The sequence below is a fragment of the Salvelinus alpinus genome, chromosome 27 (assembly GCF_045679555.1).
Source record: "Salvelinus alpinus chromosome 27, SLU_Salpinus.1, whole genome shotgun sequence".
NCBI classification, from domain to species: domain Eukaryota; kingdom Metazoa; phylum Chordata; class Actinopteri; order Salmoniformes; family Salmonidae; genus Salvelinus; species Salvelinus alpinus.
The window spans coordinates 47,649,337-47,771,232 of NC_092112.1; the positions used below are offsets into that span (position 1 = coordinate 47,649,337).

The window sequence follows — 121,896 nt, forward strand, 5'->3', positions numbered from 1 at the left end:
ATGATCATCAAGGACAACAACCACCCGAGCCACTGCCTGTTCACCCCGCTATCATCCAGAAGGTGATAAAAAAAATCCAGAAGGCGATAAAATAAAAAGTCAGGCATCCTTTCAGGCCTCGTTATGTAGACATACACCTACATCAATCACGTGCTGACAATATTTGTGGAGTCCACGGTTTTACACTAACTGATGTGAATACAGTTCCTAAATTGCCAGTATTCAGCATTTTTAAAGAGCACCATGTTTAGTCCGTTATGATTACACAGTGAAACCCAGTGGCGGAAGACTGAAAAACAGCTTCTATCTCAAGGCCATCAGACTGTTAAAGAGCCATCACTAACATAGAGAGGCTGCTGCCAACATACAGACTCAAATCTCTGGCCACTTAAATAATCAGACTTAATAAAGGTGGTTGGTTCCAACCACCGTGTCTTTGTGAGACGCAGAGTAGGTAAACAGATGGTCTGATGGAGGTGTGATGGTGTGTGGGTGCTTTGCTGTGATTGTGATGGTGTGGTGACACTGTCTGTAATTTATTTAGAATTCAAGGCACACTTAACCAGCATAGCTACCACAGCATTCTGCAGCGATACGCCATCCCATCTGGTTTGCACTTAGTGGGACGATCATTTGTTTTTCAACAGGACAATGACCCCAGACACACCTCCAGGCTGTGTAAGGGCTATTTGACCAAGCAGGGTGATGGAGTGCTGCATCAGATGACCTGACCTCCACAATTACCTGACCTCAACCCAATTGAGATGCTTTGGGATGAGTTGGACCGCAGAGTGAAGGAAAAGCAGCCAACAAGTGCTCAGCCAATGTGGGAACTTCTTCAAGAGGTGAAGCTGGTTGAGAGAATGCCAAGAGTGTACAAAGCTGTCATCAAGGCAAAGGGTGGCTACTTTGAAGAATCTCATATATAAAATATATTTTGATTTGTTTAACGCTTTTTTGGTTACTGCATTATTCCATGTGCGTTATTTCATAGTTTTGACGTTTTTACTATTATTCTACAATGTAGAAAATAGTAAACATAAAGAAAATCCCTTGCCAATCCTAAATTTGGACACACCTACTCATTTAAGGTTTTATTTATTTATATTTAAAAAATGCGGACCCCCTGCAGTACCTCTGGACCCCCGGTTGAATACCCCTGCTCTAGACATTCTGTTCTCTCATTCTGGATGATTTCAAGTTCAACTTTTACAGAAACTTTAGACATAAATACAGACTACTGTGTTAGGTTAGGACTTGTGAGGCGTCTGTTTCTCAAACTAGACACTCTAATGTACTTGTCCTCTAGCTCAGTTGTGCACTGGGGCATCCCACTCCTCTTTCCATTCTGGTTAGAGACAGTTTGCGCTGTTCTGTGAAGGGAGTGGTACACAGCGTTGTACCAGAGCTTCAGTTTCTTGGTAATTTCTCGCATGGAATAGCCTTCATTTCTCAGAACAAGAGTAGACTGATTAGTTTCAGAAGAAAGTTCTTTGTTTCTGGCCATTTTGAGCCTGTAATCGAACCCACAAATGCTGATGCTCCAGATACTCAACTTGTCTGAAGAAGCCAGTTTATTTCTTCTTTAATCAGCACAACAGTTTTCAGCTGCGCTAACATGATTGCAAAAGGTTTTCTAATGATCCATTAGGCTTTTAAAATGATAAACTTGGATTAGCTAACACAACGTGCCATTGGAACACAGGAGTGATGGTTGCTGATAATGGGCCTCTGTACGCCTATGTCGATATTCCCTAAAGAATCTGCCGTTTCCAGCTTCAATAGTCATTTACAACATTAACAACGTCTACACTGTATTTCTGATCAATTTGATGTTATTTTAATGGACCAAAAAATTGCTTTTCTTTCAAAACAAGGACATTTCGAAGTGACCCCAAACTTTTGAACGGTAGTGTACCTAAAACAAACTGACACATACCAGTACACTCAGACTTACGTAAGCGCATGTATGACCACATACTGTGTGTGAGGGTGCGTGATCGTGGTGTGAGTGTTGGAGTGATGGTTGTGTGTGTGGGGCCTGCTGTGGTTTCTGTGTGTGTGTGTGTGTTTTCTTTAGGCATGAGCTGGTTTAAACTAGTTCCTCCGTGGGATGTAGCGCGGTGGCTCGGCTACACAGAGCACTTCGTAATAACAGAGGCTTGTCTTCTGAACATAGACAGGGACAGTAAGACTAGCACAGAATTATTCACACCAGAGGGGTACCTACCAAGCAGCCACGGTTATTGTGCAGTGTTTGATAGAGTTTAAGCCTCAATGTTCTCATGTGTTAAACAAAAATGTGTTTTCCAGGGTAATTCATAACTAGATGGAGAAATAGTGATGGAAAGAGAAAAAAGAGACAGAGGAGAAACGGTAGGGTGTGGGAAAGAGATGAAAGATATAAAGGTATAGAACGACAGATACGAGAGAAGGAGACATCTGTAATGTGAGAGAAGCAGAGAAAGTGTGTTGGTTGGTGCCAGAGGAAGTGGTCTGTTACCCTGACAGGATGGGTATGGAGGTAGAGTGGGTAAGAGTTTGTCTCAGCCAGGAGCCTGGAGGGGAAGTCCCTTCTCTCAGCAGCCAGCTGTGTGCGTATACTGTATACACAGTGTTTGCACACAGAATATGTACTGTATGCAATAAGTTCAAGGACATCCAGTGTTCCACTGCTACTGTATGTGCAGTGACATACTACTTACTGTATTAAGGCCTATAACTTACTATATTGTTTCTCTCTCTATTCTCGCACCCTCTTTCCCTCTTTCTCTCCCTCTCACGTACTCAAGCATGCGTGCGCACGCACACACACTGCCTCTCACATCTGTAGCTGTGACGAAGGTCTGGCTGTTATTGTTGTCATCTGGCAGTGGGCTTTCCTGTCTAAACAGCCGCAAACACTGAGGTGGCAGAGCTGTGGAGAGCTGTGGAGCGAGGGGGAGAGAGAGAGCGAGAGAAATGGAGGCTGGGTGCGGTGACCACCATGCCTGGGAGGTGGAGAGGGCGAAGATGAGATCCCTTCAGGGCCGAGGTTAGGGCAAGAAACTGGGGGCATGGGAGATGGGCAAGGGCCAATGATTTCTTGCCCTGACAAAGGATACAGACACAGAGGGAGACACGGACACGGCACACGGACGCACCCCAGCTCATGTGAAACCAAGTAACCCCTAATCCTCCAGCCACCCACTGAGGTTATCAGAGGCGAGCTGAGGCGCCCCTTGCCCCTCGGCCCTGTCCTCTCGCCCCCTTCCGTCGCTCTTCTCTGTGCTCCCCACGCTTTTCTGTGGTCTACCCTCTCCCAACATAGTTTATTCTGACTCACATTACATCATTTACAGTGAAGCCTAGGCCATAAAAAAACATACCTTTTCCCTCTAAATAAAATCACAGAATGGGTTTGTGCTACTGTGCAAATACCACCTCCTCTTCTAGATTCCTTCCAGGAATTTGAATCACACTCTATGGACACTAGGCAGTAGTAGGCTATGTAAACAAGATGCTGCATGAACCTTGCATAGACTATGGCCTGGCTGATTGAGTCAGGCTTGGGCCCCTGTAGGTCACACTCACATAACTTAACGAAGCATTGATGGCTGCTGGAAGTTATGTGACATGAGTGTTTCTCAGTCAGTAAGGCCCTCTGGGGACAGTATGTAACCCATGGTCACCAGCAGTGACGACCAAAGGGGTTATTTCTGATCTCTGACGCTCCTGTGTGACATTCTGACCTCTCAACTGATATGTCTTGTGGTTTATGTTTTCAGTTTCCTCATAACACACTTTGACAGAGGGGGGCAAACACACACACACACACACACACACACACACACACACACACACACACACACACACACACACACACACACACACACACACACACACACACACACACACACACACACACACAGGACACATAGTGTGAGGGATATTTCCAACAACATGTAGAAAGGAAGGGGAAGCTCCAGAAACAAAACATCTGTTATCCCTCTTTTTAGTCGGCAGTCTGAGAAGAACTGGTGACTTCGCCAAAGAAGACATTGTGTGTGTGTGTGTGTGTTTTCACTGTAGTTACTGCTCTCTAATGTTAGCGGCTTGGTCTGTGTTTTTCACTGGAGATTTTTTATGATGATACAGTTGAAGTCGAAAGTTTACATACACTTAGGTTGGCGTAATTAAAACTTGTTTTTCAACCACTCCACACATTTCTTGTTGACATACTATAGTTTTGGCAAGTCGGTTAGGACATCTACTTTGTGCATGACACAAGTCATTTTTCCAACAATTGTTTACAGACAGATTATTTCACTTATAATTCACTGTATCACAATTCCAGTGGGTCAGAAGTTTGCATACACTAAGTTGACTGTGCCTTTAAACAGCTTGGAAAATTCCAGAAAATTATGTCATGGCTTTAGAAGCTTCTGATAGGCTAAAGAAAATAATTTGAGTCAATTGGAGGTGTACCTGTGGATGTATTTCAAGGCCTACCTTCAAACTCAGGCCTCTTTGCTTGACATCATGGGAAAATCAAAAAAAATCTGCCAAAACCTCAGAAAACAAATTGTAGACCTCCACAAGTTTGGTTCATCCTTGGGAGCAATTTCCAAACGCCTGAAGGTACCACGTTCAAATGTACTAACAATAGTATGCAAGTATAAACATCATGGGACCACGCAGCCGTCATACCGCTCAGGAAGGAGACGCATTCTGTCTCCTAGAGATGAATGTACAACAGAACAATCCCAGAACAACAGCAAAGGACCCTGTGAAGATGCTGGAGGAAACAGGTACAAAAGTATCTATATCCACAGTAAAATGATTCCTATATCGACATAACCTGAAAGGCCCCTCAGCAAGGAAGAAGCCACTGCTCCAAAACCGCGTCATGACGTTGGCCTAGGGGTAGGTTTATGACAGTCATAAATACCTCTTTCCCCCCTTTTCCCTCTCCCTACTATAACTGATGTGACATAAGAAAACCCCTTGGTTAACATAGAGATTCTGGGAACATCAGAAGTGGGGGGAAATGAACTATATTCTGGTAATCCGACCAACTGAACATATACGGTGGTACTTAAGGTATATTATGTCAGTTCGGTTGCACTCCGACACATTCTCATCAATGATAGAATGACATAAACTCTACTGTGGAAAGTCTAAACGTCAGAGGTATCGGATTCACATGGAATTGTTGTTTAATTCAAATGTTTGAATATGAAATTATTTGTGAAGAGATTAAATGTAATTTTAGCTTCCAAATGAGAGATTTGGATTTTCATAAATTTGGGCTTCTGCTCAACTAGGGGCCCACCCCTGTGAAGAGACATGGGTTATAAACTTTTCAGACACACCCCTCTCCCTCCACTATAAAAGCCATTGACAAAAATATAACTTCCTGTTCCGGGACACTAGAATGACGATCCGATGTCAGAATGGTTCAGATAATAACTACAGAACTAAGCCAACATCAGCATGGACTTTGGTTGCAAATGGTATGAACTTTGAACTCGTATTCACTACAGAAGTGATACCGCCTAGCCGTTGAGTTAGCAACAGCCGCTACAAACGCAGGTTAGGAAGGACAGTCAGAGTATCCCGTCTACTACACACGACGCTACTCCAACGAATCCAGTGACCACCAGAGACATTCTTCAAAGGACAGAGGACTCGGGTTGGCGATACGGTCGTCCATCTACCACCAACCTACTGAAGCGCAGCTCAGAGTAAATATTTATTGCATTTTCCTTTTTCAAATGGGCGGTAATATAGAATGCATAAGATACTGTATTTACGATGGTACAGCTTCGCCTATGTTCCAGTCTCCCGCTCTTTCACTAAAATCCCGCCCCTTTTCTTTGTGTAACAAGCTGTCATATCTATTCCGCCCGCTAGGGACGTTTTTCTGTATGACGTAATTTGTGATCAAGTTATGATTTCATTGTGTATGTGTGATTCTGTGTGATTAGTTAGGTATTTAGTAAATAAATAATTAAACCCAATTTTGTATTGCTGATTCAACTTGTTAGCCAGGATTCTTGCAGATAACAAGGATTTACCACTTTCAGATGAGACTGAATAAAATGACGATTAATGTGACTGCTATGGATGTAAAATATTACTAAATCTTTAAGAGTTTATTCGGAAGATAACAGCTCTATAAATATTATTTCGTGGTGTCCCTCTCTAGTTAATTAATTTTTACATGATTAGTTCAATCAGGTAATATTAATTACGGATAAATTATTTTATAGAATAGCATGTCATAGCAATTAATCTGGCATAGTCAAAGACACGACAACCGCCACTAAAAAGCCAGACTACGGTTTGCAACTGCACATGGGGACCAAGATCGTACTTTTTGGAGAAATGTCCTCTGTTCTGATAAAACAAAAATAGAACTGTTTGGCCAAAATGACCAGCGTTATGTTTGGAGGAAAAAGGGGGAGTCTTGCAAGCTGAAGAACACCATCCCAACCGCGAAGCATGAGGGTGGCAGAATCAGGTTGTGGGGGTGCTTTGCTGCAGAAGGGACTGGTGCACTTCACAAAATAGATGGCATCATGAGGCAGGACATTTACGTGGATATATTGAAGCAACATCTCAAGACATCAGTCAGGAACTTAAAGCTTGGTCTCAAATGGGTCTTCCAAATAAACAATGACCCCAAGCATACTTCCAAAGTTGTGGCAAAATGTTTAAAGACTACAAAGTCAAGGTATTGGAGTGGCCATCACAAAGCCCTGACCTCAATCCTATAGAACATTTGTGGGCAGAACTGATAAAGCGTGTGCGAGCAAGGAGGCCTACAAACCTGACTCAATTACACCAGCTCTGTCAGGAGGAATGGGCCAAAATTCACCCAACTTATTGTGGGAAGCTTGTGGAAGGCTACCCGAAACATTTGACTCAAGTTTAACACTTTAAAGGCAATGCTACCAAATACTAATTGAGTGTATGTAAACTTCTGACCCAGTGGGAATGTGATTAAAGAAATAAAAGCTGAAATAAACCATTCTCTACTATTTTTATGACATTTCACATTCTTAAAATAAAGTGGAGATCCTAACTGACCTAAGACAGGGAACTTTTACTACGATTAAATGTCAGGAATTGTGAAAAACTGAGTTTAAATGTATTTGGCTAAGGTGTATGTAAACTTCCGACTTCAACTGTATATCATCATCATTGTCAGCGTTTGGTGTGTGTGTGTGTGTGTGTGTGTGTGTGTGTGTGTGTGTGTGTGTGTGTGTGTGTGTGTGTGTGTGTGTGTGTGTGTGTGTGTGTGTGTGTGTGTGTGTGTGTGTGTGTGTTTGTGTGTGTGTGTTTGTGTGTGAGAGAGAGGGCATTTAAAGAATATACCACGGGGGGAAATAATTATTAAAACAATGAGGGGCTGACCCTAATTTATATCATATGCAAGTAAGTACATTCTTACCAATACAAGTAGCGTGGTTACTGCCTTGTTGTTTTTCAAATCCCGAAATGTCCCTTTAATGGTTCAATGCAGCAGTTTTATATCTTGATATCAAATAATTTCCATAGATAACAAATAAGTACCTCAATGTAATAGCTTCTTATAGCAAAGAGCAATTTCTCAAGCAAGAATTTTGCTAGGAATGTCTGGGAGTGGTCTGAGTTGGGAGGGGAAAACTGAAAACTAGCTGTTATTGGCATAGAGGTTTGGAACTCTCTTTCTTATAGGTCTATTAACACATTTTTACCTCCTGGTTATGTCACCAGGCAGGTCAAAACTCCATCCCAACACAACAGGCTGAAATTTCAGACGGTCTTTTCAAACAGCTAAAAGTACATTATCATTTAGACAATTTCACAGTATTATTCCAAGCTCAGTGTGGAAATATATATATAAAATGCAGGAAATCGCGTTTTTGACTACTCTAGGTCTTTAAGGAGACAGCGAAACAAGGCGATTGCATGGGAGAAAGACAGAATAAGTGAATCAGGGACATTCTGCATAAATAATTAAAGCATTTCAAAAAGAAAGGTGGCCTGCTCGCCTCCCTACCTCTGAGGAAGTACAGTTCCCGCTCAGCCCAGTCAAAACTGTTCGCTGCTCTGGCACCCCAATGGTGGAACAAACTCCCTCACGACGCCAGGTCAGCGGAGTCAATCACCACCTTCCGGAGACACCTGAAACCCCACCTCTTGAAGGAAGACCCGGGAGAGGAGAAGGGAATCCTTCTAACCCCCCCCCCCCCCCCCCCCCTTAAAAGAGTTAGATGCACTATTGTAAAGTGGTTGTTCCACTGGATATCATAAGGTGAATGCACCAATTTGTAAGTCGCTCTGGATAAGAGCGTCTGCTAAATGACTTAAATGTAAATGTAAATGTAAAGGTGGGAGGATAGAGGAAAACAAAGAAAGGGGACAGAGAGTTGGCAGACGTGGTTGTGTTGGCAGGTAGCCTATGCAGCTGCTTCATACAAGGCCCTTACATAGCACGCAGCAGGAAAGGGACAGTACACACACAAATACTTATCACTCTCTACGCTGCTGAATTGAGCATCCATTGTGTTTGGGTTGTCTAGTCCTTCACCTCCAGCCACGTGTGTGTGTGTGTGTGTGTGTGTGTGTGTGTGTGTGTGTGTGTGTGTGTGTGTGTGTGTGTGTGTGTGTGTGTGTGTGTGTGTGTGTGTGTGTGTGTGTGTGTGTGTGTGTCCTTATGGACTGTTCTGTCAGAATGCTGTGCAACTACACTGAACAAAAATATAAACGCAACATGTAAAGTGTTGGTTTCATGAATTGAAATAAAAAATGCCAGAAGTTTTCCATACGCACAAGAAGCTTTAGTTTTTCTCTTATTTCTCCTTTGCCAAGATAATCTATCCACCCAAAGCTGATTAAACAGCATGATCATTACACAGGTGCACCTTGTGCTGGGGACAATAAAAGGCCACTTTAAAATGTGCAGTTTTATCACACAACACAATGCCACATACAGTGCATTCAGAAAGTATTCAGACCACTTGACTACATTTTGTTACGTTACAGACTTATTCTAAAATGGATAAATAAAAATCCTCATTAATCTCCAAACCATACCCCATAATGACAAAGCGAAAACAGGTTTTTAGAAATGTTTGCAAATGTATTGAAAAAAATTATGAAATAACTAAGTATTCAGACCCTTTGCTATAAGACTCGAAATTGAGCTCAGGTGCATCCTGTTTCCATTGATCATCCTTGAGATGTTTTTACAACTTGATTGGAGTCCATATGTGGTAAATTCAATATATTGGACATGATTTGGAGAGGCACACAGCTGTCTATATAAAGGTCCCACAGTTGACAGTGCATGTCAGAGCAAAAAAAAAGCCTGAGGTCGAAGCAATTGTCCGTAGACCTATGAGACAGGATTGAATTGAGGCACAGATCTGGGGAAGGGTACCCAAACAGTGGCCTCCATCATTCTTAAATGGAAGAAGTTTGGAACCACCAGACTCTTCCTAGAGCTGGCCGCCCGGCCAAACCGAACAATCAGGGTAGAAGGGCCTTGGTCAGGGAGGGGACCAAGAAGCCGATGGTCACTGACCGAGCTCCAGAGTTCCTCTGTGGAGATGGGCGAACCTCCAGGAGGACAACCATCTCTGCAGCACTCCACCAATCAGGCCTTTATGGTAGAGTGGCCAGACGGAAGCCACTCCTCAGTAAAAGGCACATGATAGCCCGCTTGGAGTTTGCCAAAAGGCACCTAAATGACTGTCAGACCATGAGACACAAGATTCTCTGGTCTGATGAAACCAAGATCAAACACTTTGGCCTGAATGCCAAGCGTCACGTCTGGAGGAAACCTGCCATCATCCCTACGGTGAAACATTATTGGTGGCAGCATCCGGCTGTGAGGATGTTTTTCAGCGGTAGGGACTGCGAGACTAGTCAGCATTGAGGGAAAGATGAACAGAGTAATGTACAGAGAGATCTTTGATGAAAACCTCCAGAGTGCTTAGGACCTCAGATTGTGGCAAAGTTTCACCTTACAACAGGAAAATGACCCTAAGCACACAGCCAAGACAACACGGGAGTGGCTTCGGGAAAGTTTCAATGACCTTGAGTGGCCCAGCCAGAGGCCGATCGAACATCTCTGGAGAGACCTGAAAATAGCTGTGCAGCAACGCTCCCCATCCAACCTGACCGAGCTTGAGAGGATCTGCGGAGAAGATTGCGAGAAAGTCCCCAAATACAGGGGTATGACGCCACAAGCCTGGCACACAAGAATACTCAAGGCTGTAATCGCTGCCAAAGGCTCTTCAACAAAGTACTGAGTAAAAGGTCTGAATACTTATGTAAATGTGATATTTCAGTTTTGTATTCTTTCTAATTTTGCAAAAATGTATAAACCTGTTTTTGCTCTGTATGTAGACTGATGAGGAGGGGGGAACAATTTAATACATTTTACAACATCTAAAGTCAAGGGGTATGAATATTTTCCGAATGCATTGTATGTCTCATGTTGAGGGAGTGTGCAATTGGCATGCTGACTACTGGAACGTCCACCAGAGCTTTTCCAAAGCTGTTGTCAGAGAATTTAATGTTTTTTTCTCTACCATAAGCTGCCTCCAACATCGTTTTAGTCAATTGTGCAGTACGTTCAACCAGCCTCACAACCACAGACCATGTGTAACCACGCCAGCCCAGGACCTCCACATCCGGCTTCCTCACCTGTGGGATCGTCTGAGGGGGGATGCTGAGGAGTATTTTTGTCTGTAATAAATCCCTTTTGTGGGGAAAACTCATTCTGATTGGCTAGGCCTGGCTTCCCAGTGGGTGGGCTTACACCCTCCTAGGCCGGACTATACCCTCCTAGTCCTAGCAGGACTATATGTTCCAGCCTCTTCCTCTAATAGTGGTGTTCACACACACACACACACAGAGACACACACAGAGACACACACAGACCCTCCATGCAGATTCTCTCAATCTCACACACACACTCTCCTCAGGGAACACTGTGTTCTGCTGACCCAGCATTATCAGGACTGCACAGAAGAACGTTGGGAGCTCTCATCGTCATGGTGACAGGTCCATTTAACAGGCCCATGAGAAAACGATGCCTTGCCTTCAGAAGGCCGCTCCACCCTTTCCCCAACTCTTACTTACAAAAGAGTCCTTTATCAACATATACAGTGCCTTATTATTTGATATAATTATTATATAATTATTATTTATTCATATACAGTGCCTTAATTATTCACACCCCTTGACCTTTTCCATATTTTCTTGTGTTACAAATTGGGATTAAAGTAGTGTTTATGTCATCAAAAAAACACATAACATAAAACACTAATATCTTGATTAGATAAATGTTCAACTCCCTCAGTCAATACATGTTAGAATGAACTTTGGCAGAGATTTCAGAGTCTTTCTGGGGTAACTCTCTAAATGCTTTCCACACCAGGATTGTGCAACATTTGCTCATTATTCTTTTCAAAATTCTTAAAGTTCCGTCAAATCAATTGTTGGTCATTGCTAGACAACCATTTTCAGTTCTTGACATATATTTTCAAGCAGATTTAATTCTAAACTGTAACACGGCCACTCAAGGAACATTCACGGTCTTCTTTGTAACCAACTCCAGTGTAGATTTGACCTTGTGTTTCAAGTTATTGTCCTGCTGAAAGGTGAAGTAATCTCCCAGTTTTCCTCTATAATTTTGCCTATGATTAGCTCCATTCCGTTTATTTTTTATTCTGAAATACTCCCCAGTCCTTATCGATTTACAAGCATACCCATAACATGATGCAGCCACCACTATGCTTGAAAATACAGATAGTGGTATTCCGTAATAGGTTGTATTGGGTTTGCCTGAAATATAACACTTTGTATTCAGGACAAAAAGTGAATTGCTTTACCACATTCTTTTTGCATTATTACTTTAGTGCCTTTCTTCTTTTCACTCTTCTACAGGCTTTCTTCTTTTCACTCTGCCAATTAGGTTAGTATTGTGGAGTAACTACAATGCTGTTGATCCTTCCTCAGTTTTCTCCTATCACAGCCATTAATTCTGTTACTGTTTTAAAGTCACCATTGACCTCATTGTCAAATCCCTGAGCGGTTTCCTTCCTCTCCGGCTTCTGAGTTAGGAAGGACGCCTGTATCTTTGTCGTGACTGTGTGTATTGATAACCCAACCAAAGTGTAATTGTTAACTTTAACTTTATTATTAACACCATGATCAAAGGGATATTCAATGTCTGCTTTTTTATTTTTACCCGTCTATCAATAGGTGCCCTACTTTGCCAGTCATTGGAAAACCTCCCTGGTCTCAGTTTGAATCTGTGTTTTGGAATTCATTGCTCGACCGAAGGACCTTACAGATCATTTTATGTGTGGGGTACAGAGATGAGGTAGTCATTCAAAAATCATGTTAAAGACTATTATTAAACACAGTGAGTTGCAAGCACAACTTAAGCACATATTTACTTCTGAACTTATTTAGGCTTGCCATAACAAAGAGGTTGAATACTTATTGACTCAAGACATTTCAGATTTTCATTTTTAATGTATATATAAACAAACAAATCCCAGTTTGACATTCAAATCAAATGTTGTCACATGCGCCGAATACAAGCCCTTAATTACAAGCCCTTAAAGAACAATGCAGTTCAAGAAATAGTTTCAAAAATATTTACTAAATAATCTGTGGTATAAAATAAAGTAACACAATAAAATAACAATAGGGAGGCTATATACAGGGTGTACCGGTACCGAGTCAATGTGCAGGGGTACAGCTTAGTCGAGGTAATTTGTACATGTAGGTAGAGGTAAAATGACTATGCATAGATAATAAACAGCTAGTAGCAGCAGTGTAAAAACAAAGGGAGGCAGAGGGGGATTGGTCATAAATGTAAATAGTCCGGATGGCCATTTGATTAATTGTTCAGCAGTCTTATGGCTTGGGGGTAGAAGCTGTTAAGGAGCCTTTTGGACCTGGACTTGGCGCTCCGGTACCGCTTGCCATGTGGTAGCAGAGAGAACAGACTATGACTTGGGTGACTTGAATCTTTGACAATTTTTCGGGCCTTCCTCTGACACCGCCTAGTATATAGGTCCTGGATAGCAGGAAGGGCCGTACGCACTACCCTCTGTAGTGCCTTACGGTCGGATGCCGAGCAGTTGCCATACCAGGCAGTGGTGGAACTGGTCAGGATGGTGCAGCTGTAGATCTTTTTGAGGATCTGGGGACCCATGCCAAATCTTTTCAGTCTCCTGAGGGGAAAAATGTGTTATCGTGCCCTCTTCACGACTGTCTTGGTGTGTTTGGACCATAATAGTTTGTTGGTGATGTGGACACCAAGGAACTTGAGAAACTCTCGACCAGCACCACTACAGCCCCGTTGATGTAAATGGTGGCGTGTTTCCTGTAGTCCATGATCATCTCCTTTGTCTTGTTCACGTTGAGGGAGAGGTTGTTGTTGTCCCGGCACCACACTGCCAAACTTAATGATGGTGTTGGAGTCATGCTTGGCCACGCAGTCGTGGGTGAACAGGGAGTACAGGAGGGGACAAAGCACGCACCCCTGAGGGGCCCCCGTGTTGAGGATCAGCGTGGCATATGTGTGTTGCCTACCCTTACCACCTGGGAGTGGCCCATCAGGAATTCCAGGATTCTGTTGCAGAGGCAGGTGTTTTGTCCCAGGGTCTTTAGCTTTGTGGGTACTATGGTGTTGAACACTGAGCTGTAGTCAATGAACAACATTTGCACATAGGTGTTCCTTTTGTCCAGGTGGGAAAGGGCAGTGTGGAGTGCGATTGAGACTCGTGATCTGTTGGGGCGGTATGCAAATTGGAGTGGGTCTAGGGTTTCCGGGATGATGGTATTGATGTGAGCCATGACCAGCCTTTCAAAGCACTTCATGGCTACCGACATGAGTTGGGGGCTGTAGTCATTTAGGCAGGTTACCTTCACTTTCTTGGACACTGGAACTATGGTAGTCTGCTCAAAAGTTTTCTAACACCTACTCATTCAAGGGTTTTTCTTTATTTTTACTATTTTCTACTTTGTAAAATAATAGTGAAGACATCAAAACTATGAAATATCACACATGGAATCATGTAGTAACCAAAAAAGTGTTAAACAAATAAAAATATATTTTAAATTTGAGATTCTTCAAATAGCCACCCTTTGCCTTGCTGACAGCCTCACACACTCTTGACATTCTCTCAAACAGCTTCATGAGGTAGTCTCCTAGAATGCATTTCAATTAACAGGTGTGCCTTGTTAAAAGTTAATTTGTGGAATTTCTTTCCTTAATGCCTTTGAGCCAATCAGTTGAGCTGTGACAAGGTAAGGATGGTATACAGAAGATAACCCTATTTAGTAAAAGACCAAGTCCATATTATGGCAAGAACAGCTCAAATAAGCAAAGCTAAATGACAGTCCATCATAACTTTAAGACATGCTTGCTTACACATACAGACGTATACATACACACACACACCTGATCTCGCTTTCTCTCACTTTCTCTCTTTTCTCTTCTCTTCTCTCCCTCTCTCTCTATTGTCGAGAACTGTGTTATAATTGAATGTGTTTCTTGTTTGTCTATCTTTTTTATGTATTTGTCTACAAGTTTATATCTGTTTACAACAAGCAAGGGGAAGATTTCAGAATAGGGGCATTGGGAAATAATACTACTTGTACTGTAGTGAAGCTGTCTCTAGAGTAATGCAAGGTCTCGTTCATGATCATGTGAAGCATCAATTGCTATGGAAATGCTGGGATGTGTTTTTCAATGATGTTAAAGGTAATTATGATGCAACTATGATGGTGATACGATATGGATTACAATGATGAATATTAAGGCTATACCCACTACATGTTACACATAGAGACTCAAACATGCAAATTGGCAGAGTTATTATTTATTTGGACATCTTGTCTTACTCTTATACAGACATCATACACACTCTCATTATTTCATATCCAATATCATACACATCAACCAACTCAGATCTGCTACACACATAATATCTTGTCTAAATGTTCTAACATCTGTGGCATTGGCTCACAGGCAAACAGGCAAGGGAATAAAAAACATATTGGGGATTTTATATGTCTAGGTAATGTAGGTCTATGGTGGCCTGAATTGGTTCCCAATCATAGGCAGCTGTTTATCGTTGTCTCTGATTGGGGATCCTATTTAGGTTGCCATTTTCCATTTTGGTTTTGTGGGTTATTGTGTAGTTGCATGTGTAGTTGCATGTCAGCACTAGTTGTTTATAGCGTCACGTTCGTTTTGTTATTTTGTTAGTTTGTTTAAGTGTTCTTCGTGAATAAAATAAGAATGTATTCAAATTACGCTGCGCCTTGGTCTCCTCGTTACGACGAACGTGACAGACTAAACCACCAAACCAGGACCAAGCAGCGTGAAAAGGAGGAACAGCGCTTAATGGAGAAATGGACCTGGGAGGAGATATTAGATGGAGCAGGACCCTGGACGCAGCCGGGGGAGTATCGCTGTCCTAAGGAGGAGATAGAGGCGGCGAAAGCGGAACGGCGATATTACGAGGAGAAATACCGGAGAATAGAGGAACGGAGGCGATATGAGGGTACACGGCTAGCATGGAAGCCGAAGAGTCACCCCAATACATTTTTTGGGGGGGCACACGAGGAGATTGCATGAGTCAGGTTGGAGACCTTAGTCAACTCCTCGTGCTTACTGTGGGGAGCGTGTTACTGGTCAGGCACCCACCGTGTTATGCGGTAGAGCGCACGGTGTCTTCAGTGCACTATTCTAGCCCGGTGCGCTCTATTCCAGCTCCTCGCATTGGCCGGGCTAGAATGGGCATCCAGCCAGGAAGGAAGGTGGCGGCTCAGCGCTCCTGGTCTCCAGTATACCTCCTTGGACCAGGATATCCAGCGCCGGCTCTGCGCACTATGTCTCCGGTGAGTCTGCACAGCCCAGTGCGTTTGCGAAAATAAACATCCAGCCAGGACGGGTTGTGTCAGCGCTACACTCCAGACCTCCAGTGCGCCTCCAGAGTCCAGTACGTCCTGTTCCTCCTCCCCGCACTCGCCCTGAGGTGCGTGTCCTCAGCCCGGTACCACCAGTTCCGGTACCATGCACCAGGCCTCCAGTGCGCCTCCAGAGTCCAGTACGACCTGTTCCTCCTCCCCGCACTCGCCCTGGGGTGCGTGTCCCCAGCCCGGTACCACCAGTTCCGGCACCACGCACCAGGCCTCCAGTGCCCCTCCAAAGTCCAGTACGTCCTGTTCCTCCTCCCCGCACTCGCCCTGAGGTGCGTGTCCTCAGCCCGGTACCACCTCCGGCGACGGTCCCCAGCCCGGGGTCTCCGGCGATGATCCACAGTCCAGAGCCTCCGGCAATGAGCCACGGTTCAGCTCAACAAAGGTGGAGGGACAAGGGTAAAGATGGGGGGCGGCATCCAGAACCAGAGCCGCCACCGAGGGTAGATGCCCACCCGGACCTATAAGTTCAGGTTTGCGGTCGGGAGTCCGCACCTTTGTGAGGGGGGGGGGGGGGGGGGTCTGTCACGCCCTGACCTTTTTTATGTTTTCTGTATTATTCTGACCAGGTCAGGGTGTGACGAGGGTGGGTATGTGTGTTTTTGTATTGTCAGGGGTTTTGTTTATCTATGGAGATTTTGTATGTCTAGGTAATGTAGGTCTATGGTGGCTTGAATTGGTTCCCAATCAGAGGCAGCTGTTTATCGTTGTCTCTGATTGGGGATCCTATTTAGGTTGCCATTTTCCATTTTGGTTTTGTGGGTTATTGTCTGTGTAGTTGCATGTCAGCACTAGTTGTTTATAGCTTCACGTTCGTTTTGTTAATTTGTTAGTTTGTTTAAGTGTTCTTCGTGAATAAAAGAAGAATGTATTCCAATTACGCTGCGCCTTGGTCTCCTCGTTACGACGAACGTGACAAAGGGGTGAAATAAGTATAGCTACTTATAATTGTAACGGTTTGGCAGATTATAAAAATGAAGATCAGTCTTTACATAGCTAAAGGAAAAGGAATATAACATATACTGTTTACAGGAAACTCATTCTACATCCTTAGATTAAGTTGCGTGGAAAAAGGAATGGGGTGGTGAAATAATTTTCTGTCATGGACAAAGGAACTCAAAGGGTGTGATGATATTAATTAACAAAAATGTAGATCCGAATGTGCAAATAATCAGGAATGATTCGCAAGGAAGGTGGATCCTTTTGAATATGAAAGTGGACGAAAAAGAGATTTGGCTCATTAATCTATATGCCCCAAATCAGGATGATCCACATTTCTTCGAAAACATTTATACCAATTTATTGAATTTACAGGCAACAAATGATCTAATCATTATGGTAGGAAACTATAACACAGTCTTAAGTACCTCAATGGAACGTAAAGATAATCACTCTACAAACTATCATCATGTGCCCTTAAGGAAATCACAAATATTATGGACACATTAGAAATAGTGGAGACTAAAAAAACCCGACCTAGTGAGATATACATGGAGGAGACATAATCAAGCTAGTCATCTTGACTACTTTCTTGTCTCTTCCTCTCTTGCATCAAAGGTTAAAAAAGTTTTAATAGGAGACAGAATGCGATCGGATCATTGGCATTCACATAACTCTTATAGATTTTTCACGTGGTTGGAAGTGTAATCAAAGTTTACTGGAGGACAACTTATTTTTAATTAAGACACAATAATTTATAACTGAATTTTTCCAGTATAATATAGGTTCAGCAAATCCCCTTATTGTTTGAGATACCTTTAAATGTACCTTCAGGGGTCATTCAATTCAATATTCATCAATAATAAAAAAGCAGTTTCTGGCTAAAGAAACAAGACTATCAAGGGAAATCCATGAACTAATTGTATAGGTAGATAGCAATAAAAACGATACTACAGAGATACAAAATAAGTTAGAGGAAAACAAAAAGACTTGAGGAACTTATTCAAGAACGATCAAATGTAATCTATTACAAAAATAAAGCAAACTGGATGGAATATGGAGAAAAATGCATAAAATTCTTCCTGAATCTCCAATACAGGAACGTTAACAAAAATAATTTGCAGAAACTCGTTCCTGAAGACGGAGTAATCTATGATTCTCCGAATTATATTTTAAAATAGGAAGCTAATTATTTTAGGCAGATGTTCTCTTTTCTCTCTCCTCCTCTCCCACAGAATGAAGATTACGGTAAGGAATTCTTTCCAAATAATATAAAAAAGTGAAAATTAACAAATGTCCAAATTGCAGAGGAATAACCTTTTGAGGCTATTAAACCCTGTCACGTTCCTGATCTTATTTCCTTTGTTTAGTCTTTGTTTAGTTGGTCAGGACGTGAGCTGGGTGGGTATATTATATGTTATGTGTTTCATTGGTTTAGGGTTGTCTAATTGGCCTGATATGGTTCTCAATCAGAGGCAGGTGTTTTACGTTGTCTCTGATTGGGAACCATATTAAGGTAGGCTGTTCTCACAGTTTGTTTGTGGGTGATTGTTCCTGTTCGTGCGTTCATGTTTTATATGTTCTCAAGTTCAGGACTGTAGCGTCGTTGGTTTCGTTCTGTTTATTGTTTTTGTTCGTGTTTAAAAGTATTCAAATAAATATGGATACATACCACGCTGCGTTTTGGTCCGATCCTTGCTCCTCCTCAGACGAGGAGGATTACGACGTTCGTTACAATCCTTTCAGTCTGGAAAACCCCCAGGGCTTGATGGCATACCGGTAGAGGTATATCAAGTATTCTTTTATATACTAAAAGCTCCATTGTTAGATTGTTTTAACTACTCCTATAGAAATGGTAGTCTGTCAGGTACTCAGCAGGAAGGTCTGATTTCTCTAATATTAAAACAAGACCCAGATGGCAAATATAAAGACCCGGTCTATCTAAAAAAACTGGAGGCCCCTTACACTTCAATGTTGTGATGCAAAAATACTAGCAAAATGCATAGCACTCAGAATTAAAAGGGTTTTACCAGGTATTGTTCCTCCTGATCAGACAGGTTTTTTACATGGACAATACATTGGAGATAATATACGACAACTGCTAGAAATAATAGAACATCATGAAACATATAAGAAGCCAGGAATGGTATTTATAGCGGATTTTGAAAAGGCATTTGATAAAGTAAGACTGGATTTTATTTATAAATACCTGGATTTTTTCAATTTCGGTAATTCTCTTATAAAATGGGTAAAAATAATGTATAGCAACCCGAGGTGTAAAATAGTAAATAACGGCTACTTCTCATAAAGTTTTGAATTGTCAAGAGGAGTTAAACAAGGGTGTTCGCTGTCACCATATCTATTCGTTATGGCCATCGAAATGCTAGCTACTAAAATCAGATCCAATAACAACATTAGAGGATTAGAAATCCAAGGCTTAAAAACAAAGGTGTCCATGTATGCCGATGACTCAAGTTTTATGTTAAGTCCGCAAGCTAGATCCCTTCAATCTCATTAAAGATCTAGATAACTTTTCTGTACTCACTGGACTAAAGCCTAATTATGATAAGTGTACAATATTACATTTACATTTACATTTAAGTCATTTAGCAGATTACGTATTGGATCCTAAAAAAATTTAACTTTTACATTACCTTGCAGCTTACCTATAAAATGGGCTGATGGTGAAGTAGACTTACTCGGTTTTCATATCACAAAATATATAAATAAGCTCTCCGCAATGAATTTCAATAGAAAACTTGTAAAAATAGACAAGAACCTGCAACCATGGAGAGGTAAATACCTGTCTATTTATGTAAAAATTGCCCTGATTAACTCCTTAGTCATATCTTAGTTTACTCACTTACTTATGGTGCTGCCTACTCCTGATGATTCATTTTTCAAATCAAATGAGCAAAAAATATTTTGCTTTATCTGGGACGCTAAACCAGGCAAAATAAAATGAGCCTATATTTGATGAATATGAATTGGGTGGGTTGAGATTATTAAATATAAAAGCACTTAAACCTCTCTCTAAAAGCTTCACTCATTCAAAAGTTTTATTTGAACCCTAAATGGTTCTCAAGTAGATTAATAAGAAAAGCTCATCCATTGTTCAAAAATGGCCTTTTTGCCTTTGTGCAGATTGCCATGTCTCATTTTCGATTACTTGAAAATTATACTTTTTTCAAAGTATCTGTCTTTTTCAAACAAGCATTGCAGAGCTGGCTACAATTTCAATTTCATCCCCCTGAAAAGATAGAACAAATATTATGGCTGAACTCAAATGTGCTGGTTGATAAAATACCTGTATTTATGGGAAAGATGTTTGAAAAGGGTATTTTGTTATTAAATTATATTGTAAATTGGAATGGTAGAGTTATGTCCTTCATGGAGTTATCAGACTTGTACGGGAAGGTCTGCTCAATTCAAGAGTACAACCAATTGATTACAGCATTGCCCCAAAAATGGAGGAGGCGGGTGGCAGCGGGAGGAGGTAGGGAACTGGTCTGTCTGCCCAATATAAAGGATCAAAACTGGCGGAGGAATAAAAATAGCATAAATAGGAGAGTATACCAGTTTCATTTGAGTGCCATACAGATTGCAAAATAGTTGGGAAGAGATTTTTGATGTAACGATTCCATGGTATGAGTTGATATATAAAACAAAGCAAGATTCAAGGCTTTGTGCTTTTCAGCTAAAACTATTATATAGTGTAACGCTCGTCGTAATCCTCCTCGTCTGAAGAGGATAAGTTAGAAGGATCGGAGGACCAAAACGCAGCGTGGTATGTATCCATATTTATTAGAATACTTTACTAGACGAACAAAACAATAAACAAAACGAAACCAACGACGCTACAGTCCTGAACAAGTGAACAATGAAAAACAATGAACGCACGAACAGGAACAATCACCCACCAACAAACAGTGAGAACAGCCTACCTAAATATGGTTCCCAATCAGAGACAACGTAAAACACCTGCCTCTGATTGAGAACCATATCAGGCTAGTTAGACAAACCTAAACCAATGAAAACACATAACATGGAATATACCCACCCAGCTCACGTCCTGACCAACTAAACAAAGACTAAACAAAGGAAATAAGGTCAGGAACGTGACAGTACCCCCCCCCCTCCCCCCCAAGGTGCGGACTCTGGCCGCAAAACCTGAACCTATAGGGGAGGGTCTGGGTGGGCATCTGTCCACGGTGGCGGCTCTGGCGCTGGACGTGGCCCCCACCCCACCATAGTCACTACCCGCTTTCATGGCCTCCTTTTAACTGCAACCCTCCAAATTAATCCCACTGGACGGAGGGGCGGCACCGGACTGAGGGGCGGCACCGGACTGAGGGGCGGCACCGGACTGAGGGGCGGCACCGGACTGAGGGGCGGCACCGGACTGAGGGGCGGCACCGGACTGAGGGGCGGCACCGGACTGAGGGGCGGCACCGGACTGAGGGGCGGCACCGGACTGAGGGGCGGCACCGGACTGAGGGGCGGCACCGGACTGAGGGGCGGCACCGGACTGAGGGGCGGCTCCGGACTGAGGGGCGGCTCCGGACTGAGGGGCGGCTCCGGACTGAGGGGCGGCTCCGGACTGAGGGGCGGCTCCGGACTGAGGGGCGGCTCCGGACTGAGGGGCGGCTCCGGACTGAGGGGCGGCTCCGGACTGAGGGGCGGCTCCTGGCTCGCGGGCGGCTCCTGGCTCGCGGGCGGCTCCTGGCTCGCGGGCGGCTCCTGGCTCGCGGGCGGCTCCTGGCTCGCGGGCGGCTCCTGGCTCGCGGGCGGCTCCTGGCTCGCGGGCGGCTCCTGGCTCGCGGGCGGCTCCTGGCTCGCGGGCGGCTCTGGCAGGTCCTGGCTGGCTGGCGGCTCTGGCAGCACCTGGCTGGCGGGCGGCTCTGGCAGCTCCTGTCTGGCGGGCGACTCTGGCAGCTCCTGTCTGGCGGGCGACTCTGGCAGCTCCTGTCTGGCGGGCGACTCTGGCAGCTCCTGTCTGGCGGGCGACTCTGGCAGCTCCTGTCTGGCGGGCGACTCTGGCAGCTCCTGTCTGGCGGGCGACTCTGGCAGCTCCTGTCTGGCGGGCGACTCTGGCAGCTCCTGTCTGGCGGGCGGCTCTGGCAGCTCCTGTCTGGCGGGCGGCTCTGGCAGCTCCTGTCTGGCGGGCGGCTCTGGCGGCTCCTGACTGACGGACGGCTCTAGCGGCTCCTGACTGACGGACGGCTCTAGCGGCTCCTGACTGACGGACGGCTCTGAAGGCTCGGAACAGACGGGCGGCTTTGAAGGCTCAGGACAGACGGGCGGCTTTGAAGGCTCAGGACAGACGGGCAGCTCAGACGGCGCTGGGCAGACGGGCAGCGCAGGCGGCGCTGGCCAGACGGACAGCTCAGACGGCGCTGGGCAGACGGGCAGTGCAGGCGGCGCTGGGCAGACAGGCAGCTCAGACGGCGCTGGGCAGACGGGCAGTGCAGGCGGCGCTGGGCAGACGGGCACACCTGTAGGGAGGAGACGGAGAGACAGCCTGGTGCGTGGGGCTGCCACAGGACCCACCAGGCTGGGGAGACCTGCAGGAGGCTTGGTGTTAGGAGGAGGCACCTGAAGGACCGGGCTGTGGGGGAGCACTGGAGCTTTGGTGCGCAGCCTTGGCACCACCCCCAGGCTGGAATACTACTCTAGCCCGGACCCTCCAGAGTGCAGGCACAGGCTGAACCGGGCTGTGGGTGAGCACTGGAGATCTAGTGCCTACTACGCGCACCTCTCCCTTAGGCTCCACTCCCACATTTGCCCGGTACGAGCAGAGCGCAGGCATAGGACGCACTGCACCCTCCCAGCGCCCCGGAGACTCAGCACGCCGAGCCGGCGCAGGATACCCTGTACCGAAACTGCGTACCGGAGACCAGACGCGCTGAGCAGGCACAATACGCCCTGGCTGGATGCCCATACTCACATGACACTTTCGGGGGGCTGCCCTATAGCGCACCGGGCTATGGGCACGCACTGGCGACACCGTGCGCTTAACCGCATAACACGGTGCCTGACCAGTAACGCGCTGCTTATGATAAGCACGAGGAGTGAGCTCAGGTCTGCTACCTGGCTTAGCCACACTCCTCTTTAGCCTCCCCCCCAAAAAATTCTGGGGCTGCCTCTCATACCTGTCGCGCTGCCGTGCTGCCTCCTCATATCGCCGCCGCTCAGCTTTCGCTCCCTCCAGCTCAGCTTTGGGGCGACGATATTCCCCAGCCTGTGCCCAGGGTCCTTCTCCGTTTAAAATCTCCTCCCATGTCCAGGAGTCCTGAGATTTTGGCCGCTGCTGCTGCTGCTGCTGCTGTTGCTGCCCGTTACCACGCTGCTTGGTCCTTTTGTGGTGGGTGATTCTGTAACGCTCGTCGTAATCCTCCTCGTCTGAGGAGGATAAGTTAGAAGGATCGGAGGACCAAAACGCAGCGTGGTATATATCCATATTTATTAGAATACTTTACGAGACGAACAAAACAATAAACAAAACGAAACCAATGACGCTACAGTCCTGAACAAGTGAACAATGAAAAACAATGAACGCACGAACAGGAACAATCACCCACCAACAAACAGTGAGAACAGCCTACCTAAATATGGTTCCCAATCAGAGACAACGTAAAACACCTGCCTCTGATTGAGAACCATATCAGGCTAGTTAGACAAACCTAAACGAATGAAAACACATAACATGGAATATACCCACCCAGCTCACGTCTTGACCAACTAAACAAAGACTAAACAAAGGAAATAAGGTCAGGAACGTGACATATAGACTTCTTGCCACCAACAAAATGTTGAATATTTGGGGCATAAAATCATCGAAGCTCTGCAGATTTTGTTGTGAGGATACAGAATCAATAGACCATTTATTTTGGTATTGCCCTCAGGTAGCCTGTTTCTGGTCTCAGGTTCAGGAATGGCTGAAAATGCATAGCATTGATCTAAAATTGACCCTAGAAATAGTACTGTTAGGAGATCTGGAGAGACCGGGTCAGTCAATTACTAATATACTAATACTCTTAGTAAAAGTATTTATCTTCAACACGCAATCTGTAGATTCTATTCGATTAGATAGATAGAAATTGTACGTTAAACATTATAGCTTAGTTGAAAGATATGTGTTGAGTAGAAACACGAGTGGGTGGCCAGCAGAGATACAGTGGGGAGAACAAGTATTTGATACACTGCCGATTTTGCAGGTTTTCCTACTTACAAAGCATGTAGAGGTCTGTCATTTTTATCATAGGTACACTTCAACTGTGAGAGACAGAATCTAAAACAAAAATCCAGAAAATCACATTGTATGATTTTTAAATAATTAATTTGCATTTTATTGCATGACATAAGTTTTTGATCACCTACCAACCAGTAAGAATTCCGGCTCTCACAGACCTGTTAGTTTTTCTTTAAGAAGCCCTCCTGTTCTCCACTCATTACCTGTATTAACTGCACCTGTTTGAACTCGTTACCTGTATAAAAGACACCTGTCCACACACTCAATCAAACAGATTCCAACCTCTCCACAATAGCCAAGACCAGAGAGCTGTGTAAGGACATCAGGGATAAAATTGTAGACCTGCACAAGGCTGGGATGGGCTACAGGACAATAGGCAAGCAGCTTGGTGAGAAGGAAACAACTGTTGGCGCAATTATTAGAAAATGGAAGAAGTTCAAGATGACGGTCAATCACCCTCGGTCTGGGGCTCCATGCAAGATTTCACCTCGTGGGGCATCAATGATCATGAGGAAGGTGAGGGATCAGCCCAGAACTACACGGCAGGACCTGGTCAATGACCTGAAGAGAGCTGGGACCACAGTCTCAAAGAAAACCATTAGTAACACACTACGCCGTCATGGATTAAAATCCTGCAGCGCACGCAAGGTCCCCCTGCTTAAGCCAGTGCATGTCCAGGCCCGTCTGAAGTTTGCCAATGACCATCTGGATGATCCAGAGGAGGAATGGGAGAAGGTAATGTGGTCTGATGAGACAAAAATAGAGCTTTTTGGTCTAACTCCACTCGCCGTGTTTGGAGGAAGAAGAAGTATGAGTACAACCCCAAGAACACCATCCCAACCGTGAAGCATGGAGGTGGAAACATCATTCTTTGGGGATGCTTTTCTGCAAAGGGGACAGGACGACTGCACCGTATTGAGGGGAGGATGGATGGGGCCATGTATCGCGAGATCTTGGCCAACAACCTCCTTCCCTCAGTAAGAGCATTGAAGATGGGTCGTGGCTGGGTCTTCCAGCATGACAACGACACGAAGCACACAGCCATGGCAACTAAGGAGTGGCTCCGTAAGAAGCATCTCAAGGTCCTGGAGTGGCCTAGCCAGTCTCCAGACCTGAACCCAATAGAAAATCTTTGGAGGGAGCTGAAAGTCCGTATTGCCCAGCGACAGCCCCGAAACCTGAAGGATCTGGAGAAGATCTATAGGGAGGAGTGGGCCAAAATCCCTGCTGCAGTGTGTGCAAACCTAGTCAAGAACTACAGGAAACGTATGATCTCTGTAATTGCAAACAAAGGTTTCTGTACCAAATATTAAGTTCTGCTTTTCTGATGTATCAAATACTTATGTCATGCAATAAAATGCTAATTAATTACTTAAAAATCATACAATGTGATTTTCTGGATTTTTGTTTTAGATTCCGTCTCTCATAGTTGAAGTGTACCTATGATAAAAATTACAGACCTCTACATGCTTTGTAAGTAGGAAAACCTGCAAAATCGGCAGTGTATCAAATACTTGTTCTCCCCACTGTAGATGGGATGGGCTGAGGGAAGCTGAGGGTTGGTATGTGGAATTGGAGACAAGTGGGAGTGGAGTTGCTGTGTGAGAGAAAGAATGATGGTCAAAAGATAAAGGGAAAAAAAGTCAAAATAAAACATAATAAAAATACATTTGAATGACACGAAGTGGCAGTGTTTTTACAACTAATGCCGGTTTGCCTGAGGCTGATGCCATGCAGGTGTTTGTGCACATGCATATACACACACTCTCATTCCAATTAACACATACAAGAACACACACATACATGTAATAGTGCAAGACATGCACACTAACATATAAAGTAGGCATTGCTGTTATGATTTCAGTTGTCCTTGATGTCTTTTGTTTTACTTCTTTTTTTTTTGTAAAATGTTTTGGGGGGTTAAAATTTTGGGGGGGGTAAAATTTTTTTGGGGGGTTACATTGGGGGGTTCTTGGGGGTGGGGAATGGAGTTAATTGTATTTTTTATTTTTTTTCTTCCGGGGGGGACTGTGGGAGGGGTCTCGAATGGTTGAGGGACAGCTATTGGGGAACTGTGGGGTGATCTTGGAGGGTTCGGGTTTCACAAGATTAGATTATGATCATGAAAAAAGGAAACTATGACATATATTTTATATCACTATCATGCACACGGACCCTCACACAAGGATGGCTCTGTTGCGGAAAGACTGATACATGTTTGATAGTGTCTTGATGCTGTATTGTTTGTCCTTCATGTTCTAATACTTTAATGTTATCCCTTGTGTTTTTCTGTAACAAATAATAAAAAAAAATAAAAAAATAAAAAAAATACATGAAGGTCAGTCAATATGGAAAATGTCAAGAACTTTTGAAAAGTGCAGTCCCAAAAACCATCAAGTGCTATGAAACTGGCTCTCATGGGGACCGCCACAGGAATGGAAGACCCAGAGTTACCTCTGATGCAGAGGATAAGTTCAATGGAGTTACCAGCCTCAGAAATTGCAGCCCAAATAAATGCTTCACAGAGTTCAAGTAACAGACATATCTCAACATCAACTGTTTAGAAGAGACTTTGTGAATCAGGCCTTCATGGTCGAATTGCTGCAAAGAAACCTCTACCAAAGGACACCAATAAGAAGAAGAGAATTGCTTGGGCCAAGAAACATGAGCAATGGTCATTAGACCGGTGGAAATGTTGTCCTTTTGGTCTGTAGTCCAAATTGGAGATTTTTGGTTCCAACCTCTGTGTCTTTGTGAGACGTGGTGTGGGTGAACTGATGATCTCTGCATGTGTGGTTCCCACCGTGAAGCATGTGGGGGTGGTGCTGCATCAGATGACCTGGCCTCCACAATCCCCAGACCTCAAACAAATTGAGATGGTTTGAGAAGAGAGACCGCAGATTGAAGGACAAGCAGCCAACAAGTGCTCAGCATATGTGGGAAGTCCTTCAAGACTGTTGGAAAAGCATTTCAGGTGAAGCCTGTTGATAGAATGCCAAGAGTGTGCAAAGCTGTCATCAAAGCAAAGGGTGGCTACTTTGAAGAATCTCAAATATAAAATAAATGTTGATTTATTTAACACTTTTTTGGTTACTACATGGTTCCATATGTGTTATTTCATAGTTTTGATGTCTTCACTACTATTCTACAATGTAGAAAATAGTACAAATAAAGAGAAATCCTTGAATTAGTATGTGTTCTAAAAGCAGCAACATTATGTACAAAATAAGTTACAAACATTGTGAAAAAACACACAAAATAGCACATTTAGTTAGGAGCCTGTAAAACGGCAGCCATGATCAAATAATGGGGAATTGTGTGAGGGCCATTGACACAAAATCTAAATTGAATCCATTTTAAATTCAGGCTGTAACGCATGAAAATGTGGACAAATTCAAGGGGTGTGAATACTTTCTGAAAGCACTGTATTGTCCCTCTTCTTTTCTCAGAACCCCAAGAGACACAATTAACCGGGTCATCGAAGGGAGACCCATTCAACTGAAGTGAAGTTAACCCCTTACATTTGTGGAAATGTTCTAACAGAAGAAGTATAAAAAGCATATGCATGACCATGGTAGCAATTGAAAGATAACACTTTGGGGATTATGGGGACATGATCAGACCAAAGGTGAGGTCACAACAGTGACCTGACACAAGACTGAATCTAAACATTACAATATTGATTGTATGTGCATTTTACATTTACTGTACTTTTCACAGGATTTGTAAATATCGAAATCTGAAAATACACATGTAATAACCAAAAAAGTGTTCAACAAATCAAAAGATATTTTATATTTGAGATTCTTCAAAGGAGCCACCCTTTGCCATGATGACAGCTTTGCACACTCTTGGCATTCTCAACCAGCTTCATGAGGTAGTCACCTGGAATGCATTTCAATGAACAGGAATTCCTTGTTAAAAGTTCATTTGTGGAAGAGACTTGCTTGGGCCAAGAAACACAAGCAATGGACATTAGACTGGTGGAAATCTGTCCTTTTGGTCCAAATTTGATATTTTTGGTTCCAGCTGCCGTGTCTTTGTGAGACGCAGAGTATGTGAATGGATGATCTCTGCATGTTTGGTTTCCACCATGAAGCATGGAGGAAAAGGTGTGATAGTGTTGTGGTGCGTTGCTGGTGACACTGTCTGTGATTTATTTATTTAGAATTCAAGGCACACTTAACCAGCATGGCTACCACAGCATTCTGCAGCAATATGCCATCCCACCTGGTTTGTGCTTAGTGATATGTGTTATTTCATAGTGTTGATGTCTTCACTGTACATAAAGGACCATCCTTAGAACATATCTAATTATATGGCTCCACACACCTTTCTAACACAGCTTCCATCTGCTGGCCTTTATTTCCCCCTACGTGTGGACCACATAAACATATGCTTGGCTGCCAAACTTAAACATCAACAAGACACTTGATACTGTAAACAGACATGCATACACACATACATACACAGAATGGCACACGACATGACACACAGACGTAGACACAGTGACTGGACAGTCATCCTAGTCTCTACTGTAGATAGTTTGTGTGTGTTTAAATAGCTCATTCCATGTCAGTCACCACCCTGGCCTGCTCAGAGCAGACGGGGGCCTGCGCTATCTCTGTTAAGAGAGAGAAACGGAGAAGGAGGAGGGAACAAAAATATATGTGCAAAGAGAGTGATGGAGAGAGAGAATAACAAGAGAATGGGAGACAAGCACCATGTGAGAGACTGATAGAGAGAAATAAGTGAGAAAGAGAAAACGGGGAAAGGGGGGAGATGTGGTCTTTGTGCTGGTTTCACCAACACTCTCCTAAACAAACATTTTCTCTGACAAACTCTCACAATTTTCTGTTTGTCCCCAAACACCCTCCTACTCAGCCCACAAACCGGCTCCTAAACTCAAACACAACACTACCTCAGGGCAAACATTCTCCTGCACAACCCACAAAACAATTAACACCCTTAAAACAGGCTCCTCGCTGAAAATACAATTCCTAGTCGCTGGAAAACAGTGTTCATGTTTGCTGAAATGTGTGGAGTGTTACTGTGTGGGTAGAGCTTGATGTCAGACAGTTTTGTTAAGTTAAAGATAGCACAAAAGAAAGACCCAGAATAACCTTGAACTTGAACTAAAATCCATGTCTTCCGTATGGGGGCCAAACTTTCATGTGAGTCTGGGGATTGAGATCTACTCTGACTGGTGCTGGTTTGGGGTGGGGTTTGGATAGCAGGGTTGAAGTGGGCCTGTTTTTTTTAGCAGTGTTCCCTGCTGCAGGCACTTTGTGGGACAGCTGTGGAGGGCTGTTTTTTAATGTATTATTTTTCTGGGGAATTGGCAGGGGTTTGAGCCTGGGCATCTGGTGCTTTGAGGAGGCCTGCTATTTATCAAACTGAAGCAAAGTCAGCAGGGAGGAAAAAAACATAACCCCCCCCTTTGCTCTCTTTCTTCCCCCTCTAGCTCTCTCACTCCCTCGCTCTGTGAGTCTGAGGACATGTTATTTAAAGCCCTGTGTGAAGGGAGTTGTACAGCGCCCTAAAGGAGAAAGCGAGGGAGTGGGAAGAGGGAATGAAAGAGCGAGAAGAGGGATGGTAAAATGTACAGCCCAGTTACAGTGCCTTCAGAAAGTATTCATATACTTTTTGACTTAGTCCACAGTTGTTGTTAGTCTAAACTCAAAATTGATTAAATATGCATTTTGTTCTCACCAGTCTACAACCAATACCCCAAAATGGCAAGTTGAAAACATGTTTTTAGAAATGTTAACAAACATATTGAAAATTAAATACAGAAATATATAATTTACATAGGTATTCACACCCCTGAGTCAATACTTTGTAGAAGCACCGTTGGCAGTGATTACAGCTGTGAGTCTTTCTCGGTAAGTCTCTATGAGCTTTCCATACCTGGATTGTGCAACATTTGCCAAATTTTTTAACATTCTTCAAGCTCTGTCAAAATAGTTGTTGATCATTGCTAGAGGTCAATTTCAGGTTATGCCATAGATTTTCAAGTAGATTTAAGTCAAAACTCTAACTTGGACAGTCAGGAACATTCACTGTCTTCTTGATAAGCCACGCCAGTGTAGATGTGGCCTTGTGTTTAAGGTTATTATCCTTCTGAAAGTTTAATTAATCTCCCAGTGTCTGGTGGAAAGCAGACTGAACCAGGTTTACCTCTAGGATTTTGCCTGTGCTAGCTCTATTCAGTTTCTTTTTTATCACGAAAAACTCCCCAGTCCTTAACGATTACAAGCATACCCATAACATGATGCAGCCACCACTATGCTTGACAATATGGAGAGTGGTACTCCGCAATGTGTGATATTGAGTTTGCTCAAAACAACACACTTTTTTTCTGTTCAGGACAAAAACGTAACTGCTTTGCTACAATTCTTTTCAGTATTACTTTAGTGCCTTGTTGCGAACAGGACGCATGTTTTGGAATATTTTTTATTCTGTACAGGCTTCCTTCTTTTCACTGTCAATTACAGTAGGTTAGTATTGTGGAGAAGCTAGAATGTTGTTGATCCATCCTCAGTTTTCTCCTATCACAGCGGTTTCCTTCCTCTCAGGCATCTGAGTTAGGAAGGACGCCTGTATCTTTGTAGTGACTGGGCATATTGATACACAATCCAAATTGTAATTAATAACGTCACCATTCTCAAAAGGGATATTCGATGTCTGCTTTTTTTTTAACCATCTACCAATAGGTGCCCTTCTTTGCAAGGCATTGGAAAACCTCCCTCGTCTTTGTGGTTGAATCTGTGTTTGAAATTCTGCTCGAATGAGGGACCTTCAAAATAATTGTGTGAGTGAGATACAGAGATGAGGTAGTCATTCAAAAATAATGTTAAACACTATTATTGAATACACAGTGAGTCCATGCAACTTATGTGACTTGTTAAGCACTTGTTTTTACTTGTTTTTTACTACTGAATGTATTTAGGCTTGCCATAACAAAGGGGTTCAATACTTATTGACTCAAGACATTTCAGCTTTTCATTTTTTATTAATTTGTAAACAAAAATATGTTCCACTTTGACGTTATGGGGTATTGTGTGTAGGCCAGTGACAAAACCATTTACATTTAATTTAAAAAAATGGGCTGTAACACAACAAAATGTGGGAAAGTCAAGGTGTGTGAATCATTTCTGAAGGCACTGTAAGTCTTTCTGGTCTGTCAAATAAAAAAATACTTGTTCATATATTTTGTTGCACAACCAGAGAAGCTGGCAACTGTTGTTATTCTCCACTTTAAGAACAAGGCTACTTTTTGTAATGTAGATCAATTTGCTTTTCAGGGAATTCGTTTTTCTTAGAAAGACTGGAAGATGTGGAAAATAGAGGGTCTGCTGACAAGTTAGCTCACTCAAGTTGAATGGATATTTCCCACCATGCATTGGCGTTAAGTTGAACACTGTTTCTTTTGACAGGTGGTAGGAGGAGTTATTTAAGCGATACACATATTTGAGTCAACCCATTGGTTCCCAATGACTGGGATGTCTAACGTGTTGACACTTACGGCAAGGCTCCAGAATACTGTAACAATCTTCGTTGGGAGAAAGAGAGGAGGACCAAAGCGCAGCGTGGTAAGTGTTCATGATGAATATTTAATGGAACAAACTGAACACTGAAATAAAAAACAATAACGTGAACGAACGAAAACCGAAACAGTTCCGTGTGGAACACACAGACATGGAAGACAACCACCCACAAAACACAATAGAAAACAGGCTCCCTAAATATGGTTCCCAATCAGAGACAACGACTAACACCTGCCTCTGATTGAGAACCATATGAGGCCAAACGAAAAACCCAACATAGAAAAACAAACATAGATAACCCACCCAACTCACGCCCTGACCATACTAAAACAAAGAAATAACAAAAAAGGTCAGAACGTGACAAATACAATTTTCCCCTGACTAACTGACTAACTTTTCCAGTTGGTGGCACCAGCTCGCAGCTGTGAACGCTGCGTGTAACACATCCGGTATCAGGATAAATAAAAAGCAAGGTCTGCTAACTTTCTTTAATTATGTTTAATTACCGCAAACAATGAATGGCAAATGCAATTTTCGTATATACGGGTTCGCTGTATCACCGCGCAGGGTAAACAGGGAACTGCAGGAAGTACGTAAACAGCTGTTCTTATACCGTGATGACATAGTTCCAACGCGTCTGTTGGCCAATCACAGTAGAGGCTGGGCGCGGTTTAGACTTTGCTAACTAATTCTCACCAGCTGAGGAAGTGGAAACTCAACACATTAGCTAGATCGCTAACTCTAAATATAACACCTACTGCTAGTAGCCATGTATTAATCTAACAGTAAATATACTGTCCTAAAAAAAACTTTGCAATGATTCAGTGCACTCGCGATGGCCAAAGTGCAATTTCGCATGCTCCGTATTTCAAAGCAATATCAGATATCTTGACTGTAAAACACTGTACTTTGAGCTCAATAACGATCGTTGACAATTAAAATAATCTCTACAGAAAGCTGCCCTCTCTCTTTAATATGGACAACTATTTGTTTTTTTGATGCAAATGCATTTTGAAATGTTATACAATCATGAGGGGCACACAAGGGGGAGAGAGCGTTTGAGAGGCTCACTCATTACAACAGCTGGCCCCAGCGAAACAGTCAGGCACAGTGGCAGACACTTCTTATTTATTACAGGAACCATGAGGATAATGCACTTTTCTATTTGTGCTTTTATCCGCCCCAACAATAGGATGTTTTGATTGAGGTGAACAGGTAGAACGCGGCAATACCATTTTTTACTTACACGGCCAAGTCAAAGGGTCACAAAATGCGACTAAATGGTATGCCTGGCGCCCTGCCTCAGTTGCGTTGGACTGTGCTTCAACCACATTCCACTAGTTGTCTCATTTGACAAAAACAATCATCAGAGAGTTGAGGGTAAGGAAGAAATGTATCAAAGAAGTAGAGAAAGAGACTGAAAAAAAGAGGGGATGAAGAGAAGATGGAAATATGAATAGGGTGACTGTAACGATATTCGTCTTTCCGATGAAGAGTAGTCATCGGACCAAAGCGCAGCGTGGTAAGTGTTCATGTTATATTTATTAAAAACAGAACACTAAACAAAATAACAAAGAGAAGGAACGAAAACAAAACAGTCCTGTAAGGTGCAGCAACACAAAACAGAAAACAACTACCCACAAAACCAACATGGAAAATGGCAACCTAAATAGGCTCCCCAATCAGAGACAACGAGAAACAGCTGTCTCTGATTGGGAACCAATTCATAAACCAAAACCCCTATACAATACAAAAACTAAACAAACCACCCTTGTCACACCCTGACCTAACCAAAAAATAAAGAAAACAAATATAACTAAAGTCAGGGCGTGACAGTGACAGAAGAGGGGGTAGAGAGAAAAAATGGAATGACAGAAAAGAAAGAAAACAACTTGAGGTTAGTCTTTCCAGGTAATGGTAGAACACTGTTTCAGATTGAACCTCCCTCCCTGGCCCTGCCCAAACTCTCTTGCTCTCTCTGCCAATCTGTTCCATACCTCCACTGTGATGTAACTCCCTGCGCCGAACATGTTTTCCGACACACACACACACACACACACACAGAGGCCCCATTCATTCATTGCAGTTGTTTGTGTGCCGCTCCAAATAGTTCACATTTCTCTCCCCATCTGTGGGCCTGCAACGGCCAATAAGGTATTTATTTATGTAAGATGAATCTTATGGGTAAGCCACCCCACATATGCCTTCTGACGTGCACATTTTTTTGACTAAGCATATGCAGAGGAGCTGTGGGGGGGAAAGCATCTCAACAGATACAGTAAACACACACATTCTCTCTCACTCTCACACACGTGCGCATACATATTTGACTGTTTCAGGAAACTAGGTGTATGTCGCAAGTCACAACTTCCCAGGAGAGCCATTTGAACAAAAACATTTTTTATTGAAATGCATTTTTGGGCAGAAATGCCTTCTCAAACATGTGAACTTTCATGTACCTTAATAACAAACTTTTATGCCATCTGTAAATATGAATAAAGTTGTTAAATTACGAGCCTAGTTGGTTTAGCCAAAGAAAAAGTCAGGAACCTTCCCGCTAGCCATGATTGGCTGAGAATGAGTGGGCGAGAGATGAGTTTCAGATTGGTCTGTGGTGTAGCATCTTGTCTATAAAATGAGCTGCTCGTTATGCGTAGATTATCCTTTCTACTGCAGTTTTTTTTTTAGATATAACGTTAGCCATGAAGAACTGCAAACATGCTGCTACTGCTCTCAATAACATTGCTGCCCTGAATTTATCAGGCACTATCAACAAAGGTCAGTGGGAAAAGGTTGTGATGGACTACTTTCTGGAGGACGATCGTGCCATGTTGATTCTCTCTGACTCTGAAAATGATTCAGATGATAAGGAAATCCCTAATGTAGGTTCAAAAAATGTTGAAGAAAACATTTGTTTCTGATGACAGTGATGGGGAAGAAACGGCGATCAACAGTGTTGTTGTCACGGAAGAAGTTGACGGAGTTTTGAAATCAGTGGAATGTCTGTGCAAACTAAACAGAAACGACACTGGACGTCTTATTTAATGAAAGGGGTTGCAGTCTGCTGTGAAGCGTTCATCCATGTATACGGGTAAGAGTCTAGCTACAGTTTCAGATATTATATGTTTCTAATTTTGTAAGAAAGTTGTTTTCATTGCAAGTTTAAGCATGTTGTTATCTAGCGAGCTGAAGTTCAATGGCTGGCTTGCTAGCTAACATTGAACTTATTTGGTTAAGTTTAGCTAGCTATGCCAATCGGTTTGTATTGCTAGTAGTCTATGGATTGGGATCATAGTTAATTCTTTAGCTAGCTAGTTAACGTTACATGTCTAAACAAAAAGACCCAAAGTTAAAGCTTGCTGTTAGTTCTCTAACGTTAGATAGATGGCTGGCTAGCTAGCTAACATTACGTGTATGAACTGTGTGTAGTGATATCTCAGAATGCCATTTCGCATTGCTAGTTATAGCCTAATGTTAACTAGCTAACATTGAACCTATTTGGTTAACTTTAGCTAGCTATGCCAATCGGTTTGTATTGCTAGTACTCTATGGATTAGGATTATGGTTAATTGTTTAGCTAGCTAGCTACATGTCTAAACAAAAGACCCTAAGTTAAAGCTTGCTGTTAGCTAGCTAGCTGACGTTAGATGACTGGCTTGCTAGCTAACATTATGTGTATGAACTGTGTGTAGTAATAACTCAGAATGCCATTTGGCATCTATTGCATAATAATGCTAAAATATTTGTACCTGGAATTTGTAATTCGGCATCAGTAGAACACGCCTGACTCTCCTCCACCGGTCATACAAGGAGAATGGTCTAATGCCTCCCATCAAAAAGAGAGCTGGGCCAAGCAAGCACCTGAAGCATGAGGACTTGCAGCGAGTGGTGAACTTCATCAACAACTACGCAGAGGATAATGCAGTAGTATTACCAGGACGCCACCCACACAAACACTTAGGTGGAAAGCTGCTGCCATCCCATGTGACAAAAGCAGCAGTGTGGCGTCTGTACATGGAATCAATGACAAGATTTGGTATGTAAAAGCATAAACACATTTTGATTATTTAATTGACCTCCAACATGATTGGCACTACTTTTATTGATCTCACATTATTTCTGTATTTTCCAGAGGTACGTGTAGTCGGGCTGCCTTCCTGCAGGAATCTGTGGAAAAAATTGCTGCCCCACATCACAAGCACTAAGCCCAGGACAGACCTGTGCTGGCAGTGCCAGAGGAACAACTATCAAGTCTTCAGATCTGCCAATCTTCAAGAAGTTGTTAAGTCAGTCAAGCTGAAGAAGCAAGAGCAGCATGTCCTGCTTGTTCAGAGTGAGCGGTCTGTCTACCAGAAGATGGTTGCTGACTGTAAGACCACCTGTCAAGACCTGCAGTTGTCTCTGGGGGCCCGTACTGAACCAGCAAGAAAATACATTAGGATGCATTACAGCTTTGATTTTGCTCAACAAGTAAGCAACATTTCCTCCTTTATACTGATTAAGGACGTAGATGGATAGATAGATAGATGTACACTCCAAAAATATATATACAGTTGAAGTCGGAAGATTACATACACCTTAGCCAAATACATTTAAACTCCGTTTTTCAGAATTCCTGACATTAAATCCTAGTAAAAATTCCCTGTCTTAGGTCAGTTAGGATCACCACTTTATTTTAAGAATGTGAAATGTCAGAATAATAGTAGAGAGAATAATTTATTTCAGCTTTTATTTATTTCATCACATTCCCAATGGGTCAGAAGTTTACATACACTCCATTAGTATTTGGGAGCATTGCCTTTAAATTGTTTAACTTGGGTCAAACGTTTGGGGTAGCCTTCCACAAGCTTCCCACAATAAGTTGGGTGAATTTTGGCCCATTCCTCCTGACAGAGCTGGTGTAACTGAGTCAGGTTTGTAGGCATCCTTGCTCGCACACGCTTTTTCAGATCTGCCCACAATTTTCTATAGGATTGAGGTCAGGGCGTGATAATGGCCACTCCAATACCTTGACTTTGTTATCCTTAAGCCATTTTGCAACAACTTTGGAAATATGCTCAGTGGCATTGTCCATTGGGAAGATCCATTTGCGACCAAGCTTTAACTTCCTGACTGATGTCTTGAGATGTTGTTTCAATAAATTAACATAATTGTACTTCCTTATGACGCCATCTATTTTGTGAAGTGCACCAGGCCCTCCTGCAGCAAAGCACCCCCACAACATGATGCTGCCACCCCCGTGCTTCACGGTTGGAATGGTGTTCTTGCAAGCCTCCCCCTTTTCCTCCAAACATGACGATGGTCATTATGGCCAAACAGTTCTATTTTGTTTCATCAGACCAGAGGACATTTCTTCAACAATCTTGGTTCCCATGTGCAGTTGCAAACTGTCTTTTTTATGGCGGTTTTGGAGCAGTGGCTTCTTCCTTGCTGAGCTGCATTTCAGGTTATGTCAATACAGGACTCGTTTTACTGTGGATATAGATACTTTTGTACCTGTTTCCTCTAGCATCTTCACAAGGTCCTTTGCTGTTGTTCTGGGATTGATTTGCACTTTTCGCACCAAAGTACATTAAAACCTGTTTGGGCTGCAGGGGCAGTATTGAGTAGCTCTGATAAAAGGTGCCCATTTCAAACGGCCTCGTACTCAATTCTTGCTCGTACAATATGCATATTATTATTACTATTGGATAGAAAACACTCTCTAGTTTCTAAAACCGTTTGAATTATATCTGTGAGTAAAACAGAACTCATTTGGCAGCAGACTTCCTGACCAGGAAGTGGAAAGTCTGAAAACGATGCTCTGTTCTAGGGCCTGCATATAAATGGGCATGATACGTATTAGTATACATGCACGTCATACCCCTTCCACTAGATGTCAAGAGGCAGTGAGAGAAGAAATGGGGTGATTATCTTGGTCTGAGGTGGAACAAATCCTCTTGGAATGACGTGTCACCCATTTCCTGTTTTCTGGAAAGCGCGAGGATGGACCTGGAATTGCCTTCTGGAAAGCTGTCGTTATAGGCGACTACTATCTCCGGCTTTGATTTTATTTGATACATGTCACAATATCATCGTAAAGTATGTTTTTTCAATATAGTTTTATTAGATTACTGAAATTTTTTCGGGACGTTAGGCGTGTTGCTTTGTCTGCGTATGTTCAGGAAGGAGAGCTTCGCGCCACTTGGCTAGTGTGCTTGCTAATTCAAGAGGGACAAAGGACGTTCTAAAACCAAACAACGATTGTTCTGGACAAAGGACCCCTTGTACAACATTCTGATGGAAGCTCATCAAAAGTAGGACCCATTTTATGATGCTATTTCATATATCTGTCGAACTGTGTACTATTAGTTTTGCTGCTGGGAAATGGCTTGTGTTTCTGGCTATTGTGGTAAGCTAATATAATGCTATATTGTGTTTTCGCTGTAAAACACTTAAAAAAATCGGAAATATTGGCTGGAATCACAAGATGCCTGTCTTTCATTTGCTGTACACCATGTATTTTTTAGAAATGTTTTATGATGAGTATTTAGGTATTCGACGTTGGTGTCTGTAATTACTCTGGCTGCTTCGGTGCTATTTCTGACGGTAGCTGTGATGGTAGCAGCAATGTAAAACTGATTTATACCTCAAATATGCACATTTTTCGAACAAAACATAGATTTATTGTGTAACATGTTAGAGGACTGTCATCTGATGAAGTTGTTTCTTGGTTAGTTTGGTTGGATCTTGGTTAGTTATGTTGGTTTTGTGCATGTTACCTGTGCTGTGAAAAATGTCTGTCCTTTTTTGTATTTGGTGGTGAGCTAACATAAATATACATGGTGTTTTCGCTGTAAAACATTTTAAAAATCGGACATGTTGGCTGGATTCACAAGATGTTTATCTTTCAAATGCTGTATTGGACTTGTTAATGTGTGAAAGTTAAATATTTCTAAAAAATATATTTTGAATTTCGCGCCCTGCACTTGAGCTGGCTGTTGTCATAAGTGTACCGGCGTCGGGCTTGCAGCCTGAAGAAGTTAATCTCTAGGAGACAGTCTCCTTCCTGAGCGGTATGACTGCTGCGTGGTCCCATAGTGTTTATACTTCCGCAGTATTGTTTGTACAGATACACGTGGTACCTTCAGGCATTTGGAAATTGCTCCCAATGATGAACCAGACTTGTGGAGGTCTACAAATTTTTTTCTGAGGTCTTGGCTGATTTCTTTAGATTTTCCCATGATGTCAAGCAAAGAGGCACTGAGTTTGAAGGTAGGCCTTGAAATACATCCATAAGTACACCTCCAATTGACTCAAATTATGTCAATTAGCCTATCAGAAGCTTCTAAAGCCATGACATCATTTTAAGGAATTTTCCAAGCTGTTTAAAGGCACAGTCAACTTAGTGTATGTAAACGTCTGACCCACTGGAATTGTGATACAGTGAATTATAAGTTAAATAATCTGTCTGTAAACAATTGTTGGAAAAATTACTTGTGTCATGCACAAAGTAGATGTCCTAACCGACTTGGGAAAACTATAGTTTGTTGACAAGAAATTTGTGGAGTGGTTGAAAAACGAGTTTTAATGACTCCAACCTAAGTTTGTGCAAACTTCCGACTTCAACTGTATATCTTCTACTTCATCACCATCCCGGATCCGGGAGTATCCTCATCAGTAAAAAGCTGACTAGCATAGCCTAGCATAGCGCCACAAGTAAATACTAGCATATAAATATCATGAAATCACAAGTCCAATACAGCAAATGAAAGACACATATCTTGTGAATCCAGCCATCATTTCCGATTTTTAAATGTTTTACAGCGAAAACACAATATGTATTTCTATTAGCTAACCACAATAGCAAAAGACTCAACCGCATATTTTCACAATTTTTTTACCGCATAGGTAGCTATCACAAAACCGACCAAATAGAGATATAATTAGTCACTAACCAAAAAACAACTTCATCAGATGACAGTCTTATAACATGTTATACAATAAATCTATGTTTTGTTCGAAAATGTGCATATTTGAGGTATAAAATCATAGTTTTACATTGCAGCTACAATCACAAATAGCACCGAAGCAGCAAGAATAATTACAGAGAGCAACGTGAAATACCTAAATACTCATCATAAAACATTTATGAAAAATACATGGTGTACAGCAAATGAAAGATAAACATCTTGTGAATCCAGCCAATATTTCAGATTTTTTAAGTGTTTTACAGCGAAAACACAATATAGCATTATATTAGCTTACCACAATAGCCAAACACACAACCGCATTCATTCACCGCAAAGGTAGCGATCGCAAAAAAACAGCAAAAGATATAAAATTAATCACTAACCTTGACCAACTTCATCAGATGACAGTCCTATAACATCAGGTTATACAATACACTTATGTTTTGTTCGAAAATGTGCATATTTTGAGCTGAAAACCGTGGTTATACATTGTGAAAATGTAGCTACTTTTTCCCTGAATCTCCGGATATATTTCTGACGCTCACCTAATCTGACCAAATAACTCATCATAAACTTTACTAAAAAATACATGTTGGACAGCAAATGAAAGATACACTAGTTCTTAATGCAATCGCCGTGTTAGATTTTAAAAAATAACTTTACCATAACAAACAGCTTACGTTATAGCGAGACAGCGCCCGCAATAAGGGCGGAAAATAGAACTAAACATTTTCCACAGAAATACGAAATAACATCATAAATGGTTCCTACTTTTGCTGAGCTTCCATCAGAATCTTGTACAAGGAGTCCTTGGTCCAGAATAATCGTTGTTTGGTTTTAGAATGTCCTCTTCTCCTGTCGAATTAGCAACCATAGCTAGCCATTTGGCGCAAACGTGCCCAACTTCACCTGACGCAAAGAAAAGAAAATTCCAAAACTCGCAATAAACGTTCAATAAACTGATACAACTCGGTTGAAAAAAACTACTTTATGATGTTTTTATCACATCTATCAAATAAAATCAGAGCCGGAGATATCTACCGTGTATACCGAAAGCTTTTCAGAAGGCAATCTGGGGTTCCTTCTCGCGCCTTCGAAGACAATGAAATTTCCAGACACGTCATTCCAAAAGCTGTTGACATCTAGTGGAAGGCGTATGAAGTGCATGTATATCCATAGATTTTAGGCAAATTAATAGGAAGGCCCTGGAACAGAGCCTCGATTTCAGATTTTTCACTTCCTGTCAGGAAGTTTGCTGCAAAATGAGTTCTGTTTTACTCACAGATATAATTCAAACGGTTTTAGAAACTTGAGAGTGTTTTCTATCCAATAGTAATAATAATATGCATATTGTACGAGCTAGAATAGAGTACGAGGCAGTTTAATTTGGGCACGATTTTTTACAAAGTGAAAACAGCGCCACCATATTGAGAAAAGGTTTTAAATAAGGCCAAATACCTTTCACTGAGCAGTGTAAAGACAGACTGACAGGGGTGAGACAATTAATTGTAATTTATGTTATTTTGTTGTTTGCAGGTGCACTAGCCTGCAGCCAGGTCCCATCTACTTTTTAACTCCTCGCAAGTGTGGCTTGTTTGGTGTCTGCTGTGAAGGAATACCACAACAAGTCAACTACTTGATTGATGAAGGCATGTTGTCCAGAAAAGTGAAAGACAGCACTCTGACAGGGGTCAACATCCCACAGCTGGTTGGACTGGAGGATGGTACGGTGCTGGTGGAAAGCTATGGCTGACAACAACACCTGACTCTGTACTTCAGGCCGCTGCTACAGATCAAACAGTACCAGCACTTCAGGTGAATATCATTGTCATTGCATTGTATCAGGTTATTCTTCTTATCTAAACTTGTGAGGTGAATTGATAAGGTGCAAGGTTGTAATGTCTTCTAATTTTATTTAGTTTTTTCCTGTTCTATAGCTTCGATGCTCTGGAGACTGGTGTTGTTATCGCCAAGGAGCTTTCAGACTCAGTCGGGACCAGGTTTCAGGAGCTATGCAACGCTGACATCCTTCCTCCCATAGATGGTCTGCCTCTACAAGCACCACCTGGACTGGACACAGCTAGACAAACATATATTTTTGAGAATATAAGGGGGTTTTGTTTACGAAGAGACTATGGACGTCACATGCAACTGCACCAAAGGCAAGGGCAGGACAGAAACAGGCTCTCCGAATATAGATTCCCTTGTTCATGCATGGTTCGGACGGACCAGTCATATTTTACTTTTACTTCACTACATTCTGAATAAAAATATGTATTTTTTACTCCATACATTTTCCCTGACACCGAAATGTACTCGCTACATTTTGACAGGAAAATTTTTCAATTCACACATCTGGCAGACTCACTAAACACAAGTCCTTTGTTTATAAATTATGTAATAAAAAAAAATACAGAAAATTGTGCCGTCTGGTTTATTAATATAAGGATTTTGAAACGATTTATACTTATAATTTTGATACTTTAGTAAATTTTATTAATTCCATTTACTTTTGATACTTAAGTATTTTTAAAACAAAATACTTTTAGACTTGTACTCAAGTAATATTTTACCGGGTGACTTTCACTTGAGTCATTTTCTTTTAAGCTATCTTTACTTTTACTCAAGTATGACAATTTTGTACTTTTTCCACCATTGGATTTGGCTGGGGATTATATCATTTCTTTCACATGACCCATCAATTTAGACGAATGTGTCTGGGTAAGCGTCATCTAATATTTATAAAATATTTTTATCTGGACACTTTCTGTTTAACTGGAATTTTTCCTTATTGTAGACTACTACTTTTGCCACTTTTTTAGTCTTAATCTTTTCTATGCTACTCACTATTTAGCACATGACCTCACATGTGAATCCTTAAAGAGGTGGGTGGGGCTGGCTTAAGAGGGTGTGAACAATGCTGAATTGGTGTAGACAAAGGAGAGCTACCCAGTAGGTACCAAAACATTCAAAGGCCATTTTCTCAAAAGTGAGCTTACAAGTTTGTCATCTTTCAAATACATTGTTCCTCAAAAATGCAGTGTATGATATACCATTTTGTAGCTCAGAGTCTCTGCTTTTATCCATTGTAAAAAACACAATTTCAAATGTTGCTACATAAGATCGCTTTGAGCCGGTCGGTCTTATGTGGCAAGTAGGCTATGTTCTCCAGTACAGTTTTACAGTGCGTGCTTGGGCCGACCAATCAACAGGATATAAAACCTTCCTGTTTTCTGTTCTTTATTTTAGAGCTGACCTTTCCACTACTTCTCGCAATGAGCAGATTTGCTCAGTTAGTGTCTCCCTCATACACTGTCTTGTTATACTTGGTACTGTCTCACTATGCTCCCTACAGGCCATCTTTCACTTATGCCAATTAATGGTCTCCTGTTTAATCCGCTGAATTATTTATTTTATTTTACCTTTATTTAACTAGGCAAGTCAGTTAAGAACAAATTCTTATTTTCAATGACAGCCTAGGAACAGTGGGTTAACTGCCTTGTTCAGGGGCAGAACGACAGATTTGTACCGTGCTAGCTCAGGGATTCGATCTTGCACTTTCGGTTACTCGTCCAACGCTCTAACCACTAGGCTACGCTACTACGCTATGCTGCACAACGTTGATCTATAGTTCAGAGATGATTTTATAGCTTATTTTTCTGCTATCCGTTTTAAACTGATGTCTATTGGAAATCAAAGTTGCAGTGCATGATAGGTGTGAGACTGGTGCCTGAGCCCCCCAACCCCCCACGGCTAGCTGGTGTGATATTAGTGGAAGGGAAGATGACCATCTGCTGTTCCAGTTGCCCAGTGACTGGACAACAGCATTACAGCCTTCCTTTATGGAAATGTTCCACTGGTCATTGTCTATCTGACCGTGTGTGAGAGAGAGACTGATTGTGTGTGTCATTATGTGTGCGTCTGTCTGTGCACACTGTCTGTCTATATCGAGGAGGTCCCTGGCTGTATTATGTTAGTGTTTCCTGTGGGACTCTCACTGCTGGCTTTACACTGAGCCATGGAGCCTGTAGACCTGGTCTTCAGAAAAGGTTAGCGAAGGGTCAACGCTTTTTTCACCTCGCTCTAATGCAGCAAATTAATACGATTCTTCTCTCTCTACACACACACAGGGACACACATGGATGGACGGACACACACACACACACACACACACACACACACACACACACACACACACACACACACAAACACAGATCATTGGATTTTCAAATAAAATATTCCCCTGAGTCAGTGTTCAGAGGCAGTAGCTATCTGGCGACATGTTTCAATGGCCATTATTAAGTCTAGTCGACGGGCCAACCGAATATTCTCAAGGTTATAGATAATGGCAGGCATCCACACACTGAGGGCTCGAGACATTACTGGTGTCTGTGTGCCATATGGTGTCTCTACAGGTGGGGGACAGACAGACACCTCAGCAGGTGAGTACAGACAGACGTACAGATGCCCCTGTAGGTGATCTAGATTGTTGGGCTTGTGGAGGATAGAGAATATTACCCTCTAGCCCACACAGTTATATTCAACTCAAATGTCTGCATAAATACAGGCAGCAGTAGGGCTTATTTTCACTTTGAGAATACAGTAAGCTGTTGGCAACAACAGAAGAAAGCCTAGGCTCAAAACAAATATGTGATAACGAGAGGCAAGTAAGGGGCTATGGAAGAAAAAACACCCACCCACTCACCAAATACAAATAGATCTATCACAGTAACCCCCAGGTATTGTATTCACACTTCTCTGCTTATCTGCTGTGTCTATATGGGTGACATCGCACCATTTTGTTTTTCTGTTAAAATAGTTTTTTTCCTTCCCCCCTGTTCTGTGACTTGTTGTCGAAGTGTTGTTGGAACCTGTTCCTCCTCTTTTCTCTCTCGCACTCTCTGTCGGCTAGAAGGTGATAAGTGGGTGGATTGATGTGATACAGTAGTGCTTGGGCTCAGTTGCTCATTGCGTTGACAACAGCCTTGTCAGTCTGATGGCTCTCTCTTCTGCAAGCTCCTAAACGTCTATGACTACTTTCTATTAGCTCTATGACTTGGTACAGGAGAGGGGTGATCTGAGGGAAATTGGATTTCATGGATGTGAACTTTGTATAACTTAAGTGTAGTGATTCAATGGATGTACATTTGCCTAGATGGTATATGCGGCATCAGAATTATTTAAGTTGAATTCTAAGCTTTAGTCAAGGATAGGTCATCGCGAGCCTCATAGACTGAGCCTGTCTGACTGGCGTCACTAGTGAAAGATCACTGCCATTGTTCTGAGTTCGTATTGAGTGACACAAATTGCTTGCATGGCTAATATTTTCTACTTCTGCTTGGCCATCTGTGCGTGTGTGTGAGTGTTTCCCTTCTCTTTTATTGCCTGTTGCTGATCTCTGTCAAGTGACTACATGGCCTTTTATTTGTGGTTTCTGGTTTCAATACCGCAACATAATAACCTGCTCAGGACAGAGAGTGGAGGAGAGCGAGAGAGAGTAGTGGAAGAGGGGGAGGGAGGTAAGGGAGTCTGGGATGTTTGGGGGTGGTTGAAACTTGAGATAGATCTGCTTGAGCTGGGCCCTGCAGACTTCAACAGGAACTGATATGTCCCAACCAGAGTGCTAATTACAAGGGGCCAAGAGGGGTCTCAGACCCCCTGAATGAGACATGAGTCCCCCTAAATGCAACAATGTCCAACTTTGGGGGGGGTCTCTAAATAATGGTTATTTAATCATTCTCCTATATGTTTAAAATGTCATTTGTACTGTGGTAAATATTAAAATAAAAGCTTATTCCAAATAAAACTAACACCCCTAACTCTGTGTCATGGTTTAAACCATTTGTTTCCCATGTGGCTTCACTTGTTATCTTGGGACAGTCCCATATCTCAGGCCCTTTTCAAGTGTCCCAACCTTTCTTTCTGCGAAAAAGGTCAGCAATACGCATCAATCGCTGTATGTCATGTAACAGATGTCTCTTTCCGTTCATCAAATGGCGTGGATGCTGGAATTATTTTGAAGTGGACGAACACAAAGCGATTTGTTTGACAATAAGAGCAAAACATATTGACTGGTTTGGTTCATGCCAAAGTAAAAGTTAATTAAAAGAACAGTTAAATGGCTTGGCTTTACTATTATGCCCATAAAAAAAATGTATGCACACAAAAGAGATCCTGTGGAAAAAAAATAGAGGCCCCCTGATGTCACTGTATAATCTGCACTCTGGTCCTAACTACGATTGTGTGTGTGCATGCAAATGTAGTGTGTGTGTGTATGTGTCGCAGGTGTGTGGGTGCAGATAGGTAGTGTTCAGTCATTGATTTTCAATTACTAAACAGGAAGTGGCTAGTTATTGATTCTCTGGGACGATGATGTCACTCCAGATGTACGGTACACAGTGTTTGCGTAACCATGAGGTTCTCCCTCCCTCTTTAACGCCCTCTTCTCCCTCTCCTCCTCTTAGTCCCCTCCCTTCTGTCTCACGTCAATGTGGCGGAAAAACCCTTCTGTTCCTCCTGCTCTTCCATTCCTCTTCCTCCTCACTCTCCTCCTCTCTCCCTCCATCCTTGGCCTGTTAGTCTAGTGAGCCATATGGAAGATTTTCCCTTGGTTGGTTTGTTCTCCTCTCCTGCTTTTATGGTCCTGTTATTGATTAACCACATGGCAAACATCTCACCCGCAGCCATCAGAGGACTGCTCAACTAGCCATTCGCACACAGACACACACACACACACACACACACACCAAGATGGTCATAGTCAGACCTGGGCCGTGAAGTCCAGAGAGGGTGAGACATTTCACCAACCAGTCTGTTATTCTATAAATATAATGTCCTAAGAGTCCAGGTGTTCTTGTGAATTGAGCTAGACCTAGAAGACTCATAGACTCTTTCATCTTTGAGACAACATGCCCGTTGTATTAAACCTTACAACATGTTTGAAGAAGTCTGTTTTTGAATTTATGGAAGTAAACGCGCAGTAGACTGCACGTGTGTACATGCGCTGTTTGTTTGTGTGCGCTCTGTTACTTTTACAGACTTATTTGATATTCCGCTGGATGAAGTGAGTCAGAACGTTCAGTGTACACTCTTTATAAATAGCACTGTTTAAAGTCAACCACAACAGGACATTAAAAGACTGATAGAGGGAGGGAGATGAAGCAAGTCAGAATGAGAGAGAGGGAGCCTAAAGAGGGGAGGGAGTGAAGGACGAGGAGAGAAAAGAAGGCCTGAAAGATGATATATAGATGGAGGTCCTCAGCTGTTACAGCCAGTACATTTCCCTCCCTCCATATTTCATGTGTGGAAATGTTTACGTAGTGGAAGTAGGGGATGAAGAGGGAGAGAGAGAGAGAGAGAGGGGGAAGACAGAACTACGTTGAATTTCTGCCCGACCAAATGGGCATTTCATAAACTATTAAATATTAACGGGGCTGTTCGGGTCGCAGTGTGGCATTCAAACGAGGCTCTGCCGGTGGTTTTGTTCGGCCCGGACGGTACCTATTTATGAGGTAATGGGACCTGGGGAAAATGGTAGCGCCACAAGGATTAGGGCATATCGCATCCTCTCTGCTTTATAGTGGAGCTGGATCATCATGACACCCATGAAACAAAATGGCAAAAATACCAAGGCTGTAACGTAACAAAATGTGGATAAAGTCAAGGGGTCTGAATACTTATCGAATGCACTGTAGAAAGATATACAGAGTTATTGAGCAACAGAGAATGCGGTTCAAATCAAATGACATTTTAATGGTCACATACATGGTTAGCAGATGTTAATGCGAGTGTAGCGAAATGCTTGCGCTTCTAGTTCTGACAATGCAGTAATATCTAACAAGTAACCTAACAATTCCACAACAACTACCTAATACACACAAATCTAAGTAAAGGAATGGATAAGAATATATACACATATGAATATATGGATGAGCGATGACCGAGCGGCATAGGCATGATGTGATGTGTATGCCGAGGAACTTAAAACTTTTCACCTTCTACACCCCCCTATTCACATCCCGTCGATGTGGATGGGGGGGGGGGGGGGGGGGGGTGCTCCCTCTGCTGTTTCCTGAAGTCCACGATCGTCTCCTTTGTTTTGCTGACGTTGAGTGAGAGGTTGTTTTCCTTACACCACACTTCCAGAGCCCTCACCTCCTCCCTATAGACTGTTTCGTCATTGTTGGTAATCAGGCCCACTACTGCTGTCGTCTGCAAACTTGATGAATGAGTTAGAGGCGTGCATCGCCACGCATTCATCGGTGAACAGGGAGTACAGGAGGGTGCTGAGCACGCACACGTGTGGGGCCCCAGTGTTGAGGATCAGTGAAGTGGAGATGTTGTTTCCTACCTTCACCACCTGGGGGTGGCCCGTCAGGAAGTCCAGGACCCAATTGCACAGGGCGGGGTTGAGACCCAGTGCCTCAAGCTTAATGATGAGCTTGGAGGGTACTATGGTGTTGAATGCTGAGCTGTAGTCAATGAACAGCATTCTTACATTGGTATTCCTCTTGTCCAGATGGGATAAGGCAGTGTGAGTGTGATGGCGATTACAACGTCAGTGGACCTATTGGGGCCGTATGCAAATTGAAGTGGGTCTATAGTTGCAGGTAAGGTGGAGGTGATATGATCCTTGACAAGTCTCTCAAAGCACTTCATGATGACAGAAGTGAGTGCTATGGGGCGATAGTCATTTAGTTCAGTTATCTTTGCCTTCTTGGGTACAGGAACAATGGTGGCCATCTTGAAGCAAGTGGGGACAACAGACTGGGATAGGGAGAGATTGAATATGTCCGTAAACACACCAGCCAGCTGGTCTGTGCATGCTCTGAGGACGCAGCAAGGGATGCTGTCTGGGCCGGCAACCTTGCGAGAGTTAACACGTTTGAATGTTTTACTCACGTCGGCCACGGAGAAGGAGAAGGGGGCCCACAGTCCTAGGTAGCGGGCCACGTCGGTGGCACTGTATTATCCTTGTTATATCTCGGACGTTTGCCATTGTCTGCAATACGTTGCATCAGACTGTCTTTGGTTCTGTCTGTCTGTCTGTTTGTCCACTGCCCAGTATGTCAGTCATTCAGAATCAGTGGTCAGGATTTGACCTGGACTCTCATACCTGCACTCTTTTACACTTCCAAAAACGTGCTACAATAAAACCTGTCCAACAATCCAGCCTTGAGTTGTATCACCCCATGTCTGCTACTCTCCTAGTCCCGGTCTCTCATACAGAGTTCATTGACACATTGCTCATACGGTTAAAGGAAAGAAAAACAACAATCAGATGAGACTGATAACGCCCTAACTTTGCAATGTACCGGCTGGCTGAGCAGAGGTTCAGGTTCATGGAGTTTTATATTAGTTATGAGGTTTTATGACCTATGATTTAGTGGCATGACGGTGAGCTGTTTTTACTGTGGTGTGGCCTTCCTTGTTGTTTGTGGAGATGGAGAGAGTTAGGGGAGTGAATTATTGTCTCAGGTGAACGGTTGGATCTGTTTACTATGGATGCTTACTATGGGTTATTTTAATCTGATTAGGGATGTGTTGGACGGGGTCCTGGGAGTGAGCTGACTCATTTGTGCACAATCAGCAAAGTCTGGTTCTCACCAACCCCAAAAAACTGCTGGAACTTTCTGCCAAGGGAGAAGGGGGTTGGATAGTTAGGAGCTGCATGTTGCATCAAGGTTAGAGTTTTGGGATGGTTAACTGATCCCAGTTCTTTGTTTATGATTTTTCTTTACAATATGCACACTCTCCCTTTTATAAACATCTTTGCTCCCTGAACTTTACCCTTTGAACGCTTCCTTGCACCCCTCTGTAGCGAAACAGTATATCTTCCACAGAACCCTATGATACACAACTCCAGGAGATTATGGGGAGTTAGAGCGGGGTTGGAGTTATGTTGGCATAAATCACACAGAGCAGGGTTTTGGAGGGGTAACATTGTTGGGGGAGGGGGTTTATTCATTATTTTATTGCCAGTCTGTTTTATATCATGCTAAAGATAGCTGGGCCTGAGCAGGGTTTGTATTTTCTGTTATTCTATGTGATATTTGTGTTTGGGGCCTGTATTGTAACAGCTGCGCTCACTCACTGTTAAAATAACATCCCTGGGAACTCGGCCTTCCTAGTGTGCACATAGGGTTGGCAGTGGAACACTACTGACTGCTGGACTCTATACTGTGTATGTGTACAGTGGCTTGCGAAAGTATTCACCCCCCTTGGCATTTTTCCTATTTTATTGCCTTACAACCTGAGTGAAGGAAAAGCAGCCAATGAGTTCTCAGCATATGTGGGAACTCCTTCAAGACTGTTGGAAAAGCATTCCAGGTGACTACCTCATGAAGCTGGTTGAGAGAATGCCAAGAATGTGAAAAGCTGTCATCAAGGCAAAGGTTGACTACTTTGAAGAATCTAAAAAATAAAATATATTTTGATTTGTTTAACTCTTTTTTGGTTACTACATGATAATTTCATGGTTTTGATGTCTTCACTATTACTCCACAATGTAGAAAATAGCAAAAATGAAGAAAAATACTTGAATGAGTAGGTGTGTCCACACTAGAATTGCACATTTTGGGGAATATTCAAAGGTGGAATCTTTCCGTGGGAATTAGCGGGAATATATGGGAATTAATGGAAATATAAGCAAATTAATATTAATACAATTTAATTGTACAGTGGCTTGCAAAACTATTCACCACCTTGGCATTTTTCCTATTTTGTTGCCTTACAACCTGGAATTAAAATGGGTTTTTGGGGCGTTTGTATCATTTTACACAACATGCCTACCACTTTGAAAATATTTTTTATTGGGAAACAAACAAGAAATAAGACAAAAAAAACTGAAACCTTGAGCATGCGTAACTATTCACCACCCCAAAGTCAATACTTTGTAGAGCCACCTTTTGCAGCAATTACAGCTGTAAGTATCTTGGGGTATGTCTCTATAAGCTTGGCACATCTAGCCACAGGGATTTTTGCCCATTCTTCAAGGCAAAACTGCTCCAGCTCCTTCAAGTTGGATGGGTTCCGCTGGTGTACAGCAATCTTTAAGTCATACCACAAATTCTCAATTGGATTGAGGTCTGGGCTTTGACTAGGCCATTCCAAGACATTTAAATGTTTCCCCTTAAACCACTCAATTGTTGCTTTAGCAGTATGCTTAGGGTCATTGTCCTGCTGGACAGTGAACCTCCGTCCCAGTCTCAAATCTCTGGAAGACTGAAACAGGTTTCCCTCATGAATTTCCCTGTATTTAGCGCCATCCATCCTGCCTTCAATTCTGACCAGTTTCCCAGTCCTTGCCGATGAAAAACATCCCAACAGCATGATGCTGCCAACACCATGCTTCACTGTGGGGATGGTATTCTCGGGGTGCTGAGAGGTGTTGGGTTTGCACCAGACATAGCGTTTTCCTTGATGGCCAAAAAGCTTAATTTTAGTCTCATCTGATCAGAGTACCTTCTTCCATATGTTTGGGGAGTCTCCGACATGCCTGTTGGCAAACACCAAACGTGTTTTCTTATTTTTTTCTTGGCTTTTTTCTGGCCACTCTTACGTAAAGCCCAGCTCTGTGGAATGTACGGCTTAAAGTGGTCCTATGGACAGATACTCCAATCTCCGCTGTGGAGCTTTGCAGCTCCTTCAGGGTTGTCTTTGGTCTCTTTGTTGCCTCTCTGATTAATGCCCTCCTTGCCTGGTCCGATTGTTTTGGTGGGCGGCCCTCTCTTGGCAGGTTTGTTATGGTGCCATATTCTTTCAATTTTTTGGGATATTTTTTTAGAACCCAACCCCTTTATAACCCAACCATTGCTTGGCGGTGCCCCTTGCTTAGTGGTGTTGCAGACTCTGGGGCCTTTCAGAACAGAAGTATAGATAGTGGGATCATGTGACAGATCGTGTGACGCTTAGTTTGCACACAGTCAGGCTTTATTTAACAAATTATGTGACTTTTGAAGGTAATTGGTTGCACCAGATCTTATTTAGGGGCTTCATAGCAAACGGAGTGAATACATATGCACGCATCAATTTCCCGTTTTTTATTTTTCAGAATTTTTTGAAACAAGTTATTTTTTTCATATCACTTCACCAATTTGGACTATTTTGTGTATGTCCATTACATGAAATCCAAATAAAAATCAACTTAAATTACAGGTTGTAATGCAATAAAATAGGAACAACGCCAAGGGGAATGAATACTTTTGCAAGGCACTGTATGTGTGTGTGTGTGCGTCAGTCAGGGTTTCAGTTAGTCAACAATTGCTGGATTTTGATTAAAAAAAATATCCAATAAAAAGCCGATAAATAAAACTTTTGCTGGACAAAATGACTGGAGAAAAAAATTGCGAAGGAATGCATTTTATTCTTTGATGAAATACCAGTCGACGTAAATACCTTCATGCTTTTCGGTCTCTACATAGTTTAGTGGAATTAAATTGGCCTGTGTGTATTTTCATTAGTCATCATGTTGGCATATCTTATTTATGCTATCCAACACCGCTGTCACACGCACACAGCATACAGAGCCTATTTTGAGCGGGATTTCTCCTGCAGCTCCCAGCTGGTCTAAATGCAATTGCATGTTAAAAATAGTTTTGGTGCACGATTGAAAAGAGCTACTATTTTTATTTCTCAATCGGTAATTGAAGCACACCTCCCATTCACCATTCAAGTGCAGGCAACAGGCTATCAGCGTGTCACCCACCACTTTACAATGTGAGCTGGAGGAAGTGGGCATTTTGAAAACATACTTAATTCTTTTAACATGAATGTCTTACCTTGCTTCAAAGTAGCCTATAGCCAAAATCCGACCATGGACGTGGAGTCAATTCTTTCATAAAGACTTCATTGGGGACGCTTACGATTTATCCTATGATTTCTACCGGTCTGCGTGCCAGTTATGATTTCCCTCTGCGCATTTTAGTGGAACCATTTTATTTCAATAACGTTTTTGTTTCTCAAAATCATTGTCACGTGGTTGATCAAAAAAATGGGAATTCAAATGATCATTTTAAAGTTAAAAGTCAAGTAATGTAAGATCACCAGCCTCTGCCATATGGACACATTGATACACCACGATCCATTGGCGGCTAAAGTAATAAACGTATGGAACTCATAGCCTATCGGCCGATGCAGCAGTAGGCATATGTCTTCCATTGCTCTTTCACACTGAGGATTGATGATTATCGAGGGGGAGATTGTTGTAAAGATGTTTCAAATAGCTTACTGTGAGGAACTATAGATTCAATATACGGTATAATCATTCGCAATGGATGTTAAAAAAAAATACAATTTCCTACTATTCCACACAGCAGGCCAGGTACTTATATGCGTGCTCAGGAACAAGAGCTCCCTCAACATTATCAGGACAGAGAAACCAGACACATACTCTTTGCTCACATTGAGCACTCAAAAGACAACAAAAAACTTGTTTCTTGTTTCTTACAGGTTAGCTGGTTGTGAACTCTGCAAACAATGTTTCTACTCTGAGAATGAGAACGGTAAGTGACTGTAATTAATACATGCATTAACAGACATTCATGTAACCAAATGACAGGGATTAACGGTACATTTACTACTGCAGACATGTGTAATGGGGAATTGATTCAAAAATTAAATAATCAAAGGGCAAACAATTCACAAGAGTTGGTAGGAGAGCTGAGCAGCTGAGCCGTTCTGGCTCATAATCTACATGTGATTTCTCTCATTCTGAGCATCGTGGGTGGACGCCCTAATGGGTTATGCACCCAATGCATATGGGTGCGGTAAATTTTTTAAATGGCCGGTAAATGGTGCCACATTTTCCTAATGGAAACCCTGGTGGGTGAGTGGGTGGGTGTGTGTGTTTGGGTGTACGTGTGTATGTGTGGGAGATGCAGAAAGAGCAAGCTTGTATGTGTGCATCTGTGAGAGCTAGAGACTGTGTGTGTGTGTGTGTGTGTGTGTGCGTGCGTGCGTGCGTGCGTGCGTGCATTGGAGACAAATTCTACACATTGTCCAGAGTTGAAACATACAAAGAACAGCACAGTTTAAAAAATATTTTCTTTTCTTTCAGAGCCCTCCCTCCTCTCTACCCTCTCTGCAGCCTTTTACTTTTTCGTGCCCTTTGCTCCCTTGAGTTCCGCTCCATTTCATGGAATCCAGGGAACGCGGTTTCCTCCTGGTGTCGGTGCGCGTTTGTCCCAGGCCAGGGCCCTTTGGTCTCAACCGTGCCTCTCCACTAAGGAAAGCTGGCGCTTGACGAGGCAGCTGCACTCTTATAGCATGCCAGAATACACACACATCAGAGAGGAGAGATAGAAAGGGAGAGCGGAGATTGACGAGACGGGAGTGGGAGTAGAGGGAGGAATTGGAGTAGAGGATTCGGTGTTTCCTCTTGGATTCTTTTTAGCAGCAGTGTCAAATGTAAAGGGGGGAAATGATGTTGACACCATCTGAAATATAACTGATGCGTGCCACTGCATCGTAGGGAGATGATGAGGAGCAAAGGATTGCTGTACGCTTGTGGCTCTCAATACTGTGACCATATTACTTCCACACTGGCGGTCATGAGAGCCGATGAGCGGATGTTGCGCAACATTTCTATAGGCTATGCAATTGCATGAGAAAACAGAGTTTTGGTGAACAAATGTGTTTACATCCCTGTTAGTGAGCATTTCTCCTTTGCCAAGATAATCCATCCACCTGACAGGTGTGGCATATCAAGAAGCTGCTAAAAAATGGCTTAATTTCTATAGGCTATGCAATTGAATGAGAAAACAGAGTTTTGATTGCCTCTATTAGAAAGAGGATCCGATCAGTTTTCTATAGGCTAGGCCTACTATATTTATTTATCAACTTTCCTAATATTAAGCACATACTTTACAACAGGAATATAGCCTACCTGGCTGGCATGAAAATGAACCCCAGGGAAAAGCGTCCTCCATTCGCCATTTATGTGCCCCAGTTTCCGAGACCGGTGCATGATAATGGTCCCTGTAACGGCTGTCAATGTCGTTCTCCTCCTCAGACGAGGAGGAGCATGGATCGGACCAAGATGCGGAGTAGGAGGTATTCATGATTTTAATGGCAAACCAACAAACACTACAAATAAACAAAACAACAAACGTGACTAACCTGCAACAGTCCTGTGTGGCCCAAACGCTAACACAGGAAACAAACACCCACAAAACACCAGTGAAACCCTGGCTGCCTTAGTATGACTCTCAATCAGAGACAAACGATACACACCTGTCTCTAATTGAGAATCATACCAGGCCGAACACAAAACCCAACATAGAAATACAAAACATAGACTGCCCACCCAACACTCACGCCCTGACCAATAAAGACATACAAAACAAGAGAAAACAGGTCAGGAACGTGACAGTCCCAGACGTGTCTGTCTTCACTTGTAGCCTACTTCTTAGCTGAGATGCCTGTGAGAAGGAACCGATCACGTGACGGGCATTTGCTAATAAGAATTGAAATATCTGAGAGAGCCATGTGAGTGAGAGGTGTTTTGGAGCATGGCAGCTGGGAGAAGGGAATTATAATTATTTTCAGTCCATGGGCACAACGGCCACTTTGGGCACAACGGCCACTTTGGCCGCAAAAGGCATGGATTTTTTAGGGGCCACTACGGCCACACAAGGGGTATGCCGCGAAGAATATTATGCCTGGTGAGAATATTATCAAGTGCTTGTCAAATTGTGAACGTCACGCCCTGATAGAGAGCCTTCGGGGTTCTCTATAATGTTTTAGGTCATGGCGTGACTAGGGGGTTTTCTAGTCGTTATTTTCTATGTTGGTGTGAGTATGGTTCCTAATTGGAGGCAGCTGATGATCGTTGCCTCTAATTGGGGATCATACTTAGTGTGGTCCGTTTCCCACCTGCGTTGTGGGATATTGTTTTGTTTAGAGCCGAATGTGCTCTACGAACGGCATGTTCGTTTATTTATTTGTTGTTTTGAAGTTTCACCTCAATAAATATGTGGAACTCTACGCACGCTGCGCTTTGGTCCACTCATTATAACGAACGTGACAGAATATCCCACCACTACAGGACCAAGCAGCGTGCCATGGAGGAAAAGGAGAGCTGGACATGGGAGGAAATAATGGGTGGATGCGAGACCCATAGATAGGAGGACAGCGACGATGCCGGGGTCCGCGGCCACAGAAACCCCAAGATTTTTTGGAGGGGGGCACAAGGGGCGGTCGGTCGAGCCGAGGAGAGAGCCAGAGACTGTCGGGGAGTCGATGGGGCAGTTGGAGGGAGATCGGAGAGAGATGTTGGTTAGGTGTATTCTGCAGCGCACTCGCACTGAGGAGCGTGTCATCAAACCGGTGAAACCTGTGCCGGCTCCACGCACCAGGCCTCCAGTGTATCTTCCCAGCCCGGTACGGCCTGTGCCGGCTCCCCGCACTCGCCCTGAAGAGCGTGTCATCAGTCCGGTGAAACCTGTGCCGGCTCCACGCACCAGGCCTCCAGTGCGTCTTCCCAGCCCGGTACGGCCTGTGCCGGCTCCCCGCACTTGCCCTGAAGAGCGTGTCATCAGTCCGGTGAAACCTGTGCCGGTTCCACGCACCAGGCCTCCAGTGTATCTTCCCAGCCCTGTACGGCCTGTGCCGGCTCCCCGCACTCGCCCTGAAGAACGTGTCATCAGTTTGGTGAAACCTGTGCCGGCTCCACGCACCAGGCCTCCAGTGCGTCTTCCCAGCCCGGTACGGCCTGTGCCGGCTCCCCGCACTCTCCCTGAAGAGCGTGTCATCAGTCCAGTGACAGCTGTGCCGGCTCCATGCACCAGGCCTCCAGTGCGCCTTCTCAGCCCGGTAAGTCCTGTACCGGCTCCCCGCACTCTCCCTGAAGAGCGTGTCATCAGTCCGGTGAAACCTGTGCTGGCTCCACGCACCAGGCCTCCAGTGTGCCTTCCCAGCCCGGTACGTCCTGTGCCGGCTCACCGCACTCGCCCTGAAGAGTGTGTCACCAGTCCCGCTCCATGGCCTGAGTCTTCCTCTGCGCCAGTGCCCAGTCCAGGCACGGCGTCCAGTCCCGCTCCATGGTCGGAGCCTTCCTCTGCGCCGATGCCCAGTCCAGACATGGCGTCCAGTCCCGCTCCATGGCCTGAGCCTTCCTCTGCGCCGGTGCCCAGTCCAGGCACGGCGTCCAGTCCCGCTCCATGGCCGGAGCCTTCCTCTGCACCGGTACCCAGTCCAGTCACGGTGTCCAGTCCCGCTCCATGGCCGGAGCCTTCCTCTGCGCCGGTGCCCAGTCCAGACACGGCGTCCAGTCCCGCTCCGTGGCCGGAGCCTTCCTCTGCGCCGGTGCCCAGTCCGGGCACGGCATTTAGCCCGGCTTCATGGCCGGATCCGCAGTCTGAGCGGGTGCTACGTCCCGCACCGTTGCCGCCACTGACGCTAGTTACCCACCCTAACCCTCCCCATCTAGGTTCAGGTTTTGCGGTCGGAGTCCGCACCTTTGGGGGGGTACTGTCACGCCCTGCCCATAGAGAGCCCTCAGGGTTCTCTATGGTGTTTTAGGTTAGGGCGTGACTAGGGGGTTTTCTAGTCGTTATTTTCTATGTTGGTGTGAGTATGGTTCCCAATTGGAGGCAGCTGATGATCGTTGCCTCTAATTGGGGATCATACTTAGTGTGGTCCGTTTCCCACCTGCGTTGTGGGATATTGTTTTGTTTAGTGCCGATGTGTTCGTTTATTTATTTGTTGTTTTGAAGTTTCACCTCAATAAATATGTGGAACTCTACGCACGCTGCACTTTGGTCCACTCATTATAACGAACGTGACAGTGAATGATTGAATGATGAAGTGTGTGCAGCCTGCACAAGAAACAAATCAGAGCTCATGCCTTTCATGCTACTTTTTTCAAATCATCATTAGAGTCGCATCATGCAGCCTTAGAATGTATTAAAAATCATATAGCCTAACGTTTGTATCACAACTAAAGTTGCATAAATAACACTAAATTAAGCATATAGGATGACCTGTTTCTTTGTTAACCGCTCAACACAGAATAGAACACTTCCTTGGAAATTATTTGGAGAAAATATCCTTTCTATTTTATTCAGCTTTGTTCAGTTGTATTCTTCATACTATAATTTCTTTTTTTAAATAGTTCCAGGGAATTCTAAGCAAATCTTGTCTGCTAAATGAGCTAGTGTAAACCACAACCAAATGACATAGCCATATCAGGGCCTACCATAAGGACAACTCAGAGTGTGCCATTCTGTTCTTCTGAAATAGACTACATTTTCTTCATATCATGTTTTATTTTACCTGTCTAAAATAAATAATGGACTTATTGTGATGGTGTAGGTTATATTAAATGGATGTATTAGACTTTTTAAAAGGTAGATGTTCCAAAGGTCTGCATCAGAGGCTTGTAGGCTTTGTGTGGAAGCCAGGAGATGCTAAATGTGTTTATGCTAATTCATGGTCAATTACTGTGAGACCGGCAGTTATTTGCTTTCATGAAAGGGGAAACCGGGATACCTATTCAGTTGTACAACTGAATGCCTTCCGCTGAAATGTGTCATGACCGCTACAGCCCTAGCCACCGCTGCTAATTTAATATAGGGGAAACACTGGGATTTAAATTCTGACCTATATAATGTAAGTGGTTCCAAGGTTATCTCAGCTGTTGCTTATTGATTTTATGACTTTTGGAAAAATGCATTCATTATTTACACTGAACAAAAATGTAAACGCAACACGTAAAGTGTTGGTCCCATGTTTTATGAGCTAAAATAAACTCTCCCAGAAATGTTCTATATGCACAAAAAGCTTATTCCTCACCAAAATTTGGTGAATAAATGTTAGTGAGCATTTCTCCTTTGACAAGATAATCCATCCACCTGACAGGTGTGGCATATCAAGAAGCTGATTAAACAGCATGATCATTAAACAGGTGCACCTTCTGCTGGGGACAATAAAAGGACACTCTAAAATGTGCAGTTTTGTCACACAACACAATGCTACAGATGTATCACGGTTTGAGGGAGCGTGCAATTGGCATGCTGACTGCAGGAATGCCCACCAAGGCTGTTGCCAGATCATTTAACGTAAATGTTTCTATAAAAAAAAAATGTTTTAGAGAATTTGGCGCTACGTCCAATCGGCCTCACAAACACAGACCACACCAGCCCAGGACCTCCACATCCGGCTTCTTCACCTGCGGGATCGTCTGAGACCAGCCACCCTGGCAGCTGATGAAACTGTGGGTTTGCACAACCAAAGGATTTCTGCACAAACTGTCAGAAACCGTCTCAGGGAAGCTCATCTGCGTGCTCATCGTCCTCACCAGGGTCTTGACCTGACTGTAGTTCAGCATTGTAACTGACTTCTAGTGGGCAAATGCTCACCTTCGATGGAGAACTGTGTTCTTCACAGATTAATCCCGGTTTCAACTGTACCGGGCAGACGGCAAACGCTGTGTATGGCGTTGTGTGGGCGAGCGATTTGCTGATGTCAACGTTGGGAACAGAGTGCCCCATGGTGGCAGTGGGGTTATGGTATTGACAGGCAGAAGCTACGGACAATGAACACAATTGCATTTTATCGATGGCAATTTGAATGCACACGGGATCCTGTGACGGGATCCTGAGACCCATTGTCGTGCCATTCATCCACTGCCATCACCTCATGTTTCAGCATGATAATGTACGGCCCAATGTCACAAGGATCTGTACACAATTCCTGGATGCTGAAAAAGTCCCAGTTCTTCCATGACCTGCATATTCACCAGACATGTCACCCACTGAACCATGTTTGGGATGCTCTGGATCAACGTGTACGACAGCGCGTTCCAGTTCCCACCAATATTCAACAACTTCACACAGCCATTGAAGAGGAGTTTGACAACATTCCACAGGCCATAATCAACAGCCTGATCAACTCTATGCAAAGGAGATGTGCCGCGCTGCATGAGGCAAACTGGTTTTCTGATCCACGCCCCTACCTTTTTATTCAAGTTATCTTTGACCAACAGAGGAATATCTGTATTCACAGTCATGTGAAATCCATAGATTAGGGCCTAATGAATGGATTTCAGTTGATTGATTTCCTTATAAGAACTGTAACTCAGTAAAATCTTTGAAATTGTTGCATGTTGCGTTTATATTTTTGTTCCGTGTAATAGTTCTTTCAGTTCTCACTGGTAAGTATTGTTGTTAGGCTACAAAGAGGACAACTGATCCACAGCAACATATAACTCAAGGCTCATCATCCTTAGGTATACAATATAGCTAAGCATCTGCACAAACGCAATTACAATTTTGAACAATGTGAACGTTTGACATTTTAATGAAGCATAAAGTCCAACTGTGCTGCACTTCAAAGTGGACCTGGATGGGGACATAAGGGTAATGCCAAGTCATAGCCGTTATGCTAACTGCTTTGTGATCGAATGGCTTGAACCAAGAGCCTTGTTTGAAGAGTGGGAGAGCGACAGAGTGAGGGAGAGTCAGAGGAAAAGGGGGAGAATACCTACATAGTCTGCAGTTGTCACTCTTTGCACATGAACAAGAGTAAAAAAGTCAAACTTCAACGTTTGTCTGAGTTGGATCAGAAGAGGGCAACACTGCAAGGTAGGGGAGGAAAAAGGTTAGCGAGGAGCTTGAGCTAAAGCTGTGTACTCTGCATTACAGAAAAAGACACCTGGCTCAAATAGAAGCCTATCTCTAAGCGCCGGTTGTGTTCGGTGATTGAAGCAAATAAGCACTATTAATTTCAGTTTTACTTATACGTTGTGTTCATTCATCTCCCTTCCATTAAGGTTAAACAGATGTTACCAACTACTAGAGAGACTCAATTCTAAACAACATGCAAAGACTGAGAGAAACAAAATCACATAAGGAATATACATGCTGCAAACAGTACACTGTTGATTTGGGGAAGAGATATAGGTTGTTTTTGTGAAACCGCTCTGGGTCAAGCTGCGGCATTTGGTTTCGTGTCCACAGTGAGAATAGAAATCTACTTGTTACTCACCCACGCACACACACCAACACACATGCACTTACATACACACTTGCACTCAAAACAGCTCTTAAAAACTTGATGGCACAATTTGTTTGTAAAGTGAAAAGTTAGTCAAACTCTATTATATAGACCAGATATGCTACAACTTCATGCTCTAGCAAAACCTTTAATTCTCTTTTTTCCCCAGAGGAACAAGAGAGGGAGAGTGAGAAAAAAGATTGGACTCTGTAACTGTTGTTCTAGCCTGTGATTGGTGGTAGCCTGTTGCTAGGCGTATGTCATTGTGAGGGTAGAAGTTTTTTGCTTCCTCTCTCTGCAAAGTGATAGGTCAGGTTTGAACTGGTTAGGAGGACTTCTACCGCTTGTTGAACATCCCCACAGTTTTGTGGTTTTCTTTGGCTCTCCGTTCTCTTCTCTTCTAATTGCATGTGGAAAACACTGCAGCCACTTCTGGGGCACATACTTTACAGCATTAACTTTGGCTTCCTCTCTCTCTTTTTCTCTATTTTTAATCCCTTTGACTTTTATCCTCCTTTTTACGGGTAACAGCAGCTGAAATGTTTTCGCAGTAAAACAATAAGTACATTTCCTTCACTTTTTTCAAACTTTTTTTTCTTCTGGCCCACTCAAATCTCCATTACTTTTATCCTGTCCATAAAAATACTAATCACAAAGAAGTTGCATTGATGTGATAGAGATCTGTTAGTAAACTATTTACTAACATACTCCTCTCAAACCCCAAAATCTCATTTGTATAGATAATCTGTTGATATCCGGTCCATACCTACCATTGTTTCAGTCTTATCTGTAGAATGTATTCCCAGTCAGTTGTAACAATAGGATATCATTGTGTGTGGGTGGTTTGTGCATCATCAGTTAGACCGCTCATTCAGACTCAATAAAGAGAGGGTTCTCTGGAGACCCAAGTAATTTAACAAGGCCCCTATTCCTAATACCGCAGCACTAATGGCATGGCTCATATACCATGTCAATCCGGTTAGTTCAGGAGTCCAAAAGTCCTTCGAAAAGAACGGCTAAATGAATGTGGTCAGTTCCAAACTGAGTTTGATCTGACGAAATTAAAGAAGAGTTAACTCCAACTCTACTGTCCAATCCCTCTATCCCTTCCTCTGATGCTCACCATCTGCACTGTGAGAACCGTCTCGAGAAGGATCCCTGCAGGATCTCCACTAGCCTCCCACTGCAGTGTAATTAATCATCATGATGTTATCATAACCCACTCTTACCCCTGCCCCACCCGCACTGGGCTTGGCTGGCATGTGTACAGCAAAGCCCCAAGAGTGTCTGCTGGGTGGTGGTGATGTGTACGCCCGTGACAATAGTGTTTGGCCCTGTCCTCTGTCCGGGGGGCTGGGGGCCAGTCGGGTTCCTGACCTAGCCTAGCGCTTTTATGTGAAAAGATGGTGTCGTAAACCGAACGCTGACCAGGCCTCTTCTGCTCTGCAACTTTGCTGAGCCATGGGGCTCACATACACACAGTGCTCACTGTGCTACTCTGGGCTATTGCGGCTGGGAAATGGCAGAGTGCTGACTCCAGACCCAGCGCATGTTTACCATGACTCCCACCCCTCTCTGGGGATAACAGGGAGGGGGATAGAGGGAGGGGGGCATTATCACACAATGAACCTGCTGAATGGTGTGCTATCTATCAGCCAGGGGACTGACTTGCAGCCAGCCAGTGCCAAATCAACCAGGAAGCCAGGCCCTTAAACAGAGTATTGAATTGGAGCTTGGATCGGGCTCCCTTACACCACCACCTCCTTGTTACCTAATATAACTTGTTTGTCAGGTTTTTATTTGGTTCTTCCCCCTGCCCACCACCCCCCTCCCCAAACCCACCTCCACCCCCGCCTTGATTTTATTATTAGATAGACTTAATATGCCAGTGGAATTATATAACATGCTTGTAAAGAGGTTGTCGTCATCTCAGACATGGAACACACATGACTCACTCAGGCCTGCCTAGCTGGCTGTGCTGCAGCAATAAGCAATTATCCCAATTATGCATATGCTATTTACCACACTAATTTATAAGACAATTAGACAGATATTTAGATTTCATACCACTGCAAGAATTTTTTGAGTATTCATACTTAACCTCCTTTTCATGCTCCTACCATCTGACCAAACCGCATTATGAATTACTCACAAATGACTTTTGTTATTTTTTATTCAGGGTACAATACAGTAAAAACAGCAACACAGGTGGCTGGTGACATCATCCAGGCTGTATCTATATTGACAGGCTCTATGATAGAGCCAGAGAGGGAACCTGTCACATTCGTCGTAATGAGGAGACCAAGGCGCAGTGTGATATGCATACATTCTTCTTTTAATGAAGAAAAAAACACTACACAAAGTAACAAAGTAACAAAACGACTGTGAAGCTATATAAAACGAGTGCTGACAGGCAACTACAAATAGACAAGAACCCACGAAACCAAAAGGGAAAATGGCAACCTAAATAGGATCCCCAATCAGAGACAACGATAAACAGCTGCCTCTGATTGGGAACCAATTCAGGTCACCATAGACCTACAATTACCGAGACTTACAAAAGAAACCTAGATCTACAAAAACCCTAGACAAGTCAAAAACAAGCATACCCACCCTCGTCACACCCTGACCTGACCAAAATAATAAAGAAAACATAGATAACTAAGGTCAGGGCGTGACAGAACCATTGCCTGTCTTATCTAGACTTCCTGTTAGGTTTGTTTGAGGTGCTATACCGCCTGTCTGATTGGTTTAGGCCTGGGCTGCTTTATCTGAGCTCTGATAGTCTAAAGGCTTCCGCATGCTTCCCATCCGAAACAGTTCAGAAAAGTTGGTGCATATATTATGACTAGGTTTTTTGACGTTTTTATTTGTTTTGGTCTTCGGCAAGTTTTTTTTCCGACTGTTCATGCACACAAATGTTTTTCTTTTTGCAAGCTGAATTTTGGTAGCCGAAGTCTATGCACCTTCGTCGGTCAGTGGTCAACAGTAGTGAACTCGTTTTCATGCAAATTTTTTCACTTGAGAAATACTCCACCAAACATCTTAGTTAGATGTAAAATTGCGCGACTAAGATCTCGTTATCTTAGATTACACTTCCTCACAATAGTCTGAATTATACTGGCTACGGCGTCTCAAGATGGACAAATAGTACTAGAGTTCGACCGATCGGCATTGGCCGATTAATTAGGGCCAATTTCAAGTTTTCATAACAATCAGTTTTCTGCATTTTTGGATGCAGATTATGGCCGATTACATTGCAATCCATGAGGAGACTGCGTGGCAGGCTGACCACCTGTTACGCGAGTGCAGCAAGGAGCCAAGGTAAGTTGCTAGCTAGCATTAAACATATCTTATAAAAAACAATCCATCTTAACATAATCACTAGTTAACTACACATGGTTGATGATATTACTAGTTTAACTAGCTTGTCCTGCGTTGCATATAATCAATGCGGTGCCTGTTAATTTATCATCGAATCACAGCCTACTTCGCCAAACGGGTGATGATTTAACAAAAGTGCATTCGTGTCAGGGTATATGCAGTTGTTTGGGCCGCCTGGCTTATTGCGAACTGTGTGAAGACCATTTCTTCCTAACAAAGACCGTAATTAATTTGCCAGAATTTTACATAATTATGACATAACATTGAAGGTTGTGCAATGTAACAGCAATATTTAGACTTAGGGTTGCCACCCGTTCGATAAAATACAGAACGGTTCCGTATTTCACTGAAAGAATAAACATTTTGTTTTCGAAATGATAGTTTGCGGATTTGACCATATTAATGACCTATGGCTCATATTTTTGTGTGTTTATTATATTATAATTAAGTCTATGATTTGATATTTGATAGAGCAGTCTGACTGAGTGGTGGTAGGCAGCAGCAGGCTCGTAAGCATTCATTCAAACAGCACTTTCCTGCGTTTGCCAGCAGCTCATAGCAATGCTTAGCAAGCTCTGTTTATGACTTCAAGCCTATCAACTCCCGAGATTAGGCTGGCAATATTATAGTGCCTATAAGAACATCCAATAGTCAAAGGTATATGAAATACAAATGGTATAGAGAGAAATAGTCTTATAATTCCTATAATAACTACAACCTGAAAATTCTTAACTGGGAATATTGAAGACTCATGTTAAAAGGAACCACCAGCTTTCATATGTTCTCATGTTCTGAGCAAGGAACTTAAACGTTAGCTTTTTTACATGACACATATTGCACTTTTACTTTCTTCTCTAACACTGTGTTTTTGCCTTATTTAAACCAAAATGAACATGTTTCATTATTTATTTGAGACTAAATTGATTTTATTTATGTATTATATTAAGTTAAAATAAAAGTGTTCATTCAGTATTGTTGTAATTGTCATTATTACAAATATATATTTAAAAAATCGTCCGATTATTCGGTAACGGCTTTTTTTGGTCCTCCAAGAATCGGTATCGGCGTTGAAAAATCATAACCGGTCAACCTCTAAACAGTACTATTGCCGCTCATTTTTCAAGCGAAGGTCTTTTATGGGAGTATGTGATCACGGGTTCGGGTTCACCTAGCCAAACTCAGCTAGGTTGCAACCGAACCGAAGCATGTTGAAGTCATAATACCCCCACACCAGTGGGCCACTAGTGTATTATGTTGATGCAGGCTTTAATGTTATTGTGTTTCCATCAGGAGTGTGACACTAAAGACTTGTGGCGAGCATAATCAACAACCTCTGTATCATTCAAGACTGTTGCTTCGTGTGAAGGTGTTAAAGTTCACAGTTAGCCATGGTTAAGTAAATGCAGGTGGAAAAGTAGCCTTACTTGGCTCCAAGTTAAGCCTCATCCCCACCAGATGCATAAAACTCTTTGTATTCCGGCTGAAGTCATTCATTGCCAATGGAGCAGTCCACAACGCTACGTTGGGAGTGCCTCACTAAGCTGCGGTGCATTCTGTGTACTGTATGCATTGCTTACCGTGTGTCGGTACAAATGGAGTTACACACACTAGCTTTTAGCTAGTTGAAAAGCGAAGTACATGTGCGTTAAGTACGGAAAATGTGGGCTAGACGTCCAGCAAAACAAAACGCATATGCATCTGGTGGACATCAGGTATTAGAGCAGGTCCGCTGGACCCATGGCCCAGTGAGACAGAGGCGCCGGCCCGCATAGATGGAAACAAAAAAGTCTGAGCCTTTTGGGTAAAACACTGGGTTAAGTCCTCAATTGAAATGCACCATAAGCAGGGATTCATTTCAGGTTGTTTGTACACCTGCTGTGTCCTGTCCTGTCTTGCAGGACCAGATATCCTACTGTGCCATAATAATATACGCCACCGCAGAGCGTCGGTAGGCCACCTTGTTTACAGCGGTGATGCTGGCCTAGGAGACATGACCACATTGGACTCAAGTTTTCACAGAGAAAAGAACTTGCTGCTGCTTGCTGAATAATCTTGTATCGGTAGTTGTTTTCAATGCACATGACTGAGATGAGAACATAGACAGCTGGTGCATGTAAACATTAGTGTAGTGGGTCATTGTGGTGGGAAAGGGTGAAAAATAAACGTGCAAAAAAAAAGCAAAGTGAACGACATGTTTGTCATAATTGATTGATTTAGATAATTTGCCTAATAAACAAATCCCCATGAAAATCTGTCACTTTAAACTAGTGATTGCATGGGCTGCGTCTCAATATACCAACTTGAAGGTAACCCATCCAAACGAATGGAAGTATGGAGGTAGTTTTGTGCCAACAAATATAAGCGATTAAATACATGTCCAAAACAACCACAAATACTTCCTGAGCTTTCTTACATCTCCTAGATATAGGGCCTGAATGTAATAAAGACATATTAAGGCAGCTGGTCAAAGGGACCTCTTAAAATCTCTGAAAGTCTACGCCGTTGGGGGAGTTAACTAGGTTAACATATGGAATTGTTTTAAGATGGTCATACCATTGACCATTTAGCTATTTGATCTAGAATAAAATGTAGAATTTGGCCCTATATCTAGGATATGTAAGAAAGCTCAGGAAATATTTGTTGTTTTGGACATGTATTTAATCCCTTATATTTGTTGGCACAAAACTACCTCCATACTTCCATTCGTTTGTATGGGTTACCTTCAAGTTGGTTATTGAGACGCAGCCCATACAATCTCTAGTTTAAATCGACGGATTTTCATAGGGATTTGTTTATTAGGTTACTTAGATAGACTCTTAAGATGAATGCACACATTGCGCGCTGCAGAGTGATGGTGTCATTCGATATCCATCGCCATGATCAATGGCAGAAGCAAGGAACAAAATTAGATACTTGATTGATTATGTTTTCCTGGGGGTTGGCTCGCTCTGCGTTCACGTTTTAGACCCTCTCTCCGCACGGCCCACTCCTATTTCTCCGTCCTCTTATACCTCATTGGATGAATGGAGGTTGTTTTCGCCTTTCGATTGGCTGTTGCGCACTTCACTCAACTAGGGCTCAGTTTATTTACAGTGTGTGTGCTGAGGTCGAACGGTATTCTGCTGTAGGGCTGCAACAACTGACAATTGAGCACTTTACCCTCATGAAACAAAGCGAGAACGGAACCATCAATTTAAATATACCTGAAACACAAGATCGCACTGAAGACACATTATGAGGCACGCAACTGCAGCAACAGAAACCATGGAAAATAATTCATTTACAGGAACATACTTATATAAAATATGCACTCATTGTGAACGGCTAAGCAAAAAGGTAAGAGGAAAGGAAAATAAGTGGCAAATGTTTTTGACAGTGAATGCATGTTTTTAAAACTCCGTGCACCGTCGTTGTGGAATTTTAAATTATTCATTTTTGACAAGTTCACGTCCCTTTAGACACTTTGTTTTGTGGCTGCGAGCGAAGGAACTGCAGTGCAGTCTTTTCTTTTGTGTCCAACCTTGTTTACGCGTTTGAGGAGTTAGCATTGCTTGTCAATGCTTTACATTTCTTCTCCTGCTTTGTCATCATATTGTCAACTCTGCTATTTCGTATATGCTCTTAGCAACACTTTTCGCTTGGTGTCTTTGAATGCAAGACCGTGTTGTCGCTGTCGAGCAATCTTTGGCCCCGAGTTCTTCTAAGACTAGGTAATTCATTCTACTACTTCATTGCTCTGCGCAGAGGGACAGGAGCTATCTATGGAGCCCCCAGGGAACATGCGATCAGCGACATCTTAAAGTTGGCTGTTTTAATGTGATGTCAATCGTGTCTTGAATTTGTTCCTTTTAATAACATAATTTGACTATGCAAACCTTCCCGAATAATTGTCAAATAATGTATTAATTAGGGTATTAAATGTGTTTCAAACTGCAAGTGGTTTTAAATAGCAGCCGCACGCATGATACATTGTATCTATCAAGTGTTTGATTTGTGTATTTTGACACGTCGCATTTCTAGAGACTACTGTTATGGCAGCTTGCTACAGCGAAATTGTGAACAAAATGAGTTGGATTTCTCTTTTGCATAGGCTGTGCATGCAATGCTCCAACCTGACTGTAGAGTGAATATGTGATCTAGTGGAGAGAGTGAGAGATGTCTTGCAGAAGGCCGTATAATATTACTCAGTCAGGGCTCGCAGCCAAAATGGTACTAAACAGCATTTAGGGTTTTCGCATGATGTTGCATTTGGTTCTTGCAGAACAATGTGTTTCTGTACTCTTAACTTGTAGGACGTAGGAGTTCGGATCCCAAGACCACTGGGAAATGGACCAAGTAGATTTATCCCTGAAAAAGAGGTAAGGAGAACAACTTCATTTACACCACAGGATTTTCTATACTTGTGCAAATGATTACACCTTTTAACTTACCTTTACAATACATTAAAATGCCATATTATATCAATATGTGATTGAGAGTAAAAATGTATTCACTGGCTCTGTGGCACCAGATACTTCAAGTCAGTAAAGTAGATCCGAGGGTGCAATCGATATTTGAGGACGCATTTGCTGCACTGGGTCGTCTTGACAACATCTCCTTGGTGATGGGCTTCCACCCACAGTACCTGGAGAGTTTCCTGAGAACACAGCATTACCTACTGCAGATGGATGGGCCCTTATCCCTGCACTACCGCCACTACATAGGCATCATGGTGAGGCCCCTTAAGCCCTACTCTAAACTCTGCAGTGGCTTTACCATGGTAGTGTAGAGTCTCGCAACTCTCTCCTTCCCCTGCTTCCCTCCCAGGCTGCGGCCAGACACCAGTGCTCCTACCTGGTCAACCTCCACGTCAACGACTTCCTCCAGGTGGGAGGGGACCCCAAGTGGCTGAATGGCCTGGACGGAGCCCCACAGAAGCTGCAGGCTCTTGGGGAGCTCAACAAGATCCTGGCCCACCGGCCCTGGCTTCTTACCAAGGCACACATTGAGGTAGGCAGCTGGGGCTGGACCTGTGACACACACACACACACACACACAGGACTGGACAAAGGGATAGGTTAGGGTTATGTAACAGACTGAGATCATGGGTGGCGGCACACCGGAGTGATGCGGCTGTTACTTGGCAGGGTTAGTTATATGAAAGCGGGAGGAATGGGCAGAGATGGAAGGGTAGAAATTGAGAGACAGGAAAATAAGATTCCATCCAAAGGAAACTACTGATTGACTGACACTTCAACTCTCTGGTCTCCCCAGCACCTGCTGAAGGCTGAAGAACACAGCTGGTCCCTGGCTGAGCTGATCCATGCTGTGGTGCTCCTCACACACTACCACTCCCTGGCATCCTTTAGCTTCGGCTGTGGCATCACCCCTGAGATCCACAGTGATGGTGGGCACACCTTCAGATCTCTCTCCCTCAGCCAGTACTGTGTCTGCGACATCGCCAATGGCAATGGGCACGGCAACGACCTGGAGGAAAGGAGAGGCAGCCATCAGGTGCGAGGATGGTGCATTTATGTGTGTGTGAGAAAGTGAAGCTGAGGGTTTGTTAGTTACTGGCTTTGACAAAGATGTGGTTGTGAGTTGAGTGGCTCTTGTGGTTGTGGTCACCCTATGTATGCCCTGACCCAGAACGTGTTTGTGTTCCTGTCTAGGTGTCTGGTGAGGTGGAGGTGCTGATGGAGAGAATGAGGCAGCTGCAGGAGTGTCGTGATGAAGAGGAAGCCAGTCAGGAGGAGATGGCCACACGCTTCGAGAGGGAGAAGACCGAGAGCATGCTGGTGGCCACGGCAGAGGACGAGGAGTGTGTGCAGTCAAGAGACGTGTCCAGGCACTTTGAAGACCCCAGCTACGGCTACAAGGACTTTTCCAGGAGAGGAGAACATGTACCCACCTTCAGAGTGCAGGTATATAACGCTCACACACACAACTTCACTTACGGAGAAACAGAGAGGGATGGAAAGAGGCATTTGAAAGGAGAGAGAAAGTGAAGTGGTTTCTCAATATCTTCAAGTGCAACATTTTCTAAATGTAATCTATCTGATTGACCAATTGATATCCAGACATTGTGATTAGCGCTTTCCTCTTTTCTCCTCTCTTCCAGGACTACAGTTGGGAGGACCACGGCTACTCCCTTGTGAACCGTCTGTACCCTGATGTTGGTCAGCTGCTGGATGAGAAGTTCCAGATGGCCTACAACCTGACCTACAACACCATGGCCATGCACAAAGACGTGGACACCTCCATGCTCCGCAGGGCTATCTGGAACTACATCCACTGCATGTTCGGCATCAGGTACGCCACCCACTGGCACAATACAAATTGATTTATTCCAAGATGACATATGCTAGATTCAATGAAAATATTATGTTTTAATACATTGACAAAGTGCATTCATTTTGGGCAGTAATGTACTTCAGTAAAGAAATAACTGTATTCATCAGTAGCTGTAACAGATCTCCCTCTGTGTGTGTGTGTGTGTCTCAGGTATGATGACTATGACTATGGGGAGATTAACCAGCTGTTAGACCGCAGCTTTAAGGTCTACATTAAGACCATGGTGTGCAGCCCGGAGAAAACCACCAAACGAATGTATGAGAGCTTCTGGAGGCAGTTCCAGCACTCCGAGAAGGTGAAGGAACAACTTATTTTACTTATTTGTCCTTGGGTTTCTATTGGTAGCATTTAAAGTTTCTAGGTTTCTCATAGCTCTTGAGCTGAGTGACTGGAGCCGTGTTGTAACGCTTCCTTTCCCTTTCCCAGGTCCATGTAAATCTGCTTCTCATGGAAGCGCGCATGCAGGCAGAACTGCTCTACGCTCTGAGAGCGATCACCTGCTACATGACATGAAGTGCTTTTGGCGTTTATCGTTGTATTTTACTGTCGTTGTTGCTCTCGTTGGACACCTTTTTATAATAAAAAAAACCAATGGGGGGGGGAAACAGAAAATGGGAAGGGACAGAAAGGAGCCCCGCTCGTCATGACGAAGCTCGTCCTTGTGATGGATGGAATGTAGAAAGATGAATGGAACAAAAGAGAGAGAATGGGGGTTAGGGAGCAAAATAAATGACTGCAAAAAATAATAATCTGAACCCATTTGTGGAAAGATGAGCTTTGTTGGTCCTTTTTGCTCGCATTGCCAAAACTCACCATGAGGGGGCAGCCTAGAGAAGACTCCCTCTGTCAGGAGTGTGTGGCCAACCTTCCAGTATTCCAATACATCTCAGTGGATGATGTCACTGAAATCTCCTTATAGTGTGAAAAACCCACAGCAATTCTCCAGAAAGAAGAGCAGTACACCAGTCTACACTCAATGTAATCATAGTTTTTTTGGGGGGGGGGTTGTATTAAGAGAAGTTATCATGGGGTTGATGATATTGCTGTAACTGAAGGTTATGAAATCATTATTTGGGCTGTGTGATAGTTTGCCTGATTTTTATATCAGACGGCAGTGTTCAGAGGTGCTGCCTGATACTGCTGCTTCTGTAAGCATGGGGTCATATTGACCCCACACCCTAACCATCCTAAACTGTTTGTGTAAGCTAACCCAAGGAGTGTGTGTGAGAAAGGTGTTGGGGAAAAACTAAAAAAAGAACACTGTCTGAGACCTATTCAGTTTGATTGTAAATATGAGAGGCTCTCTGTGACAAGTATTGTGTGTGACTCCGTGTGTTTTATAAAAAATGTTGGGATTTCAAGTGTAAAAAAAAAAAAGGCCAGGCACTCTGGTGACTGTTATATCGAACTTTTGTTTCTGTTAGAAACTTTGTCCTGTAAGGAAAAAAGACAAGCTAAAAATAAAGTAAAAAATAAAAACTGGTCTTCTAGGGGATTAGCTTCCGGTTGTCATAAAGATGACCTGTCTGTCTTCCACATTCACCCTTTGACCCTGGCCTGGTCATCATAACACCTTCAAAGCTTTGGATTTTGAGTTTTACCAGTACATGCCTCTTCTGTTTTCTCTATCACATTAAGAAGTGCTCTTTGGCAAGCAAGCAGAATGACTCTTTATTTCTCTGGGTCGCTTGGCTTCCCTTCGTAGGGAGCCTGGTTGGTCCTCACTGGACCGACGCTATGCTTGTTTCCTCTGTGGAAGCCTAACCAGTGCAAAAGCAGCCCTTTTATTTTTTTTAAGACGATGGCAGACCCTCCACTGTTTTTATTTCTGTTGACTGAAAACAAGTGAAGTACTGCATTCTTCTGAGGGTGGGTTGAGACAGTTGATTGTTTGATAAGATGATTATGGCATGGTACATTATTTGGAGGTGGTAGGAAGTCGAGGTTTCATACTTCTGACTGTCAGACACTTTTTATTAAAGAAATTAAATATAAACGTATTGTATCATTTTCTAGTTTTCTCCCTAAAACTGTTTTTGCTGCATCAATGTTCACTCATTACATAACATAGGTACATTTTGAATCATTCATGCAACAAACCCACCAAATTGTAGTCACAGCACATGTATTATCTGCAAGCTGAACAATGGATATCTACTCTCCCAATGATATAGGAAAACATTTGGCTATAACAGATACATTTTGCACATGTTAATGCAATAATGGCTCCCACACAATGAAATGTTTCGTACAACAGTGTTAAGACTTGGGTGTATTTGGGTGTATACGAGTCCAAATCCCAGCAGTGTTTCAGTTTCCTGTGTTGAGTCGGTCCTCCCATTCACACTACACTGAACTCAGTGGTTTGCTTGTGTTGTTACGACCCAAACAGAACCACAAATGGTCCTTCCTTGTCCATGTGTGGTCGAGTCACAGTTGGATGTTCCTCCCACAACTGTTGTGCTAAAACATTTTAACTTGTCTGTAATGTGCATTGAGATAAGAGACAGAGGGTGACTTGGTCCATTCAATCACCAGCAGTGTGTCTCTACTGAACTGCCTCTATTTTTGACTGACTCATTTCCCTATGACAATCTGAAAAAGGATGAGACTAAACAAATGATGCTCTTAACATAATGATCAGCCAGCTACCTGTTTCATATCAACCCAGACAGACAGGCATCTATCATGTGGAGAACAATGTTTGTCATTGAATATGCCTGATGAAACGCTATTGGGTTGTCTTGTGTGATGTCACTGAACGCTTTCATTTTGTATAGTAGGACAAGGAAGTGGGGAACTGAAGGTTTTTTACAGAAGTGCCGTTTTTTTAATTTCTTAATGTGATTTGAAAACGCTGTCACTTTGCAGCAGCACTGCCTGGTCCATATTTGTGTAACAATAAAGGCTTTGAGGAGAATGTTTACAATACTTTTCTGTTTTGTTTGTGTACAGCGGTTCAGATTTAGGGCTCTATTCTATTTACCACTCTATTAGATCCACTTTAGCTGACATATTAATAATTTATTCAATTTATATAGAGCTGTTCATTTCAAAGCGCGGTAACGCAACATTAAAAAAAATCAATTTAAAAAACACATGACTTGATCGACGGTCAAGAGCCTGAAGGATGAGAAAGTTCAGTGCTTGAGTGAGGTGAAATGGGAGACACGAGAGCATAGCGGTTGTTTTGGCGGTGAAACTGCGTTAGAGCTGTCAAATCCACAAGCGTCTCCTGGAATTATACCTGAAGTGGACGTTGCCATTAGCTACACGGAGTCGATTTAAGAGAAATCCCATGCAGCCTTGTTAATATAAAGTTCAAAAACTGGAATGTGAGATGTAATCTACATCTCGATTGGGCTGATAGAAATCCTTATTTAATTTAATCAATTTATGCCTCATTAGTTCTATATAGCATATACTTTCTTGTTCTGAACTTCTAACGCAAGTGGGACGGGTGTGGCTTCGCAACATTGATCAGGAGCAGCTGCTCACAGATTTGACAACTCCAACGCAGTTACACCTCCGACACCGCAAAAACATCAGCTACGTGGGTGTCGGATATCGCCGGTTAACGCTTGATCTGATTAAATCTAGGTCGAGCAATGTCTTAACCAGCCATACGGAGAAACATTCACTTTTTATCACCAGAGGCAAACTACAATTCTACTCGTATGTTAACAAGAGTAGCTTATGACAAAATCACAACCATTTACAGTATGCATAAGATACAACCTAAAAACGATCATTTCTGTTATTTAAAGTGTAAACAGTTTGTCATACATGTCAGGTAGAGGCTCAACATTCAGTAGGTCATAGGTATGGGGCTTGAGTTTTTCATGATCATGTGACTTAACCAGGAAAAAAATCTAGACCTATAGCCTATAACTAAATACTTATTTATAGAATTAGTGAGAGGGGTGGTAGCTGAAGAGTGGTAGTAGCATAGAGTAGAGAGTGACTTTAGAGAGGTGTCAGTATAGCAAGGCACAACAAGGAGAAAGGAGAGGACATTGCAAAGAGGTCACACTAGGGAGTGAGACATTGTGCATCTCAAATGGCACCTTATTCCCTATATAGTGCACTACTTTAGACCAGAGTCTATGGCCCCTGGTCAAAAGCAGTGCACTATATAGGTAACAGGGCGCCATTCGTGACAACCAGAGTAAGGAGATAGTCATGTTAGTCAGTCTTAGTCTGGATCCTGTCCCTCAGCCTCTTAGCCACAGGCAGGAACTCCAACTCCCAGCATAATCGGTGGAAGTCCCTCATGTCGTCACCAGAGGTCCACTGCAGAGCGTCCTCCTCGTCTGAGAGATAGAAAGAGCTTAATCAAAATGCTTCAACATTTTAAAAAAATGAACAAAATATCTGTTGACAGTAGTATACAGAAACATAGAAACACTAAAGATGGTTATTCAAGACACTTTCGGTAAACCATTACAGTAGCTTACTTACTTAGGTATAGTGTTAGGACCTCTAGCAGTGCCTCTCTCTCCTGGTTGTTCATTGTGGATGGGGGGCCTGTCTCCGTCCCCCCCTCCTCAGTGAGGTTCCACAGGGTCTGACACACCAGGCCAGCCAGCTGCCAGTCCACTGGCCCAAAGTCCCTCAGACAGTCTGCCAGCCTGCACACAGGCATGCACACACGCACATATACACGCCAAGTGACTGGGTGAGACTTAAGTCACATGATCCTTAAGTGCAGCTGGTCCTAAAGGTGGGCTGATGAAACTTCTGCCCCTGCTGCTGTAGTAAGGCTCTTCGGCTAAAGATGACTGAGTCTTGAGCTTAGCACTCTACAACCGATATACAGTACCAGTCAAACGTTTGGACACACCCAATTGTTTCTTTATTTTTACTGTTCTCTACATTGTAGAAAAATAGTGAAGACATCAAAACTATGAAATAACACATATGGAATCATGTAGTAACCAAAAAAAGTGTTAAACAAATCAAAATATATTTTATATATTTGAGATTCTTCAAAGTAGCCACCCTTTGCCTTGACAGCTTTGCACACTCTTGGCATTCTCAACCAGCTTCATGAGGTAGTCACCTGGAATGCATTCCAATTAACTGGTGTGCCTTCTTAAAAGTACATTTGTGGAATTTCTTTCCTTCTTGATGCGTTTGAGCGAATTGTGTTGTGACTAGGTAGGGGTAGTATACAGAAGATAGCCCTATCTGGTAAAAGACCAAGTCCATATTATGGCAAGAACAGCTCAAATAAGCAAAGAGAAATGACAGTCCATTACTTTAAGACATGAAGGTCAGTCAATCAGGAACATTTCAAGAACTTTTAAAGTTTCCTCAAGCGCGGTCACAAAAACCATCAAGCGCTATGATGAAACTGGATCTCATGAGGACCGCCACAGGAAAGGAAGACCCAGAGTTACCTCTACTGCAGAGGATAGGTTAATTAGAGTTACCAGCCTCAGAAATCATCAATTAACTACACCTCAGATTGCAGTCCAAATAAATGCTTCACAGAGTTGAAGTAACAGACACATCTCAACATCAACTGTTCAGAGGAGACTGAGAATCAGGGCTTCATGGTCGAATTGCTGCAAAGAAACCACTACTAATGGACACCAATAAGATAGAGAGACTTGCTTGGGCCAAGAAACACAAGTAATGGACTTTAGATCAGTGGAAATCTGTCCTTTGGTCTGAGTCCAAATTTGAGATTTTTGGTTGGATTTGGATTTTTGGTTCCGAGTCTTTGTGAAATGCAGAGTAGGTGAACGGATGATCTCCACATGTGTGGTTCCCACCGTGAAGCAGGTGGTGTGATGGTGTAGGGATGCTTTGCTGGAGACACTGTCTGATTTATTTAGAATTCAATGCACACTTAACGAGCATGGCTACCACAGCAATCTGCAGTGATACGCCATCCCATCTGGTTTGCGCTTGTTGGGACTATCATTTGTTTTTCAACAGGACCCAAAACACACCTCCAGGCTGTATAAGGGCTATTTGACCAAGAAGGGGAGCGATGGAGTGCTGCATCAGATGACCTGGCCTCCACAATCACCTGACCTCAACCCAATTGAGATGATTTGGGATGAGTTGGACCACATAGTGAAGGAAAAGCAGCCAACGAGTTCTCGGCATATGTGGGAACTCCTTCAAGACTGTTGGAAAAGCATTCCAGGTGACTACCTCATGAAGCTGGTTGAGAGTGCCAAGAATGTGAAAAGCTGTCATCAAGACAAAGGTTGGCTACTTTGAAGAATCTCAAATATAAAATAAATTTTGATTTGTTTAACAATTATTTGGTTACTACATGATTATTTGATGGTTTTGCTGTCTTCACTATTATTCTACAATGTAGAAAATAGAAAAAATTAAGAAAAACCCTTGAACGAGTAGGTGTGTCCACACTCTGGTTGCACATTTTGGGGAATATTCATGGGTGGAAACTTTCCGTGGGAATATATGGGAATTAACGGAAATACAGTTGAAGTCGGAAGTTTACATACACTTAGTTTGGAGTCATTAAAACTCGTTTTTCAACCACTCCACAAATTTCTTGTTAACAAACTATAGTTTTGGCAAGTCGGTTAGGACATCTACTTTGTGCATGACACAAGTAATTTTTCCAACAATTGTTAACAGACAGATTATTTTACTGTATCATAATTCCAGTGGGTCAGAAGTTTAGATACACTAAGTTGACAGTGCCTTTAAACAGCTTGGAAAATTCCAGAAAATTATGTCATGGCTTTAGAAGCTTCTGATAGGCTAATTGACATATTTTCAGTCAATTGGAGGTGTACCTGTGGATGTATTTCAAGGCCTTCCTTCAAACTCAGTGCCTCTTTGCTTGATATCATGGGAAAATCAAAAGAAATCAGCCAAGACTTCAGAAAAAAAATTGTAGACCTCCACAAGTCTGGTTCATCCTTGGGAGCAATTTCCGAACACTTGAAGGTACCACGTTCATCTGTACATACAATAGTACGTAAGTATAAACACCATGGGACCACACAGCCATCATACTGCTCAGGAAGGAGACGCGTTCTGTCTCCTAGAGATGAACATACTTTGGTGCGAAAAGTGCAAATCAATCCCAGAACAACAGCAAAGGACCTTGTGAAGATGCTGGAGGAAACAGGTACAAAAGTATCTATATCCACAGTAAAACGAGTCCTATATCGACATAATCTGAAAGGCCGCTCAGTAAGGAAGAAGTCACTGCTCCCAAACCGCCATAAAAAAGCCAGACATGGGGACAAAAATCGTACTTTTTGGAGAAATGTCCTCTGGTCTGATGAAACAAACATAGATCTGTTTGGCCATAATGACCATCGTTATGTTAGGAGGAAAAGGGGGAGGCTTGCAAGCCGAAGAACACCATCCCAACCGTGAAGCACAGGGGTGGCAGCATCATGTTGTGGGGGTGCTTTGCTGCAGGAGGGACTGGTGCACCTCACAAAATAGATGGTATCATGAGGAAGTACAATTACGTGGATATATTGAAGCAACATCTCAAGACATCAGTCAGGAAGTTAAAGCTTGGTCGCAAATGGGTCTTCCAAATGGACAATGACCCCAAGCATACTTCATAAGTTGTGGCAGAATGGCTTAAGGACAACAAAGTCCGGGTATTGGAGTGGCCATCACAAAGCCTAACCTCAATCCCATAGAAAATGTGTGGGCAGAACTGAAAAAACATGTGCGAGCAACGAGGCCTACAAACCTGACTCAGTTACACCAGCTCTGTCAGGAGGAATGGGCCAAAATTCACCCAACTTATTGTGAGAAGCTTGTGGAAGGCTACCCGCAACGTTTGACCCAAGTTAAACAATTTAAAGGCAATGCTACCAAATACTAAATGAGTGTATGTAACCTTCTGACCCACTGGGAATGTAATGAAAGAAATAAAAGCTGAAATAAATCATTCTCTCTACTATTATTCTGACATTTCACATTCCTAAAATAAAGTGGTGATCCTAACTGACCTAAGAAAGGGAATTTTTACTTCGATTAAATGTCCGGAATTGTGAAAAACTGAGTTTAAATTTATTTGGCTAAATTGTATGTAAACTTCCGACTTCAACTGTATATGCAAATTAATATTAATACCATTTAAATGTACAGTGGCTTGCAAATGTATTCACCCCTTTGGCATTTTTCCTATTTTGTTGCCCTTCAACGTCGAATTAAAATTGATTTTTGGGGCGTTTGTATAATTTGATTTACACAACATGCCTACCACTTTGAAGATGCAATATATGTTTTAATTGTGAAACAAACAAGAAATAAGACAACAAAACAGAAAACTTGAGAGTGCATAACTATGCAAGATCTTGAGAATCAGCTGTACATGTGATGGAAGAGTGCACTGCACATGTGATGGAAGAATGCACTGTGCATGCAGAGGGTTGCAATTGAATTGGGGATAGTTTAACCAAAATGTGCCACAAGACCTAGAATTGCCTTACGTGTATCCCACAAAAAAAGGTTCACTGTTATAAGCTAACTTTTTTTGTGAATTTAAGCAAAATTCCAGGGCTTAACTTCCCATGGGAAATGTACCAGAAAGTTTCCAACCCTTTGCAACCCTAGTCCACACTTTTGACTGGTACTATATATAGTATATCTATATATATATTTTTTTTACCCCTTTTTTCTCCCCAATTTCGTGATTATGATCTTGTCTCATCGCTGCAACTCCCCAACGGGGGAGAGAGAGAGAGAGGCAGAGAGACGCGAAGGTCACCTGACTACCGGAGTCAGCCTGCAGGCACCCGGCCCGCTGCTAGGAGTCGCTAGAGCGCAATGAGCAAAGTAAAGCCCCCCCGGCCAAACCCTCCCCTAACCCGGACGACGCTGGGCCAATTGTGCACAGCCCTATGGGACTCCCGATCACGGCCGGTAATGACCGAATCGAACCCCAGGCTGTAGTGACGTCAAAACACTGCGATGCAATGCCTGCGCCACTCGGGAGGCTCTACAACAGATATTCTATCAAATATTTGCATGTATAAAAATCTCAATGAGTTCAATTAACATAATTTAAAAAAAGAGGTTAGTAGATCAAGTAAAGTAGACTAAGCTGTGTCTTAATTAAAAGCACCAGGTCTTAATTAACATGTTTTAGCACCATAAAGAAGGTACTGGGGTTAAGACCTAGTAAAATGACCACATACAGTACACTAATATCATTCCGAGTTCCTGTGTGTGCTCCTTACTTGGTGTGTGCTCCCTCCTGTGTGAGGGTGGTTCTGCTGGGGGGGTTCAGGGCCAGGTTAGTGAGGACCCCACAGGCGGAGAAACACACCTCTGGGCTCTTAGAGTCCAACAGAGTCACCACAAACTGGTGCACTGGGGGAAGACAGGGAGAGAAGAGGTTATTAAGAGGGGTTAGGGGTACAACACAAGTGGGTCTTCTGTGTCAGTGTTTATCTGGGTAAAAAGGTTTGTATTGCATGCGTGTGCGTGCTCTGCATGTGTATTCACAGAATACAATACCTAAAGCACAACCTTTATCTTGTCTAACAGGTATCAATAGAGCATGACACATATCCCCATTTCACTCCACTGTGTGTGTGTGTATGCATATACACACCTTTGTTTTGTATGATGAAGTCACAAACCTCCCTGGACTGGGACAGGTTGCCAAACACACGCGTGGCCTCCAGCATCCCATCCATACTGGAGCTGAGGAGCAGCTTCAACAACACTACAGAGAGAGAGGGAGGGATGCATGGAGAAAGAGAGTGGGGAGGGAGAGAGTAAGGGAGTGAGACAGCAAATATAAAAAGACACCAGAGCCACACAAACACCTAGGCCTAGTATACACAAAAACAGCCTCTCACACACACACACACACACACACACACACACACACACACACACACACACACACACACACACACACACACACACACACACACACACACACACACACACACACACACACACACACACACACACACACACACACACACACAGTTGAAGTCGGAAGTTTACATACACTTAGGTTGGAGTCATTAACCTTTCTGAACCACCCATCCCGGATAATTGTCATCAGAAACGCTGACTAGCATAGCGCCACAGGTAAATAATATTACTAGAAAATATTCATATTCATGAAATCACAAGTGCAATATTGCAAAACACAGCTTAGCCTTTTGTTAATCCACCTGTCGTCTCAGATTTTGAAATTATGCTTTACAGAGAAAGCAATACAAGCGTTTGTGTAAGTTTATCGATCGCTCGACAAAACAATAAGTACACTTAGCATCAGGTAACTTGGTCACGAAAATCAGAAAAGCAATCAAATTAATCGTTTACCTTTGATGATCTTCGGATGTTTTCACTCACAAGACTCCCAGTTAGACAACAAATGTTCCTTTTGTTCCATAAAGATATTTTTTATATCCAAATACCTCCGTTAGTTTGCTGCGTTATGCCCAGGAATCCACCGGAAAGAGCGGTCACGACAACACAGACAAAAATTCCAAATTATGTCCATAATGTCCACAGAAACATGTCAAACGTTTTTTATAATCCATCCTCAGGGTGTTTTTTAAGTATCTATTCGATAATATATCAACAGGGACAGTTGGCTTTTCACTAGGACCAGGAGTAACAATGGCTGCCTTTCCCTTTTGCGCACAACTCACTCTGAGAGCCCCCACCTATCCACTTACGCAATGTGGCCGTTCACGCTCATTCTTCAAAATAAAAGCCTGAAACTATGTCTAAAGACTGTTGACACCTTAGGGAAGCCATAGAAAAAGTCTGGTTGATATCCCTTTAAATGGGCAATAGGGATGCATAGGAACAGAGAGGTTTCAAAAACAGGGGCACTTCCTGATTGGATTTTCCTCCGGTTTTCGCCTGCAATATCAGTTCTGTTTAACTCACAGACAATATTAAGACAGTTTTGGAAACTTTAGAGTGTTTTCTATCCTAATCTGACAATTATATGCATATTCTAGTTTCGGGGGCTGAGAAATAGGCAGTTTCAAATGGGTACGTTTTTTAGCCAAAAACAAAAATACCGCCCCCTAGACTTAAGAAGTTTTAAAACTAGTTTTTCAACCACTCCACAATTTCTTGTTAACAAACTATAGTTTTGGCAAGTCGGTTAGGACATCTACTTTGTGCATGACACAAGTAATTTTTCCAACAATTGTTTACAGACAGATTATTTCACTTATAATTCCAGTGGGTAAGAAGTTTACATACACTAAGTTGACTGTGCCTTTAAACAGCTTGGAAAATTCCAGAAAATATGTCATGGCTTTAGAAGCTTCTGTTAGGCTAATTGACATAATTTGAGTCAATTGGAGATGTACCTGTGGATGTATTTCAAGGCCTTCCTTCAAACTCAGTGCCTTCTTCTTTGACATCATGGGAAAATTAAAAGAAATCAGCCAAAAAATTGTAGACGTCAACAAGTCTAGTTCATCCTTGGGAGTAATTTCCAAACGCCTGAAGGTACCACGTTCATCTGTACAAACAATAGTACAAAGGTATAAACACCATGGGACCACACAGCCGTCATACCGCTCAGGAAGGAGATGCGTTCTGTCTCCTAGAGATGAACGTACTTTGGTGCGAAAAGTGCAAATCAATCCCAGAACAACAGCAAAGGACCTTGTGAAGATGCTGGAGGAAGCAGGTACAAAAATATCTATATCCACAGTAAAACGAGTCCTATATCGACATAACCAAGAAGCCACTGCTCCAAAACCGCCATAAAAAAGTCAGACTACGGTTTGCAACTGCACATGGGGACAAAGATTGTACTTTCTGGAGAAATGTCCTCTGGTCTGGTGAAACAAAAATAGAACTGTTAGGCCATAATGACCATCGTTATGTTTGGAGGAAAAAGGGGGAGGCTTGCAAGCCAAAGAACACCATCCCATCCGTGAAGCACGGGGGTGGCAGCATCATGTTGTGGGGGTGCTTTGCTGTAGAAGGGACAGGTGCACTTCACAAAATAGATGGCATCACGAGGAAGGGAATGTGGATATATGTATGTGAATATATGTGGATATATTGAAGCAACATCTCAAGACATCAGTCAGGAAGTTAAAGCTTGGTCGCAAATGGGTCTTCCAAATGGACAACGACCCCAAGCATACTTCCAAAGTTGTGGCAAAATGGCTTAAGGACAACAAAGTCCCGGTATTGGAGTGGCCATCACAAAGCCCTGACCGCAATCCTATAGAAAATTTGTGGGCAGAACTGAAAAAGCGTGTGCGAGCAAGGAGGCCTACAAACCTGACTCAGTTACACCAGCTCTGTCAGGAGGAATGGGCCAAAATTCACCCAACTTATTGTGGGAAGCTTGTGGAAAGCTACCCGAAACGTTTGACCCAAGTTAAACAATTGAACGGCAATGCTACCAAATACTAAATGAGTGTATGTAAACTTCTGACCCACTGGGAATGTGATGAAAGAAATAAAATATGAAATAAATAATTCTCTCTACTATTCTGACATTTCACATTTCTAAAATAAAGTGGTGATCCTAACTGACCTAAGGGCATTTTTACTAGGATTAAATGTCAGGAATTGTGAAAAACTGAGTTTAAATATATTTGCCTAAGGTGTATGTAAACTTCGACTTCAACTGTACATGCACGCAAGCTCGCACACACACACTCTCACTCTCTTACACTTGGCGACAGTGAGTCCTCTGTCCCTGACCACTGAGCTGTCTTCCTGGTAAAAGGACAGGTTGTTGATGGTGGCAGCCACGTTCACCAGAAGCTCCTCGCTTTCCTGCATGGACCTGAGCTCTGACACACACACACACAACACATACTTTACAGCAGGGAGCATTAAAACATGATGCATTTACTGTAGAAAAAAGATCTCTGTTGAGGCTCTCTGCAGCACAGCAAGAACAGAATTTATAGGTCAAATGAAGGCACAGGTATAGTAAAGTGTGAAAATAGTAACTATGGAATATGCAAAATTCACTTAGCTACATGTTATCTGCAGGAAATGTAAAAAAAAAAAAAATTGGGGTATCATTTCCAACGAACTTGTGCAGAAAATTTAAAAAAGATGCAAGCGGTTGAAAACAGAATGTGCTCTGGATTTTGCAGCAGATGTTGCTTATTCGGTCATACTGTATATCACAGATTTTGCGGTCGTACTGAGTGTCAACCGGTGCCTGCATCATAGTGTGTGTTTCGTTTCTGGGTCTGACTGGAAAGGCCCTTTAGTGTGGTGGAGAATTTCTCCTCCTCTCTCTAATCTAAAGCAGCATGCATCATAAACTGTGATCAAAACAGGATATTATTGAGATGCCTGATTTATGTCCACAGCCAGTGCAGATCAGAGAGGGAAAAACTCCATCTCTTCGGTCTGTCTGCCTGGCTCTCACAATCTACTCTCTGTTTTGCTATTTTCCCCATTCTTTCTTTACTTTTTTTCACACTCACCATCTCTTCAAAATGTCCATACCTTTGTCTTTATCACCATCTGCATATGGCCCTCTATTTCTCTCTGTCATTCTCTCTCCATCTCCCCATACCCAGTCACGTACAGTACAGTGTGTGGGAGGGAGGCGGAAGATAAGAGCTCACAGTTAAAGCTGAGAAACTAAGAATCTCACACCCACCTGAACATGGCCTATAGCAGTCAGTCAGTCAGTCCTGAAACCATTCTAACCACCTAGGAGTTTCACAAGAACCAACCAGACTCTCAAGAGAACAGAACATTCTGCTCTCTCTCTGGCTCTTTTCTGCAAAATAACCCAAACTGAAAAAGGATGTGCACAAAAAAATTGAAAGAAAGAAAGTGAGATATGGAAAAATTAAATAGGTGTTAGATGTTTGTCACTTGTTCCCAACACACAGGAAGCTGTGGTACCAAACAAGAACTGACTGTACAGTTTTACATTATAAAGGGTTTGTACGTTTTTATTCATCTGGTGAATAAAGTACTACTGTCTTGAGCGCTAGCTAGCTAGTTCGCTAACTAACTGACCCTGGTGAATAGAAAGCTTCAGTACAACCAGGGACAATATGGGAATGGGAACATTATGGGGATGTTATGGGAATGTTATGGGATCATTATGGTAATGTTATGGAGACGTTATGAGAACATTATGGGGTCATATTTCACCCTTACATTACCCTCAAAGTGCTGAAACTCACCCAGTGTGTCCAACAGGTAGTGTATTAGGTCTGCGTTAGCTGCCAGGGTCGGTCCCACTGCAGGGTGGATGGACATATTAGCCAGCACCCTGACCAGCTTCACCAGCACGTCCTTGCTCTCCCGCCACCCCAAGAAAGGGGTGCGGGGGTTACAGGTGTCCCTGGCTGGAGGTGTGCGGGGTGTGTGTGTGGGAGGTGGGTCCCACCTCCCGTGGTAGGTGTGGTAGAGCCCCAGGAGCACGGACATACATCCCTCAGCCGTGAAGAGGTGATTTCTGGCCTCACTGCTCCGAGACGTTAGGTTACCCAGAGTGAAGAGCAGACGCACCACCAGGTCCTGTGTGGAGGAGAGACAGAGGGAGGGCACTTGAATGTGTTTCAATGTCGTGTGTGTGTGCGCGTGTGTTATCCACATAAACAAATACCTTGGTTACAGAGAATAACGCAGTCATTTCTCCCATCAGATATGGGATTACATTCATTTACAATTTCTCCCCCACCACAACGACAAGGACCGACAAATTACCCCAAAAGCAGAAGAAAAGACCTGTATACCACCACGTTTGTTTCTCAATCGCACACCACCCCTCCCCTAAAGTGGGTGTCACAAACACACACATCCTTCCCATTGCCCTAGAGTTACCCTAGTCCTGGCTGGGCTGACTGGCAAGTGTGGCTGGGATGGACTGGGCTGTACTGTACTGTACTGGCTGTCCTGTCAAAGGGCTATTCAGGACACAATGTGATCAACCGTGTGTCTATGTGTATTAATGGGGGATATCTACTAGCATGTGTCTAGCATGTGTGTGCCCACTGTGTGTGTGTGTGTGTGGTGTTAGCTCCCCTGCTGTGTGTTGTTTATTCCCTGGGTGATTTAGATCCTCCCCACCCCGTCTCCCTGAGGAAGGGCAGGATGACTTCCTCAATTTCTCCTGGGACGCTGATTAAAGTCAAAGCACACACACTGCTGTAAATGTACTGGGACTTGGAGTACATAAACAACTTGCTCAAGGTAAACAGGCTTAGTCGATGAACAGTATAAACACTGGGAGTGAATAGGCTAATCTGCTTCCTATACCACAGTACACACACAGGGCTCACCTGTTTCCACTGGTGTTTGCTCAACAGTTCTATAAATAGTGTGTAGCAGCCCGGGGTCTGGGCCAGAACCAGGCAGCACTCAGAGTAGGAGGACAGTTTACTGGAGGACAGACAGAGGGACAATAAATAACACTGACCAGATAGACTCTCACTGGACTGTTTTACTAAAGAGGGATTGGTTTTATTGGCATTAGTTGTGGAAATAAGGAGTGGTACGTGGTTTTATAATCATTCACTGTGAGATAGTGAACTGTTCATTCATATTATAAGATAGGATGAACTGTAAATGTGTTTTTTTTATGAGGAATAACAGTTCAGAGTGGCTGATGTAGTTGGGAAAAGTCTTTGAGACATATTTAACCATCACTTCATGTTTACAGACTAAAAATAAATGCACAACATGCACAATGTCCAATGGCCTGAGGACTGTACTGTCCCACTCTCAATGAAACAGTTGAAAGTACGTTTTGAGAGGTTTTAGATGTACAGTGTGTGTGTGTGTGTGTTACCTGAAGACCCTGGCAATGTTGGTGCAGATGTCCTGGTCTCCGTGGTGATGGCGCAGCACTAGGCACAGTTCTGTCAGGGTGCCGTGGGAGACGAAAAGGGGGCGGGACTCGGGGAGGTCAGCCAGGTTCCTCAGGGTCGCTGTCAACTGCAGGGGTCAGAAGTGGAGAGAGAAAGAGCGAGAGGGAGAGAGCATGTGAGGCAATGTCGATGTGATGAGAGCGGAACCAAGAGAACTGATGATTTATTGTAGATTGTCATTGCCAGTTGCACCTGATGTAAAAATATCTCCAGTAATCTTCAACCTTTTTTTACAGAAGGAGCGGAAGTGATTCAAAGACCCTATCGTGAAGGAAACTGATTTCCAACACTACACAGAGCGTTGCCAGCAGTAGCGCTGAAATGACAACACTCTCAGTTCCCTCTGACTACCAACAGCATAACAAGCAGCCAGACAGGCCGCCGCGTATCGTTTCATATCAAATCATCTGCTAAACTCTAACTCAGGATGTTATATCTTAATCAGTTAATCGGATTGAAGACGTTAAGTGGTGATTTTCTATAGAATGAAACACACTGTACTGTGGAGCAGAGCTGTGTGTGTTATGGCCCGAACGGATCAGAATATTATGGAGCAGCAGACAGAAACAAGAGCATAAGTCCTAATGGCAGGAAAAGGACAACTAAAGTTACCCTCACCAGAACTGAGAAGTTCCTTAAAACTGAATATTTCACATTTTGTTCCTTTTAATGCTATGCTTTGTTACATTTTTTTAAAACTTCAACTGAAAAGTTAACTGTCCAGCTATTCTTCAACTGTCAAGGAACTTAGCAGAAAGTTGCTCAAAAAACTGCCCTTGACTGATTTGGGGTCAGCTCTACCGGGCCTTTACCATAGTGTTTATAAAACTGGTTCGGGGTATCTTCTACAATCTCACCTGTACATGGATGTGTCCTCCGGTGGTGAACTGAGTGTGGTCAGGTTGGGACAGTGGGTGGAGCTTCTGTATGAGCAGGGTGGCCACACCCACACAGTCCTTGGCCAATAGGAGCCTGAGGAGGGCAGAGTTCCCTGAGAGGAACTTCAGAGTGCCCACACAGTACAACACAGCCTCCGCAGACACACACACATCCTCACAGCGCAGCACACACAGCAGGGAATCTGGACATCATACAAAGTCACACACACTTGTTAACACACATCACTCCAACCTCACAACACATGAGCTGCTTTTAATACAACCTTACGCAGGTAAAAACAAACATTCAAACATACAGTACCAACCAAAAGTTTGGACATACCTACTCATTCCAGGGTTTGTCTTTTTTTTTTTTTTTTACTATTTTCTACATTGTAGAATAATAGGGAAGACATCAAAACTATGAAATAACACATTGAATCAGGCAGTAACCAAGAAAAGTGTTAAACAAATCAAAATATATTTTATATTTGAGATTCTTCAAAGTAGCAACCCTTTGCCTTGATCACAGCTTGGCATTCTCTCAATCAGTTTCATGAGGTAGTCACCTGGAATGCATTTCAATTGACAGGTGTGCCTTGTTAAAAGTAAATTTGTGGAATTTCTTTCCTTCTTAATCCGTTTCAGCCAATCAGTTGTGTTGTGACAAGGTAGGGGTGGTATACAGAAGATGGTCCTTTACCAAATAGGGCTAAGTCCATATTATGGCAAGAACAGCTCAAATAAGCAAAGAAACGACAGTCCATCATTACTTTAATAAGACATGAAGGTCAGTCAATCTGGAAAAGTTCAAGAACTTTGAACGTGCAGTCGCAAAAACCATCAAGCACTATGATGAAACTGGCTCTCATGAGGACTGCCACAGGAAAGGAAGACTTGAGTAGGTGAACAGATGATCTCTGCATGTGGGGTTCCCACCGTGAAGTATGGAGGAGGAGGTGTGATGGTGTGGGGGTGCTTTGCTGGTGACCCTGTGATTTATTTAGAATTAAAGGCACACAACCAGCATGGCTACCACAGCATTCTGCAGCAATACGCCATCCCATCTGGTTTGCGCTTAGTGGAACTATCATTTGTTTTTCAACAGGACAATGATCCAACACACCTCCAAGCTGTGTAAGGGCTATTTGACCAAGAAGGAGAGTGATGAGTGCTGCATCAGATGACCTGGCCTCCACAAATCACCCGACCTCAACCCAATTGAGATGGTTTGGGATGAGTTGGACCGCAGAGTAAAGGAAAAGCAGCCAACAAGTGCTCAGCATATGTGGGAACTCCTTCAAGACTTGGAGAATCATTCCAGGTGACGCTGGTTGAGAGAATGCCAAGAGTGTGCAAAGGTAAAGGGTGGCTCCTTTGAAGAATCTCATATAAAATATATTTTGATTTGTTTAACACTTTTTTGTTTACTACATGATTCCTTATGTGATATTTCATTGTTTTGATGTCTACACTATTATTCTACAATGTTGAAAATAGTAAAAAAATCAAGAAAAACCCTTGAATGAGTAGGTGTGTCCAAACTTTTGACTGGAACTGTATATAATTAACATTATACACACATACTGTTAAGTGTGTCAATGTGTTACCTATGATGGAGTTGTTCTGGAAGAGGATATCGTTGCTCTCACTGCGGCTGATCTTGAAGATGAGTTTACAGATGTTCAGCAGGTTTTTTCCACTGACGTTCAGCTGAACAACAAGTTATTAGACAACAATAATTCTAACAAAGCAGCCAGGAACTTTACACTGTTGCTTTGTACTAAGGATGTCACCCAACAAAGCTAACTATGGGCTGGTCTGTTTAAACTACTGTTGTATATTAGGGCAAGGAAGAGATGGGAGAAATAGAATCATCATGATGACATTGATTGTACTCACCTCAAGGGTGAGTTTGGCGAGCTGCAGGTTGAGTTGGGCGGAGTTGAGGTCGATGAGGCAGAACAGCGCCCTAAGAAGCCCCGCTCTCTTCCTGCAACGCCGGCCCAGCATGCCTTGCTCTGCCAGGGCGCCATGGAGACAGTCACACGCGTCACACAGCCGCTCCACGGCATCCTCGGATCCACCTGAGGAGAGGCACATGATTAAGAAAAATATGTAAACTTAGACATATTTGTGCAAATATACCACTGACATGCATTATTTATGCACATGCACACAGAGTTATGAGTTATGCACACATATCTTATGTTAGGATTTGGCCCCCAGTGAATATTCATGATTAACATCCTGTACATTACTGAGAGGAAGAGAGAGGGTGGGGTGCTTTTCCTTGTGTAAAATATATATGTTTTTCTGTCTAAAAAAAATATGTCCAATTGCCTCACACTCGACTCAACATATTGCAATTTCACAGCCAATCTGAAATGCATGAGCCAGGAGGTACTTGGTACAATAAATATTTCAAAAGTGTTAAATATTTACAGAGCTAGAATTCATTTTGCGGTAGTCAGACTGCAAAGTCAAACTAGGAGAATTCTGAAGGGACGCCAAACACAACACTACTTTGTTTTGCTTTCTTCAACCGTTAAAATGGCTCCGTGTTAACTTTTTTCATTTGTGTGTGTTTTTCTACCAACACTGATTTATTTTTATGAACTTACATATTAGCATGAAAGGGAAATCAGCTGAATAGCACATGAGAAACGTCCCTATATTCAAATCACAGGATAAACTTAATTTCAGTCCTGTTTTCACAATATCTGCCCAGTTGGCAAAAAGTCAAAAAAATTGTGCATTTACGAAAGAGGTGCTTTTTGTACAGGACAACATAGATGCATTAGGGAAAGAATTGCAATCCAACACTGTCCAATCATCATTGTCCTATATTGAGAAGAATGTTATGTGACTAACATCTGTTTGTACTTTTGTTTGGGGTTCATTCATAGCAAACAGAACACTACCTGCAGCGATGGACTCCAGCTCTTGCAACAGAGGGAAAATCTTAACATTCCACACCACTGATTCGTCCTCAGCCTCCTGGCTGGCTGGTCTGTCTCCGTTGCCTAACTCTGTTCCCAACTCTGACACAGAAACAAGGAGATGAAAAGGGAAGAAAGAAAAACACAGACAATTAATGCCTCAAACCTCAACTTGGTGCAAGAGTCCTGAGTATAGTTCACAAGTTCAGCTTCTTAAAATAAATCGCTCTGCAGGAAGTTTAATGCCGGCAATGAAAGGTCACCGTTCGCATCTATAGTTCCTCCGATTTGTGTGTGTACTTGCGAGCGTGTGAATATTTGCATATCTGTATGCCTGGCTGCCTGGTGCAGTGGTGGTGCAGGAAGTGGTGGCTACAGACCAACAGCCATTAGTTGCTGCTTACAGAAGGTGTGAGTGAGGTCTTCAGCAACAACACCCTGCATGATCAAAGTATGACACACTGCTAAGCTCTCACAGTTGAGAGGAAAGAAAGGTGGTTATGCTGGAGATCAGATGAACACGGCATTCTTGGTCCTTTTCATTTAGCTACTTAATATATCCATCCTCAACCAGTATGTAGACATCAAACCAACTATGACTTTGATTTAAGCTCAAATGAAATAAAACATCCTTCAAAGTCGGGGTGACACACACATCTACCAACCAACCAACCTGGATGGTAGATTTAACAATAGGTTTAACAATTGGCCTGCTGTAGGCTACCCTCGCAGGCTCTGTTGGTTTGCTGCTGGACATATAAGCCCTTAGTTGATCCTAACGTACAGTTAGAACTGTATGGTTCAGTAAACTATTGAACTAAGCTAGTATTCACTTAGTGAATCAGGACTAACCTGTTCTGGCCCCGGCTCCTGCTCCTGTTCCTTTGCCTGGTCTAATAGATGAGTCAACACCACCATGGAACCTGAGTCCACTGCAATTTGACATACAAACACACACAAGATGTTCGAGTTGAAACAGTCTTTACCAAAATGGAGGCTCAGAACCTATTAGGTCTTGGCTGATTAACTATTGTTAACTGAGATGTAAGACATTTTCAAAGATGGGTCACTCACAGTGCATAATACTGTAGTTTGGAAGCGACTGGTTGTATTGCTAGATACATATGTGGCCAGTTCCTTCAGCCACCACTCGATGTCCCCATTGCAACAAGAACTCAGACCACAGCTTTGTGGGTTAAGCCTGGTTAAAGGCATTCATGTTTTGTCACTGTGACTACTCACCAGTCAGTTTCAGTTAGAGAACAGACAGTAACAACCATAACATGCTGTTTTAATCTACACTGTTCCGTTCACTGTCTGTTTGTTGTCATTGGTGTTCAAATTGATCTTGACAGTGCTACAATGCCCCTACTGTATTTGAATCATTGTAAGAGCACATGGGAAAACAGATAAGTACAATTCTGCATGGAACTTAAAACTCCCTCAAGGGCTAAAGCATCTATTGGATGACTTACGGACAGTATTGAGGCTGGCACACAGGGCATAGACTAGAGCGGAAAGCACAAGCCGAGAGCAGAGGTGAATGTTATTCTACATTTCAGAGAAAGAGAGAGAAAAATAGGGAGAGGCACAAATACACATGGAGAGAGAGACAGAAAGAGTGAGAGAGAGAGAGAGAGAGAGAGGTCATGAGGTCTGTGTGATAGGATTAGGGCCTGATAATAGGGCCTCTGTGTGTGATAGTGCATTCTCAGAGACATGATCTCATCTGTGTCTTGGGCCTGGGCAGGGTCTAGCCAATGGACAGCAGACAGTCAGTCAGTCAGTCCCAGCAGAGACGCTGCTATGCTGCTGCCAGCCATGCCCAGATGGGCACCCAAATCTAATAGACATCCATTTGGAGCTATAAAGCCCAGGCTTATTGGAGAAAAAAAAGCAGCCAATGTCTAAATCTCTCACTCTTCATCTCTCACTCACTTTTTTTCATTTCTTGAGCATGCACTACACACTCCAACTTTAAATATTTCACTCTGTATATGAATTTGTTATATCAATCTACTTCTCTGTCACTCTTATCTCTCACCCCTGGCTCAAACCCTCACTCTCCTTTTTCTGTCGCTTTCTATCCCCCTCTCTCTAAGATGGGTTGGTCTAAGTTCTGAAAAGGATTCCTGGCTTGGATTTTTGGTACTCAGTAAACCTGTGGGGGATCTTGGTTTCTAAGTAAAAGTGTTTAATGGTTGTTCACCATTACACAGCCCCAGCAGCTATAGCTAATCGATGGAAAAGGATGGATTTTAATGACAGGCCCGTCCTCACGCCTGGAGTTATGCCTCCGTAACTGACACTCTCCTGCTGAGGTCGGTAGAAAGAAACAGTGTTCTAGTCTCTACTGGCTGTGGAGGTATAAGGCTTACCAGTCAGTGATGGTGTTAACAGATAGATAGGCCTATTTTATTGGGAAGGGCTTTGGCTGAGAAGGTAGTTTGGGTGGGGAAACTAGGATCCCTTTAAACCAGGGATTCCCAAACTCGGTCCTGGGGCCTCCCATGGGTGCACATTTTGGACTTATTAGGCCTAGATGGGGGTAGCTAAAAGGTTATATAATATTTTATAACACTTAGGAGAAATTCATGAAATACCTTGAATAAACATGAAGGCATTCTGAGAACCAAAATGAGTGAGAAAGTACGGAGGTGGGGGGCATAGTTAAAGTCCTTTGAATCGGACACACTGAAGGTGTGACAAAGAGAGTGGCGAAGGCCAAGGGCTGGGGATGTGAAATGTAAGAATAGGAGGTATAATTCACCACTATGCAGTACTGGTGACATGGAATCCGTTGTGTGCCAATAAATCTACACTTATTGTCTTACTTTCACCTAGGTCAAGACGAGGCAGAGTGAGGAACAGAGGGAGGGGGAGAGAGAAAGGAAGAGAGAGAGTGAGGGAGGAGAGAGAAATAGGAGAAAGAGTAGAACAATAAGAAAAATTCAAGAAAAAAATATGGAAAAAAAGAGAGAGACGAGAATAGAAAGAAACGAGGATATGGAGGAAAGAGAGAACAAGGGGTGAAATGTAGAGAAATGTACAGGCATACAGTACCTTACACTGTTGGTCCTGGGTGGGGCAGGTTTCGAGGGTCCTCCACTATCCTTGTCTCTCCTCTTTCGATCAGTAGGCTCAACATAAGGGGCTCTCCTGCCTCTTCCCTTAGCTGACAGCTCTCTCTGCTCTGGGCTGGAGTCTGAATTTACACTCTCCCTTACTACAAACACAGTACAATTAAGAGCTATTATAGTTACTGGATACTAGTGTTAATTCTGAACACCCCTTAACGTTTTCACCATCTTTTCAGATATTGTGTTTTGATTTTGTGAAAGATTAGAAAATTGATGTTTAGAAAATGTACAAATAACCCAATTTTACAGTCATTTTAGCTTTTCCCAAAAGCATTATAATACAGTAAGTAAGGAATGACAGCAAGCAAACGTGCAAAAAAGAAGACTAAACCCCATGGCAACCAGCTGCAGTGAATTATGTTTTCCACCTCAACCACCCCAGTGGTAATGTAAATCAGGTATAATGTCCTCCTGTGAATAGATCCATTCATTTCCCTTTGGGAGAAGCGCTGTTCCAGCCTTCTGCCTGCAAACTTGATTTAATAACAAAAAGACTAGCAGGCCACGCGCTGAGATATTTACTCACAAAAATAGTGTTAATGGTTTGATTATTGCAACCATCCCTCTATCTCCCCCTCGCTCTAAAAAACCCTAACATGCAACTCTCTCTATATACAGTTGAAGTCGGAAGTTTACATACACTAAGGTTGGAGTCATTAAAACAAATTTTTCAACCACTCCACAAATTTCTTGTCAACAAACTATAGTTTTGGCAAGTCAGTTGTGTCATGCACAAAGTAGATGTCCTAAGACATTTTTCCAACAATTGTTTACAGACAGATTATTTAACTTATAATTTAAATAATTATAATTTAAATCACAATTCCAGTGGGTCAGAAGTTTACATACACTAAGTTGACTGTGCCTTTAAAAGAGCTTGGAAAATTCCAGAAAATTATGTCATGGCTTTAGAAGCTTCTGATAGGCTAATTTACATAATTTAAGTCAATTGGAGGTGTACCTGTGGATGTATTTCAAGGCCTACCTTCAAACTCAGTGCCTCTTTGCTTGTCATCATGGGAAAATCAAAAGAAATCAGCCAAGACCTCAGAAAAAAAATTGTAGACCTCCACAACTCTGGTTCATCTTTGGGAGCAATTTCCAAACGCCTGAAGGTACCACATCTGTACAAACAATAGTACGCAGGTATAAACACCATGGGACCACACAGCCGTCATACTACTCAGGAAGGAGACGCATTCTGTCTCCTAGAGATGAACGTACTTTGGTGCGAAAAGTGCAAATCAATCCCAGAACAACAGCAAAGGACCTTGTGGAGATGCTGGAGGAAACAGGTACAAAAGTATCTATATCCACAGTAAAACAAGTCCTATATCGACAAAACCTGAAAGGCAGCTTAGCAAGGAAGAAGCCACTGCTCCAAATCCGCCATAAAAAAAGCCAGACTACAGTTTGCAACTGCACATGGAGACAAAGATCATACTTTTTGGAGAAATGTCCTATGGTCTGATGAAACAAACATATAACGATGGTCTTTATGGCCAAACAGTTCTGTTTGGAGGAAAAAGGGGGAGGCTTGCAAGCCGAAGAACAACATCCCAACCGTGAAGCATGGGGTGGCAGCATCATGTTGTGGGGGTGCTTTGTTGCAGGAGGGACTAGTGCACTTCACAAAATAGATGGCATCACGAGGAAGGGAAATGATGTGGATATATTGAAGCAACATCTCAAGACATCAGTCAGGAAGTTAAAGCTTGGTCGCAAATGGGTCTTCCAAATGGACAATGACCCAAAACATACTTCCAAAGTTTTGGCAAAATGGCTTAAGTACAACAAAGTCAAGGTATTGGAGTGGCCATCACATCGCCCTGACCTCAATCCTATATAAAATTTGTGGGCAGAACTGAAAAAGCGTGTGAAAGGAAGGAGGCATACAAACCTGACTCAGTTATACCAGCTCTGTCAGGAGGAATGGGCCAAAATGTATCCAACTTATTGTGGGAAGCTTGTGGAAGACTACCCGAAATGTTTGGCAATGCTACCAAATACTAATTGAGTGTATTCTGACCCACTGGGAATGTGAAGAAATAAATAAAAGCTGAAATAAATCATTCTCTCCACTATTATTCTGACATTTCACATTCTTAAAATAAAGTGGTGATCCTAACTGACACAAGACAGGGAATTTTTACTTGGATTAAATGTCAGGAATTGTGAAAAATTTAGTTTAAATGTATTTGGCTAAGGTGTATGTACACTTCCGACTTCAACTGTGTGTGTGTGTGTATGTATATCACCTCCAATCTCTCCATCGCTTTTGCAATTTTGTCTCTCTCCCTTCTTAGACTTCCTAATAAAATACAAAAACTCAATCTCAGCCCTCTTTTTCCTCGCTCTTCATCTCTCCTTACCCTCTGTTGGCCGTGCCACAGGTGGGAGTGTTGTCAGAGAGCCAGCTCTAAAAAGGCGTGCCCTCGCCCCCACCGCCCCCCTCTTCAGCTCCAGGGGGTCAGAGGGGGGTTTGGGGAGGGCTGTGGGGCTGACGGGATCTGGGTCCTCATCCTGGGCCACTGGCAACCTGGGCTTCTGGTAGGCCACAAACATTACTTCATCATTAAAGGGACCAAACACTGATTTAGTGTGTGTAGTCTTCAGCTGATCAGAACAATACACTAAGGCTTTCCAAGACCCCCAACAAGTTCACAAGGATACACACAGATTCATGTACTGTACAAGAGTGAGGATATGAAATGTACAGTGAGGAGAACCCACATGTTCCAGAGGAGACAGGCGAGTTCCAGAACCCGGTCTGGAGTCTGGCGCTTCAAAGTTCAGAGCGTAGAGGCTGAAAGAAGAAAAGAAACCATGTTCATTCAGTACACTGTATGGATGTGACACTAGGCTACTGCTAGGGGGGGTTATAAGATAGGGTGTTTAACCAGATCCTTAACCTGAATGTAGAGGGAGGTCGACCGTCTTGGGCTCGAGAGATCTCTCCAAACAGCTGTCTGTGGTCGTCTCGAGGGGTAAAAGGTCGCTGGGTGCGCAGGGTCCTCAGAGAGTGCCTAGCCTCGGTGACGATCTCTGCGCTGGTCTTCCTCCGAGGGTCAGGGTTCAGGGTGAAAGGGCTGTGTTTCTCACGCTTCCTCTCCAAAGAAGACATTTTGTGAGGGTTGTTGCCAGCAGGACCAGGGATGAGGTCAGGAGAATTACTTTATGAGAATGATTTCATCACTGAAGTGGGTTTTGCCTGGGTGTATTACTGAAGAGGAAGAGGCAGTGAAATTATGAGGAAACCTATTCATTATTCACAAAAGCTATTTACTATATATATGGGTGAATAATAAACACAGTATGTTAAGCCATTGCAGAAACAGGCACCAAAAATGCATCTGAGTAAAGCAAGCAAAACGGCATAAAAAAACTGTACACTGACATGAAGCGTTAGTGGCTTGTTGTAAATGAGAACGCCTGCGCGTCCTCGCTAAGTAACCATGGTAACCGAGAACAGCGGAGGTAGCAAGCGTTTGACTAGTGACAACAAACCGGAGTGGCTAAAAGTAACAGACATTGTGTACAGAAACGAACAAATTAAATGTTCATCTATGATACACTCAGAATTTTTCAACCGATAGCACTACCAGGAATACTCACCGTGAATTGGTATCATAAACTAAATACCTCGGGAGAGGTGTCAAAAACCAAGCATGCTAGCCTGTTCAAATGCTTTGGATAACGTTAGCTAGCATCAGCTGGCAGACTTTGGAAATTAAAATAAGTTGAATTCTTATTATTAAAATAAACTTACCGTCTACTGGTGATCACCTTTAAAATGAATGGCCGATTTTGAGACGACACTTCTAGCTACAGCCAAACAGGAAAATGCATTGCTTTTCAAGTTTGATGCAAGTGAGTTTGTAGAGGTTGCCAGCAAAACGACTGCCTGACGTCGTCGAGTCTCGGGCACGAGCCTTACCATCAGTTTGTGTCCAGCATTCGTCCAGGTGAGTCTCTCAGCATCTTCACCGTTTTTTCGGGTACAACATTTGCATTTTTCACTAAACTGACAAAAAGCATGACATTTTAACAAGTCAGTTGCATCACACCATCACATAGGCTATCATGCATACATCACTGAATAATAATTTTTACCTGTAACCAGGGATGATAACCCATTTTGTGTGTTTAATTGGTTTCTAGATTAGAGAACCTTTGCCAAAATGTTATAGTTTTCCTCATCTGTCATTAAATTAAATGGTGCTCTGTCTTTTAAACGATCTTTAAAATGGACATTGTGTTGTTCGTCACATTGTTATCTTTTTATATGTCCTTCCCAGTGCCCCAGAGATGCTTTAAACCCAGACGTAAACGGTTTCAACCAATAGCCAAGTACATTTTCCACATCCCACCGACATTACATTCTGGTTAGTATTCAGAATGACGAATTGATTTATAACAATAACCATCCATTGAGTTGTTGTTAAGAGAATGAGCAGGCTTTCAACTGAACAGGCTACCCTGATTCCTGATTTAACTGCCTTAATTTTGCTGGACCCCAGGAAGAGTAGCTGCTGCTTTGGCCGCAGCTAATGGGGATCCATAATTAATACAAATACACCCTCTGGCTAAATTAAAAATCAGTATTAATGTTTCGGCCGCTATGAATCAACCATCTCCTCTTTCTCACTGGCACATTAAACCGCTGCTGACACTTATGCGCATAATTAAGTATAGAAAACTGGTAAAGCTTGACTTAGTCTGCCACAGACATTTAAGTTTGGCCATTATGTAAATGTGTATTAACCCTTTTTGACATTTATACCTTTTATTTCCGGTCAAGGTTTATAGAATTGCTGGAGGGAAGAACCTTGCTTTCTCATGACTCTAGTAGTAGGCTATCTGTTGTTGTTCCATTGTTTGTTGTCATAGTTACAGTAAGGCGGCATGGGCCGTTGCTATACAGTACTTTCACCTCTCCCTTAAGTTTCCACTCACTTTAATGAAATACCAGGCAGTTAATGTTTTATTTAACAACATAAAATCTTAACTTTTTAAATATAAGCTGTAAAATGGTGACAATGTAGACACAGATATGAAAAGATAAGTAAACATTATTTATTTGTATTACAGAAATTGTGATAGAGTTGAGACTGAGATTTTAATGTACATGGGTCATACATTTATGTAGTCTACTTTATAATTAACATAAGGCTGTATAAAGTCATTACAACTGCTAAAAATATGTGGATAAAATCTGATTTAAAGGTGTTTCCAAAGTCCATGTAAAAATGTTGGTCACCATTACAGCATATGTTGCAAGTGATATTGTTGGATTCAATTCAATGAAAACAAATCTCGAAACGATTGTAATGGCTGACCTGGCAGGAGAACATTTGGACGCCATTTTGTGGTCTGTGAAAATGTGACGTTAAAATAAAAAAGAGCAAACACAAAATGGCCACGGACTTACGTCGACTTTTTCATCCGGTGTTTTTCTTTCGAACGCTGCTCCTCTGCAAGATGTAAAGTATTTTTCGTACAACATTCCTGTGGCATGAACAACCAATACCCAGTGCTCCCCTGACACTGGAGAAGACACCTCCAGCTTTAGTTCATTCTGTCCATCTGATTTCACCGTTCAGTCTCTGTTCACTGCCACAGATTCATTTAGGGCAAAGCAGGCATGAGTGCAAGTAAGGGATAGAGTTCTATCAATATTCATAAACAAACTTAGGGTAGAGGGATAGGAGAGTACAACATGCATTGGTACGCTGCTTTCATTCATTCAACTCACGCTTCACCCTGGGTCAGTTTAACCCCGAAGATGGGTCGATCATTTGCAGCAATCAGGTCTGTCTGGATTTGCAACGTTCGTCCACTCGCAAACCTTTCCCCCCCTACTTTTTTTCCCAAAGTAGAAATGTACATCTGAGCAATTTTGTGTCTCTCTTGTTGGATTTAAATAGCCCTACATGCTTCAGTCTCATGGATACAGTGAGCCTGATTGGATGAGAGTGGATGGTGGGTATGCCCAATCAGAGGGCATCACCATGGCGCTTCCCAGCCAATGGGAGGTGGAGGATGGTCTCTGTAATTTTATTGTCACTAAGGGAGGGGGAAACATATTAACAGGACAGTTGGCACTAACATGGTGAGCAGTGGAGGAGGCTGTTACAGTCAAAGTGTATATCACTGATATGGCCTGGGAGCAGTAGCAGTAATCATTGAGAGAAAGAAGAGAACAGCTCGAAAAGTCAGTAAACACACTCCCACCACAGACACGTCACCGTTTTAACTTGTCGACGTCACAGTGAGGAAGAAATGGCTTGATTTGTGAGTGCTTTCGTCCTCCTTGAAGGTGGTGCATCTCCTTGCAACCGGCTCAGGGCCAGGAGCTAAGTATAATAGAGGAAACACACAGCTGACATGGAGGTTAGATGAGAGGAGCTTCTCTCTCTCTCCTCAATCACTAATTCAGTCCAGGACCCCAATGTAAGTATCTCTCTCTCTCTCATCCCATTACTCTCCTTCTCTTCTTCTCTTCTTTCTCGCTCTATCTATACATTGATGTCTCTCTCCTTGTCTCTCTCTCACTCTAATGTACTCTCATAGCAAAACCTGTTTTATAGAATTGCCAAAAGGGTACTGACAGTGCAACCTAGGCATCATGTGATGAATACAATAGAAAACCGCTGTCTGTCTGAACTATAGGGGCCTCCTCATCCCGCCGATGTGCAGCTGCAGAAGTCTTTTTTTATCAAGGGGGTTTTATTTGGCATTTTAAAGACCCCACCCCAACCTTCCATACTCCATTGGAGCCCCTACCCAATACCAGACTTTAAATGAACAGGCATGACATAAAATTACAGTAATATAAACACAATTTTGAAACACAGATATACAGTGCATTCGGAAAGTATTCACATTAGACTTATTCTCAAATGGATTCAATAAAACATTTCCTCATCAATCTACACACTATACCCCATAATGACAAAGTGAAAACCAAAGCAGTCTTATAAAAAACGTATTTACATAAGTATTCAAACCCTTTGCTATGAGACTCGAAATTGAGCTCAGTTGCATCCTGTTTCCATTGATCATCCTTGAGATGTTTCTACAACTTGATTTGAGTCCACCTGTGGTAAATTCAACTGATTGGACATGATTTGGAAAGGCACACTCTTGTCTATATAAGGTCCCACAGTTGACAGTGCATGTCAGTACAAAAAAAACAAGCCACGAGGTCGAAATAAATTGTCCATAGAGCTCAGAGACATTGTGTCGAGGCACAGATCTGAAGAAGGGTACCAACAAATTTCTGCAGCATTGAAGGTCCCCAAGAACACAGTGGCCTCCATCATTCATAAATGGAGAACCTTCCAGAAGGACAACCATCTCTGCAGCACTCCACCAATCAAGCCTTTATGGTAGAGTGGCCAGACGGAAGCCAATCCTCAGCAAAAAGGCACTTGACAGCCCGCTTGCCAGAAGGCACCTAAAGGACACTCACCATGAGAAACAAGATTCTCTGGTCTGATGAAACCAAGTTTGAACTCTTTGGCCTGAATGCCAAGCTTCACGTCTGGAGGAAACCAGGCACCGCTCATCACCTGATCAATACCATCCCTACAGTGAAGCATGGTAGTGGCAGCATCATGCTGTGGGGATTTTTTTCAGTAGCAGGGATTGGGAAACGAGTCAGGATCGAGGGAAAGATGAATGGAACAAAGTACAGAGAGATCCTTGATGAAAAGCTCTTCAGGACTTCAGACTGGGGCGAAGGTTCACCTTCCAACAGGACAACGACTTTAAGCACACAGCCAAGACAACGCAGCAGTGGCTTCGGGACAAGTCTCTGAATGTACTTGAGTGGCCCAGCCAGGGCCCGGACTTGAACCTGATCGAACATCTCTGGAGAGACCAGAAAATGCTGTGCAGCGACGCTCCCTATCCAACCTGACAGAGCTTGAGAGGATCTGCAGAGAAGAATGGGAGAAACTCCCCAAATACAGGTGTGCCAAGCTTGTAGCGTCATACCCAAGAAGTATCGAGGCTGTAATCGCTGCCAAAGGTGCTTCAACAAAGTACTGAGTAAAGGGTCTGAATACTTATGTAAATGTGATATTTCCATTTTTATTTACATTTACATTACATTTAAGTCATTTAGCAGACGCTCTTATCCAGAGCGACTTACAAATTGGTGCATTCACCTTATGATATCCAGTGGAACAACCACTTTACAATAGTGCATATAACTCTTTTAAGGGGGGGGGGGGGGGGGTTAGAAGGATTACTTTATCCTATCCTAGGTATTCCTTAAAGAGGTGGGGTTTCAGGTGTTTCCGGAAGGTGGTGATTGACTCCGCTGACCTGGCGTCGTGAGGGAGTTTGTTCCACCATTGGGGTGCCAGAGCAGCGAACAGTTTTGACTGGGCTGAGCGGGAACTGTACTTCCTCAGAGGTAGGGAGGCGAGCAGGCCAGAGGTGGATGAACGCAGTGCCCTTGTTTGGGTGTAGGGCCTGATCAGAGCCTGAAGGTACGGAGGTGCCGTTCCCCTCACAGCTCCGTAGGCAAGCACCATGGTCTTGTAGCGGATGCGAGCTTCAACTGGAAGCCAGTGGAGAGAGCGGAGGAGCGGGGTGACGTGAGAGAACTTGGGAAAGTTGAACACCAGACGGGCTGCGGCGTTCTGGATGAGTTGTAGGGGTTTAATGGCACAGGCAGGGAGCCCAGCCAACAGCGAGTTGCAGTAATCCAGACGGGAGATGACAAGTGCCTGGATTAGGACCTGCGCCGCTTCCTGCGTGAGGCAGGGTCGTACTCTGCGAATGTTGTAGAGCATGAACCTACAGGAACGGGTCACCGCCTTGATGTTAGTTGAGAACGACAGGGTGTTGTCCAGGATCACGCCAAGGTTCTTAGCACTCTGGGAGGAGGACACAATGGAGTTGTCAACCGTGATGGCGAGATCATGGAACGGGCAGTCCTTCCCCGGGAGGAAGAGCAGCTCCGTCTTGCCGAGGTTCAGCTTGAGGTGGTGATCCGTCATCCACACTGATATGTCTGCCAGACATGCAGAGATGCGATTCACCACCTGGTTATCAGAGGGGGGAAAGGAGAAGATTAATTGTGTGTCGTCTGCATAGCAATGATAGGAGAGACCATGTGAGGATATGACAGAGCCAAGTGACTTGGTGTATAGCGAGAATAGGAGAGGGCCTAGAACAGAGCCCTGGGGGACACCAGTGGTGAGAGCACGTGGTGCGGAGACAGATTCTCGCCACGCCACCTGGTAGGAGCGACCTGTCAGGTAGGACGCAATCCAAGCGTGGGCCGCGCCGGAGATGCCCAGCTCGGAGAGGGTGGAGAGGAGGATCTGATGGTTCACAGTATCAAAGGCAGCCGATAGGTCTAGAAGGATGAGAGCAGAGGAGAGAGAGTTAGCTTTAGCAGTGCGGAGCGCCTCCGTGACACAGAGAAGAGCAGTCTCAGTTGAATGACTAGTCTTGAAACCTGACTGATTTGGATCAAGAAGGTCATTCTGAGAGAGATAGCAGGAGAGCTGGCCAAGGACGGCACGTTCAAGAGTTTTGGAGAGAAAAGAAAGAAGGGATACTGGTCTGTAGTTGTTGACATCGGAGGGATCGAGTGTAGGTTTTTTCAGAAGGGGTGCAACTCTCGCTCTCTTGAAGACGGAAGGGACGTAGCCAGCGGTCAAGGATGAGTTGATGAGCGAGGTGAGGTAAGGGAGAAGGTCTCCGGAAATGGTCTGGAGAAGAGAGGAGGGGATAGGGTCAAGCGGGCAGGTTGTTGGGCGGCCGGCCGTCACAAGACGCGAGATTTCATCTGGAGAGAGAGGGGAGAAAGAGGTCAAAGCACAGGGTAGGGCAGTGTGAGCAGAACCAGCGGTGTTGTTTGACTTAGCAAACGAGGATCGGATGTCGTCGACCTTCTTTTCAAAATGGTTGACGAAGTCATCAGCAGAGAGGGAGGAGGGGGGAGGAGGGGGAGGAGGATTCAGGAGGGAGGAGAAGGTGGCAAAGAGCTTCCTAGGGTTAGAGGCAGATGCTTGGAATTTAGAGTGGTAGAAATTGGCTTTAGCAGCAGAGACAGAAGAGGAGAATGTAGAGAGGAGGGAGTGAAAGGATGCCAGGTCCGCAGGGAGGCGAGTTTTCCTCCATTTCCGCTCGGCTGCCCGGAGCCCTGTTCTGTGAGCTCGCAATGAGTCGTCGAGCCACGGAGCAGGAGGGGAGGACCGAGCCGGCCTGGAGGATAGGGGACATAGAGAGTCAAAGGATGCAGAAAGGGAGGAGAGGAGGGTTGAGGAGGCAGAATCAGGAGATAGGTTGGAGAAGGTTTGAGCAGAGGGAAGAGATGATAGGATGGAAGAGGAGAGAGTAGCGGGGGAGAGAGAGCGAAGGTTGTTAAGCTTGAAAGGGCTGGTAACTGTGACAGCATGGAATTCAAAGGAGGCGATAGACAGATGGGTCAGGGGAGAAAGAGAGAATGTCCACTTGGGAGAGATGAGTATCCCAGTGCCACCACCCCGCTGACCAGAAGCTCTCGGGGTGTGCGAGAACACGTGAGCAGACGAGGAGAGAGCAGTAGGAGTAGCAGTGTTATCTGTGGTAATCCATGTTTCCGTCAGTGCCAAGAAGTCGAGGGACTGGAGGGAAGCATAGGCTGAGATGAACTCTGCCTTGTTGGCCGCAGATCGGCAGCTCCAGAGGCTGCCGGAGACCTGGAACTCCACGTGGGTCGTGCGCGCTGGGACCACCAGGTTAGAGTGGCAGCGGCCACGCGGTGTGAAGCGTTTGTATGGTCTGTGCAGAGAGGAGAGAAGAGGGATAGACAGACACATAGTTGACAGGCTACAGGAGAGGCTACGCTAATGCAAAGGAGGTTACCTAATGCTAGGTAACCTCGATAACTGGCTAGGTAACCTCGATAATTACTCTAAACTACACAATTATCTTGGATACAAAGACAACAAAGACAACTATGTAGCTAGCTAACACTACACTAATCAGGTCGTTCCGTTGTAATGTAATAGTTTCTACCGTGCTGCTATTCGGTAGGAGTTGGCTTGCTGGCTAGCTAGCAGTGTTGACTAGGTAGGAGAACGGCGGCGCGGCAGACGAAAATAGCTGGCTAGCTAACCTCGATAATTACTATAAACTACACAATTATCTTAGATACAAAGACAGCAAAGACAACTATGTAGCTAGCTAACACTACACTAATCAAGTCGTTCCGTTGTAATGTAATAGTTTCTACAGTGCTGCTATTCGGTAGGAGTTGGCTAGCTGGCTACTGCTAGCTGGCTAGCTAGCAGTGTTGACTACGTTAGAAGGACGAAAATAGCTGGCTAGCTAACCTCGATAATTACTCTAAACTACACAATTATCTTTGATACAAAGACGGCTATGTAGCTAGCTAAGAAGAAATTGCTAAGATCAAACAAATCAAACCTCAGCAGCGCTGCAGTTCTTGACACACTCAAACCGGTGTGCCTGGCACCTACTACCAAAACCCGTTCAAAGGCACTTAAATATTTTGTCTTGCCCATTCACCCTCTGAATGGCACACATACACAATCCATGTCTCAATTCTCTCATGGCTTAAAAATCCTTCTTTAACCTGTCTTCTCCCCTTCATCTACACTGATTGAAATGGATTTAACAATTGACATCCATAAGGGATCATAGCTTACACCTGGATAGTCTATGTCATGGAAACAGCAGGTGTTCCTAATGTTTTGTACATTCAGTGTATGTTATTAAAAACTCGCACAATCTGGAATCACTGGATTCTCTTAAGAACCAATTAAGAAGATTTAGGTGAACAACTTTCTGATTAAATTTGGCAGAGTATGCTTCAGAGAATACATTCTAAAACATGCTGTAATACAATTTAAAATAGTCCATTGGCAACACTGATCAAATGCAAAATTAGACCAGAAATATATTCCACTTGTGACCGATGTAGGCAGGCTCCTGCTACTTCCTTGCACATGTTCTGGACATGCCCGAAATTGTTTGATTTCTGGAAGCGCATTTTCCCCCCCCTACATTTTCCAAGCTACTGGAGAGGCCTATAGAACGTTATGCCTTTGTTGCATTATTCGGAGTGGCTCTGAGGAAGTACAGTTCCCGCTCAGCCCAGTCAAAACTGTTCGCTGCTCTGGCACCCGAATGGTGGAACAAACTCCCTCATGACGCCAGGTCAGCGGAGTCAATCACCACCTTCCGGAGACACCTGAAACCCCACCTCTGTAAGGAATACCTAGGATAGGATAAAGTAATCCTTCTAACCCCCCCCCCTTAAAAGAGTTAGATGCACTATTGTAAAGTGGTTGTTCCACTGGATATCATAAGGTGAATGCACCAATTTGTAAGTCGCTCTGGATAAGAGCGTCTGCTAAATGACTTAAATGTAAATGTTTTCACTGTCAATGTTTCCTGTGTGTATTAAGAATGGTCACCCAAAGGACATCCAGCCAACTTAACACAACTGTGGGAAGCATTGGAGTCAACATGGGACAGCATCCCTGTGGAATGCTTTCGACACCTTGTAGAGTCCATGTCCCGACGAATTGAGGCTGTTCTGAGGGCAAAAGGGGGTGCGACTCAATATTAGGAAGATGTTCCTAATGTTTTGTGCACTCAGTGTATAGACCAAGCCTATGCCCCCTGTGACATAAGGATTAACTTTACAAACAGAGACTAGAGGGGAGGTACGTGGGTGTGATGAGAAGTGATTAGAGTTTGAAGATACAAAACTACAAAGTTATAGATACCTAAAGAAATGTTGATCTATGAATATTGAACTTTTGTACAAACTGTTCGAAAGATACAAAATCATTATCAATGTACAAGTCATTCAGTGAGGAGCTAAGGAGGTGGGCCCACGGGATGAAGTCTCTAGGGTCAACCATTTCGGGCCTGCAACATCAGTGTTTTCTGTCATCCAATATATAATTATTCTTATATTAGCTGCCCAATAATAATATTGCATGTTTTTAAGTGTGTTAGACCACCCTGCAGGCGTGATCTCTGCAAAACACTTTTACATATCCGAGGGTTTGTCTTGTTCCAGATAAAAGCAGATATGAATTCATATATGGAATAAATAAAACAAAATGTAAGAAAGATAGGAATACATTGAAATGAAGTATAAAAACAATGGTAACACATTCATTTTAATTGTGTTAATTCTTCTGCCCAAATTCCAGCATTCAAAATTCTGCTTCAGGCGGAGTTTGAAGGGAGGAAAATTGGCCTTTTATATAGAGATATTTCAATTCGTGTGCAACCCAGACTCCCAAGTGTTAATATTCCTTTTCTTTCTCTTTACTATTGTCTCTTTTATTCTGTCTCTCTTACTCTTTCTATATCCAACTTCCTCAAGAGGGCTGTCACCATCAGACCGATAAGAATGCTCCGAGTAAGGTAAAGGTTGTCGTGTGTCAGCGTGCCATTGGCCATGTTGTGACGTGAGAGAGATTTGCATTGAGGGTGTTTCTGTGTTATGGCAGAAAACCACAACTGGCTATTGAAGGATATATCTAGGCCTCCACTCCTGTACAACACATGCTGTGTGATCTCCCTCTAACACACTGACACAGGCGTGCTTGACTTTGCAGTTTTATCAGGGATTTCAAGTTCAAATGTGCCTTCAGGAGAATTTCCTCATACAGGTTGGACCGAACAGAACAGTGTGTACGCTGCATATTTCTGATGATAAAAAAGAAGCCAACTTTGAACCAAAAAAGAAGCCAGACTTTGTTTGACATCAGAAGCACCTTTTTAACTTTGTCAACCTTGGCTCTCTCAACTTTTTAGAGAGAGAGAGAATAACAATAGGACTCATGAACCAACTCTAATGTTTGATTTGTTGGCAGGTTAGAGTTTTTCATTATGAATCTTGTTCTGGAGGCAGCTAGCTGGTCACTAGCTGGCACAGCCACAAAGTCATAAAATCACATTTTAAACCTTACCCTAACCTTAACCACACTGCTTACTCTAATGCCTAACCCTAACCTTAAATGAAGATCAAAAAGGAAAAATGTTTTACTTTACAGCTGGCCTATCTAAGGGAAAATCGCTCAGTTCTGCCTCCAAGACAAGACAATAAATGTCAACCTGCGACTTGTTGAGGCCTTTAACCACCAACAATATGTTGTAAGTCACACAAGCAGATATAAAACTTGCACACACACTGTCTGCACACTGTCTGCAGCCCATTCAAATAGAGCAGACACACTCGACAGACAGTCACCCTCTTATCTCTGTCTGTCTGCACGGAAAATAACCCTGACACGCACACACTCATATTACACACAAATATTTTTTGGGTGACACAATTGGAGACATGAGCATTGGGCGCGCACACACACACGCACATTATGGCGAAGCATCCCTCTGTTTTATATTCCTTTGACTCCTATCATCCACAGACTCCAACGAAGGGAGTTTAATATTTAATATTATAATCAAAAGGAGAGAGCCTTTATCTAATCTTGATGGAACTGATTAATGTTTCTATAAATAGCTCCATGGGTGTTGGTGATGCTGTGGTCTGTCTGTCTGCCTCTTTCTTTGTCTCCACAGTCCCTGCCTGTCTGTCCGTCCATCTATCAGTCTGTCTGTGCACTGTGTTCCTGCTCTATGACAGTCTGTAAGGGCTTCTCACGTCAAGGGCCAATGACGACAGACACTCTCTGACTCATTCCTCCACAATGTAGCCTGAATACACTCCCAACCTGTTACCCTGGCTTGAATAAACAGGCATTACACAGATACACACACTCATACAGTACATAAACTCTCTGACACACACACACACAGACACTAGTGGGAATGTCATTTTGGTTCCACATTTTGTACGCTTGAGCACATGTCCTAGACCTAGAGACTACTGAAAAATAAATATAAAAAAACTGGTAGTTAAATCCAAGGGCTGTTCATAATGCTGGAATTTCAATAGAAAATGCTTGTTCTATAGGGAATTGTGATGCACCTGTATACATTGACTGGTTTGAAATGACAGGGCTATAAACTGTTGAATGAACGGCCCTCTCCTGACCGCTGCTTGATGACATCACAATAGGTTCTGTCGGTCAAGTACACACATGGACCAATGCCTTGGTGTGGTTGAGTGATATGAACGCAGTGTGTTTGGAACACAACAAGATTCACATTTAGGGGACAAATCCCCTTCATCTCTTCCTTTTTTAATTTGTGTGTGTCACAAAGTCTATAGTAGGTCACTGGGTTCAAGTGTGTACTATCGTGCATAGACGTTTGAGAGTGACTAACCTCTCCACCCTTCTCATTTTTGCACATCACTAACTGTTGTGCAACCAATGGTGAGACTACAAGAACATTCACAATATAGTTTACTGTTCTCTCCCTCATCCTCTCTGTAGTTTTCTATTGTAGAAAAATAAATAAGAAATAGTACACCCGTGTGGTTTCAGACACTCCCTCCCTACCTCCCCCATCTGTGTAAACAAACACTTCAAGTCGACTCAATGGGAGATATGGTTTTATGACACATTTGGATTTAAAATAAGCAATCAAGGTGAAATGTATCCTTGTTTGTCCCTCTAGGCGATATACTCCTCAGGTGAGAGAGAAAGGTGTGCATGAAATAACTCAAGGACACACAAACACACTAGCAGGGCATAAATAATGTCCAGAGAGTGAGACATGCCTGTGTTGAGAACAATCATTCCTCACCACCTTCCATTGTGTAAAGGGGCGGTGCAGCAAAATTCTGTGAAAACACTGAATATTTTGAGAACCACATTGTTATATAATCCCTAGTCTTGCTTTGCCATATCTCCGAAATCACGTCGTTGTCACGCCTCCCTTGGAGGTCGGGAGAATTTTGATTGCAAAAATGGTTTGAATGGTCCGCTGGCTCCCAGTGGCAAGATTTTGATTGGATGTTACATTTCACGAACCCTCCGCCCACATGCACATAGAAAGTCTTGTGTCTTGTGCGTCACTGTTTTCCAACCAGATAGTTGTTTCCTATGTTAGTTTCAAGCACTAGTGTTCAAGTTATCAAGTGTGGCCGACAATCTGCAATTTATATTTATTGATATTGGCTGTGGATTACGCTGGTAAAGTCAAATGTCACAACTCGTTTGACAAACACACTTTTTTTCCTTGTCTCCATTTGTCTACATGGCTGCTGGCTGCTCTTTGCTACCACCCAACATTTTGTGAAGATTGCCCATTGTTTTGTTTTTGTAAGGACCCAAAAAACAGTACTAGTGGGAGAACCTGTTCAAGTAAGTAAATCAATTTTTAAAATAAAAAAAACGTGATGTATTATTAACTAGCTAGCTGGCTACATTAGGCCACTTTGTAGGCTAACTCAACTGAACTGCTAGCTACTTAGCTAACTTTATACACTGTTTAGCTAAGTGAATTAAATGTCATCAGCTAGCTAACTTCCTATTAGCTAGCATCCCTTCTTGATGTAATCATTGGGTGTTTCTCAATGCATACTACCGTGATCAAAGCATGCAAATTGGACCATGGGAATTGACATCTAACTTGCATAATATTAGTTTTAGGTAATTAAACTATCTGGTTAGCTACATTATTACGATTCACATACAGTACAGCTAGCTGATAGTTATGAAGTAAAAGGGTTGTTTTGTGTATATGTTGTTTCATCTCTATTGCCATTGTCCAGGCTGGAAGACAGTTCAGGGAATGGGTAAGTCCAAAGGTCAATAGGAATAACTGGCTAGCTAGCTACAAATACCATAGATGACATTAGTTTTAGGTCATTTTTGCCTGTTTAACTAGCTGGCTAGCTAGATTATTACGATTCACATATCTAGCTGATAATTACGAAGTACAAAGTTTGCTTTGTGTATATCTTGTTTTGTCTATTGTTTCCATTGTCCTGGCTGGAAGAAGGTTCAGTGAATGGGGAGGTGAAGCGTAAGGTAATACAGTACGGGGGAGTGCGAGTGCATCTCAAATGTAATGTTTTATGCATTCTCCACACTCTCATACTCACACTCTCGTACTCAAGAGAGCGTAGTCGGAGTGTCACGACTTCCGCCAAAGTCGGGTCCTCTACTTGTTCGGGCGGCGGTCGGCATCGCCGGTCTTCTAGCCATCATCGATCCACTTTTCATTTTCCATTTGTTTTGTCTTGTTTTCCTCACACCTGGTTTCAATCCCCTCAATCACTTGCTGTGTATTTAACCCTCTGTTTCCCCCCATATCTTTGTGTGGGATTGTTTGTTTCATGTATGCGCACGTTAGGCTGGTTACGTTGGGTTATGTCAACCCGTATTGTATTTTGTGTTCGTTGTGCCGTGTGTTTTTGGTTCACCTAAATAAAGGCTCTGTTTGCTACCCAATATCTGCTCTCCTGCGCCTGACTTCCTTACAGCCATTTACGCATACCTAACAGAATCCCACACCACTACATGGAGTCAGCAGGAGCATGTACCTATGGGAGCGGAGTCGAGGAGCGCGTCCAGGAGCACACGGTGTTGATTCACCATCTCGGCGCCGCCATGGACCGCGTCATCCAGACGATGGACCGCTGGGAGAGACAGGGAGTTCCTCCAGCACCTCCACCAGCACAACAGGCGTTCCCACTACCTGTCCCTCCTGTACCCGGTCCCAGTGGGATGCGTCTCACCCTTCCCGGGGAGTATGATGGGACGGCGGCACGGTGCCAGGGTTTCCTGCTACACCTGGACCTATACCTGGGCACCGTTTACCCGGCTCCCGGGATGGGAGAGGGTGTCCGCCCTCGTCTCGTGCCTCTCAGGGAGAGCTCTGGAGTGGGCCAACGCCGTGTGGTGAGAAGGAGATGCGGCGTTGGAGGACTTCACGGAGTTCACCCGCCACTTCCAATTTCGGACCCTGGCCGCCGGAACGGGATGGAATGACAGGGCCCTTATCGACCACTACCATTGCAGCCTGCGCGAGGATGTCCGTCGGGAGTTGGCCTGCAGCGATACCACTCTTACCTTCGACCAGCTGGTGGACATGTCCATTCGGTTGGATAACCTGCTGGTCACCTGCGGACATCCAGAGAGGGCTCTGTCGATTCCCTCTCCCAGCACCACCGCTCCGGTGCCTATGGAGCTGGGAGGTGCTGTGCTCAGGGAGGCCGGAGGAGGGGCTTTCACGTGTACCATCTGTGGCCGCAGAGGTCACACTGCTGGTCGGTGCTGTGTTGGTTCCTCTAGGGGTCAAGGCAGCAGGCAGAGTACTCTGGCGTCGCCCCAGATGAGCATGCAACACTCTCATCCAGAGCCCTCTGTTGTACACCTGTTTTTGCATGTTTATTTTCCTGAGTTTTCCCCACATTCCCAGCATAAGGCGCTCGTCGATTCAGGCGCGGCTGGGAATTTTATCGACATAGCATTCGCCCAGAGGTTAGGGATACCTATTGTTCCAGTGGCTAGGCCTTTCCCAGTTCACGCTCTGGATAGTCGACCATTAGGGTCCGGGTTAATTAGGGAGGCTACCATTCCCCTGGGCATGGTGACGCAGGGGGGTCACGAGGAGAGAATCCGTCTCTTCCTCATTGACTCTCCTGCGTTTCCCATGGTACTAGGCCTTCCCTGGTTAGCTCATCATGACCCCACCATTTCATGGCAACAGAGGGCTCTCACGGGGTGGTCGCGAGAGTGCTCAGGGAGGTGTTTAGGGGTTTCCGTTGGTGCTACTATGGTGGAAAGTCCAGACCAGGTCTCCACCGTGCGCATTCCCCCCGAATATGCCGATTTGGCTCTCGCCTTCTCCAAAAAGAAGGCAACTCAATTACCACCCCATCGACGGGGGGATTGTGCGATAAATCTCCTGGTAGACGCTGCACTTCCCAGGAGTCACATGTATCCCCTGTCACAGGCAGAGACGGTAGCTATGGAAACATATGTCTCCCAATCCCTGCGTCAGGGGTACATTCGGTCCCCCACTTCACCCGCCTCCTCGAGTTTCTTTTTTTGTGAAGAAGGAGGGAGGTCTGTGCACGTGTATTGACTATCGAGGTCTCAACCAGATCACGGTGAGGTACAGTTACCGGCTGCCGCTCATCGCCACAGCGATTGAGTCAATGCACGGGGCGCGCTTCTTCACCAAATTAGATCTCAGGAGCGCTTACAATCTGGTGCGTATCCGAGAAGGAGACAAGTGGAAGACGGCGTTCAGTACCACCTCAGGGCATTATGAGTACTTCGTCATGCCGTACGGGTTGATGAATGCTCCATCAGTCTTCCAAGCCTTTGTAGACAATATTTTCAGGGACCTGGATGGGCAGGGTGTAGTGGTGTATATTGATGAAATTCTGATATACTCCGCTACACTCGCCGAGCATGTGTCCCTGGTGCGCAGGGTGCTTGGTCGACTGTTGGAGCATGACCTGTACGTCAAGGTTGAGAAATGCTTGTTCTTCCAGCAGTCCGTCTCCTTCCTAGGGTACCGCATTTCTACCTCGGGGTGGAGATGGAGAGTGACCGCATTTGAGTGCGTAATTGGCCGACTCCCACCACGGTAAAGGAAGTGCAGCGGTGCCTCGGGTTTGCCAATTACTACCGGAGGTTTATCCGGGGTTTTGGTCAGGTACCGGCTCCCATTACCTCACTGCTGAAGGGGGGCCCGGGTACGTTTACAGTGGTCGGCTGAGGCGGACAGGGCTTTTGGTCACCTGAGGGCTCTGTTTACCTCAGCTCCCGTGCTGGCCCGTCTGGATCCCTCTTTGGCGTTCATAGTGGAGGTGGACGCGTCCGAGGCTGGGATAGGAGCCGTGCTCTCTCAGTGCTCGGGTATGCCACCGAAGCTCTGCCCCTGTACCTTCTTCTCGAAGAAGCTCAGCCCGGCGGAGCAAAACTATGACCTGGGGGACCGGGAGCTCTTGGCTGTCGTCAAGGCTCTGAAGGCGTGGAGACATTGGCTTGAGGGGTCTAAACACTCTTTTCTCATCTGGACTGACCACCGCAATCTGGAGTACATCCGGGCGGCGAGGAGACTGAACCCTCGCCAGGCAAGGTGGGCCATGTTTTTCACCCGTTTTGTTTTTTCCCTGTCCTACAGACCAGGTTCCCAGAACGTTAAGGCAGACGCACTGTCCCGACTGTATGACACAGAGGAACGGCCCATGGATCCCACTCCCATACTCCCGGCCTCCTGCCTGGTGGCGCCGGTAGTGTGGGAGCTGGACGCGGACATTGAGCATGCGTTACGTGCAGAGCCCGCTCCTCTCCAGTGTCCCGCTGGGCGTCTGTACGTTCCGTCTGTTGTCCGTGACCGGTTGATCTATTGGGCCCACACGTCACCCTCCTCTGGTCATCCTGGGATCGGTCGGATGGTGCGCTGTTTGGCTGGGAAGTACTGGTGGCCTACTTTGGCCAAGGACGTGAGGGTTTATGTTTCCTCCTGCTCGGTGTGCGCACAGTGTAAGGCTCCTAGGCACCTGCCCAGAGGGAAGCTACACTCCTTACCCGTTCCACAGCGGCCTTGGTCGCACCTGTCGGTGGATTTTCTGACCGATCTCCCCCCTCACAGGGAAACACCACGATCCTGATCGTTGTGGATCGGTTCTCTAAGTCCTGCCGTCTCCTCCCGCTGCCCGGTCTCCCTATGTTTACGCACGTCTTCCGGCACTACGGGGTGCCTGAGGATATAGTGTCTGATCGAGGTCCCCAGTTCACTTCAAGGGTTTGGAAGGCGTTCATGGAACGTCTGGGGGTCTCGATCAGCCTTACCTCGGGGTTTCATCCCGAGAGTAATGGGCAGGTGGAGAGAGTGAACCAGGATGTGGGCAGGTTTCTGCGGTCGTATTGCCAGGATCGGCCGGGGGAGTGGGCAGCATTCGTGCCCTGGGCCGAGATGGCTCAGAACTCGCTCCGCCACTCCTCCACTAACCTCTCCCCCTTCCAGTGCGTACTGGGATACCAGCCAGTTCTGGCGCCTTGGCATCAAAGTCAGACCGAGGCTCCTGCGGTGGACGACTGGTTCAGGCGCGCGGAGGAGACATGGGTCGCCGCCCATGTTCACCTCCAGCAGGCCGTGCTGCGCCAGAAAACCAGCGCAGACCGTCACCGCAGTGAGGCCCCGATGTTCGCACCGGGTCACCGGGTCTGGCTCTCTACCCGAAACCTTCCCCTCCACCTGCCCTGCCGGAAGCTGGGCCCGCGGTTTGTGGGGCCATTCAAAGTCCTGAGGAGAGTGAACGAGGTTTGTTATGGGTTACAGCTTCCCACCGATTACCGTATTAACCCCTCGTTCCATGTGTCTCTCCTCAGGCCGGTGGTGGTTGGCCCGCTCCAGGAGTCTGAGGTGCGGGAGGTTCCTCCGCCCCCTCTGGACATCGAGGGGGCCCCGGCGTACTCCGTTCGCTCTATACTGGATTCGAGGCGTCGTGCGAGGGGCCTTCAGTACCTCGTGGAGTGGGAGGGGTACGGTCCGGAGGAGAGGTGCTGGGTTCCGGTGGAGGACGTGTTGGACCCTTCAATGCTGCGGGAGTTCCACTGTCTCCGTCCGGATCGCCCTGCGCCTCGCCATCCAGGTTGTCCCCGAGGCCGGCGTCGTCAAGGGGGGGGGGGGGTACTGTCACGACTTCCGCCTAAGTTGGGTCCTCTCCCTGTTTGGGCTGTGGTCGACGTCGCCGGTCTTCTAGCCATCATCGATCCGCTTTTCATTTTCCATTTGTTTTGTCTCGTTTTCCTCACACCTGGTTTCAATCCCCTCAATCACTTGTTGTGTATTTAACCCTCTGTTTCCCCCCATGTCTTTGTGTGGGATTGTTTGTTCCATGTATGCGCACGTTACGCTGGTTATGTGGTTATGTCAACCCGTATTGTATTTCGTGTTTGTTGTGACGTGTGTTTTTGGTTCGCCTAAATAAAGGCTCCGTTTGCTACCCAATATCTGCTCTCCTGCGCCTGACTCCCTTACAGCCATTTACGCATACCTAACACGGAGAATGCATCCGAAGCATTAGAGTGTAGAGCACAGTAGTACGCATATTGTGAAACACCCATTGTAAATGAAAAACACAGTCTCCAAATGCATTTGTAAATAACAGCCATGGAAGAGGGTGACATTGCAGCTCCAGCTGTCAGTAAAGGGAGAGTGTAGGCTACTGGATAGGGCAGGTCATTTTGTTGGAGGGCATTATGAAAATATTCTCCAGTTCCAGTCCCCAGAGGGGAAAACTGAGGACAGAGAGATAATAGCAACATAATATTCAGTGCTGTCTTATTTTAGTAAAATTAATCTTGTTTCTTTGTGATGTTTTCTGTCCTCAGATATGGAAAGCTGTGAAGGCCTGTTTGCAGATGAAGAGAGAGGTCCCAATGAATGTCCCAAGAGACTAGGGGTATTTCCTATATGCCATGGGCTATTCTGTATGTGTAGGCCTAGCTATGTTAGCACATTTTGTATACAAAAATACAGTTAAACATCACACACAATGAATAATGTCACGCCCTGATCTGTTTCACCTGTCTTTGTGCTTGTCTCCACCCCCCTCCAGGTGTCGCCAATCTTCCCCATTATCCCCTGTGTACTTAGACCTGTGTATTATGTTTGTCTGTTGCCAGTTTGTCTTGTTTGTCAAGCTTACCAGCGTTTGTCTTGTCATCTCCTGTCTTTTCTCAGGCTCTCTTTTTCTCGCCTTCCTGGTTTTTGACCCTTGTCTGTGCTGACCCTGAACCCGCCCGCCTGACCACTCTGCCTGACCCTGACCCTGAGCCTGCCTGCCATCCTGTACCTTCCCCTATCTGGATTTCCGACCTCTGCCTGACCTGACCCTGAGCTTGCCTGCCGTCCTGTACCTTTGCCTCTGTTGCTGTAATAAACATTGTTACTTCGACACGGTCTGCATCTGGGTCTTAGCTTATCCTGATGTATAAACCTATTACAATTGGAGAAGGCCAACCCTGCTGGAGGTCTGCTGGGTGTGCAGGGTTCTATTTCAGCCCAGCAATACTTGTTGAATCTAATGATTTGATAATCTAGTATACTATTGATCGGCTGGAATAGAAGTCTGCTCACCCAGTAGATCAGGGGAGCAAGTTTGGCCACCGCTGGCATGGAGTTTTTTTTGTTGTTAACCTGTCTAGCCCCGCGGAACCCCCCCCCCACATTCCACTGAAAAGGCAGCGCGCGAAATTCAAAATATATATTTTTGAAATATTTAACTTTCACACATTAACAAGTCCAATACAGCAAATGAAAGATAAACATCTTGTGAATCCAGCCAACGTGTCCGATTTTTTAAATGTTTTACAGCGAAAACACCACGTATATTTATGTTAGCTCACCACCAAATACAAAAAAGCACAGACATTTCTTTCACAGCACAGGTAGCTTGCACAAAACCCCCAAATAGAGATAGAATTAGTCACTAACCAAGAAACAACTTCATCAGATGACAGTCTTATAACATGTTATACAATAAATCTATGTTTTGTTCGAAAAATGTGCATATTTGAGGTATAAATCATAGTTTTACATTGCAGCTACAATCACAAATAGCACCGAAGCAGCTAGAACAATTACAGAGACCAACGTGAAATACCTAAATACTCATCATAAAACATTTATGAAAAATACATGGTGTACAGCAAATGAAAGACAAACATCTTGTGAATCCAGCCAATATTTCAGATTTTTTAAGTGTTTTACAGCGAAAACACAATATAGCATTATATTAGCTTACCACAATAGCCAAACACACAACCGCATTCATTCACCGCAAAGGTAGCGATAGCGAAAAAAACAGCAAAAGATATAAATTTATTCACTAACCTTGACATACTTCATCAGATGACAGTCCTATAACATCATATTACACAATACAGATATGTTTTGTTCGAAAATGTGCATATTTAGCGGTACAAATCGTGGTTTTACAATGTGAATACGTAGCCAAACTGCACAAAATTATCCGGATATATTTCTGACACTCACCTAATCTAATCAAAGAACTCATCATAAACTTTACTAAAAAATACATGTTGTACAGCAAATGAAAGATACACTAGTTCTTAATGCAATCGCCGTGTTAGAATTATAAAAATAACTTTAGTACGACATACAGCTTACGTTATAGCGAGACAGCGCCTGCAATGAGGGCGGAGAATAGTACTAAACATTTTCCACAGAAATACGAAATAACATCATAAATGGTTCCTACTTTTGCTGAGCTTCCATCAGAATCTTGTACAAGGGGTCCTTTGTCCAGAACAATCGTTGTTTGGTTTTAGAATGTCCTTTTCTCCTGTCGAATTAGCAACCAAAGCTAGCCAAGTGGCACGAAGCTGTCCATCTTCACCAAATGCAGAGAACGGAAACCGCCAAAACTCCCGATAAACATTCAATAATCTGATAAAACTATATTGAAAAAACATACTTTACGATGATATTATCACATGTATCAAATAAAATCAAAGCCGGAGATATTAGCCGTCTATAACGAAAGCTTTTCAGAACGCAATCCAGGGTGCCTTCCCGCGCCTTGCTGAACAAAGGAAATAGTGGTCACGTCATTCCAAGAGCTCTTGTTCGACCTCAGATCAAGCTAGACACCCCATTCCACCTCTCACTGCCTCTTGACATCTAGTGGAAGGCGTATGAAGTGCATGTATATCCATAGATTTCAAGCAAATGAATAGGAAGGCCCTGGAACAGAGCCTCGATTTCAGATTTTTCACTTCCTGACAGGAAGTTTGCTGCAAAATGAGTTCTGTTTTACTCACAGATATAATTCAAACGGTTTTAGAAACTTGAGAGTGTTTTCTATCCAATAGTAATAATAATATGCATATTGTACAAGCAAGAATTGAGTACGAGGCAGTTTAATTTGGGAACGATTTTTTACAAAGTGAAAACAGCGCCCCCCTATCCCAAAGAAGTTTTAACCTGAAATGATGCTTTAGTGATAATGGTCTACTTGTTACTACTCAATTATCTATTGTTGTTTAGACTAAGATGCTTAATCTTTACGAGTTAGCTTATTTGTACATTTTGAAGTAATGAAGTGTTGATTGTTTGAAGTGAAGTGTTTTAATTCTTAAACTATTATTCAAAATGAACTAGTGTCACATATCACAATCCTGCAATAAAGAGGGGAAGGGGTTTGTTCTCTGTGTTGTATTCACAAATGAACATTTCCTTTTTGTCTAATCTTATAATCTCCAATCTGTTTTATTTTATTGTCACTCTCTCAGTATCAGCTATGTGAATCCATTTTGCAGCATATCATATAGCATGTGTCACTGGTGTAAAGAGGAGTAGGCAGGAGGCAGTCTCAGGTTAAGAACTACTGAGTTTATTTATGCACCATAGATCAAAGCGGGACGAAACCCAAATGCTGTTTTGCTGTGTGTGTAATGATGACAAGACAAGTCCGGGGTTGACGAGTGTAGATTCGGCAGCAGCTAGAAGGCCGGCGACACCGAACGCCTGAGCTGGACAGGAGGGGGAGCCAAAGCGAAGGCTGGTGTGATAGCGTGCATCGCCAATGCAGCCATAGGCCTACAGTGTGATTGCATTACTGGCCTTATGGGCATCTGTCATCCGAAGCAGAGAATAGCTAAACTCACACATTGTTTACATGTTGAGCTATAGGTTCTCAATTTAAAATGACACCAGAAGACAATATATATGAGGCAAACCATATACCAGATGTCTTTTAAGTGCTGCATTACAGGTAGCACTTTATAAGGTTAATTTATTTTAGCAATGTTGCTTGCAAAATGATTGCAGTTGGTCCCATAGATAGACAGTACATGGTGCTCTATGTATCCCTGACCCTAGATAAGCTAAAGACTGGGCTAACACAGCTAACCCTTTAGGTGAATAATATGTTTTTATCAACATTTGGTTGGCTTATAATCGTGAGAGAAATGTTACTAGCTAGTAACTAGCTAGTGAGTTATACCTAGGTAGCTTACAATGTTAGCTGACTTTTCTCAAATCAAATGTCATTGAGGCTAGCTACTTTTTGCCCCTCCTGCTAGCTTTTACAGCCAAATATCACTTCAGAAACGTTAAAATAAAAATATATAGATATGGCCAGCATTGTAGGCCATTTCTCCCCTCTTGCTGCAGCTTTAGCTCACCTTGAAATAACAGAAATGCTGTGAAAACCAGCGTGCTGAAAACTTTCTAAAATGTTTTGTCACCAGCTCCTTGTAGTTGGCCAGTGTTTCCAACTATTTCTCAGCAGTGGTGTAAAGTACTTAAGTAAAAACACTTGAAAGTACTACTTAAGCAGTTTTTGGGGTTATGTGTACTTTACTTTACTATTCATATTTTTGACTACTTTTACTTTTATTTCACTACATTCGTAAAGAAAATTATGTACTTTTTACTCCATACATTTTTCCTGACACCTAAAAGTACTCGTTACATTTTCAATGGTTAGCAGGACAGAAAAAATGTCTAATTCACACACTTACAGTGGGGCAAAAAAGTATTTAGTCAGCCACCAATTGTGCAAGTTCTCCCACTTAAAAAGATGAGAGAGGCCTGTAATGTTCATCATAGGTACACTTCAACTATGACAGACAAAATGAGAAACAAAAATCCAGAAAATCACATTGTAGGATTTTAATGAATTTATTTGCAAATTATGGTGGAAAATAAGTATTTGGTCACCTACAAACAAGCAAGATTTCTGGCTCTCACAGACCTGTAACTTCTTCTTTAAGAGGCTCCTCTGTCTGGCACTTACGTTTGTAGCTTCACGGTCGTTTGTTGTTTTGTTTAGTTTTGTTATAAGTGTTCGTTTTGTGTTTCACTCGTCTCTAATAAAAGAGAATGTATTTTTCACACGCTGCGCCTTGGTCCACTCATTATCCTCAAGACGATCGTGACAGAATTACCCACCAAACCGGGACCAAGCAGCATGTCAAGCGGCAGCAGGAACATACACAGGATTTATGGCAATGGGAGCAGGATCTGGACTATACTACGTGGGAGGAGATCGACAGGTGGGCGATCGACCCAGGGCGAATGCCGGAGCCCGCCTGGGATTCTCTGGAACAGTGCGAGGAGGGATACCGGCGAATGGAGGCAGCACGACGACGCGGTAGGAAGCCTGTGAGTCAGCCCCAAAAAATTATTGGGGGGAGGCTACAAGGGAGTGTGGCGAAGTCAGGTAGGAGACCTGCGCCAACTCCCCGAGCTTACCGTGGAGCGCGAAAGTACGGGCAGACACCGTGTTATGCGGTAGAGCGCACGGTGTCTCCTGTACGAGTGCATAGCCCGGTGCGGGTTATTCCACCTCCCCGCACTGGCAGGGCTAGATTGGGCATTGAGCCAGGTGCCATGAAGCCGGCTCAACGCGTCTGGTCTCCAGAGCGTCTCCTCGGGCCGGCATACATGGCACCAGCCTTACGCATGGTGTTCCCGGTTCGCCTACACAGCTCAGTGCGGGTTATTCCACCTCCCTGCACTGGTCGGGCTACGGGGAGCATACAACCAGGTAAGGTTGGGCAGGCTCAGTGCTCAAGGGAGCCAGTAGGCTGCACGGTCCGGTATTTCCGGCGCCACCTCCCCGCCCCAGCCCAGTACCACCAGTGCCTACACCACGCACCAGGCTTCCTGTGCGTCTCCAGAGTCCTGTTCCTCCTCCACGCACTAGCCCTGTGGTGCGTGTCTCCAGCCTATTACCACCAGTGCCTACACCACGCACTAGGCCTAATGTGCGTCTCCAGGGTCCAGAATGCCCTGTTCCTTCTCCCCGCACTAGCCATCAGGTGCGTGTCCCCAGCCCGGTACCTCCAGTTCCGGTACCACGCACCAAGCCTCCTGTGCGTCTCCGGAGCCCTGTACGCTCCGGAGATTGTATTTTTCACACGCTGCGCCTTGGTCCACTCATTATCCTCAAGACGATCGTGACATCCCCCCACAGTGAGATCTGCTTTGGCTCCTTGATTTGTTGCTAGATGTCGTTTTGTGTGCAACGGCACAGCTGTGGTCCCTAACATTGCGCTTTCGCCCCCTCTCCCGCCGCAAACCCTCTCCCATTGTGCTTCTCTGCCTGTGTGTGCACCATTGCTGTGACTTCTGTTGCACATACAGATTCTCCCACTCGTTTGCGGCAGAATTGAGTAGGAAAAGTTGCTAAATGCTATCAAAACCATAGAAACCCTCAGTGTCAAAACTCCCCAAAGGCAGCCTGAAAAGTAGCTGAATTTGTTGCTAGAATCTTTTACCAATAAAAGTCGCTGGAGGGGTCTGAACTCACTATATATAGCGACAAAGTCACAAAAAATTGGCAACACTGTATACATTTTTTTTTCTCACGCTGTTGCTCCTACCGCACTAATCTGGTGAACACAGTTGGAGCTCTGCCCAAGCAAGGCATTTGATTAGTTTGATGTGTTCCGATGCCTCTGTAGCTGATTTCTGCCATGGCACTTCCCCAGGCTTCCTGTTTTAGGGAAGGACATGACCCCCCCCACTTCTGAAATTGTATATTTGCCCCCCCCCCCCCCAGTTTTATCATTCCACTGTGATACAAAACGTAGCGCCAGTATGCTTTAGGACCATGCAGATGCCTCAGAGCGGTCGGGTAGGCTGTTTTCTGGTTTCAGCCAGGTGGATTTAGGACCACATATCATGCTGACAGGCTGGCTGTGTGAAGGCAAAGCCTCTGAAAAGCTGGCAAATAGGACAAGCACAGGATAGATGAACAGACGCAGCTGCTGTCTGTGTTGTGCTTTTTCTCAGAGTTGTAAAAGCAAGCT

The 121,896-nt window shown here is 43.7% G+C and overlaps 2 protein-coding genes and 2 long non-coding RNA genes across 6 annotated transcripts; 3 read left to right on the forward strand and 1 right to left on the reverse strand.

Moving 5' to 3' along the window:
* The first annotated feature begins 35,860 nt into the window (after positions 1-35,860).
* On the forward strand, positions 35,861-42,091 carry LOC139555840 (uncharacterized). Its single transcript, XR_011671032.1, has 3 exons — positions 35,861-36,198; positions 41,217-41,495; positions 41,618-42,091. It is a non-coding gene; the product is annotated as an uncharacterized lncRNA (long non-coding RNA).
* Positions 42,092-67,161: 25,070 nt separating this feature from the next.
* On the forward strand, positions 67,162-71,852 carry LOC139556670 (sestrin-1-like). Of its 2 annotated transcripts, none has more exons than XM_071370904.1 (9): positions 67,162-67,394; positions 68,351-68,416; positions 68,680-68,769; positions 68,865-69,047; positions 69,312-69,551; positions 69,710-69,961; positions 70,159-70,349; positions 70,542-70,686; positions 70,818-71,852. In XM_071370904.1, the coding sequence occupies exons 1-9, from the start codon at positions 67,293-67,295 to the stop codon at positions 70,902-70,904; spliced, it is 1,356 nt and encodes a 451-aa protein (XP_071227005.1). In that variant the 5' UTR covers positions 67,162-67,292; the 3' UTR covers positions 70,905-71,852. The 2 variants fall into 2 exon arrangements, with proteins under 2 accessions (XP_071227005.1, XP_071227004.1); XM_071370903.1 differs by having other exon boundaries at positions 67,163-67,394; positions 68,569-68,769.
* Positions 71,853-74,015: 2,163 nt separating this feature from the next.
* armc2 (armadillo repeat containing 2) lies at positions 74,016-97,258 on the reverse strand. Its single transcript, XM_071370902.1, has 18 exons — positions 96,948-97,258; positions 96,091-96,401; positions 95,912-95,984; positions 95,551-95,725; positions 93,102-93,264; positions 90,891-90,970; positions 90,021-90,140; positions 88,999-89,183; positions 88,707-88,809; positions 87,076-87,299; positions 86,140-86,285; positions 85,631-85,730; positions 84,530-84,866; positions 83,039-83,161; positions 79,972-80,085; positions 79,595-79,727; positions 74,853-75,022; positions 74,016-74,704 (listed from the first exon to the last, which is right to left on the reverse strand). The coding sequence occupies exons 2-18, from the start codon at positions 96,300-96,302 to the stop codon at positions 74,577-74,579; spliced, it is 2,586 nt and encodes an 861-aa protein (XP_071227003.1). The 5' UTR covers positions 96,303-96,401; positions 96,948-97,258; the 3' UTR covers positions 74,016-74,576.
* Positions 97,035-118,339, forward strand: LOC139556671 (uncharacterized). Of its 2 annotated transcripts, none has more exons than XR_011671164.1 (3): positions 97,035-97,143; positions 115,444-115,514; positions 115,671-118,339. It is a non-coding gene; the product is annotated as an uncharacterized lncRNA (long non-coding RNA). The 2 variants fall into 2 exon arrangements; XR_011671163.1 differs by lacking the exon at positions 97,035-97,143 and adding an exon at positions 106,609-109,446.
* Positions 118,340-121,896: the final 3,557 nt, after the last annotated feature.

Bases quoted from the DNA above. Each gene is read 5' to 3' on its own strand.
- armc2 (XM_071370902.1), bottom strand. From the start codon at position 96,302: ATGTCTTCTTTGGAGAGGAAGCGTGAGAAACACAGCCCTTTCACCCTG. The intron at 84,867-85,630 runs GTGAGCCCTGTG...TCCTCCACACAG, and splicing joins GCAAACACCAGTGGAAACAG to GACCTGGTGGTGCGTCTGCT. The intron at 80,086-83,038 runs GTAAGAGAGTGA...CTCTCTCTGTAG, and splicing joins AGGACTCACTGTCGCCAAGT to TGTTGTTGAAGCTGCTCCTC.
- LOC139556670 (XM_071370903.1), top strand. From the start codon at position 67,293: ATGAGGCACGCAACTGCAGCAACAGAAACCATGGAAAATAATTCATTT. The intron at 68,770-68,864 runs GTGAGGCCCCTT...CTTCCCTCCCAG, and splicing joins GCCACTACATAGGCATCATG to GCTGCGGCCAGACACCAGTG. The intron at 70,687-70,817 runs GTGAAGGAACAA...TCCCTTTCCCAG, and splicing joins AGTTCCAGCACTCCGAGAAG to GTCCATGTAAATCTGCTTCT.